The sequence below is a fragment of the Schistocerca americana genome, chromosome 4, assembly GCF_021461395.2.
Source record: "Schistocerca americana isolate TAMUIC-IGC-003095 chromosome 4, iqSchAmer2.1, whole genome shotgun sequence".
NCBI classification, from domain to species: Eukaryota; Metazoa; Arthropoda; class Insecta; order Orthoptera; family Acrididae; genus Schistocerca; species Schistocerca americana.
This window is the reverse complement of record NC_060122.1, coordinates 833,776,400-833,884,323: the sequence shown is the minus strand read 5'-3', so window position 1 is coordinate 833,884,323 and position 107,924 is coordinate 833,776,400. Positions and strand designations below refer to the sequence as shown.

Here is a 107,924-nt window from a genome sequence, read left to right as displayed (position 1 = left end):
CAGTAACGCAACTGGACGCCCACTGAGTCACGATAGTTGGCCTCTTTAGATGAAACACGTTTTATCCTTCATCGGTTGGCGAATAGGGAATGCTTCCGTGGCATTCCCTTCTTGATTTCGTCATTCTGTAAGGCAAAATGGATCAACGCTAGTATGCATCTATCCTCGGGGACCATGTCCACCCCTACGCGCACGATGGCCTCTATCAGCAGGACAATGCAACGTGTCACACAGTTGGCAGCGTACGTGCGTGGTGCGTGGTTCGAGAGCAGCAGGATGAATTTACCGTACTGCACTGGCTACCAAACTCCCCAGATTAAAATCCATCAAGATTCTGCGCGACCATCTCGACCGGTCTGTTCGCACCATGGATCCTCAAAGGAGAAACCTGGAACCGGCGTGGCTCCACACACCTGTCGGTTCCTTCCAGAACTTCCAGAACCTCACTGACTCTCTTCCCGCACAGCTCGCAGCGGTCGTAGCTGAAACAGGTGTTCATTCAGGCTTTTGACAGTTGAGTCTCACACGCACTCTTTCTCAAGTGAGGCTGGAGTCGGTCACGCTAAAATTTGTCTGCAGTGAAAACATCTTACTGAATAACGAATGGTGATGCCCACCTGCGCCTCGGCGGTGCCAGTGGCCGCTGCCGTTGAACCTCGTAAATCGCTCTCACATTTTTATGGTCCGTTAGTCTTGTTAAAATGTTTCGAAATATTCTACACGAAGGGATTGGCACGAGCATCTCTTCTTGTCTCGTGGGCTAACAACCAGTCTAGAGTAATAATTGGCGGTTAATAATTTTGCTCGGAGTTCTCTGGAACTCTTCTGGGGAGAGAATGGAATTTGTGACTAACCTCTTCCATTTCTCTGAAAGGTCAAGAAATAACCACGGGCCCTGGTTGGCTGACGCTGGTTCTGGCGGTCTTCTTTTCGGTCGGACCCAAGAATGAGAGAGCGGCAAAGGCTGACATTCGAGTTTCGAGAGTACACCTACATCTATATGGATACTCTGCACATCACACTTAACTGCCTGGCAGAGAGTTCATCGAACCACCTTCATCATAATTCTCCATTATTCCACTCTCGAACAGTGCGTGGAAAAAACGAATCGTTCAGTGCGAGCTCCGATTTCCCTTATTTTATTACAATGATCGTTTCTCCCCATGTACAAAGGCAGTTCAAAAAGTTTTGCACAGTCTGTAAGGGGTCCGTAGGCCATTACTATAAGTTTTGCGACAGCACAGGTCGACAGGACAAACAATCGATAGAGTGGTCGGGTTGCGAGAGCGAGAGCGAGTGTTGAGACAGTAGAGTCGGACCCAGGCTGCGGGCCGGACCGTGGGGCGGCCGGTGGCCGTAATGCAAGGCCGTACCGACAAAGGGGGTGGCCATCGCCGTGGTTTAACCCCTTTTGTGTTAGAAATATATGGGAAAGTGAACAAGTACAATTACTAGTGTTATTCAGTGATATTTCAGTGCCGATATTTGTATTTTCGCGTCTACCGCGCCGGCATTATTTGGATTGCAGTGTTGGATTGCAGTGATTGAAATTGCGTGTGAAGATAATGAATAACGAAAGGGCCTGTGCTGAGATTACCCGTTATTAATTCTGTACGACGAAGGCAGTGGCTGTCTCCTTACTTTGTGTTTTTGTGATGAATATAAGTTGCTGATTAATGAAGCTGTGTTGTCGTTCTTCTTGGCACCAGACATTTCTTTATTACAGCATTTGAGAAGGACAAAATGGAATGTAACATCTCCGTAGCAGTCCAATCCGATTGCCAGCCCATTAGGTACACGGTCACATTAATTATTATCTATTTGGGCTGCTATCAGATCCCGATCGAGCGGGATAAGTCAGTAGATTAAACCGGAGTGTTACAAGTCGCCTCTAATTTTTTTTTTATTTTTTGCACGAGAAGAATGAAATTCTTTGGGAACATGCTTGGAACATTTAGCTATAAGTTGGTGTATAAAAGTATTTTCTTTTATTTACAGGTGAGCCATAATGGACCGTGAAGTAGATATTAGGTTGCGACAACGGTCGGTGATGGAGTTCCCCTTCAAGTCCGGCGATGAGTCTGCCACATCGATTCACAGGAAGTTGCTCTCTGTTTATGGATCGCAGCAGTATCCAGCGATGCTTGCAGAGGTTTAAAGAAGGTGATTTCTTCCTACTGGACAATCCACGATGCAGTAGACCATCGACGGCTGTGAGTGATGCGAACGAGGAGACCATTGATCAAATCATTCAAAATCACAGATGTGTGACGACACGACAGCTTGCTGAAATGACTCATTTATCATTGGGTAGTGTGGTACAGTCACTAGGCAACAGAAAAATCTGTGCACGTTGGGTGCCTAGACTACTGACAAGAGAAATGAGAACGATGAGGAAGAATGCGTGCGAGTGTCTCATGAAGACCTTTACCCAGGATGAAACACGGTTGTTTTTTACCGAACCTGAGAGCAATACCCAATCCATGGAGTGGCGTCATCTGGTTCCCCTCGGAAGAAGAATCCAAAACATTCACGAACAGCAGGCCGAAAGGTGATCGCCTCCTTCTTCTGGTATTAGTGTGGTGTCATTTTCATTGACTGTTTGGAACCTGGCTCCACAATTAACCGCACCGTTGCTGTTTGTCACTGGACAAGCTGCGACTTGCCATCAAGACCCACAGACCACAGCTTCAGGGTCAGCTCATCAGACTACACTATGACAATGCCAAACCCCATACAGCCCTTATGACGCAGGAGAAAATCAGGAAAATGGGTTGGAAAATTGTTCCTCATCCTCCCTACAGTCCGGACTTGGCTCCGTCTGATTTTTACCTCTTTGGTCGTCTGAAGGCCCACCTGCGTGGTATGACATTTGATAGTGAGAAAGACCTTATTTCCTGTGTCAACCGATAGTGTAGAAGTCAATTCCCAGAATTTTACCAAAGTGAATTTACATCATGGAAAGAACATCGGGCCACATGCGTCACAGCTGATGGAGACTACATTGAGTTGGCTCAATGTACAGCTAAATGTTGCAAGTATGTTCACAAAAAATTTCATTCTCCTCCTGCAAAAAATTAAAAAAAATTGAGATGACTATGCAAAACGTTTTGAACGGCCTTTGTAGATCGGTGTCAACAAAATATTTTCGCATTCGGAGGACAAAGTTATTGACTGAAAATTCGTGAGAAATGTTGTATTATGACCGTGACACCCTCTCCCCTACTTTTCGATAATACAAAACATGCTGCCATTCTCTTAACTGTCACAATGTACTCCGTTAATCCTATCTGGGAATGATCCCACACAATGCACGGGTACTCCGTAAGAGGACGGACAAGAGTAGTGTAGGCAGTCTCTTTAGTAGACCTGTTGCAGCTTCTAAGTGTTCTGCCAATAAAAAGCAGTCTTTGGTTACGCTTCACCAGAACGTTTTCTATGTGTTCTTTCCATTTTAAGTTGTTCGTAATTGTAATTCCTAGGTACGTAGCTGTATTTACGGCTTTTAAATTTGACTGATTTATCGTGTAAACGAAGTTGGATGACCTCACACTTTTCATCATTTAGGGTCAATTTCCAACTTTCACACTATACAGATATCTTTTGTAAATAGTTTTACAATCGACTTCGATCTTCTGATGACTTTACTAGACGATAAACGACAGCATCATCTGCAAAAAATTTAAGACGAGTGCTCAGATTGCCTCTTAAATCGTTCACATAAATAAGGAACAGCAAAGGGCCTATAACACTACCTAGGGAATGCCAAAATTCACTTTTGTTTTAGTCGATGGCTTTCCATCAGGTACTACGAACTGTGACCTCTCTGACAGGAAATCATGAATCCAGTAATATAACTGAGACGATATTCCATAAGTACGCAATTTCACTACAAGTCGCTTATGTGGTACAGTGTCAAAAGCCTTCTGGAAAACTAGAAATAAGGAATCAATTTGAAATCCCTTGTCAATAGCACTCAACACCTCGCGTGTATAAAAAGCTAGTTGTGTTTCACAAGACCATTGTTTTCTAAATCCTTGTTGACTATGTGTCAATAAACCGTTCTCTTCGAGGTAAATCATAATGTTCGAAAACAATATATGTCCCAAAATCCTGCTGCATATCTACTTTAATGGTATGGGTCTGTAATTTAGTGGATTACTCCAACTGCCTTTCTTTAATATTGGCGTAGCTTGTGCAACAGCCGAGTCTTTGGGTACAGATCTTTCGTCGAGAGAGCGGTTTTTTTGGAGGTATTGCATCAGCATACTTTGAAAGGAATCTAATTGGTATACAGTCTGGACCAGAAGACTTGCTTTCATTAAGTGATTTAAACTGCTTCGCTATTCCGAGGATATCTACTTCTAAGTTACTCATGTTAGCGGGTGTTATTGATTCGAATTCTGGATTATCTACTTCATTTTCTTTGGTGAAGGAATTTCGAAAAGCAGTGTTAACTAATTCAGCTTTGGCAGCATTGCCGTCGATAGTATTTCCATTGATATCGAGCAGAGAAGGCACTGATTGTGTCTTGCCGCTGGCGTACCTTTACATACGACCAGAATCTCTTCGGATTTTCTGCTAGGTTTCGATGTAAAGTTTTGTTGTGGAAACTGTGATAAGCATATCGCATTGAACTCCGCGCTATGTTTCGATCATCTGTAAAAGATCGCTATTCTTGGGGATTTTGCTTGCGTTTAAGTTTGGCAAGCTTTTTTCTTTGTTTCTGCGACAATTTTCTGTCCCTTTTTGTGTACTAAGGGGATCACTTCACTCCTGTGTTAATTCTTTTGGTTTAAAACCATCAATTGCTATTGATACTATTTGTTTGAGTTCAAGTCTCATCTGTTCTACACTTACACTGTTAATTTGGAAGGAGTAGAGCCTGTTTCTGAGGAAGGCGTCAAGCGATTTCTTATCTGCTTTTTGAACTGGTATATTTTTGGTTTGTTTATAGAGCAGTATACACTCAGGGTCCAATGCTGGTGAAGTATAGACGAGGTCCGATGGTAGTGTTGTGAAGAGTGGCGAGTGTTCTGGTTTCGGTGTTTGAACTTAACAGAAACTGGCACTGTGTGAATTTTATAGGAATGTCACGATAGCGTTAGATGTTACTTAAAGCGGAATTGATGACTCTAATTTTAGTTACTTGAATTCTTTCGCGCTTCGGGAATCGAAGCATATTACAGTGAATCGTGTGTTGCCATGTCTTGCTCGTTTACCTGGCTAGTGCACATGTTAATTCTTGTGCATGTCTGAGTACCACCTCTCCTGGTAGCATTGGTAAACCAGTTATTTCTGCCATATCACTTCAAGTCGATTCATTTCCGATCTCCAGAGACAAAGCCTCTTTTATACTTTGCTTCTCAGTACCTTGCCGGCCAGTCAGGTACGTGTAACTGAGACAGTTTAATGCATTTTTTTACTTTTGCACGAAGACATTAATTATGTTTAGTTTTTCCGCATGCACGAGATTCTTCTGAAATAAATGTATAGTAATTGAATTCATTTTGCTATCATTTCGGTAGTTTGTAACATCGCTGATTGTTTAACTATGGTCCGTCAGCCACGGTTAAACGTAGACGACGGACGTGTTTTCTTGACAGTTCCGTTGTACAAACCATTACCCAAATAAGATACCGTTTCACTATGTATCTAGAGGACTAGGCGAAGGACATACAATCAATTAAGATTCTGACTTCGTGAAAGCCCAGTCAGAGAAAAACGGGCACCGGTTCCAATTAGACAAAAATTGTCAATAATTCCGTACAAGGATTTTAAGATAATTGATTTAATGGATTACAGGAGAAGAACACGAGAGAAGGTATGTGCCCTTGATAACAGAGACGTAACAATAGTCATTTCTAGGATCATCCGTCTCTACGACGGAACATGGATGAAGGTTTTGCAGAAAGTAAGTGTACTAGATTTTTATGTTATTTAGAAACGAGAATTTTACAGGATATTGTTGATTCATTTGTTGACTATTTTTCCACACAATCGCCATCCCGTTCACTGCTAGTGGTGAACCGTGACACAAGCTGCTTTGTGCCCTCCTCAAGAAACTCTCCCTCCAGCTCCTTCCTCCAATTCAGAACCTCTTACTGCATTTGCTCGTCCATTGAAAGTGTGCCTTGAGGGAGGTGAAAAGACGACAATCTGAGGACATCAAGGGAGGGGGGGATTCAAAACATGCCAACCATATGAGTTGTGCATTGACAGTCTTCTGCTGAAGCAACAATCCTTCAAATATTATGCCTTTTCGGTCCCAAAACACTGAAGCCATAATTTTTTGCTCGAAATTGTGGTTTTGAATTTTTTGACAGATGGGGAACTGGTGTGAAGCCACTGTGACGACTGTCTTTTTGTCTCAGGCGTATAATGAGCCGCCCACGTTTCATCTCCAGTCACAAAAAAAGGTCAGAAATACCTTACCTTCCAATTCGAGTTTCTCAAGAAACTCGCGGGGGCTATTGACCCCATTTTGCTTGTACTGATCTGTCAGCTGTTTAGGGTCCCATCTTACGCACGTTTTCTGGTATCCCAGTCATTCTATGAGTATGTCGTACAAAAAATTTCTGGAGAGTTGTGGAAACATTACAGAAATTTCAACTCCTGTCAGTGGGCTTTCTTCACGAACAGTTTCCTCGTGTTTTTGCACCATCTCGTCAAAATGGAAGGTCTTCCACTACTCTTTTCGTAATAAACATTTATTCTAACTGAACTAAACTCCCAGCACGACATAAACACATCCGTTTTGCTCATAACACCTTCGCCGTATATCGTTTTGATTCGCGAAAAAATTTCGTTAGGTCTAACTCCATCCGGGAGTAGGAAGCAGGTTGCAGCACGTGGTTTCCATCTGACGGGATTTCTTGCCGACATCTTTCACGCATCTGGACGCTTCAACGTGTCCCCGCGGCGCTCTCTCTGGTCACGCGATCACCCTCCACCACTCAGTATTCCCAACCCTCAAAAAACAAAAAAACCACAGCCCGTTATGGTAACAAAACACTTACTTTATGAACTTGCCTCATAGAATGAACAGTGAGACGGAGAGAAACTGGTAGCCGCGATGCAAGAGAAATCGAAGAGAACAGTGCGATTGTGGGAGACGTAGGGGCCCACTCACTTCGCCAATGAGAAATGGGAAAAATTTCAAAGATACGGCAGCCCCTCAATTGCTGACGGAGAATCACTTCTGAAAAACATGTGAAGGCGGCCTGCAACTGAGCTGGACAAACATTTACGGCACAGCACTGATGATAACTCTAGATGTGCTATTGTCTATGGTGCGTGCTTCAGTGTTGGGACTGAAGACTGATGAATTGATTCTGGTGCAGCAAGGTGCAAACTACTTCTTCGGAATTTTGTCACTAACTCGCGGAAACAGCAGGATTGCCAACAATCCTCGTGTGTATACTAAAAACTGGAAATGCTGTTGGTAACGAAATTAGACAAATAAGGACTATGAGGTTACACTGCACAAGTTGGTATGTGAACAAAGCGTTCATCTTGTCACAGATCTTTATGTTAACTTCGCGCTCGGCGTAGAGTGATTTCGTGTGAACAGAGAGAAGACTGATTTTCAGGATCATAGTTCGAAGACATCGTGTGACCGAAACAAAAACAAATGGAACAAGGTGAGAAAAGAAGTGACAATATTTCAGATGAACTTTTAAAAACTGGTGTTGCAAATGAAATTGAGTGAAAGATGATATACGATTACTTCACACTTGCTTCGGAGCAAGGCGAAAGAATCTTTAACGAAAATTATCAACTGGAAGATAAATTAAATACAACAACGCATTTGTCTTCATGTGTGAGAGAAAACCTGGTTCACTTATTGAATAAATATTCTAACGTATTTTCAAAATGACGCAGAATAATTAATGTCATGATATGAAGCTCAGTGAACAAGAACCATTTTGTATCGGGACATTTGTTATCATTTGATTACGCGAACTGCCACGTCAGGTAAATTAAGGACTACTGCATACGAGAGTGACGGGCTTTTGCTATCAGATATTCCAGAATTTGCTAGAGATTTCGGAAGATAATGTACTTGTATCACTGAATAGTAAGCTAGAGTGCATCAAGTGAAAAATTTACATCGCTCTCACTGACCAATCCTACGATTATCTGGCCTGATGTAAAATTTTTTCCGGATTGACACTGTAGTTAAAATTTGTAAGGGATTTAGTGCACAACAACGTGTATGACAGTGAATCTATCCAAATATTCGACGAAATCTGTGGTTAGCTTTCTACTTGATATAGATATATATACAGCTCTTGTATCCAGTTCCTGTAACGGTTTCTAAGAACTGTCCGTCACCAACCCTTACAGTTTGTCGTATGGCTGACTGCAAAGGTAAATACTGTGCATCTGACACGTGTACTTGGGCGTGAATTTAAACTGCGGCTCATTTCTATGTATCTACTCTCCGGTAGGAATATTTTGGACAAAGTAATGTAACTAAAACATTAAAATCGGGATATTCAAGGCTTGCTTGGACGTTTGTTATAAATCGCTATTGTAGTTCTCTGATCGCTCCATGAGTTCCACAACATTCTCATCTTTTTTCAGAAATAAAAAATTGATCTAACATCATAACTGCACTCTGTATTTCCGACTTTTTTGACAGTTTCCTCCACTTCAAAACACCACAATTTTGCAGGCACAGAATAAGTGAATTGTATGGACATACGCAAATGATCTTATTGCACGTAGAACGAAAAGTTGCTGTCTAATTGCTCTGTTCAGTTAGTGCGCGAAATTTTCAAACGACATCTTCCAAAAAGTGGAAAGCTTCGTAATTATACAACTTTTAAATGAGGCTTCACAGTTAGACTGTTTCACATTCGTGATAATATTGTATACGTTTTTTTTATTATTTATTTTATGGACTTCATTGGACCACTCTAGTCAAAAATACAAAGTTATAAACAAGTTGTTACACAGGGATACAATTTGGCTCAACAATAACTTAATATGATATTTAAGTAATATAATTATTAGCATTTATTCTTATATGAAAGGTGTTTTGCTCTTCTGTCTGCCCAATATTTCTTCATTCTTTCAGATATTTTCTTTCTTTCTTCATTTGAGACCACTCTTCCTGTACTCCTTTTATTGATTTTCATTTTTAGTCTGGTTTGCGGGTCTTGCTGTATTCTGGTTTTCTCTGTCTTGTTTTTTTAGGTCATCTACTGTAATTTGGAGTTCTTTTATATCTTCCTTAATTTCTGTGATCCATTTAATGTCGTTCTTGCTATTCCACAATTTTTCTATTATTTTTTTACTAATTCTGTTTTCTGCAGTTCTCAGATGTCCAAAGAATGAGATGCGTTTCTTCCTGATCGTGCTCATGACTGGTTCTATTTTCTTATGTACTGTTTCATTTGATGCTATTCTCCAGTGTCCATTTATTTTATACTGTTTATTTATACATGTCCTAATTATTCTTCTTTCTATTTTTAGTATTCTGTCAATTTCTACTGTATTAGTTGTTTTGAAGATAGTTTCAGTTGCATACGTTATTTCTGGTTGTGTAACTGTTTTATAGTGTTTTAATTTTGCATCTATAGATAGGCTTTTTTTGTCGTATGTAGTTTTGGTAATGTAATTTGCGTACTTCAGTTTTTTTATTCTATTCTGCCATGATGGCTTCTCATTTAGATTGTATGTTATTATTTCGCCTAAATATTTAAATTTATCGGCAATTTTGATTTCCTGTTCTCTTATTGTAATTTTGTTTGCAAGTGGTGGATCAGTTAGCATAATCTCCGTTTTTTCAAATGATATTCTAAGGCCTACTTTCTCTATTTCTTGTAGTGATTTCACTTGTTGCCTGGCTTCTTGAACGGTGTTGGCTAGGAGAGCAAGATCATCAGCGAATCCCATGCAGTTTAAGCTAATACCATCTTTTGCACTTCCAATTCTTATCATCTTTGGATTGACCTTGTACCAATCTCTCATTATGTATTCCAGTGCACAGTTGAACAGTAATGGTGATAGGCAGTCACCTTCTCTTAAGCCTGTTTTTATGAGGAATGGTTCCGAAATTTCTCCTCTAAACTTCACTTTTGATTTGGTGTTGGTTAGAGTGAGTTGTATTATTTTAATTAGTTTTGGATGGAGTCCTAGATTTCTTAAAATTTTTAATACTGAAGGTCTGTGGAGACAGTCATATGCCTTCTTAAAATCTACAAATGTTATTGCCAGAGGTTTGTTCCGTTTCTTGTAGTATGCCATAATCAATTTTAAACTAATTATCTGCTCTGCACAGCTTCTCCATGGTCTGAACCCTCCCTGATATTCCCTTAACTCCTGTTCTAATTGCTCCTTGATTCTTTCATATAGGATCTTGGATAGAATTTTTTATGTGCAATCTAGGAGAGAGATTCCTCTGTAGTTGTCCGGGTTGCTCTTATCTCCCTTTTTGTATAGTGGGTGGATGATAGCTGTGGTCCAATGTTCGGGGAATCGTTCTGTTACCCAAATTTTTGTTAGAGGCATGTGTAAGGATGTCTTGACTGTGTCACTTGCATATATCCGCATTTCAACAAAAACCTGATCTTCTCCACATGCCTCATAATTTTTTTGTTCTTTAAGAATTTTTTCTACTTCTTGGAAAGTTGGAGGGTCTAGTTTGTTAGGTTTGGTTTTTATTGGGGTATTTATGTTGATTTGTAAGAGTTCTTTGGGTTCCTCGCAATTCAGAAGTTTGTTAAATGCTTTTGCCATGATTTCTGCGTTTTCCTTGTTACTGTGTGTCATTCTTCCATCTTCATCATTCAGTATTAGTGTAGGGGCCTCATACTGTTGTAGTTGTTTCCCAAAGATTTTATAGTAGTTCCTGGAGTTGGTTTTATGATAATTACCTTCTAAAGAGTTTATAATATCTTTATGGAATCCTCTCTTGATTCTTTTAATATTTTGTGTGAATTTTTTTTCTTTCATTTTTTAGGATGATGGCATTATCGTCAGTTTCAGGTGTTTGAAACTTTAACCATGCTTGGTGTCTATCTTCATGGAATTTGTCACATTCTGATGTCCACCAGGCATGTTTCCTTCGGGGGCTCAAGGGAGCTAGATTCTCTGCTTCTTTTTTAAGATTAGGCACTAGTTGTTCTAGATCATCTGTTAATTTGATGGTTTGTGTTATTTGTTGGTATTTATTATTTTTAATTAGCTGATGTGGGTCAAACCTTTTTATTTTATTAGTTTTTCCGGTCCTCTTCTTTAACGGAGTGAATTTGATTTTAATTTTAACTATATAATGGTCTGAGCCTGTGTCTACTCCTCTCAGTACTTTAACATTGTGGATCTCCTTATGAAAATTTTTGTCCATACTGACATGGTCTAGCTGCCACTCTCCCTTCCTCCAGTCTGGATGTTTCCATGTTTTAAGTTTACTTGGCTTTCTCTTAAAGTATGTTGATTTAGATATTAGGTTGTGTTCTCTGCAGAGTTCTACAAGTCTTTGACCGTTTTTGTTCGTAAATTTATGTGGACTCCATTTTACAGTTATATCTTTATTTTTCCTTGCTTTTCCCAACTGAGCATTGAAATATCCCAATAAGATTTTTACATTATTTTTATTTACTCTGTTCACAGTTTGTTCTAGAAGGTCCCAAAATTTATCTGCCTCTTCCTTTGATTTTGATAGACAATTTGTTTCATTTGTTGGGGCATGTGCGTTTATTATTGTATAGGTTTTATTCATTGTTTTAAAGCTTAGAGTCGCAATTCTTGGTGATACTGCTTGGAAATCCGTTAATTAATCTATTATTCTTATGTTTACTTAAAACCCTGTTCCGAACTTGGGACATTGTTTCATTGCCCTCGGTCCTGGTTTCCCATTATAAATTCTGTATCCTTGTGATTCGAATGGGTCCTCTGTGGTGTTTCTCATTTCTTGGATCCCTGTTATTAAATTTTTTTGTTTATTTAGTTCATCTGTGAGCCCCTTGAGTTTTCCGGTCTGAAGTAGTGAGTTTATGTTGTGTGTTGGTATATAATTTATTGGCTCATGTTTAATCTTCTTTTTGTGTTTTAGTGTGCATTTTGTTGGTTGCAAACGCTCCGATTCGTTGCTGTCTTCTAGTTGACTACCCACCGAATCCGATGTAGCCTTTTCCTGCCTTTTTGAGCAGGACGGTGGAATTTTTTTCCTAAAAGACCTTTCCATTTTTGACTTTCGAAGGTTGTCAACCTTAGTTTGAGCAAGCTCCGATTTACAACTACGGTTGTTAACCGCAGAGGGTGTGTTTGGTCGCCAAGAGCTATTTTATTTCACTCAAGTCCGCCGGTAAACGGGACTTACCTATCCGCCACCTGGGACGCGCCACGTAGGAGTATCACCTCTCCTCCTATTATGACAGCATAGTAGGTACGTTTATTTATATACAACAAGTTTAAAACTTATAGGGGTGGGACGGGGGCAGGGGGGGGGGGATGTGTTGGTGCCATCGCTGGAGAGTGAGAAGGCTGCTAATACGACAATCTCGGGTATAACGATAGGGAGTTGGAGGTCGTGTTCTGGGCAGTACAGGACAATCAAAAGATGTCGAATGTGGGAGAGAAGAGACAGACAGTAAATATGTTCATCGAGGGTTCGAGTGGTTGACGGATTTGGAAGGCAGAGCGGAGATCGTGGTTTTAGAGGATCTGAGAGCATAGTGTCCTTTGTGATCAGTAAGTACCTTCAGTTGTTTTCAGTATTCATTGATGACTGCTTTATGTCTGTATGTTCGGTCTACAATTATATTTGTTAACACACGTTGCTCAGTAGTGCTGTATTTCCAGCGACTGTATTCATGATGACGTATTTGTTACACTTTTGAATCGTTCTTGTGGGTGAGCTTTACGGGTTGCCACCCTCTGGTAGACGAAGAGTGTCTCTTCTGGGCCTCGCACCTCACGGAGACAGTTGACACTTATCGCTTCTGGCAGACTGAACATTCTAATAACGTGCATTCGGTCTGTGATTGTCCCTTGCCAGTTGAACGTCTTGCCTTTCTTTCTCCAGATCAATGTAAATCTCTCTTTCATTACTATCTTGCACGATTTAACTACTTTGTACAGATTCTTTTTTTAGTTCAGTGTATCGCAGATCCTGGAGACGACAAAAACAGTGAAAAACGTGAAATGATGTCAAATAAAGATTCCGTAGGCGGCGGTGTTATCTAGTGAGCCACCTTAATGCTTGCTACCAACCGACGTGAAATTCAACTTCCCAGTGACTTGCGGGCGTAGCACTTCTGGGAGAAGTGGTAATGAGAATACGCCATATTCCGAGGATTGGTTTGAGAAAGAACCTTTCACTTTGTAGTGAAGTATATCGAGAATGATCTTTCATAACAGACTATAACGGCAAGGCTATCAGAACAGAATCCGTGCAGACATCAAACTTGTAGAGTGGCACTGTTGTGAGGTACATTTTCGGGTAACTCAGATGGCGAGAGCGTATCACATGACTCATTCAACAGCCCGCGCTGGTAGTGAGACATGAATGTTCAGTTTGTCCAATCCGTGGCCAGAAACAGGATTTTAACACACGTACCTCCTACGTTGCCATCCGGCAGTGTGCACGAAGGTACGTTAGGTAGCTTTTGTATAAATACGTATTGTGGTTTACAAGATTCCGAGGTGCCTTGATGAAGAGCCTTGTATTATAACAGAGAAATTTTAACAATAATTTATTTTACCTGCTTCTTAATTAACGTTGAGGTGGCAAATGCATGAGACAAATAACGTCAAATAAGTTAATTACTTTAGAGAAAGCGTACGTTCCGAAAATATGAGACCAGAAGTTTCAAATTGCAGTAGTCTATAATTGTAGAAAGCTTTACAAACCTGTCAGTAAAATTATAGATGTTGTTGTGCTACAGAAAATGAAGTAAACATTTTTGTTTAAGAATAAAAGATGGAAATGACTCAAGACTGTGCTGCTGGAAATGAGAGAAACAGTTTTATTTCACAATAGAAGATACATTGTTCAGTAAACAGAAAAGTAATTACAATATTAGAAATATTGCACGGACTGTTTTAATACATCTACGGGTTTCAAGTTAGACTTGCCTTCGCATGGTTTGCCTTTATACAGGCCCCTGGAGTCGTCATTACGCAAACGGTGGACAATGTGAGTCACTCCAGGCCTGTCTCACGTAAGAGATGTCGTAATTCACAGAAAGTTCTCACACTATATTTCAAGCTCTTTCATGTTTCCGCCTTACAGCGTCGATAGTCTACTGGGTGTGACGAAAATCTTGTCTTTAAAATAAATACTTTCAAAAGAGATCACGTAAAATTATCACTGTCGTTGTTGCAATAGGCGTTCAATAATAGAGAACCATCACGTTCGCAGTAGCTTCTGTCATTGCCTGTTAGGAAATTTAGACGTTTATCAATGGAGACACACACAGATTATTGTAAGCATCAAAAAGGAGGAATTACCTTCTAGCAACCCGATTTTGTAACTCACCTCTTTAGGTTATCTGTATACGAAGAAGACAGTAAAGGCAGAAAATAACACAGCGAATGAATTCCACGCACAACTTACGAAGTCGTTGACATCTTACATCATTATAATACGTGGACCGCTACCGGAAACGTATGGTAGCATAGCAGTCTCTATTATATTTGAACGCTCTCAGAAAAACATGGTTGTAAATATAAGATTTTTCATTTTGCTCTAACAATTTCTTATCAAGATAGGAATATTAGAACGTTACTCGTAAAACCTTACAGTTCAGACGTAAGTATCTTGAAAAATGTTGGGTCCACGCACAATGCATGAGCAGTAATTTAACGTGTTTCGAAGGAACGAGCCTTCAGCATCGTAAATATCTGTAAACAAGACCTCATTACATGGAATTTGTATCCAGCATTTACAAATGTGCATCCATGCTAAGACTTATTGTGGATGAAAGTTTGTGTGTTCCGTGCAACAAAGATTCTTGTGTGTAGATATTTCCAAATGATGCAGGATACGTTATTTTGAAAGGTGTCAACTCAGTGCTTTTGTATGGTGCGTGGTTTAACAGCCATTTCATTTTTCAGGTCGAGTACCCCAACGGTCTTACATCTAAACATGGATAAATTAAAAACGCGTAAGTAAATTAGGAATTAAACTTTGGCTTCAACAATAGACCGTAATCTGACGGTGACAGCCGAGGTATATCAGTATTAAATTACGTGTTTGTGATGTAAGGAAACTTACAAATAGAGATCGTTGTATCACTTGCCGTCAGCTAACGAATTGTGAAGAAAAGAAAATGTCGATGTTATATTCGATATGCATCAGTGGACTACGTACTACAAATAACAATGTTTAACAAAAAGCCTAAATAAATTACAGTCTTTATGGGTCTAACTATGCTAGATCTTATGCTAAAATACGATTAATTCTCACAGAACTTGGCAGGTAATGGCGATGCCTTGCCCCTTTTTAGAACAGTCTGCAGAGATGGAGTCCAGATAAAAGTACATTGGGAACTATGAGAGAGGGAGGTCGTGCATTTACTTAGACCAATGGCTCTTCTTCCGCCTTCCATAAAACCCGACGGTTCCCCCTCCGAGGTGTGGTCCGCTACTGCCGCCGGTTCCGGCTGTGGGGTGAGTGGGGTGGCACCGCCCACTGCAGCCCCCAGCGCTTGGGTAGTAGCCGCCCCCAGCATTGGGGTAGCCTCCACTGCCACTGGGGTAGCCACCGCCTCCGCTGGGGTAGCCAGCACCCCCGCTAGGGTAGCCGCCACCACCACCACCACCACCACTAGGATAACCGCCGTGACCTGCTCCACTAGGGTAGCTTCCACCCCCACTCGGATATCCAGGGTACCCAGGATAACCACCACCGCCACTAGGATAAACGGGCCCTGTGGGGTAGCGACCACCGTGAGGCCGCGCTCCTGCCCCGCCGTGGTGGGTTCCACCTGGAGCTGGGTAGTGACCGCCTCCACTGGGGTAGCCTCCGCCGCCACCGCTGGGGTACGAGCCCCCGCCTCCGCTGGGATAGCCGCCGCCGCTACTGCTGGGGTGGAAGCTGGGCCTCTGGTTGTACCAGCCCCCGCCGCCCCCAGGGTGGAAGCCGGCGTGGCCGGCATGGGGAAAGCTCCCACCGCCAGCGCCGGGCCGCGGCCCACCGGAGAAGCCTCCGCTCCCGGCATGGGGGCGCCCGCCCCCACCAGGATAGCTGCCACTCCCAGCGCCGCCCCCGCCAGACCAGGTGCCGCCTCCAGCCTGCCCCCAGCCGCGGCCCCAGCTGCTGGTGCCGCCGCCACCAGGGCGCCATGGACCGTGGCTGTGCCCACCGCCACCTCTGTCGTCCAGGCAGTTGTCCGCTGCAAGGCAACCACGACATTCACCTAAAGTGGAAGCACTATTGTCTCTTTATTAGTCCACCAGCAAAGTACACCCATTACACACTTTGGACGCAAATTCACGCAACTGGATACCACAGCGGGATTCCCTGCAGACTAGCAGCATAAATATGTAACAGAATTTTGCCCTGTGTACATTTTCTGTAGAAAATGAACATCAGATACATGCAATTCGGGAATACTGTCATGTACGACAAAAACGTTCACTCATTACAAGTAGGCTTGCTACCCAGTTAGTGCACTGGATGGTTCCGTATCTCAATCGGAAAAACAGAAACGTAATAGGATCGCGTTTTTGCTCGTCTGTCTGTGCAACTGTTAAGACCCATTTTTCTCAGGAACGGGTAAGGGTATGAAGCTGAAATTTATGTCAAATAGTAATGTCTGCAAAATACTAACGTGAATTCTTTACAGACGAATGGAAAAACTGGTAGAAGCCGACCTCGGGGAAGATCAGTTTGGATTCCGTAGAAATGTTGGAACACGTGAGGCAATACTGACCTTACGACTTATCTTAGAAGAAAGATTAAGAAAAAGCAAACCTACGTTTCTAGCATTTGTAGACTTAGAGAAAGCTTTTGACAATGTTAACTGGAATACTCTCTTTCAAATTCTGAAGGTGGCAGGGGTAAAGTACAGGGAGCGAAAGGCTATTTACAATTTGTACAGAAACCAGATGGCAGTTATAAGAGTCGAGGGGCATGAAAGGGAAGCAGTGGTTGGGAAAGGAGTGAGACAGGGTTGTAGCCTGTCCCCGATGTTATTCAATCTGTATATTGAGCAAGCAGTGAAGGAAACAAAAGAAAAATTCGGAGTAGGTATTAAAATTCATGGAGAAGAAGTAAAAACTTTGAGGTTCGCCGATGACATTGTAATTGTGTCAGAGACAGCAAAGGACTTGGAAGAGCAGTTGAAGGGAATGGACAGTGTCTTGAAAGGAGGATATAAGATGTACATCAACAAAAGCAAAACGAGGATAATGGAATGTAGTCAAATTAAGTCGGGTGATGGTGAGGGAATTAGATTAGGAAATGAGACACTTAAAGTAGTAAAGGAGTTTTGCTATTTAGGGAGTAAAATAACCGATGATGGTCGAAGCAGAGAGGATATAAAATGTAGACTGGCAATGGCAAGGAAAGCGTTTCTGAAGAAGATAAACTTGTTAACATCGAGTATAGATTTTAAGTGTCAGGAAGTCGTTTGTTGAAGTATTTGTATGGAGTGTGGCCATGTATGGAAGTGAAACATGGACGATAACTAGTTTGGACAAGAAGAGAATAGAAGCTTTCGAAATGTGGTGCTACAGAAGAATGCTGAAATGCTGAAGATAAGGTGGGTAGATCACGTAACTAATGAGGAGGTATTGAGTAGGATTGGGGAGAAGAGGAGTTTGTGGCACAACTTGACTAGAAGAAGGGATCGGTTGGTAGGACATGTTTTGAGGCATCGAGGGATCACAAATTTAGCAGTGGAGGGCACCGTGGAGGGTAAAAATCGTAGAGGGAGACCAAGAGATGAATACACTAAGCAGATTCAGAAGGATGTAGGTTGCAGTAGGTACTGGGAGATGAAGAAGCTTGCACAGGATAGAGTAGCATGGAGAGCTGCATCAAACCAGTCTCAGAACTGAAGATAACAACAACAACAGTAATGTCTACGGTCCCTTGGCGGTGTGAATAAGTTAAGCTTGTAAGTCCATGCAATCATAAGGTACGGCCATATAAGTCACATATTTAGAAACTCGCTAACTCTCTTATCAAAACCTGTAAATAAATTGCAAATACTTATATACCTGTGAAGGGTAGTGGTCTGGTGGAAAAACGCGTGCTTGGAAACCGAGATGTCGACACACGAATTTTTCTTCCTTCATTTTAACCTAGTCTTCACTTCTCAACGATGTGAGGAGTCACGAGAAGCAACTCGTGGTTTTATTGCACGATAAACTGTAGGCCTGCTTCCCCGCTTGGGTAAATGGGGTAGGTCAGGGACACGCAGGCCCACAAAGTGGCGTCCGCTATAAAGACCTGGGCCAGGGCACGGAACCACATGAAGTCGTTATTACTATTATACTTAGTTTTGTTATTATTATTATTAATATTTAATGAAGTGAGAATCCCACTCGAACTTGTCCGTTTCTTTTTTTTAATTTTCTAATTTCGATCTGCCCAATAATGCAGATACACTGCTTATGAAACGGTACGAAATCCACAAGTATATTTTTTAAACGTTGAGCACAACAAGTATTTACCAGATACGTCACAAATATTCGTGAAGAGTAATCATAGTTAAAAATAAATTATATGCCGTAGCACAGAAATAATTACAAAACTTATCAATAAGTAGGTTAAACATACGTATGCCAATTACTTTCAGTGGCAGCAGACAGATGTAATATTTTAAATGCACTGTGAGTGACAGCGTGCTTTTCACAACACACTCAGATCTCCGAACGTTTGGCGACTCGCTGGATAATGTTTCTCCGAAATCTTCACTTGAATTTAGACTAATGAGATAGGGCTGTAACTCACTTGCGTGTTAGCACTAAATGAGAGCACGTGCTCTGTATGAGACCTACTGCATTTGTTTATAGATTAAGAAGCCAGGTACAATATCATGCTGTCTAAAACGAGGAAGTTAAACGAAGTTAATCTATACACGGAATAGAATTCGCGAACTCGAGTGTTCTAACGTAATACTGTAGCCAGTGTACTAAGTGGGCTGCACAACTGTACAGTACTGTATGACGACTCGGTGAAGAAAAAGTAAATGAATCACAGCTGTAGGCGCTATTATAAATGGTAGTAAAAAATAGATTCTGGAGAATCGATTTAAAGTTGCATTATCTACAACAAATCCCCCTCATCGTACGTTTGATTACAGAGTTACCAAATTGCCTTTCTTTGTCTTTCATTTGTTCGGGAAAATATGATTGGCACGAAATTTTATTACAGACATTTTTGTGCTGGTAGTGTGTAAGGAATCATGCTGTGGCGTCCAAGTGCTTGAATTTTGGTTCACCCTGAATATAAACCTTATGAGCAACAAAAAGTTGTGGCAGGGTCCGGAAAAGCTTTGTTTACATTTTAGAGCTGATTTTCTGCTTCTCTTCAGTATCACAACAATCATGGGAAACAGAAAGAAAGAAAACGTACCGGAATTACACCAAACATTTTCGTACATGAGTTGCTCAAAATGACGTCATCGTTACGTTTTTGTTAGAATGTACAGCCGGCCGCTGTGGCCGAGCGTTTCTAGGCGCTTCAGTCCGCAACCGCGCTACTGCAACGGTCGCAGGATCGAATCCTGCCACGGGCATGGATGTGTGTCATGTCCTTAGGTTAGTTAGGTTTCAGTAGTTCTAAGTCTAGGCGACTGACGACCTCAGATGTTAAGTCCCATAGTGTTTAGAGCCATTTGAACCATTTTTTTAGAATGTAAATTTAAGTTGTAATTCTCAGGTTCACCATCAGAGGTTGCTGTTCCAATTTAAGGAAGATAATGTTGATATGTGACTCACTTTTTTGGCGTGTATTGAAATGCAGCTGATTTAATTATTCTGCTAGTAGGAAGCACCTCGCAACAAGTGTTTAGTTCATGGCGCACCTGGATTCCAGTACGGTGCAGTGAAAATGTATGCGAAAGGGGATTTGGAAGATGCCGATTTACCGTACGGATTGGCGGACAATAATGGCCATGAGACTCAACGTTTGTACCGGGAGAGGTTCCCTGAACAACAGTGGCCCAAAGCAAGTAAATTGACGACGTTTCGACCGAATTGCTGTGGTGCTCTTCAGGACATTCACCGCACTGTTTCTCTGGTATTGGAGAATGCTCAGTACACTTTATTCTTGTTTGCCAAACGTACCTTTAATGTCCGCTTTGACAGATGAGAATCCATTCGCTCTTGATGTAAAAGAAAGTCAAAATTTGATGCAGAATCGTACTTGGTCGTAATCAATATGACGTACATTTTGTCCCTGTATTAATGACCAGAAACTGAGTACGGAAGAAACAACCATCTACAAAATCCTTTTAGATTGTAGATGGCCAGGCCGTAAGGCACTAGATCTGTATTCAGGAGAACGTATGTTCATGTCCCCGAATAGCCACAGAGTATTAGGTTCTCCGTCATTTCCGCAAATGCCTTAATTCAAATACCGGCATGGTCCTTTGAAAAGAAACTCCCGATCTCGTTTCCGATTCTTCCACAATCCAAACTTCTGTTCCGACTCTAATGATACGTCGTCGACACAACACGTACCTCTAATACTACATCCCCTTCTGCGAAGCTAGTACAAAGAGATATGACCTTAAATATGTTTTCCTGACAATGTGACTTGATCACCATTGAACGGCACAGTATTTCCCATTTCTCTTTAGTCAACATTGATACGACCTAAAGATCATGAAACTATTCCGATCATCTTTTATATGTTTTGGAAGAAAAGTACCAGTCACCTAAGAAAGAAGGCTGCTTTATTTAAGGATACACTTCTCTACCATTTTCTTAGTGTTCTCATTCAGTGGATTAATTCCTTATGTTATTACATGGCTGAAGAATGGCATGCTCTGAGTTGTCTGGTTGGATATTGTTGTAAGCTATCAAAGATGCTACATGTATAATCTCAGGAAGTTTTCAACCTGAGTTTCTGTCCTTGGACGTAAAGAAAGCAGGATGGGCAAAGAGTGAAAGAGGCAGAGATGGCAGACCGTGACTGGTCAATACATCAAAAATATGTGAACAGTAGACAGCGTATTCTGCATCAAGACCATCAATAAAATAATATGGGAATACAACAAGAGCATCCATTACCTGTTCATACTTTCAGAGGGCCTACGATTCAGTGCACAGAAGGATGGAATTGGAAATCATGGCAGAATACAGAATCCTCAAGAAGCTCAGCCTGATCAAAATATGTAAGCAGAAGGCAGTAACCAGGGTGGCATACTGCGACTCAGTGTCGCCTGTTTCACAACAAAACTGGACTGAAGCAAGGCGATGTTCTATCCCCAAATTTCTTCAACCTTGTCATGGAAAATGTGGTAAGAGAAACCAAACGAGCAACAAATGGAAACTTCACAGAAAGACAATCAAATATACTGCCCTATGCAGATGACAAAAGTTTTAATAGGAAACAACAATTGTGAAAGAAGCTAAATGAAAGCACCGTGAAAGTAAGTTTAAAAATTAATGAAGAAGAAACAAAATATGTGATCATACAAAGGAAAAATATGACTAAAGGATAACGTGATAACTTTAACGTAGAAAACTACACTTTCCCCAACACTCCTAGCTTCAAATACCCTGAAGTGCCAAAGAAACTGTTATGGGCGCGCGAATTAAAATACAGGGATATGGAAATAGGTAGGATACGACGCTGCAGTCGGCAACGCCTATGTTAAGACAACAAATGCCTGGCGCAGTTGTTACATCGGTTACTGCTGTTTCAATGGCAGGTTATCAAGATTTAAGTGAGTTTGAACGTCGTGTTATAGTCGGCGCACGAGTGGTGGTACACTGCATCTCCGAGGTAGCAATGTAGTGAGGATTTTCCTGTACGACTATTTCACAAGTGCACCGTGGATGTCAGGAATATAGTAAAACATCAAATCTCCAACACTACTGCGACCGGATAAAGATCCCGCAGGAACGGGGCCAACGACGACTCAACAGAATCGTTCAACGTGACCGAAGTGCTATACTTCCGCAAATTGCTGCAGATTTCAATGATGGGACATCAACAGCTGTCAGCGTGCCAACCATTCAAAGAAACGTCATCGATATGGGCTTTCAGAGCCGAAGGTCTACTCGTGTACCCTTGATGACTGCACGATACTAAGCTTCGTGTCTCGCCTGGGCCCATCAACACCAACATTGTTGATGACTGGAAACGTGTTGCCTGGTCACACGAGTCTCGATTCAAATTCTATCGAGTGGATGTACGTGTACCGGTATGGAGACAGCCTCATGGATCCATGGACCCTACACGTCAGCAGGGGGCTTTCGAAGATGGTGGAGGCCCTGTAATGGCGTGGGGCGTGAGCAGCTGGAGTGACATGGGATCCCTGCTACGTCCAGATACGACTCTGACAGGTGACACGTACGTAAGCATCCTGTCGGATCACCTGCATCCATTCATGTCCATTGTGCATTCCGACGAACTTTGGCAATTCCAGCAGGACAATGCGACACCCCAAACGTCCAGAATTGCTACAGAGTGGCTCCAGGAACACTCTTCTGAGTTTAAACACTTCCGCTGGCCATCAAACTCCCCAGACATGGACATAATTGAGTATATCTGGGATGCCCTGCAAAGTGCTGTTCAGAAAAGTTCTCCACCCCCTCGTACTCTTACGGATTTATGGACAGCCCTGCACGATTCATAGTGTCAGTTCCCTTCAGCCGCACTTCAGACATTAGTCTAGTTCATGCCACGCCGTGTTGCGGCACTTCTGCAGTCATCAGGCCAGTACTGTTATACTAGCCGAAGGCTGGAGTATGACCAAAAAAGAAGAGCACCAGTGATCCAGTCAACATAAAAATGGGTTTGGAGGTCCAACGAGGAACCAGAGAGGCTAGCCGACCAAACCTTGGTAGTGATCGTCGCCAAAGCAAGAAATACGCAACAGGTGGGCCATGTTGTTAGAATGGAGCAAGGCAGAATTGCCCGTCAGATATATGGCAAGAAGATTGCTCAAGACACCGTCGAAGTACAAGAAGAAGATGACATGTGTCACATGTGATGTGATGTCACGCAGCATGTGAAGGTTGCTGTGTGTGTGGACGGGTTACTCCTGTAACCGAAATATCAGATCTGATGGTTCTAGGGGAACCGAAACCGGTCATATGAATAAAGATTTTGCAGTCAAGACGGATTATAAGTAACATTGTAAAACTGGGAAAGAAGAAAATCACAGCACTTGCGATTTAAGACTGCGAAAGTGGACTGCTAATACAAGAAATGAGGAGGTGCGTCATCGGTCAGGAGAGAAACTTTGCGGAAAATATTGACGATAAGAAGGGATAGACTGATAGGACATGTGTTAAAACATCAGGGAATAACTTTCATGGTACAACAGGGAGCTGTAGAGGATAAAACCTTAGTGGAAGACGGATATTGGAATACATACAACAGATAACTGATGACCCTGCGTGCAAGTGCTGCTCTGAAATGAAGAAGTAAATACAAGAGTGTAAAACAAAAGAATCAGGTGACTGATGATCCAAAAAGACTCTGAGCAAATCTTTTTCTGTTTCAAAAGCTTGAAATCAATATCTAGACTTGAAACTGTAATATCCATTCCCTGTTTGGAAAGGAAGGACTCCTCGAGACTGGGAAAGTGGAATCGAAATGTGAGTTTTTAGAATAGTTGCAGCAAAGTATGTCAGAATTATAGGAGAATTACTTTGGTGTATCATACTGCCATGTTATCTGAGAATATTATGGAAAAGAGAGTTCCCAGCGGGGTCAGGGATTTTCTCTGCCTCGTGATGACTGGGTGTTGTGTGATGTCCTTAGGTTAGTTAGGTTTAAGTAGTTCTAAGTTCTAGGGGACTGATGACCTCAGATGTTAAGTCCCATAGTGCTCAGAGCCATTTGAACCATTTGAAAAGAGAGTATGGAAGATAGTAGGAGGAGGGAGGAGGACTGAAAGAGGAGGACAGTGAGAGGAACAATGTGAGTTTGGAGCAGGAAAATCAACAGTCGATCTAACCTATAGTGTAAGGCAGATCCAAAAAAGGCACTATGAGCCTGGTGAGAAATTGGTTTTCGTGGGCACTGAGGAGGAGTATGATACTGTGAAAAGAGGCAAGATCTAAATCACTTCAGGAAAGGGGAATTCGAAGACTGGTTTTGAGAGGAATAACTGAAATCTATCAAGAAAGCGAGAGTTGTGTCAAAGTGGGAGGAGAGAAGAGTGGTTTGAACAGAAAAATGGGCTGAAGCAGAGCTGTGCACTACTTTCTACTTTTCGCCACCATTACGCATGAGTTAATGACGTGGGTTGCAGTGCGAATAGCAGATGAAGATATCAAAGCACTGAAGTTTGCAGGTGATTTAATGATGTGAAGAAATGGAGAAGGAAATGTACAAGAAAGGGTAAATGTGTGGGAGAAGTGGCACACAGTATGGGCTAAAATTTAATGCAAAGAAATATGTAGTAACGGTGACAATGTGAAATATTTAAGAGCAGAACAGAATGGTTATAAGTATGAGAGGGTAAGTAATAAGAAAGGAAAATTTCAGGTTGCTGGGGGCATAATAAAAGACAGTAGGGAGAATGGTAAGGTGATGAGTGAAAAATGAAGGTGAGCCTATGTTTCCTGCAGAGTGGAAGATATCTGGAGCAAGGATGCACCACCATAAATTAAGGAAATATTGTGCCGAGCGTACGAGTATTATGCTTCATTTCTCACGTATGCCTCAGAAATGGGGGTAATGAAGAAAAGGCAGGTGAGCAGGATATGGGTTTGAGAGATTAAATATCAAGAAAGGAGAACATGATTTACTAGAACGAATAGAGTAACGAATGATGCGGTAAGACAAGTAGTGGGAGAGTAACTCATGCAAGACACCATAAAAAAGAAACGTTTAAGATGGTATGGGATTGTTAATGAAAGTTGGCTGGATACTGAGAAAAGTCCATGGGGTGACAATAGGAGACAAGAGACCCAAATGGAGACCGAGAGACAGATGGATCGTTGGGGTGAAGTAACGTGTGATGAAGACTGGGACAGAGTGCAGAGAGAGACATAGCTGGAGGTCAGGAAAAGACGGAGAGACTTGTGTTCTAATCAGACTCGGTCAGTGGCTAGAAACTCTAGAAGAAGAAAATGAAGATGATGATGTCATTGGTGTCACGGGCAGTGCTGCAAAATAGTTCAAGCCAGACCTCGCTAACAGGAAACAAAGGACATCAGTGCAAGGGACGAGTGAATTAAGTCATCAGTCATCATCAGAATGGGAAGAAATTACATGTGGTGTTCCACAAGGATCCATCTTAGGGCCATTGCTTATTCTTGTATACATCTCTCATCAGTTACACTGCCAGATGCAGAGTTCGTTTTGTTTGCAGATGATGAAAGTATTGCAAGAAATAGTATGTCGAGTGTAGTTCTAGAACGATCTGCTAATGATATTTTCATGGATAATAATAAATGGTTTAAAGCCAACTAACTGACATTAAAATTGGAAAAGACTCACTATATGCAATTCAGAACCTGTAAGAGGTTTCCACCCAGCATATGCATAAAGTATGAAGAAGAGCAGATAGAAGAGGTTGACAGTCTTAAATTCCTGGGATTACAACTTGATAATAAATTCAGTTGGGAGGAGCACACCACAGAATGTATTTGGAATTCGAGTGTTAGCAGACATAGGCGACATAAAAATGAAAAAGCTTGCATACTTTGTCTACTTTCATTCCATAATGTCATACGAGGTGCGGCTAGAAAAAAAAACCGGACTGATGCTGGAAAAAACATTTATTTACAATTATTTACAATTTCATGTTATCTCCTTCAATGCACTCTCCTCCTCGGTCTCTACACCGCTCCATACAAATTTTCCACTGTTCATAGCAATGCTGCAGATCATTTTCGGTAAGTCTATACATTACTTCCGTCGCTTTTTCTTTTACTGCTTCAACAGTCTCAAATCTAGTTCCTTTCAAAGCTGACTTGACTTTAGGGAAAAGAAAAAAGTCACAGGGGGCCAAATCAGGTGAGTAGGGTGGATGATCTAAGATGGGAATGCTGTGTTTTGCCAAAAACGTCTTCACTGACAACGCACTGTGAGCTGGGGCATTGTCTTGGTGAAGGATCCATGACTTTTTTCTCCACAAATCGTTCCGTTTTCTCCGTACTCGCTCACGTAGGGTAGCCAGGACGCTAATGTAGTAATGCTGATTCACTGTTTGTCCCTCTGGTACCCAATCAATGTGCACAATCCCTTTGATGTCAAAAAAAACAATCATCATTGCCTTGAATTTCGATTTTGACATTCGTGCTTTTTTTGTCGTGGAGAACCATGAGTTTTCCAATGCATCGATTGGCGTTTAGTTTCGGGATCGTAAGTAAAAAACCACGATTCATCGCAAGTAATAACATTTTGTAAGATGGTGGGATCACTTTCAATGTTTTCCAGGATGTCAGAACAAATCATTCTTCGGCGTTCCGTCTCTTCAATTGTGAGACACTTTGGAACCATTTTTGAACACACTTTGTTCATGTTGAAACTTTCATGAAGAATCTGCCTAACACTTTCCTTGTCAACTCCTGTTAACTCAGACACTGCTCTGATTGTTAAACGGCGATCTTGTCGAACAAGTTTACCGATTTTTTCAATGTTTGCATCAGTTTTTGCTGACAATGGTCTGCCAGTGCGAGTGTCATCACTGGTGTCTTCGCGGCCATCTTTAAATCGTTTAAACCACTCAAACACTTGTGTTCGCGATAAACAATCATCGCCGTACACTTGTCGTAACATTACAAACGTTTGACTTGCAGATTTTTCTAGTTTGAAACAAAATTTGATGTTAACACGCTGTTCTTTCTGTACACTCAACATTTTCCGACGCACAGACAAAACGTCAACTACTTAAAACAGACGCCACGGGCAGACTGAGTGCAGGAGGCAGATGAAACTCGAGCAGTAGGCGGAGCGAGAGTCACGTGACAGGCCACGCGACTTTCAGCCTTATTGCATTCGTTTTATTGTTTCACCAGTACTAGTCCGGTTTTTTTCTAGCCACACCTCGTATGGTTTAATATTTTTGGGTAACTCTTCAAGTCAAACAAAAGTTTTCAGAGTGCAAAAGCGTGTAATACGTATTATTTGTGGAGTAAATTCAAGTCCTGTAGAAACCTCTTCAAAGAACTGGGTATATTAACTACTGCCTCTCAGTATATTTACTCCTTAATGAAATTTGTCCTAAATAATAAATCTCTTTTTCCAACAAACAGCTCAGTTCATACGTACAATACCAGGAACAAAAATGATCTGCACAAGGACTTAAAAGCATTTACTTTAGCTCAAAAAGGGGTCCACTACTCAGGAACACTCACCTTCAATAATTTGCCAGCAAACATAAAAAATTTAGTTACAAATAAAGATCAGTTTAAAAGGAGCCTGAAGGACTTACTAGTGGCCAACTCCTTCTACTCCATTGATGAATTTTTTAATAGAAATAAATGATGTATTGTATACGAGGGCCGTTCAGAAAGTAACCTCCGGTTGATTTAAAAAAATACACCAAGTTAAATAAAAATATTTTAATATGTACATCTTACAACTACATCTTTGCACTATTTTTCTACATAGTCTCCTTAGCGATTGAGGCACTTATCGTATCTCTTCACAAGCTTTGAAATTCCTTCCGCATAAAAATCACCCGCTTGTGCCTGGAGCCAGCCTGTGACTGCATCTTTGAGCTCTTCGTCGTCATCAAACCGCTGTGACCCGAGCCATTTCTTCAAATGCATGAAGAGGTGATAATCACTTGGCGCCAGGTCTGGGCTGTAAGGTGGATGGTTGATAACGTCCCACTTGAAGGACTCAAGAAGGGCCGTTGTTCTGCGAGCAGAGTGAGGACGGGCGTTATCGTGCAAAAAAACGATACCGGAAGTCAGCATACCACGGCGTTTGTTCTGTATAGCCCGTCGTATCTTTTTTATTGTTTCACAGTACACGTCTTGATTAATGGTCGTACCACGTTCCATGAATTCAACCAACAACACCCCTTTGGCATCCCAAAACACCTTTGCCATCAGTTTTCTGGCAGAAAAATCTTGTGAGGCTTTTCTTGGTTTGGTAGGCGAATTTGAATGTGCCCACATCTTTGATTGTTCTTTTGTCTCAGGGTTCACGTACTTAATCCAGGTTTCGTCACCGGTCACGATTCTGTTTAACAATGGTTCTCCTTCGTCCTCATAACGTGACAGAAAGTCTAATGCAGAGGCCATTCTTTGAGTTTTGTGGTGGTCGGTAAGAATTTTGGGCACCCATCGTGCACAGAACTTACGGTAACCCAATCTTGCTGTCACTACCTCGTACAAGAGAGTCTTAGAAATCTGTGGAAAACCAGTAGACAACTCCGACATTGAGAAACGTCGATTTTCACGAACTTTTGCATCAACTGTCTGAACGAGTTCGTCAGTCACCAATGATGGTCTACCACTCCTCTCTTCATCATGAACGTTTTCTCGTCCACTTTTAAATAAACGTACCCATTCACGGACAACTCCTTCACTCATAACTCTTGGTCCGTACACGGCACAAAGCTCACGATGAATAGCTGCTGCAGAATATCCTTTGGCTGTAAAAAACCTTATGACAGCACGCACTTCACATTTGGCGGGGTTTTCTATTGCAGCACACATTTCAAACTGCCACAAAAACTAAGCTAGCGCAGGTACGACGTTCACTCGACCACGGCTTGATGCCGACTGACCTGTTGAGTGCTTGAACGCACAGATGGCGTCGCTACTCCCCCCACAACCCTCACTGTGACCAATCGGAGGTTACTTTCTGAACCGCCCTCGTATATTCATACGATTAGTATTGTTATTTCAGCTTAAAAAAATATTGACATGTTCCACATCCACGAGGATCTCCTCAGCACGGATCTATGGCACGAAAAACTAATCTAACCTAATCTAATCATGATGAGGTATGATGAACAACAGTGGAGTGAGGTGCTTCGGTGTCGCACTGACCTCTGTCGAGGCGGTCCTCGTCCCCCGGCGGCGACCCCGCGGCTGAGGGGTGGTACTTGGGGTAGTAGTCGTAGGGGGCGCGCACCCTCTCCGGCTGGGCGGCCGGCCCGCTGACGACGGCCGGCGAGTACAGGTTGGGCCCCGCGCTGGCGGCGCTGCGCACCAGGCGCGCCTCCTCGCCCTGCAGGAACCGGGCGCGGCCAACCATCTGGCGCGGCTCCTTCGGGGGCGCCCCTGCAACACGGTGGACACTGCACAACTGTCACCTTGCTACGTCCACCTGCTAGTGTCACAGCTGTCCCGCAAACTACGCCCACGGTAATTTTCACGCAGTGGAATTCGTTCAGGGCGTGAGAGTGTTTCTATGATGATGTTTGGTTTGTGGGGCGATGAACTGCGCGCTTATCAGGACGCGCAGAGTGTTTCGAGGGCCAGAATGTGGAATACATCACCATATTGTAAGAAATGGAACCCCTACAGCCGTAATTCTTACAATAGTGGACGGCCGTAGTCCCTAAGACCTCCTGGCACAAAGATGGACCTTCTTTTTGGATAATCAGTCTCCTGTGCGAACCTCTACATCTCGAAGTAGTGGCACTTGCAACTTCCGTCCTCAGTTATTTGCTGGATGTATTCCAGTCGCTGCCTTCCTCCACAGTTTTTGCTCTCCAGAGCTCCCTCTAGTGTCATGGAAGTCATTCACTGATGTCTTTACAGATGTCCTATCATCCTGTCCCTTCATGGACGTATATATGACCATATGGTACTGGGAAGAGTCACAATTCTGCTAAGATCCAAAGATGTAGAGAGGGAACAGGAAGATGGACTCAGTACAGGAACGCCACGGCTAAAGCTGGGGCTTCTGCAGTGCTGGAGTGTGAGAGACCTTTACCAGAGACGAGTTCAGGAGAAATTCAGACTGGATAAGGACGGAAATGCAATATCATTGTGTGAGGAGCCAGAATCATGTTTTCTGGGAGATGATGACGAGGCTCTTAGAAGAGAAGGAAGAAGAGGGAGTGGCGCTAGGTGGATGACTCAGGCCTTAAGAGAAAGGACTGAAGAAAAGAAGAAAGCTCAAGAGAAATTGTTAAGCCCTTAAAGGCAGGAAGACATTTATCACTGTAACACAGTTAAGAGGGATGTATTTAAAGGATGGTTACCCAGGCTATACAGGAGTCGTGGAAGAAGAAATGTGCCGACGTAGAACATTTAGCCGGCCGATGTGGCTGAGCGGATCTAGGCGCTTCAGTCTGGAACCGCACGACCGCCATGGTAACAGGTTCCAATCCTGCCTCAGGCCTGGATGTGTGTGATGTCCTTAGGTTAGTTGGGTTTAAGTAGTTCTTCTACGGGAATGATGACCTCAGATGTTAAGGCGCATAGTGCTCAGAGCCATTTGAACCAGTTTTAGAACATTTAGTTGGATATAACAGAGGGCTTCAGAAGTTTGGCGATTCCTACGTCAACTGAGAAGAGCTCCAGCTGAAACTAGAAGAGAGAGCCAGAATGATTGCCATTTTTGAGTGGAAGACACAGTTTAAAGATCTTCTTGCAGAAGATAGGGAAGAGTTTCGACGAGAGCAGACTGAAGTGGAATTTTATCGCGTGGAAGGGTGACTGGCAATGAAATTTATCAGGCCTTTCAAAAATCAAAAACGGGAAACGCAGCCCGTCCTGGAGGTATAATAACTGAATTATTGAAGTACGGACGACCTGAAGTAGTAGCAGTGCTGATAAATATTTTTAATAAAGTGATTTAAGGAGATGACGTACTCCAAGAATGGGAGATGTCACATAGAAGAATGGGAGCAGAGATCCGACTAATATGAGGGGAATAAGTGTAATGGCTTCGATGAGTAGGTTATTAGGTAGTATAGTAAAAACAGCCCGCCCGGTTGGCCGTGCGGTCTAATGCACGGGTCTCCGGGCGGGCAGGAGCGCCTGGTCCCTGGCACGAATCCGCCCGGCGGATTTGTGTCGATGTCCGGTGAACCGGTCTGTCTGCGAATGGTTTTTAGGTGGTTTTCCATCTGCCTCGGCGAATGCTGGCTGGTTCCCCTTATTCCGCCTCAGTTACACTATGTCGGCGATTGCTGCGCAAACAAGTTCTCCACGTATGCGTACACCACCATTACTGTACCACGCAAACATAGAGGTTACACTCGTCTGGTGTGAGACGTTCCCTGGGGTGTCCACCGGGGGCCGAACCGCACAATAACCCTGGGTTCAGAGTGGGGCGGCAGAGGGGTGAAGTGGACTGCGACAGTCGTCGCGGGGTTACGGACTACTGCGGTTGCGGTGGGGACGGAGCCTCTCCGTCGTTTCTAGGTCCCCGGTTAACATACAATACAACAGTAAAGAAAAGCTTAGAAAAGATTTCACAGGTTGTCGAATCACAGGAATAGTCCGGCTTTACTGCTCGGAGAAGCTGTGCTCATAACGTCTTTTGTATACCCCAGATATGTCAGAAAATGATCGCAAGAAATCAGAATCACCATTTGGTGTTTGCTGATTTACAAAAGACCTATGATTCTCTGCTAAGGAACACTGGAAAAGTTGGAGTGGATGGTTCATTAACAGAGTTGGTGAAAAGCATGTACCATCAATGTGAGGAAATTGTGAACGTTGATTGTACTATCGGAAGGCTATGAAACATGTAGAGGATTAAGACGAGGATATTTTGTACCAACAACCTTATTTAAGTTGTATTTAGAAGTTGTTCTTCGTTACTGGAGTAGACATTGCAGAAGTTTGGATGTGTCAGTCATTACAGCATCAAAACTTACATTCGTTACTGTTTGCTGACGATCAGGTACTTATGACTTTGGATAAGGATGATGCCATGCATCAAGTGAGAAAATTAATTTGATACTCATAAACAATGGGTACTAACAGTCAATATTGATAAAATAGAATATCTTGCTGTTGGATGTGGACAAGACGAGGATTTGGGTTTTGAGTTTGGCCGGGTAAGAAATGTGTAAGTGTTCAAGTGTCTCGCTTCACTAATCGATAAGACTGGACAGTGTGATGTGGACATATCCCAAAGGATAAGTCGAGCGAGAGGATGGTGGTAGATCAGTAAATAACATCTTTTGGTGTCGGCACATATCCAGAAAAAAAAAGTTGTCTTACGTGCTGTGGTTGAAAACATTCTGACATATGGCTCAGAGTGTTGGACATACAACGAGAGACGAAGGTGGAAAGCAGGGGCTGTCGAAATGGGTTGGTTACGTCGGAGCAATAGAGCGGCTCGCTAGGATCGACTGAGGAATGAATACGCAAGAATGGAGATGGATGCAGTGGAACTAGTCACAGACAGGATTGATGTCCGAGCTCTGAAATGGCACGGACAAGTCCGACCGATGGGAAAATGATGACGGCCGCAGTGTTGGCTCAAATGGTCTCCGCCAGGGAGAGGCAGCCGAGGGGAATGTGCAGGTAAACCACAGCCAAAGCCATGGAAAAGAGAGCTGTGTCAGGATTGAAATTAGTGGCATCCGAGAACAGGCAACTGGTGATAAGTGGAAACGCCTACTAAAGTTAAAAAGTCATAATTGTAATGTGCGCCCAGAGAAGATTCAGGAAAGGACTACTAAACCCTCAGCCCGAGTTCTGCAACTTGCCCGGCAGGAAACGTTATTCAACAATGTAAAAGAGTTTAGAGCTCACAATAAATCAATGGCAATCAGAAAACACACACTAACAAATACAAAATCAAAAGTTAAAGTATTAGGTGAAACTTCCGAGGCTTTTGGCATCAGAACTGATGTAAGACAAGAAGATGGATTGTTCCTATTGCTTTTCAACTGGTAGTAGAAAAGGTAATTAGGGAATGGAGGAAAAGAACTGTAATAAAGGAAATTAAAAAATGGAAGTTGGGAGAAAGGGGGATAATCTAACTTTTGATCGTTTGCCTTCTGCAGACGATTTTGCCATCTTAGCTGAATCTATAGACGATGCAACAATGCAGATAAATCTGCTTCAAGAGAAAGCTTCAAAAGCATGTCTGCGCATATCTTTAGGAAAAGAAAAGAACCAGAATAATATGACAGATGCGAAGAAGGCACTGAAATACATCGAAATTGATGATGGAACAATAAAAAAGACTACAAAATTTAAACATCTAGGTGAAATAATACAGCGAAATGCTTTGCACAATGAACCTAACAACAAGAACAAGGAAACTGGAGGTGGCTTTTCAAGTAACAAAAAACCTAACAAGAAATCTGTTTCCATGAATGCAAAACTCTGGCACTGCAGCACTGTAATTATGCTTCAGAATGACTCTCGTTAAATACAGTTAACGAATTGGGTGAAACAGAAGAGAAGGAAGGATAATCAGGAAAGTCTTGGGACTAACATGTGAGAATGGGAAATGTAAATTAGTGTATGATATAACAGAGCCAAGGGTTGTATTCTATGGACACCTAGAAAGGCTATGTGAAAAGAGGAGCCGGCCGCGGTGGTCTCGCGGCTCTAGGCGCGCAGTCCTGAACCGCGCGACTGCTACGGTAGCAGTTTCGAATCCTGCCTCGGGCATTGATGTGTGTGATGTCCTTAGGTTAGTTAGGTTTAAGTAGTTCTAAGTTCTAGGGGACTGATGACCACAGCTGTTAAGTCCCATAGTGCTCAGAGCCATTTGAACCATTTGAAAAGAGGATAACGAAAAGAATGTTTAAGTTTTCTGGCAGTAACTCAAAAACATCAATGACGTGGATCAAATAATCTAAGGCCGACCAGAGAGAAATGGAATTAGCGAAGGAAGAAATAGGAAGAAGGGAAGATTCAAAGCAAATCCCTAGAAGTATGGATCAGTGTAAGGAACATGTAATGTACCTCAGATACTCTGTCATACTAACTGAAATGCTAGAAGTACGCAAGTATACAGGTGACATAAGCTGTACGTTGCTTCTTCTCCCAGTCATAACACAACTAGCGCATGTCCTCTATATGTGACTTCAAAACATTTTCTTCATAGTTGTTATTTTCTATGTCATTCTCAGTATTGCCAAGTGGATGATAGACAAGCACTACAAAATTCTGTATTAAGAGAGATATATTGTACTTCAAAAGGACAGAGTATGCAGCATAAAATACCTTACAAAAGAAACAAAAAAAGTGAAGTTTAAAAGGAATAACACGATTTTTTCATATTGCGACAAGGTATGCATGATATAAGAGGCAAAAATCAGGATTTAAACATTAAAAGAACTAGAAACAGTGCAAAATGTGTAGGTGAGACGCTATGTCGTAGAACGCTGAGTCGGCCGTTTGTGGCGCTCTTGTTCCTGTAGCGGGGTTGTTTTCGTTGCACGGCGGCGCCGACGCGGTTCGAACATGGCGGCATACCTGCTCACTGCGAGTGCTGGAGGGAGTGATTGGTGAAGTCGTTCTACCTGTGCAGGGAACACTGCAAAAGTTCGCAAGTGCGTAGCAGTACCCGAAAATCGTCTTCACATTTGCCGATATTCTAGGCGAGATATGCAATTTACTGGGCCAACACGGCTTCGGCTGAAACATGCCACAAAGCAGAGCTCGGAGGAATTAGCTCGCTGGAGATGCTGTCTAAAGAACGATGCGGACATGACGAGGTCTAATATAAATTCCATTTGTTCCTGTAGAAAACTGCTAGTGTGTACGAGGGGTCTGTGAAAAGTTCTTGACGCCACCCAGAGCTGGCAGAACGATTGGCGTGATAAAATTGCAAGTCATTCCAGGCAGAAGATGACAGCAGGCAGTCGTTTGAAATAGTTGTGGTGCGCCTAATGCTGAAAATGGAAGAAATAGAGTATCGTGCGGTGATTAAATTCGTCATTAAATAAGGTTTAACTCCGACCGAGATTCATTCACGGCTTGTAAATACCTCTTGAAAGGTATGTGCTAAAGTCTGATCAGGTTAGCTCCAGAAAATAGTTGGTGGTTGCCAACCGCAAGGTGGAACGAGTATAATATCTTTGAGTACGAGGGTCTTTGATGGTTAAGAGAGCCGGGCGTGTGCAGAAAAAAAAAAAAAAAAAAAACCGGAGAGTCGCAGGTAGGTGCCCGGAGGAAGCAGATGTGTGGTTACAGCTGTAAGGTAGGGCCGGCCGGAGTGGCCGCACGGTTCTAGGCGCTACAGTCTGGAACCGAGCGACCGCTCCGGTCGCAAGTTCGAATCCTGCCTCGGGCATGGATGTGTGTGATGTCCTTAGGCTAGTTAGGTTTAATTAGTTCTAAGTTCTAGGCGACTGATGACCTCAGAAGTTAAGTCGCATAGTGCTCAGAGCCATTTGAACCATTGTAGCTTGTAAGGTAGGTCGCGCTCGCTGCCCCAGACCAAACCTTAGCACGTAAATGAGAGGAGATATATAATGATCTGAAATTTGTTTTTTTAGATAATATTCAGAGTTAGGATTTGTATGTCCAAGGTTTGACACAGTAAGCGTAAAGCCAATTTCAAATCATTATATATCTACTCTCATTTACGTGCTAAAGTTTGGTCTGGGGCAGCGAGTGCGACCTACCTTACAGCTGTAACCACACATCTGCTTCCTTTGGGCACCTACCTGCGACTCCCGTTTTTTTTTCTGCACACGCCCGGCTCTCTTAACCATCAAAGAGCCTCCTACTCAAAGATATTATACTCGTTCCATCTTGCTGTTGGCAACTACCGACTATTTTCTGGAGCTACCCTGATCAGACCTTAGCACATACCTTTCACTATGATGGCTTTTCACCTTCAATTCACAGCATGAAGCGACGGGTGATCGAGTTTAAGTGTGGCCGTGAAAGGGTCGTAGATGATTCATGCGGACGGCGTGCAAAAAGTGCAAGCGCACTGGAAATTATTCACAAAGGACGTGTTATGATTTTCGAAGATCGGTGTGTACAGGTGTGTGAAACTTCTAACGCTGTAGGGATATGAAAGGAACGTGTTGGTCGCATCTTACACTGGGAACTGAACATAAGAAAGCTTTCCCAAGATAGGTGCTAAGGCTGCTCACTGTGTATCACAATTGGATTTGCACTGAACTTTCTGTAAAGTGGTTAGTACGTTTTAAGAAAAACAGAAGCAACTTTTTTTATGTTGATCAACGACAGTGGATGAAACCTGGATTCACCACCACGCACCCCAATACAAACAGCACTCTATGCAGTGGGACAGAAGCCAGTGAAGCAGCTCCATGGACTGGAAGGACGGTGCCACCAGTGGGAAAAAAATGGTTCAAATGGCTCTGAGCACTATGGGACTCAACTGCTGTGGTCATAAGTCCCCTAGAACTTAGAACTACTTAAACCTAACTAACCTAAGGACAGCACACAACACCCAGCCATCACGAGGCAGAGAAAATCCCTGACCCCGCCGGGAATCGAACCCGGGAACCCGGGCGTGGGAAGCGAGAACGCTACCGCACGACCACGAGATGCGGGCCCAGTGGGAAAGATCAAGGTGTCAGTGTTTCGCGATGTGAAAGGAATTTGTTGTTTGACTATCTTGAGAAACGTAAAACCGTCACTGGAAAATACTGCTCTCAGCTTCCAACGAAACTGGACCCTAGCATTCATGAAAACATCTGCCTTCAAGGAAAAACTCATCGTCCTTCAGACAATGCACCCACCAGAAAAATGTTTTGGCAATGGGGAAATTGAGGGATTTGCACTGCCATATGCAGAAACATCCACGCTATTCTCCAGATTTGGCTCCCTTGGACTTAGACCTATTTTCAGATGTGAAGAAGTTCTTCACTGGTCAGCACTTTTTGTACAGTCAAGAAACAAATGCGGCTGTAGATGGGTACTTTGCAGCGCTTCTGCAGCTACAGTACAGAGAGGAGATGGTATTGGAACACCGCTGGATAAAATGTATTGGTATAACAGAAGATTATTTTGAAAAATAAAATTTCTTTGAAAACATACGATGATCAGCCCGGACATTATGACCACCGATCCACTACCGATAAAAACCTGTCCAGGCGATAGCTGAGGAACGACTGCTAGCCAAGACACGCGCACGGTACATACTATATCAGTGAGAGTGCTGCCCATGTGTAGAACGGGGAAGGTGCGCGATCTGTCTGAGTTTGAACGAGGGTGGATTGCGGTGGCCCAGAGGCTCAGCATGAGCATTTCGGAAACTGCACGACTTGTTGGGTGGTCGAGGAGTGTTGTGGTTTGTGTTTCAACACGTGGCGAAACCAATGTGAAGCCACGCCCAGACGTTGTGGTGTTGTCGACCACCCTCATTATATATGTCGGGCGTCGTAGGCTGGGCAGACTGGTAAAACAACAGGCGGTGTACTGTGGCGGAACTAACATCAGGATTTAATGCTGAGCAGAGCACACGTGTGTCTGAACACACGGTCTACGGAACACTCATAACGCTGGGCCTAAGCAGCTGATAACGCATGCATGTGCTAAAGTTAATACCACGGCATCAGTGACTACGACTGACATTGGCACGTGACTATCGGCACTGGACGTTGGCACAGTGGCAAAGTGTTGCACGGTCTGATGAATCCTGGTACCTTCTTCATCATGCAGATGGGAGGCTGCAAATCTGTCGCCTTCCAGGAGAACAGCTTCTTGGCACCTGCGCTGGGAGACGTAGACAAAACGACGGCAGCTGCATTACGCTCTAGGGAACATTCACGTGGGCATCCAACGGTCCAGTGGAGCTTGTGCAAGGTACTACGATAGCCAAGGAGTATCGTACACTGGTTGCAAACTAAACACCACTTCATAACGATAATGTTTCCCTATAGGAGTGCCATTTTTCAACAAGATAATGCACCATGTCACAAGGCCAGGAGTGTGATGGAAAGGTTCAAGGAACACAGTGGCGATTCCCAGTTGATTTTTTGGTCCCCTAACTCGCCAGATCTGAACCCAATCTAACACATCTGGGATGTGATCGAACACGGCATCAGAGCTCATTGCCCCTCCCATTCCCCCCACCCTACCACAAATTTTTACGGGAATTAGGTGACTTGTGTGCAGATATGGTGCAGCTCCCTCCAGTGGCCTACCAAGACGTCATCGCTTACATGCGACGACACGTCGCCAGTGTTATCCATGTCAAAGGTGGACATTCTGCCTGTTAGTTAGGTGGTCATAATGTTCTGGCTGATCAGTGAAAATGGTTGTTTTCACTATCAGGTCGAGAACTTTCCAGAATGCTCTCATACTTCCCCTTTTTGATTGTAAACTGTCACCCTATTTTAGTTATGGTAGTATGGAGTATTTGGGAGTAACTAGTTGATGCAGTGGCTGTTTTGGGTGTGCATTTTACAAGACAGGATTCACAGAAAACATCTAACAACGTACGTGTTGTGATAAGACTCAGGCAACGGAACGAACTACAGCCAAGGCAATTTGTAGTGGAAAACCAATAACAGTGCTGTAAAAACTTTCATTCCCTTAGACGCGCATGCTTGATACCAGCAATTGTGTCACATCTGTAGTCGTACCGTACCAGAATCCGCTTTTCAGGTGACTGCACTCCACCAGTCACAGTCACTAGGACTGCTGCAAATTCGTTACAGAAGCTCCCCACCCGTATGATTCGGCGATCAAGAGCATGCATTTCCACCAACAGAAGCCATTCTTGAATACCGATTCATGCAAATACTATCAGGATCAGTGTAGGTAACAACTAAAGTCATTCTCCATCTGTTGGCTGTGTTATGCTCAGATGCGAGTCGTCATTTGTGGACGTTGTATTCAACCAATCACATGCATTGGGACATCTTAATGTAGTGCAAGTTGCAACGGTGGCCTGTTTAATCAAAAAAGGCTGGACTTTCAACCATGTTGCTGCAGATGCCAGTGCCTGTACAGCGGTTGTGGACACGTTGTTGTTGTTGTTGTTGTGGTCTTCAGTCCTGAGACTGGTTTGATGCAGCTCCCCATGCTACCCTACCCTGTGCAAGTTTCTTCATCTCCCAGTACCTACTGCAACCTACATCCTTCTGAATTTGCTTAGTGTATTCATCTCTTGGTCTCCCTCTACGATTTTTACCCTCCACGCTGCCCTCCAATGCTAAATTTGTGATCCCTTGATGCCTCAGAACATGTCCTACCAACAGGTCCCTTCTTCTCGTCAAGTTGTGCCACAAACTCCTCTTCTCCCCAATCCTATTCAATACCTCCTCATTAGTTATGTGATCTACCCGTCTAATCTTCAGCATTCTTCTGTAGCACCACATTTCGAAAGCTTCTATTCCCTTCTTGTCCAAACTATTGATCGTCCATGTTTCACTTCCATACATGGCTACACTCCATACAAATACTTTCAGAAACGACTTCCTGACACTTAAATTTATACTCGATGTTAACAAATTTCTCTTGTTTGGAAACGCTTTCCCTGCCATTGCTAGTCTACATTTTATATCATGTCTACTCCTCAAATAGCAAAACTCCTTTACTACTTTAAGTGTCTCATTTCCTAATCTAATTCCCTCAGCATCACCCGACTTAATTCGACTACATTCCATTATCCTCGTTTTGTTTTTGTTGATGTTCATCTTATATCCTCCCTTCAAGACACCATCCATTCCGTTCAACTGCTCTTCCAAGTCCTTTGCTGTCTCTGACAGAATTACGATGTCATCGGCAAACCTCAACGTTTTTATTTCTTCTCCATGGATTTTAATACCTACTCCGAATTATTCTTCTGTTTCCTTTACTGCTTGCTCAATATACAGATTGAATAACATCGGGGAGAGGCTTCAACCCTGTCTTACTCCCTTCCCAACCACTGCTTCCCTTTCATGTCCCTCGACTCTAATAACTGCCATCTGGTTTCTGTACAAATTGTAAATAGCCTTTCGCTCCCTGTATTTTACCCCTGCCACCTTTAGAATTTGAAAGAGAGTATTCCAGTCAACATTGTCAAAAGCTTTCTCTAAGTCTACAAATGCTAGAAACGTAGGTTTGCCTTTCTTTAATCTTTCTTCTAAGATAAGTCGTAAGGTCAGTATTGCCTCACGTGTTCCAGTATTTCTACGGAATCCAAACTGATCTTCCCCAAGGTCGGCTTCTACTAGTTTTTCCATTCGTCTGTAAAGAATTCGTGTTAGTATTTTGCAGCTGTGGCTTATTAAACTGATTGTTCGGTAATTTTCACATCTGTCAACACCTGCTTTCTTTGGGATTGGAATTATTATATTCTTCTTAAAGTCTGAGGGTATTTCGCCTGTTTCATACATCTTGCTCACCAGATGGTAGCGGTTTGTCAGAACTGGCTCTCCCAAGGCCGTCAGTAGTTCCAATGGAATGTTGTCTACTCCGGGGGCCTTGTTTCGACTCAGGTCTTTCAGTGCTCTGTCAAACTCTTCACGCAGTATCGTATCTCCCATTTCATCTTCATCTACATCCTCTTCAATTTCCATAATATTGTTCTCAAGTGCATCGCCCTTGTATAGACCCTCTATACACTCCTTCCACCTTTCTGCTTTCCCTTCTTTGCTTAGAACTGGGTTTCCATCTGAGCTCTTGATGTTCATACAAGTGGTTCTCTTATCTCCAAAGGTCTCTTTAATTCTCCTGTAGGCAGTATATATCTTACCCCTAGTGAGATAACCCTCTACATCCTTACATTTGTCCTCTAGCCATCCCTGCTTAGCCATTTTGAACTTCCTGTCGATCTCATTTTTGAGACGTTTGTATTCCTTTTTGCCTGCTTCATTTACTGCATTTTGATATTTTCTCCTTTCATCAATTAAATTCAATATTTCTTCTGTTACCCAAGGATTTCTACTAGCCCTCGTGTTTTTACCTACTTGATCCTGTGCTGCCTTCACTACTTCATCCCTCAAAGCTACCCATTCTTCTTCTACTGTATTTCTTTCCCCCATTCCTGTCAATTGTTCCCTTATGCTCTCCATGAAACTCTGTACAACCTCTGGTTCTTTCAGTTTATCCAGGTCCCATCTCCTTACAGGGAGGCAAATCAGTACATAAGGTGAGTTTGAGGTCATCAAGGCATTACAAACTCACGTGAAGAGCGATACTCGTCCATCTGAGAAGGCTCACTGGAGCCGCTGTGCTTGATCAGACTGTGATGAAGAGATTACGAGACAGGACCTTACGACACAGACGTCCTGTTCTGGTACCCTGCGTAACACTGCAACATCTTGTAGCTCTTATTCAGTTATGCTGCTTCCACGTCAACTGGCAACTTTGTCACAGGTGAAATTCATAGACGAGTCCAGACATATTCTGACGGACTGTGATGACCATGTTCATGTGTGGAGACCCATGGTGAGCGGTACCTGTCAAATATTGTCAAGAAAGTCGACAGATCTACAAGGTTTTTTCATTTTGTGAGAAGGCTTCAGTGTCGACAGCCATAGGGATTTTGTGATGGCCTACGGTCGCCTTAACCATCGAGCAGTACACTGGACAGATTTTGTTCGACAATGTGGTGGCTGCTGCATGCAGTGGTGGTAATGAATTAACTCTGATGTTAGGCCCTATGTGGCAGGCATCAGCAGGGATGTCATGTGAATCCTGGACATTGATGTAATGGAATGGCTAACAGTGAGTCTCGACCTAAACCCTGTCGTGCGTATGTGGGACATGCCTGACAGACGTATTCCATCACAGTCTTTCCAAGAACTCTCATTGAATCTCATTAATGAATGGGAATGGATAGCACATGGTGACCTCCCCAGACTTATTTAACATTCATCAGACAGCCCTAGATTTATATGGAGCATGTCACGTAGGTGTCAAACAGTGATAAATGCTCAAGGAGGGCATACTCTCTATTGAAGCTCTCAGGATGACGGATGAATGATTGTTCCTATTTTGTTTACGACACCTGTCGAATTTTTGAGTTATTTTTACGTAAACGATCGAGGATATAGCGATATTTATATGTACTTCATTTGTGAAAGACTGAGTTATAATTTGGTAACATACCCAGTCCTCAATTACAATGACGTGACAAAGGTCTTGAGATACCTCAGAACATAGTACCGGACCTCCTTTCACCCAGTGTAGTGTAGCAACTTGACGTGCTATGGACTCAACAAGTCCCCTGCAGAAATACCGAGGCGTACTGCCTCCGTAGCCATCCACAACAGCAAAAGTGTTGGTGGTCCAAGATTTTGTTCATTAGTTGAACTCCCGACAACGTCTCATAAATGTTCAATGGAATTCATGCCAGACGATCTGTGTGACCAAATCACTTTCTCGAGTTGTCCAGAATGTTCTTCAAACCATTCGCGAACAGCTGTGTCCCAGGGATGTGGCGCATCGTGATCGATAAAAATTCCATCGTTGTTTGGCTGCAAATGTTTTCCCACATTAACTGTTTCCAGTTAATGATCGGTTAAATTGGGCCAGAGGACCCTGTCCATTCCATGTAAAGACAGCTCACACCATTATATAGCCACCATAGGCCTGGCCAGTGTCTTTTGACAACCTAGGTCCATGGCTTCGTGGGGAGTGTGCCACACTCGAACCCTACCATCATCTCTACCCAACTGAAATCGGGACTAATCTGACCAGGCCATCGGTCCAACTGATATGCTCACGAGCCCAGAAGAGGCACCGCAGGCGATGTCTTGCTGTTAGCAAAGGAACTCGCGTCGGTCGTCTGCTGCCATAAGCCATTAACGCCGAATTTCGCTGCACTGTCCTAACGGATACATTCGTCGTACGTCACACATAGTATTCCATGGTTATTTGACGCAGTGTTGCTTGTCTGTTAGAATTGACACCTCTTCGCAAACGCCGCAGCTTTTTGTCGTTAACTGAAGGCCGTCGGTCACCGCGTTGTCCGTGGTGAGAGACAATGCCTGTAATTTGGTATTCTCGGCTCACACTTGACGCTATGGACCTTGCAATACTGAATTCCCTAACGATTTCCGGAATGGAACGTCCCATGCGTCTAGCGTCAACTACCATTCCGCGTTCAGAGTCTGTTAGTTCCCATCGCGCGGCCATAATGACGACGAAAACTTTTTCACGTTAATGACCTGACTACAAGTGACAACTCCGTCAACGCACTGCCCTTTTATACCACGTGTACACGATACTGCCGCCATTTGCTCATCGCTGTCCCATGACTTTTGTCACCTCAGTGTATTACTCAGTACAGTATGGCAGACGACAGAAAGTCATGTTCCTGTAATTCTTTTGAGCAGTGTATTATGAAAGTATTATTAAAAGACTGCTGTGCCACGCTACCTAACTGTCAGTTTAATAAGTCACGGTTGTAAAATACTGACACGAATTCTTTACAGACGAATGGAAAAACTGGTAGAAGCCGACATTGGGGAAGATCAGTTTGGATTCCGTAGAAATGTTGAAAAACGTGAGGCCATACTGACCCTACAACTTATCTTAGAAGCAAGGTTAAGGAAAGGCAAACTTACCTTTATAGCATTTGTAGACTTGGAGAAAGTTTTTCACAATGACTGGAACCCTCTATTTCAATTTCTAAAGGTGGAAGGGATAAAATACAGGGAGAGAAACGCTATTTACAATTTGTACAGAAACCAAATGGCAGTTGTGAGAGTCAAGGGGCAGGAAAGGGAAGCAATGGTTGAGAAGGGAGTGAGACCCTATCCCCGATGTTATTCGATCTTTACTCTGAACAAGCAGTGAAGGAAACCAAAGAAGAATTTGGAGTAGGAATTAAAATCCAGGGAGAAGAAATAAAAACCTTGAGGTTTGAAAATGACATTGTAATTCTGTCAGCGACAGCAAAAGACTTGGAAGAACATTTGGACGGAATGGACAGTGTCTTGAAAGGAGAATATAAGGTGAATACCAACAAAAGCAAAACGTGTATAGTGGAATTAAATCATGTGGTGGTAAGGGCATTAGATTATGAAATGAGGAAATAGAGGAAGTAGTAGATGAGTTTTGCTATCTGGGAAGCAAAATAACTGAGGATGGTCGAAGTAGACAGGATATAAAATGTAGACTGGTCATAGCAAGGAAAGCGTTTCTGAAGAAGAGAAGTTTGTTAACATTATGTATAGATTCAAATGTCAGGAAGTCTTTTCTGAAAATATTTGTATGGAGTGTAGCCACGTATGGATGTGAAACATGGACGATAAACGGTTTAGACAAGAAGAGAAGAGAAGCATTTGCAATGTGGCGCTGCAGAAGAATGCTGAAGATTAGATGGGTAGATCACGTAACTAATGATGAGGTATGGAATAGAATTAGGGAGAAGAGGAGTTTGTGGCACAACTTGACTAGACTAAGGGATCAGTTGGTAGGACCTGTTCTGAGGCATCAAGGGATCAGCACTTTAGTAGTAGACGGAAGCGTGGAGGGTAAAAATCGTAGAGGGAGACCAAGAGATGAATACACTAAGCAGATTCAGAAGGATGTAGGTTTCAGTAGTTACTCGGAGATAAAGAATCTTGCACAGTATGGAGCAGCATGGCAGCATGGAGAGCTGCATTAAACCAGTCTTTGGAGAGAAGAAAACAACAACTACTGTCAACTTTCTGAATTATAACAAGACACACGATGAATGATTAACGTAGCCTATTCTGAGGTACTGTGACCTTGTTTTACTTGTGGTACCGTGACCTTGGTTTAATAAGACAAGTACGTGCAAAGCAGTTCCCCCGAAGCGGAGTTACGCCAGGGGAGAAGTGCTCGCCGCTAAGTGTGTTACGCAACAGCGGAACACCTGCCGTAAGCTGGCTGTGACGTGTCGGGCAGCAGTCATCGACCTTGGAAGTGGCTCGCCGCTTCCTCGCTGCCGGCCCGGCAAGGTCAGCATGAATATGCAGCGCCGGCCGCCGTCTGCAGCCGGCCGTGACACGCCGGCCAGGGGTCTGGAACGGGAAGTGGCCGCGGCTGGACCGCACTTAGCCTCCAGCAAGAAGCTGGAGCGGCCGAGTCCGCAGCAAGGCTGCGTTTACACGGGGGGTATTTTACAGGGATAGTGCTGCCCTCAACGTAGCCGAAAGGTAGCTGCAGTACACCGAAGTATTGTCTTACGGACCGGAAATACTGTCGCGTATTTGAAGAGGAGTTCGATCTGCTTGCTGGATTCTGAAATTTACCGCAGCGTGGTCAATTAACACAAACAGGAGCACCACAAAAGAAGCTTAGCGCCCCTTCATCGCACCTATGTCTCTTAATGAGAACGAGCAGCTTCATGATTGTTGAGTCACAGTGCCACCGCAGTGGATTGAGCTCTTGTGCTCCATCAGTTGCTAGTAGTTTCTGCCATCACCGACCGATGTCAGCAACGCACAGACAGTAAAACGCTAAGCCGTCGAAGCAATGTGTTTTGTAAACAAAATGATATCTTCTGTGTTTATTATTACTTTATTACTAATTGCTGATATAAGTTGTTTAGGTGCGAATGAGGGATAATTTGGTATCTGGGTATTGTTATGTATATTTGCTGTGTACAGGGTGAAAGTATTTAAACCGACAAACTCTGGGAGGTTGTAGGGGACATCAAAACAAATATTTTTCCCTAATGTCATTTTTTTTCCTATCAGGAATATTTAAACCGGTAAAGAATGATTTCTCTGGCGGCAAATTAATTAAACCAACGAACACTTTTCCATTTTTTTATGACCAAGAGACAAAACATTAACACAACCCAATTTCAATTGCAGCAGATTTTCAAAAATGCCGCCATTGATTCGTAAACAGAGGTTACACCGGGCAAAAACCCCAGGAGTATCCTGAATTGTTCCTGCTACTGCTGCTATCCGGGCAACCAGATCCTCTTCTGATGCAACAAGAGTTGCGTAAACAACTGTCCCCACACAAAAAAGTTGAGATGGAGCATATCTAGGGTCGAGCAGGCCATGGTACAGGATCACCTCTGCCAGTCCACGTTTCTGGGAACCGTCAGTCCAGGAATCGACGCACACGACGACTGAAACGTGCCGGCGCCCCGTCATGTTGGAACAACATGCGTTGTCGTGTAGGGAGCGAGACGTCTTCCAGCAATTCTGGCAATGCTCTGGCGAGAAAATTGTGGTAGTGCCTGCCTTTTAATGGCCTAGGTAGCAGATATGACCCAATTAAACAGTCCCCAACAACACCGACCCACACATTAACGAAGAACCGCACTTGATGAGCGTTAGTAACTGTGGCATGTGGGTTATCCTCACTCCAAACATGCGAATTGTGCATGTTGAAGACTCCATCACGCCCGAACGTCGCTTCACTTGTAAACAACACAGGGAATGGAAATGTAGGATGCATTTCACACTGTTCCAGATACCACTGCGAAAACTGTGCTCTGGATGGATAATCAACTGGTTCCAGGTTGTGGACACGCTGTAAGTGAAATGAACGTAACAATTGCTGTCGAAGGACTGTTCTTACACTAGTCTGATTCGCCCTCATGTTATGTGCAATTCTACGAGTGCTGATTGAAAGATCTCGCTCCACAGGCTGCAAGACAGCTTCCTCAAATTTCACCCTTCTTACCGCGCGACAGCCTTCCTGTGCAGGTAATATGCTAAATGACCCGGTCTCACGCAGATGTTGGTACACAGCAGCAAAGGTCGTATGATGCAGGATACGGCGATTAGGATATTGTTGTTGATAAACCCACTGTGCAGCTCGTCCATTGTGGTGCGTTACGTAGTACGCACCAACCATATCAGTGTACTCACTCCAAGTGTATCGCTCCATCGTAGTAAACAGAGACAATGCACTACTACACTGGTGGACAGCAGTTGCCTACAACTGAAGAGCGTAATACGGCCTCCACCGGTTTAAATACTCCTCATAGGAAAAATGACATTAGGGAAAAACATTTGTTTTGATGTCCCCTACAACCTCCCAGAGTTTGTCGGTTTAAATACTTTTCACCCCGTATATGATAGGGTGAGTAGCAAGGAATGAAATGCACACACGAACTTCCGGTAACACGGCTTTGGTTCACTGGCTGGCCACTTGGAGCGCTGCAAGTATATCAGTCCACGATCTCGGTTTCTTATTGGTTGGTTTTTAGTGTTCCATGTCTGTTTTCGTTTCGCGGCTGACAGAAACTTGCTCACCACATTGTGTTTCTGATTACTACTTCCTGTGTGTATAGCACGCTTTGAATTGCGTTGAAAATATGACGAGCGTATTCTGATTGAGATCTGCTCGCATCCGTAAAACTGGGTGCGGTAAAAGATTCCATCTTTGGCGTTATTCCATACCAGCCAGAACCTGGTTTCGTCACATGATATTCAGTGCACTTTTGTGTATTTATTACTGCTAACGAATCTGTGAGTGCACTGCTCATTTTAAATGCATTGTACATGTATTGCTTTTGTTCTGCTTTATTTTTGTTTACACCGATTTTCCACCGGGCGTTGTGGCCGAGCGGTTCTAGGCGCTTCATTCCAGAACTGCGTTGCTGCTGCGGTCGCAGGTTCGAATCCTGCCTCGGGCACGGATGTGTGTGATGTCCTTAGGTTAGTTAGGTTTAAGTAGTTCTGAGTCTTAGGGGACTGATGGCCGCAGATGTTAAGTCCCATAGTGCTTAAGGCCATGTGAACCATTTTTGAACCGATTTTCCGTACTTTCACGCATTTCGTAGCGAACTGCCTGTTAGCAGGTTTTGCCAACATTGCTATTCAACTTCATTACATCTTGTCACGGAATGAGTATGTATTTCTGCGTTGAGTGGTGTTGCTTCTTGCACTGAGTGCCATGCATTTCACAGAGGCTTGCAGAGAGTGAATGTGGATAAGTGTGCTTTGTAGGTTTGGTGACTGGAGATTCTTCCTTGGAAATGTTAAAAATGAGTCAGTAAGAGAGGAGTGCTTTAGTATTTGTGGTTTTTATAAAGTCCTTAATTTAGTAAGTCGCTCTGAAAAGATTTGTGTTGTGATTGGTCCGTAGTAAAAACGTGGGATAGTGCGGTTTAATACCGATAGATCGTTAGCTGTGATGTACCACAGCCAATCAGAAGAGAGAACATGCGCCTGTGTTTTATGGACTGGAGCAGGGGTTTTAGCTGTGATGTACCACAGCCAATCAGAAGAGAGAACATTCGCCTGTGTTTTATGGACTGGAGCAGGGGTCTCCAAACGTTTTAGCCTCTGGTCACACAGGCTCTTCCACTAAGAGCCAAGGGCCAAAACCTAGCAGCTGTAGTATGTCGTTTTTGAGACCTGACCGCTAGTACTGCTTGAAACTCCTTGGTACAGTTCAGAAGTTTTCGTGACGCTTACCACTGCTGTCGGTCCTTACCAGCTGATACTGAGTGGCTCTCCAATAGTCATTACACAGTGGTCTGTTTATTCTTTGGCCTTGAGCTGCGGTCTTAATTTCGTTTCGTAAACTTTGCTACAGATAAATACCACTCGTAAAGGTCGTTGTAACGCGAGTCCACAAAACGCTGTTACTTTATCATTAATACCACAGCAAATTGCCTGAGCGTGGCGCGAGCTGCATAATTTGTTGTACGCATGAGGGATATCCTCCCACCACAGCATTCCTCGCCAGGCGGTGGCAATAGCGGCTACATCTTTATTCGGTGCGGTCACTGCTTATGTGGCTCAAGAAAAGCTGGACAGACTGTAGTCATCATAGACCAACAAAATATAGTGTTGAATTAATTGCAACTTTTCGTTTCAGCAGTAAACTGTGATGGAGCTCTCTATGACATACAGACCTGGGGTGGACTCTAGTCCGCTGTTCCTGCTGGCACATACAGGCAAGGGTCCAGGTCGTTTCCTATTGCTGCAGTGACAGCCGATGCGAGTGCTGGGCTTTGCGTGTTGTTACGGCTACTTCCGACAACGCTAAATGTATAACTGGCATCTTCCGGAGAGTAGAAAAATTGTGTGAGGCGGTACAGCACCATCTTGTGGATAGCAGCAATTTGGGCGATCTGAAAAGCGAAGTATATTGAGCCTAGTCTGTTTTGTGACTTCAGTTTCTTAGTGAAGATACAGTGTGTTTGTCATTATTGAATTTAATCAAAAATGCCTTAAAGATATTGAGAGTTGGCAATTCTCTCTTAGGATTTAAAGGTTGGCTACAGCGCGCATACACAAGCTCTGGAATCTAAGATATTGTTGTCGCGCCTCGCAGCGGACGGATTAACTAGTGGCAGTTTGGAAGCCAGTGTAGGAGCCCGCCTGCTGCGGTGCGCACGTGTGTTGGGCGAGGGGTCGTCGCCGAGCTGCCCTACTGCCGTGTCCGCCAGCAGCGGCACACGATTTGGTATTTAGTTGATATTTTTTATAATTTGCAGCGCGCTTATTAATCTAAAGAAAAGGGTGCTTGTATGTGGGTAGCTTCAGACGGTAATTTTGATAATGATAGGAGTTGAATTCGTAAGGGAAACCATTGTTAGGCAAATAGATTAAGTACTGATTTTTGTCATTGATTTCTTTTGTAATTGTCAGGGAATTGTTTCGCTATGTATTTAATTTAGAAGTATTTCAGTCTGTCTTAAGAGTTTGATTAATTTGTAATATTGCTTTAATGCCACTGGAGGCAGATTTACATACGAAGCGATTGTTCAAAGTGCTTCTACCGTTTTGCTAATTGAATGAGAAAGAATCGCTTTCAGTATATAGTTTTTTGTTTGGGTTATCATTTATCGAGTTTAGATTTGACCAAACTCTTTCTCTTGAATTATATTTTGTTGTAGTAAGCAGCAGCAGCCGCAGCAACAGCAGGAGCCGCCATACAGAACATGCATTGAACTCAGCATGAATAATAGGTTTTTTATGTTTTTGTAAAATAATGGAATGCAGCAGATCAAGCAGTGGCAGCAGAAAGACCAAGTAAGTTATTTGTAGCCCACAGGACCAATTAAAAAAATAATAATAAAGTGTTGGTGACCTCTGTAATAGTAAAGTTAACAAGAGTACAAGAACGAGATTTTCAGTAGAAAACGCGAGATAAGAACAGAGAGCTCGCGACTTTCAATATATCCAGTTCAGTTTTTTACTCAAAACCCTTTCCCTTAATATTGTTGACTGACATGATTTTAATTTGCACTTATAACCCTTTTGTGTGGATTTGCGTAAAAATGGGGAAAAAAAACGAAAGATAGACAGTGAGTCCAGAAATTTTAAAGAGCAATGGGGGCATCAATATTTCGTGACTTGGTCGAGTAATAAGGTAATGTGTATAAATTGCAGTGAAACAATATCAGTTCTCAAAGAACAGAATATATAACGTCATTATGAGATTAGACATTTCCTGTGATGCTCCATTCTTACCAGAAGCCAATGGTGAGAAATATACGGGTTTTTGCAACGCGGTTTGAAATCTCAGCAAATGTTGTTCAAGAAAGTAAATAATGGACAAGAAGCAGCTACTCGTGCTAGCTTCCGCGTGGCTCCCATAAGAGCAAAACTTGGGAAAGCATTTACTGACGGCGAATTAATAAATGATTTCATAATTGCAAACAGTTAACGAAATATGTTGAGAAAAAAGCTAATTGATTTAAAAACATCAGTCTATCAGGAAACACTGTGGCCCGAATGGCAAATGATATTGCTGAAAATATATTAACGGAATTGTCTGAGAAAACTCGACACTTAGAGTGGTTCCGTTTGGCCCCACTACCCTGTGAAAAAACATTCTCCAAAATGAAATGTGAAAAAACTATTTACGGATCTATACTAATTGTCGTCGCTACTAATAATTTCCACTTGTAAACATGATCCACAACTACGAACAGTTGTAATTAGGAAGTTACAGCTGCATAAATCTCATTAATCGTAATTAAAATGCTTAATTTCATTATGTGAATTGCCTCTGTGTGTCACTTAGGTACTGTATATTTTCAGTAAATCTTATATAATTAAATAATGTCAAAATATTCAGTTAAATTTTATATGTCAGTTAATGTTTATCTTAACTGGTCACAAAATAAGAGCAACTGGTTATTTTGCGTATTTTCAATAATTTGTTTCTGCTCAACCAGTATTTAGGAGGGAACACACGTGCAAAGCAGCTGTTCCGATTGCTTAGACAGTGTGGGTCACAGCTCCATTTGACGAATTAGTGCAGAGTTCAGGAAGTACGGGGGTTGCCCAGAAAGTTTTTCTCAGCTGAAAACACTGCTACGAATGCGAAACGTTACGTATGTATTATTTGAAGTCTCCTGAGGAGCGCGCCAAGTTTCCGTCACTCCCGGCAGATAGCGTGGCTGCAGGACATTTTCCAAATGGCGTCTGTAGGTGATGAACGTTACAAGCCACGTGTCGTCATTGAATTTCTCAGTTCAGAGAAAGAACGTGTAGGGAATGTACACAAACGCTTGTTCAAAGTCTATGGAGCATCTGTTGTCGACAGAAGCGTGGTATCTGGACACTGAGGGTGAGGACATGAGAAGGCGGTTCGACGGAGCACCACGATTTGCAGCGTTCGAGGAGACCACCCACGGCTGACATGTTGCAGCGAACTGATCTAATTCGCGAGGACAGGCGCAGCATCTGTCCATCAGAAAAGGATGTTTGCACAGTGAAGCACTGGCTCCGTCTCTGGGTCAAGGATCGGTACCGACAGGACATACACGCCCCTTTTTTGCGCTGGAGGTAGAACAGGATGGAGATTACGAGGGAAAAATAGGGTGTGTAGATAAATTCGTTCGCGTGTGTATTTCTCTTTATGTTCAACAAAGAATCGTTGAAGAAAAAATGCGGTGCATTACTTTTTGGGCAACTCTCGTTGTTGTGTTCTGCCCACTCGTCTAATATTGGTGCCTAGGAAACCTGCTTTCTAGGGTCGCTAGACAACAGTTCAAGCAAGTCGTGTTAATGAATTTTTATTACAGTAAGATAAATGACAATACTTAACTTCTGTGTAATGCAGAAGTGTCGCAAACAATGGGCGTAGACAAATAAAAGGTCTCTTCAGTATATAGGCCCTACAACTCCTAAGACACGTGAAACAACACATTTCCTAAGTCGCTACTGTAGAGCTCGTAGGTTGGCTAGACTTCAACTAGTTCGCGGCCAGGCTACCAGATGCCGCTGCTATCTCGGTGTCGTCCTAGAGAGCGGTCGGACGTCGTACTATTGGCTGACATCGTCTCACAGTCCTGTCTGCTCTGAAGTTCTTGACCGTCATGCCCGCTCTTGACGTTACGTCTGCACACTCGTAGTCAAGCCGTGGTCGATAGGAAGCGATCGTTCGACCATCCAGCTCTCATCTTCAACAAGTGTTTGTGCTCCACATTGGATCTAAGTGATCTCTTAACTCTCTTGGTTTTGACTTCATAATGAGGTGACAAACGTCATGGGATAGCTACGCACGTATACATATGGCGGTAGCATCGACTGCAAAAGGTACGAAAGGGTGGTGCATTGCCGGAGCCGTCATCTGTACTCAAGTGATTCGTGTAAAAAGATGTCCGACGTGATTACGGCCGCATGACGATAATGAACAGACTTTCAACGCGAAATGGCAGCAGGAGATAGACGCATGGGACATTCCATTTCGGAAATCATTACGAAATTCAATAATCCGAGATCCAAAGTGTCAAGTGTGTGTCGAGAATACCAGATTTCGTGCATTGCCTCTCACCGCAAACCAAGCAATGGCCGGCGGACTTCACTTAACGACCGAGAGCAGCGACGTTTGCGGAGAGTTGTCAGTGCTAACAGACAAGCAAAACTATGTCGTACAACCGCAGAAATCAACGTGGGACGTACGGCGAACGTATCCGCTCGGACAGTGCGGCGAGATTTCACAATAATGGGCTATGGCAGCAGACGACCTATGCGAGCGCCTTTCCTGACATCACGACATCGTCTGCAGTGTCTCTCTTCGGATCATCACGATATCGATTGGATCTTACACGAGTGGAAAAGTGTGACCTGGTCACATGAGTCCCGATTTCAGTTGGTAAAAGCTCATGCTAGGATTCGTGTGTGGTGCAGACCACATGTTGTTAACATGGCACTGTCCAAGCTGGTGTGAGCTGTCTTTACATGGAATGGACTGGGTCCTCTGGTGCAACTGAACCGATCATTGACTGTCATTGACTTGAAATGGTTATGTTCAGCTACTTGGAGACCACGTGCAGCCATTCTTGGATGGAATTGTTATGGATGACAATGCGCCATGTTACTGGGCGACAATTGTGTGGTTTGAAGAACATTTCTGGACAATTCGAGCGAATGATTTGGCCAGCCAGATCGACCGACATTAAGACCTTTGTAACATTTTATGGCACACAATAGATACGTCAGTTGGTGCACAAATCCTGCACTGGGAACACATTCGCAGTTAAGGACGCCTGTAGAATCAGCATGGGTCAGTATTTATTCAGGGGATTTTCAACGACTCGTTCAGTCCAAGCCATGTCGAGCTGTTCAAAAGGAAGTGCGACACGATATTAGATGGTATCACATGACTTTTGTCATCTCAGTATATATAAAAAGTGGTCATTTGAATCTACTATCTGGATCTTGCATCTACATGATAATTGATAGAGTTGTGTGATTCATTTTAGACTCCTCACGCAGGCTCTAATAAAGGTGCTGATTTTCGTGGGACTCTCATTGGGCCGCGCGGGATTAGCCGAGCGGTCTCAGGCGCTGCAGTCATGGACTCTGCAGCTGATCCCGGCGGAGGTTCGAGTCCTCCCTCGGGCATGGATGTGTCTGTTTGTCGTTAGGATAATTTAGGTGAAGTATGTGTAAGCTTAGGGACTGATGACCTTAGCAGTTAAGTCCCATAAGATTTCACACACACACACACACACACACACTCTCATTGGTAGCTTCGGAGCCACCTTTATAATAAACTGACAATTTAGAGCATTCTAAACAGCACTCGATGACTGCCTCACAACATTCTGAGCGTTTTCTAGTAAGTTGGAGTCCTAATAGGGTTGGTTTTGCTGGTATTCCTTAGCCTTTCATACATGTTGTTGAATTACTTTATAAGGAACGAGTTTTTAGTTTATCAAGTTATTTACTGTATTATTTTTCTCCTGTTCTAAATGTAACAATTGCCGTTCATCGTAGTCCAGCTGTATGCCGCTCTGTATCTGTACACCTAAATGACAGTATCAAATTTGAACTATTTCCAGCTCTTTCTCCTCCGACTTTCCCTCCGTTACCCAGGGTATTACACGTTTCACGCAACAGAAAACAGTTTTACACGCATACTCTGGTGCCGATATAGATACACTTATCCAGCAACTTAACCTGGACGTACATTCTAGTAAGTTAAAGCATATTCAGTTACAAGACTAATTATCAGATTACGTTGATTCGAATATACAAGTAGCAGCCGTTACACACAAATTTTTCAGTTTTACTATCCAAGTAGTCTGTTACCGTGAGTGCATAGCCCAGCTACAGCAACTGACGCGGGCTTGTAAGTCCTAGTGTCTCAATGAGACGCGTAAGCTGCCATATACGAACTTTTTAGTGCGGCATGTGATCACCAAATGAGTGTCTAAGAAATTACTTCCTGAAGTTGAACCGTCCCTCATTAGACGCTTGTTTGCCACTCATCCGTGCTTTTAAGTAAACAGTGACGTCGCCTACAGCATTGCGGGACATCCAGTTTGTGTTTCAGGCTGGTACACAACGTCCAAGACTGAAGTGTAATGAACATGACGGGCTGGATGCAACTGTCCGCCCTCAAAAAGTTATTTTATTGTCTTAATAGTTTTAGAACTCATCAGCGAGAGAACAGTTATTTTCAGAAGGCCAAGTGTCGCTCCTGTTGTAATTAGGGCCTCGAGAACGAAGTGCGTAATTCGGCCTATTGGTTGAAAGTCAATGGTACATGCCTTTCTGACGATGTACAAGCGTTGTCACCTTCGTTTCGTCGTGACTTTCAGCTTCATGCAATTTTCTCATTCAAACCTTTAAATTTAGAAGTGTAAATCCGTGGCATCTCAGTCACTTTCCCTGATACAGGCTCGCCAGCAGTGATTCTCAACTGGCATACCAATGGTTAGGCTCACCACAGCTCCGACCATTGGGGTTGTAATGCTAGGGTATAAGGATTCCACAGTCGCGGCAGGGTTGTAAGTGGTCAAATCACGAGAAGCTATTACTGTTCTGCGTCTCGATCTCTTCCCCAAATCGAACCTGGAAATGCTCGATTCAGCCAATCAGGTGTGGGCGATGGTACCCACTAAACACCTTATGCTCTTCAAACGTAGTTTCCCAGCTATCCTCAAGCCCACATTAACTACTGTCAGGGACAAGCAAGCTCATGTTATGCTCAAGGCTTCTGCAGTACCAAAATTTTGCAAGGTATGAAACATGCCCTTTGCCTTGAAGGATAGTAGCCTGTTAGGGGCGCCCAGACAACTTTGTTTGCATTTGTGAAGTCAAGTGAGCGGGTCTATGCCCAATAGAAGACGTCAGAATCCATGATTTTGGCAGAAATGCGCCTCTACCCATCACTTAAAAAACCACACCCATCTTAATTATCACATGACCAGCAATGCCATCCCCCTCCTACTGCACCAGACCTTCTCCAGAGAATATCAGTGTAGTATTTAAATGAAAGAATTACAGCATAGTATTTTAGTCTGAATTGAAGCGAAATCACAAGGCAGCTCCAGAGCAGGCGTCTTAGCTGTGCTAACACGTGTCCGAAGTACCTGAATTTTTTTGATTTAAGCCAAAAGAAATTACCAAAAAGGAAGTGCAAAATTCGATTTCTGTAGCATATATATGTATGCCACAATGGAGCCTCAAATAAATAATTTTCCGCCGCTAAATTGTTCTATGATGATTTTCAGGTATTACAGTGTTATTTCTAAATCGAAAATGTCTCCCAATATACATCAGAAAATCAGAAATGCAAAGTTTATGTCAAGTATTGCAATGTTATTTTCCTCAAATTAAATATTTTTCACGTCTAATTGTTCTGTGATGTTTGTCACATGTACATATGTCCTTTTCGCTTCTAAACTGCCTTGTAAAGTACATCAAATTATAAATACAATGTTTACATCAAGTATGTAGCCTGTGCTAAACTCTAGGTTCATAAACAGTTAAATTTTGAACTCACATTGATTATGCCACAAATTCAACTTTTGAATTTCATAGCGTCAAGAATAATTAACCTGGCTGTAGTCCATTCTTAGGAATTCCGTACCAGGTTTCACTTGGGCTGGTATTGTGTTCGATGTATCAAATAATGAGTCGAAATATGCGTCCGTAAATAACATTTATTATGTAAATACACTTCACATTCACAGTTACAGTAACGGTCATCAGTCACACCTATTTTTCCAGTGGTGGCAACCTAATTCTGGTGGGGATTTAGAAAAAAATACGCATATTGGCAGTCACACGATCTATCTCAGTGTTAGCTTACCCTGAACTGCCTGCGGCGCCACTTAAATATATATTTAACTAGGCCACTCCCCATCGGTTTAGGGGATATGAGGTCTCAAAAACGAAGTAAAAATATGTACTTCATAGTAGAAGTAAACTGCCTGATGGCTAGCACTATTTTAATTTATATTAGTTTTTACGAAAAACAATTTGTTCTTTGTATACTACATTAAGAGTAATGTACAGGGTTTTCAGAATGAGATTTTCACTCTGCAGTGGAGTGTGCGCTGATTTGAAACTTCCTGGCAGATTAAAACTGTGTGCCAGACCGAGACTCGAACTCGGAACTTTTGCCTTTCGCGGGCAAGTGCTCTACCATCTGAGCTACCCAGGCACAACTCACGACCCCCCTCACACTTTCAATTCTGCCAGTACCTCGTCTCCTACCTTCCAAACATTACAGAAGCTCTTCTGCGAACCTTGCAGAACTTTTTTTTTTTGGTCATCAGTCTACTGACTTGTTTGATGCGGCCCGCCACGAATTCCTTTCCTGTGTTAACCTCTTCATCTCAGAGTAGCACTTGCAACCTACGTCCTCAATTATTTGCTTGACGTATTCCAATCTCTGTCTTCCTCTACGGTTTTTGCCCTCTACAGCTCCCTCTAGTACCATGGAAGTCATTCCTTCATGTCTTAGCAGATGTCCTATCATCCTGTCCCTTCTCCTTATCAGTGTTTTCCACATATTCCTTTCCTCTCCGATTCTGCATAGAACCTCCTCATTCCTTACCTTATCAGTCCACCTAATTTTCAACATTCGTCTATAGCACCACATCTCAAATGCTTCGATTCTCTTCTGTTCCGGTTTTCCCACAGTCCATGTTTCACTACCATACAATGCTGTACTCCAGACGTACATCCTCAGAAATTTCTTCCTCAAATTAAGGCTGGTATTTGATATTAGTAGACTTCTCTTGGCCAGAAATGCCTTTTTTGCATAGCGAGTCTGCTTTTGATGTCCTCCTTGCTCCGTCCGTCATTGGTTATTTTACTGCCTAGGTAGCAGAATTCCTTAACTTCATTGACTTCGTGACCATCAATCCTGATGTTAAGTTTCTCGCTGTTCTCATTTCTACTACTTCTCATTACCTTCGTCTTTCTCCGATTTACTCTCAAACCATACTGTGTACTCATTAGACTGTCCATTCCGTTCAGCAGATCATTTAATTCTTCTTCACTTTCACTCAGGATAGCAATGTCATCAGCGAATCGTATCATTGATATCCTTTCACCTTGTATTTTAATTCCACTCCTCAGCCTTTCTTTTATTTCCATCATTGCTTCCTCGATGTACAGATTGAAGAGTAGGGGCGAAAGGCTACAGCCTTGTCTTACACCCTTCTTAATACGAGCACTTCGTTCTTGATCGTCCACTCTTATTATTCCCTCTTGGTTGTTGTACATATTGTATATGACCCGTCTCTCCCTATAGCTTACCCCTACTTTTTTCAGAACCTCGAACAGCTTGCATCATTTTATATTGTCGAGCGCTTTTTCCAGGTCGACAAATCCTATGAAAGTGTCTTGATTTTTCTTTAGCCTTGCTTCCATTATTATCCGTAAGGTCAGAATTGCCTCTCTCGTCCCTTTACTTTTCCTAAAGCCAAACTGATCGTCACCTAGCGCATTCTCAATTTTCTTTTCCATTCTTCTGTATATTTTTCTTGTAAGCAGCTTCGATGCATGAGCTGTTAAGCTGATTGTGCGATAATTCTCGCACTTGTCAGCTCTTGCCGTCTTCGGAATTGTGTGGATGATGCTTTTCCGAAAGTCAGATGGTATGTCGCCAGACTCATATATTCTACACACCAACGTGAATAGTCGTTTTGTTGCCACTTCCTCCACTGATTTTAGAAATTCTGATGGAATGTTATCTATCCCTTCTGCCTTATTTGACCGTAAGTCCTCCAAAGCTGTTTTAAATTCCGATTCTAATACTGGATCCCCTATCTCTTCTAACTCGACTCCTGTTTCTTCTTCTATCACATCAGACAAATCTTCACCCTCATAGAGGCTTTCAATGTATTCTTTCCACCTATCTGCTCTCTCCTCTGCATTTAACAGTGGAATTCCCGTTGCTTTTAATGTCACCAAAGGTTGCTTTGACTTTCCTGTATGCTGAGTCTGTCCTTCCGACAATCATATCTTTTTCGATGTCTTCACATTTTTCCTGCAGCCGTTTCGTCTTAGCTTACCTGCACTTCCTATTTATTTCATTCCTCAGCGATTTGTATTTCTTTATTCCTGATTTTCCCGGAACATGTTTGTACGTCCTCCTTTCATCAATCAGCTGAAGTATTTCTTCTGTTACCCATCGTTTCTTCGCAGCTACCTTCTTTGTACCTATGTTTTCCTTCCCAACTTCTGTGATGGCCCTTTTTAGAGATGTCCATTCATTGGAATACGTCAAGCAAATAATTGAGGACGTAGGTTGCAAGTGCTACTCTGAGATGAAGAGGTTAACACAGGAAAGGAATTCGTGGCGGGCCGCATCAAACAAGTCAGTAGACTGATGACCAAAAAAAAAAAGTTCTGCAAGGTTCGCAGAAGAGCTTCTGTAATGTTTGGAAGGTAGGAGACGAGGTACTGGCAGAATTGAAAGTGTGAGGGGGGTCGTGAGTTGTGCCTGGGTAGCTCAGATGGTAGAGCACTTGCCCGCGAAAGGCAAAAGTTCCGAGTTCGAGTCTCGGTCTGGCACACAGTTTTAATCTGCCAGGAAGTTTCAAATCAGCGCACACTCCACTGCAGAGTGAAAATCTCATTCTGGGAACATCCATCAGGCTGTGGCTAAGCCACGTCTCCGCAATATCCTTTCTTCCACTAGTGCAGTTTCGCAGAAGAACTTCTGTGAAGTCTGGAAGGTAGGAGACGAGGTACTGGCAGAATTGAATCTGTGAGGATGGGTCGTGAGTCGTGCTTGGGTAGCTCAGATGTAGAGTACTTGTCCGCGAAAGGCAGAGGTCCCGAGTTCGTCTCGGTCCGGCACACAGTTTTAATCTGCCAGAGAGTTTCAATGTATAGGGTGTTTCAAAAAGGACTTTACAACTTTAAAAATATTAATTAATTCATAGTACCTGCAAAGATGATTGTAGTGCCAATTTGTCGAAAAATACATGAGGTTCCGACTCGCGTAGTTCGCTAGTGCCAAATCGCACCGTAAGGAGCGCTAGCGGCAGCTGCGTTAAAGATGACTGCCTTCACTGGGCCTGAGCGTGCTAACTGTGTCGGTGACAACAGTTCAGCGTAATTTCCGTACCAAGTACGCTAAAGATCCTCCTAGTAACGTACAATTTATGAGTGGCATAAATGTTTTGTAGAAACAGGGTACTTGGTAGGACTTGCGAAATCGTCTGGTAGTCCAAGCACATCTGACGACGTCGTTGAGCGAGTGAGACAACGTTTTGCCAACAGCCATCCTAAATCGACCCGGCGTGCATCTCGCGAACTACAGATTCCACATACGACTGATTGGCGTGTGTTGAGAAACCGTTTGCATTTGAAACCGTAAGATTCATAAACGTACAAGCAGTAAAAGACACTGATAAAATTGCTCGCAAGAACTTCTGTGCAGATATGTTAAGCCGATTACATGAGGATGAACATTTCTTGGGCAAAATCATCTTTTCTGAGGATTCGACTTTTCACTTAAGTGGTAAGGTTAACGTAACATGTTCGTGATAGCTCTAAACTGAACGTTTTTTGGGCATTGAGCAAGAACAAAGTGTACCTGGGTATGTTACAACAATTTTTGATACCACGGATTGATTAGGACGACCAAGAACGAAATGTTTACTTGATGCAGGATGGTGCACCACCCCACTGCCTGGCTGGCGTTCAGGATTTTATCAGCGATCTCTTTCCAGGTCAATGGATTGGCCGTGATGCGCCAACTGCATGACCCGCCCGTTCCCCTGACCTGACACCACTTGATTTTTTTTTTTTTTTTTTTTTTTTACGGGGATTCATCAAGGTTATCGTGTTTGTGCCTCCTGTGATGGCTTTTCTACCTGAACTTAGAGCAAGAATTTATTCCACTACTGAGCAAGTTACATTTGCAATGCTACAGCGAGTTTGTGAAGAAATTGACTTTCGATGGAATGTGTGCAGGATAACCAACGGAAGCCAAATACAAGATCTTTAGTTTAAGGTTAAAAAAAAAAAAACTTGGCGTGTTTCCTTACAAAATATCACTTAACTCAGCTCCAAATCTTCTCTCAATAAATCAGTATGAATTTTTAAAGTTGTAAAGTCCTTTTTGAAACACCCTGTATATGAATGTGGTAGAACCAATATATCTATTCCTTTCACAAATCGTTCTCCCACCTTAGCAAAATAAAATAAACATAAATCTTACGAAATTTAAAATGACAGTGAAATGGTGTGCAAAATATCTCATCTTAAAGGAATGTACTGATGATTCTAGAACTAGTCTTTGACTTCGCGAGTCTGTAACCATCCTCAGTTATGCAGAATTTAATGTTGGAATTAATATTTTATTGATAATACTTGAGCTAATGCGTTTAGTTTACATATGTTGGAGAAAAACATGTTTTGTTTCACATTATTCTTCAATGTAGTCATTTAACTGGATTTTTATATTGTCTAATAATTCGCACGACGATATCTGACACAGTTTTGGAATTAACAAAAGGAATAGGTGCCTCCTGAAATCTATTATCCTGTTGTGATCTTTAGACGTTACAGATCCTCAGTCCATAGTAGCAAAATACAGGGCGCTGAATTTAAATGGTATCTGAATTGGAAATATGGACTTTTTACGTGACTCCTACAACACAATTTCAGAAGTAGTGTATGGTATCTATAGAACTAGCAAGCGGTTAGAAATGTAGCGCTGTTGTTATAAACGTGTCATATGTATAAAATTATTGAAATTATGTATTATCAGTATAGGTTACGGTCAAACAGTTTGTTACTAATGGTTTGATCAACTTTCCTAAATGATCGATAGTCGATAATGAAGTTATGGGACAAGTGGCATAATGTTATTTTCCACACACACACGTATATTCGTCATAATTGGTTCCAAGACATGAATGTGAACCCCTAGTAAGTGCCACAATGCTATTTTGATGCCAAAACACAAGTGGCTAAAAAGTATCTTGCTTATCTGGCAGGTAGACTTCATATTTAGACTTAATGTAGACGATGTAGTAAAACTAAACTGACCAAGCTTTTGTTATAGTTGTTGTTACGATTTTAATTCGAATACTGGTTTGATGCAACGCCCTACGCTACTGCAAACTGTAAAAGCCTCCTCATCTGTGAATAACTACTGCAAACCAAAAGTCATCAGAACCTGCTTACTGTACTCTCCTCTCGATTTTTCTCTGCAATTTTATCTCCTACACTTTCCTCAAATATTACGCTGTTGACTCCCTGATGTCTCAGAATGTGTCCCACATATCAAATCATTCTTATTTTAGTCAGATTATGCCCCAAATTTTTCTTGTCCCTAGTTCTTACGAGTACTCTCTTACTAGTTATTTGATCCACCCAGATAATTTCGGATTTCTTCTGTAGCACCACATATAAAGAGCTTCTATTCTCTTTATGTCGGCACTGTATATTTTCACTTTTCACTTCTGTGCAAGGCTACACTCCACTCAAATGTCTTCATAAAAGACTTTCTAACCTTAAACTTATGTTCATTGTTGACAGTTTATTTTTATTAAAATATGCTTTTCTTGCCAATGCCATTCTGCATTTTGTATACTCTTTACTTGGGCTATCATCAGTTATTTCACTACACAAATAGCAAATATCATCTACTACTTCTAGTGTTTCATTTAGTAATCTAATTGCCTTGGCATCGCCTGATTTAATTCGGTTGCATTCCATTACTCTTGTTTTGCTTTTGAGAATGTTCAACTTATATCTTCCTTTCAAGACACTATCCATTTTGATCAACTGAACTTCCAAGCACTTTGCTTTTTTCTGAAGTAACTGCAGTGATGAACTTCAGTTCAAACTCTATATTTTTCTTTGGCTCTTTACTGCTTGCTTAATGCACAGATTGAATAACTTAGGTGATAGGCTGCTGCCCCATTCTTATAACTGCAGAAAACACGTGTTAGCTGAAATACTATGCTAAGCAGGCAAGGACACTGTCAAATAGGCAATCTGAATTACTTCCAGTTAGTGGAACAATGTAATTAATTACGTTTTTTATGCCTACACTCGCAGACACAATGCAACCTCAGATTAAATATTTTCTCGTCTAAATTGCTCTATGATGGTTGTCAATGTGTAGTATCAATTACACATCTAAAATATGTGAAGGATGTTTGCAAGTTTTTCTGTAATGCTTCATCTTACCAAGCGTCATTATCCGGCGGACGAAAATAATGCACCGTGTTGTACGCCATAAAATTTTATCCATGTTATTAAAAGCCGAATATTTCTTTCTAAGTGCGTTTGAACTAGATGTACTAGAGATTACTTTCAAAACGATCTTCCGCGGAATGCTGCAATATTTACTAGTCGTAACTGTAGTGCCAAGGCTTTCTAAAACGTATCCTATAATCAACTATAAATTAACAGCAAGATCTTTCCAGATACGCGAAGTAAAAACGCACAGACACACACAAAGCAGCCAATAAATAAACGAATTGTGGAAACACGATTTTAGGAAGAGAAGAAGAAGTCATGTGAAGAATTTTTTATTTTGATGTGGCAGTTGAACTTAATATTTTCGTAATACATTAGGAGAAATTTAGCTATGATTTACCTTCATCACAACATGGCCATAGATAGTGCTGCGAAAACTCAGAGAAAAAACGTATGTCTGAAGGCGAATGAAAATTCAAATTTTGTAGAGAAATAAAATTATATTATGTTTCTTATTCATGCACCACAGAAAATTTACTTGCCTCTGTATATCACTCTATCTATCTGTATGTTTATCTATATCTCTCTTTAGCGCCTCTTTTAATAAGGAGACAACATACAATCAGCTACAGAGGAGTGAAAGGAGTACTGTGTTCCCTAGTATCTAACATCCCCCAGTATCTGACGTTCCCCAGCAGCTGAAATTTGCAACCCCCCTGCCACAGTGACTGACTCCCCCACACCCAGAGCAGCTCTCACTCCCCAGCTGCTGACACGAACTGCACCGCGGGGCGAGTTTTGAGTTAATAAGTCTCAACTTCCTGTCTACTTGCATTTGCCTGATGGGACAAGCCGCAGCATACAGATACAAGTCTCAGCTTGGGTAGTCGACGTCATGATTAGTCTTGCTGACATCTGCTCTTGCACAGTGATGCATTCCTCCGGCATCTCGTATTTTGCCGAGTATGGATCAATGATTATCTGCAGTTGAATACGAAATGATGACTTGTTAGCAATTAGTTGCATAGCACGCGGTGGCTGCCTCACAACATTTCCAGTACTTTCTAGTAAGAAAAAGCGCTAATAACGTAGGTTTTGCTGGTACTCCTTAGCCTTTTGGAGATGCTGTTCAACTGCTTTGTAAGGAAGAAGTTGTTTTTACCTTATGAAATTATTTACTATATTATTTTTCTCCTGTTTTTATGGCTCTGAGCACTGTGGGACTTAACAGCTATGGTCATCAGTCCCCTAGAACCTAGAACTACTTAAACCTAACTAACCTAAGGACGTCACACAACACCCAGTCATCACGAGGCAGAGAAAATCCCTGACCCCGCCGGGAATCGAACCCGGGAACCCGGGCGTGGGAAGCGAGAACGCTACCGCTCGACCACGAGCTGCGGACTCCTGTTTTTAATTTAATAATGCCTGATAATTGTAATTCGTCTATATGTTGTACCATAACTGTACACATAAATGACAGCATATCTCTACAGCACCGCAATTCAGCTTTCCCCACGTTTTAACCCTCCGACTTTATTTCGATTGCTTCTCTGTAATATGACAGTATTTGTTATCAGTAGTAGCCATTCTTTGAAGGAGTCTTCTGAGTCTTGTCTACATCTTTTGGAAGTCTCCCTTAATTAGTACTTCCTACTTGACTTCTAGTTAGCTGCTTTTATTCATTTCTTGTGCCAGTATACATTTTTCACACAATCTCAGAGAAATAATGATAGTTGTACAGTAATTCTATTTATACTCGAAACGCGCGGTTGTGACGATTAATAATGACAATATACAAAGTTAAGGTTTCCCGGATATAAAAGTTAATCATAGTAGCTGTATGACGTGGGTTGTCTGAGGATTATCTAGGCGCTACGCTTGTGATGCAGCCACCAAAAGCTGCTACTTCCCTAGAAGGAAATGCGTACTATTTCTTTTCTATTTATCCGTGCTGAAATAAGATATATTCTTTTTTTTTTAGCAAATGCAATAGCGATTCTCTTGGAAGAAAGGTAGTTCCAAAAACCATGTGGAAAAAGGGGTTGTTGTTGTTGTTGTTGTGGTCTTCAGTCCTGAGACTGGTTTGATGCAGCTCTCCATGCTACTCTATCCTGTGCAAGCTTATTCATCACCCGGTACCTACTGCAACCTACATCCTTCTGAATCTGCTTAGTGTATTCATCTATTGGTCTCCCTCTACGATTTTTATCCTCCACGCTGCCCTCCAGTACCAAATTGGTGATCCCTTGATGTCTCACAACATGTCGTACCAACCGATCTCTTCTTCTAGTCAAGTTGTGCCACAAACTCCTCTTCTCCCCAGTTCAGTTCAATACCTCCTCATTAGTTATGTGATCTACCCATCTAACCTTCGGGATTCGAAGCTTCTATTCTCTTCTTGTCCAAACTATTTATCGTCCATGTTTCACTTCCATACATGGCTACACTCCATACAAATACTTTCAGAAACGACTTCCTGACACTTAAATCAATACTCGATGTTAACAAATTTCTCTTCTTCAGAAACGCTTTCCTTGCCATTGTCAGTCTACATTTTATATCCTCTCTACTTCGACCCTCATCAGTTATTTTGCTCCCCAAATAGCAAAACTCCTTTACTACTTTAAGTGTCTCATTTCCTAATCTAATTCCCTCAGCGTCACCCGACTTAATTCGACTACATTCCATTATCCTCGTTTTGGCTTTTGTTGAAGTTCATCTTATGTTCATCTAAAGGGGTAACATTATTCATGTGTCCTACAACTGAAACTAAATGAAAGTGAAACGAAAGAAAGACATCGGTACTGAGTGAATCAGTGCTTAAGCATTACGGCACTGCGCTGACGTGAATCGGCAAATGCAGCAGCGGTACGAACCGGGCACAGGCACAGGCGAGATGGTGATGGCCGCACACGGAGGAGCGAGGAAGGCTGCCACTGCTGCGGCGGTTACCGCGGCCACCGCCAGAGGCGCCACTGGCGGGCGCGGCGGCTTCACGGCTGCGACCTGCAACAGAACAGGAGTGCGTCTCACTCGTCGCGATGTGAGGACAAGGAGGGATGCAAGATGAACAGGCAGGTTGTCACAGCAAACACAGGAATCCCGCGACAATCCCTCTTGCTTATCTGACACATTCTATACAGCCAAGCTAAGGGCACATATTGAACTGTGGTATTATGGTTTTGAGTAACATAGTCCCCTTTGTTCAAATTTCATCTGCAATACTACAATACACACAGATAACGATTAAACCTGCAATTCCACGGAAGACATCAAACAACGAAATTTTTCTTACTGTGCGTATAACGTGTAGTAAGAAGAAGACATTACTAAATTTATACTCGGTTTCGCGTTACACGGGCTAAGAGATACATTGTGGCTGTAACACCAATACCTGTTTTCAATTTTGATTCTCGTAGAAGTAGTATCAGCTCTTGCTGGCGTGTAATAACATTGACTAACATGAGGTTTACAGTTGGTGATTTCAGAGGCTGATCGAGTAAAAACCAAAAAATGGTTAGTGTACTCACAGTAGGAAACAGTGATATGATTGCCACCATGTGCCAGGCGGTCGGTAGTGAAAGTTCACAGACGGTGGAGGCAAGACCGAGGTAGGAATGCGATGTTTAACCCTAAGACAATAAAAAATTGTCATAAGAAATTAATGGCAACAGGTGGTGTCTAAGATGCAAGTCATTGTGGAAGACGCTCAACATACAGACCGGAAGACAATGTGAATATTATTCAGTACGTCTTTGACAGAGCCCTTCAAAGATAACAAGACAATATGCTAGGGAAAGGGTGAGCCCTACTCTCTCCCAACTATGCGTTTTCGTGAACTTCGCTGTCCGGCCGGAGTGGCCAAGCGGTTCTAGGCGCTACAGTCTGGAACCGCGCGACCGCTACGGTCGCAGGTTCGAATCCTGCCTCGGGCATGGATGTGTGTGATGTCCTTAGGTTAGTTAGGTTTAAGTAGTTTAAGTTCTAGGGGACTGGTGACCTCAGCAGTTAAGTCCCATAGTGCTCAGAGCCATGTGAACCATTTTTGAACTTCGCTGTCTATCTGTGGTTTCCCGCCCTTGTCGCGGTTACGTCGTGGTTCTTCTTCCTTCTACTGCTGAAATTTAGCCGCTATGCGGTGCAATAAACTATTTTGGTCGACTACGATTTGAGTGCACCAGTGGAATTTTCCGTCTTGTGGCCGTTAGTATTCTGGTTACCTGCCCTGGGCACTGACGTAAAATCAAGCAGTGTTCTTTTGAGCGAGTTAACCATGACTGTGTTTCAAATTCAAATGTAGCAGCGGAATTCTGTGCCTAGTGGCTGTTAGTGTTCTGGTTACCTGCTCTGGACACTAACGCAATTTCAGGCAGTCGTTGCCTCACCTGTTGTCGCTGTCCAACATGGTGTGTAATTTTGACAGCTAATACGTACTCCATTGTGGAGTATCACGTTTGTAACATTGCCGGTTGGGGTTCTCATGTACTGATTGGCAGGAAGCAATTCGTTGTGTCGGTCGGTCTGTGGCTGCCCCCTGGTTGGGTTCCGACGGATCAAGTGTAGTTGGGCTCACCACCCGTCTCGCCTAAGTGAACGAGGGCAGACCGAACTCTCTGGAGGCTTTCTGAGTGCCACCCGTGTTTAATTATTTGTTGTCAGCTATTTTAAATTTTAGGCTCATGGTTATTGTTGTTTCTTAAAATTTTGCAAAATTAATTTTTAAATTTACCTTTCGTGCTTAAACACTGCGGCCTTCTGCCTTTAAAGATTGCGGTAATATACTCTGAAGTTTTGAAATTTAGTTGTGGCTCTCATCCGTTTGTGTTGCACGTTGCACATATTGCCTTTAGGGTTTTAAATGATTTTATTGCTATCATGAAAGAAGGTTCTATACATGGAAGAACCCTGGAGATACTAAAAGGTATCAGATAGATTATATAATGGTACGACAGAGATTTAGGAACCAGGTTTTAAATTGTAAGACATTTCCAGGGGCAGATGTGGACTCTGACCACAATCTATTGGTTATGACCTGTAGATTAAAACTGAAGAAACTGCAAAAAGGTGGGAATTTATAGAGATGGGACCTGGATAAACTGAAAGAACCAGAGGTTGTACAGAGTTTGAGGGAGAGCATAAGGGAACAATTGACAGGAATGGGGGAAAGAAACACAGTAGAAGAAGAATGGGTAGCTTTGAGGGATGAAGTAGCGAAGGCAGCAGTGGATCAAGTAGGTAAAAAGACGAGGGCTAGTAGAAGTCCTTGGGTAACAGAAGAAATATTGAATTTAATTGATGAAAGGAGAAAATATAAAAATGCAGTAAATGAAGCAGGCAAAAAGGAATACAAACGACTCAAAAATGAGATCGACAGGAAATGCAAAATGGCTAAGCAGGGATGGCTAGAGGACAAATGTAAGGATGTAGAGGCCTATCTCACTAGGGGTAAGATAGATACTGCCTACAGGAAAATTAAAGAGACCTTTGGAGATAAGAGAACGACTTGAATGAATATGAAGAGCTCAGATGGAAACCCAGTTCTAAGCAAAGAAGAGAAAGCAGAAAGGTGGAAGGAGTATATAGAGGGTCTATACAAGGGCGATGTACTTGAGGACAATATTATGGAAATGGAAGAGGATGTAGATGAAGATGAAATGGAAGATATGATACTGCGTGAAGAGTTTGAGAGAGCACTGAAAGACCTGAGTCGAAACAAGGCCCCCGGAGTAGACAACATTCCATTGGAACTACTGATGGCCTTGGGAGAGCCAGTCCTGACAAAACTCTACCATCTGGTGAGCAAGATGTATGAAACAGGCGAAATACCCTCAGACTTCAAGAAGAATATAATAATTCCAATCCCAAAGAAAGCAGGTGTTGACAGATGTGAAAATTACCGAACTATCAGTTTAATAAGTCACAGCTGCAAAATACTAACACGAATTCTTTATAGACGAATGGAAAAACTAGTAGAACCCAACCTCGGGGAAGATCAGTTTGGATTCCGTAGAAACACTGGAACACGTGAGGCAATACTGACCTTACGACTTATCTTAGAAGCTAGATTAAGGAAAGGCAAACCTACGTTTCTAGCATTTGTAGACTTAGAGAAAGCTTTTGACAATGTTGACTGGAATACTCTCTTTCAAATTCTAAAGGTGGCAGGGGTAAAATACAGGGAGCGAAAAGCTATTTACAATTTGTACAGAAACCAGATGGCAGTTATAAGAGTCGAGGGACATGAAAGGGAAGCAGTGGTTGGGAAGGGAGTAAGACAGGGTTGTAGCCTCTCCCCGATGTTGTTCAATCTGTATATTGAGCAAGCAGTAAAGGAAATAAAAGAAAAATTCGGAGTAGGTATTAAAATTCATGGAGAAGAAATAAAAACTTTGAGGTTCGCCGATGACATTGTAATTCTGTCAGAGACAGCAAAGGACTTGGAAGAGCAGTTGAATGGAATGGACAGTGTCTTGAAAGGAGGATATAAGATGAACATCAACAAAAGCAAAACAAGGATAGTGGAATGTAGTCGAATTAATTCGGGTGATGCTGAGGGAATTAGATTAGGAAATGAGACACTTAAAGTAGTAAAGGAGTTTTGCTATTTGGGGAGCAAAATAACTGATGATGGTCGAAGTAGAGAGGATATAAAATGTAGACTGGCAATGGCAAGGAAAGCGTCTCTGAAGAAGAGAAATTTGTTAACATCGAGTATAGATTTAAGTGTGAGGAAGTCATTTCTGAAAGTATTTGTATGGAGTGTAGCCATGTATGGAAGCGAAACATGGACGATAAATAGTTTGGACAAGAAGAGAATAGAAGCTTTCGAAATGTGGTGCTACAGAAGAATGCTGAAGATTAGATGGGTAGATCACATAACTAATGAGGAAGTATTGAATAGGATTGGGGAGAAGAGAAGTTTGTGGCACAACTTGACCAGAAGAAGGGATCGGTTGGTAGGACATGTTCTGAGGCATCAAGGGATCACCAATTTAGTATTGGAAGGCAGCGTGGAGGGTAAAAATCGTAGAGGGAGATCAAGAGATGAATACACTAAGCAGATTCAGAAGGATGTAGGCTGCAGTAGGTACTGGGAGATGAAGAAACTTGCACAGGATAGAGTAGCATGGAGAGCTGCATCAAACCAGTCTCAGGACTGAAGACCACAACAACAACATTGCTATCTTAATTGAATTTTTGATTTTTTAAGATTTCTTGTTGGCCTTTTGCCGTTAAAGGTCTATGATAATATATTCTCAAATTTTGGAAATTAATTGTGTCCCTCAGCCATTGGTATTGCGCCTTGCGTATGTTGCTTTTGAATTATTTTATTGCTATCTTAATTGGATATTTATCTTGTTAAGATTTCTTGTTGGAGGCCTTCAGCTGTGAAAGAGTTGCTAAATTACAATAAATGACAATTAGAAGCAGAAACTGACCTCAACCCTTGGCCCTTTCCACAATCCTATTACCTGTTCTGCCCAGCGGTTTTGGCGGGCGTCTCAAACGGATTGTCATGTCACACGGTAATGACCATTATAAAAAGGGAGCTATTCTTTCGATCTTGGAAGCCAGATTACGCGCAACAACTATTCAACTATTTCATGAGGACTGCAACAGTAGACTGGAATTTTGCGAGATTATGCTTGTTTGGAAAGATGATTATCCCGATATGCACGACAGTGTCCTGTGGCCAGGTGAAGCAGTATTTCAAGTTACGGTGCACAATACTGGGAGATGCTTCGAAGGCACGTATGGCTCCTGATTCAAGAATGGGAAAATAAAAGGGTATTTCTGTTCATGCAAGATGGCGCTCCACCCCACTACGCAATTGCAGTGAGCGAATGGCTTGATGACAATTCCACTGGCAGGCGGATTCGTCGCTGGAGATTGACAGAAAGGCTTTCCTGCAGCCCTGATATAACATGATGCAACTTTTTCGACTGAGCTAAGTAACAAGTCCACAAATCAAAATCAAAAGAAGTTAGCAGTCTCGAACAAACTATCCATGAGGAAACAATAATGTATTCAATGGAAGTAAAACTATCATAAGTTGTATACTTGTTTTTTATTGAGTGATCGCAACCGATTGCCTCGATCGCCAATGCAGAAGTTGGAGATAGCTGCTGCGTAGGAAGATGTTGTCTCCTATGAATGCGATGCTCTGTTACCTTCGTGGATGACTATTTCGGACACTTGTTTCCTTCTGTAGTTCATTTTTCTTGTGGAACCCTCTAAAGTCTCCAATTTTTTTCGGTATATAGGAGAAAAATAAACTGCAAATTGAAACCTGTGCTTGAAGCCGTCATCCACCGAGTCAAGATAGCATCGCTTTCACAGGAGACAAGGCCCGTCTACGCAGCAGCTAGCTGCATCTTCTCCACTGGCGTTCGTGGCAATAAACATTGCGAGACGTTCAGCTTACGATCTGTCAGCGTACAAGGTCACATTCACTGCGTACAAGGTCACACTCAAGAAAGCCTCTGCAACCAACCGAAGTGTGTTGCAACATTTCTGGGACACCGTGTACAAGAAGCGATCAAAACGTTTCCCTTCGAAGGTCACACTGATCCCTTGCCTACATGTCGGTGCTTATATACCGACATCGGAGTCGCGCTAGGTTTCCTATACGCTGCAGCAAATCCCTCAAAGGGAGACATTTTTATCGCCCCTTACATTAGACGGAGCTGCTACCTCTGGCATCGAGAGTGATCCTAATCCAGCTGAACCTCGAGTCCAAGGGAGATTGGACGACAGCTATAGGTTGTTGATGTTGTTGTTGTTGTGGTCTTCAGTCCAGAGACTGGTTTCATGCAGCTCTCCATGCTACTGTATCCTGTGCAAGCTTCATTCCCAGTACCTACTGCAACCTACATCCTTCTGAATCTGCTTAGTGTATTCATCTCTTGCTCTCCCTCTAAGATTTTTACCCCCCCACGCTGCACTCCAATATTATATTGGTAATCCCTTGATGCCTCAGAACTTCTCCTACCAAACGATCCCTTCTTCTAGTCAAGTTGTGCCGCAAATTTCTCTTCTCCCCAAATTCTGTTCAGTACCTCCCCATTAGTTATATGATCTACCCACCTAATCTTCAGCATTCTTCTGTAGCACCACATTACGAAATCTTCTATTCTCTTCTTGTCTAAACTATTTATCGTCCATATTTCACTTCCATACATGGCTACACTCCATACAAATATTTTCAGAAACGGCTCCCTGACTCTTACATCTATTCTCGATGTTAACAAACGTCTCTTCTTCTGAAACGCTTTCCTTGCGATGTCCAGTCTACATTTTATGATTATATCCTCCCTATTTCGACCATCATCAGTTATTTTGCTCCCCGAATAGTAAAACTCATTTACTACCGTAAGTGTATCATTTGCTAATCTAATTCCCTCAACATCATCTGATTTATGTCCTCGTTTTGCTTTTGTTGATGTTCATCTTATATCCTCCTTTTAAGACGCTGACGATTCCTTTCAACTGCTCTTCCAGGTCCTTTTCTGTCTGACAGAATTACAATGTTATCGGCAAACCTCAAAGTTTTTATTTCTTCTCCATGGATTTTAATTCCTACTCCGAATTTTTCTTTTGTTCCTTTACTGCTTCCTCAGTATACAAATTGAATAACATCGTGGATAGGGTACAACCCTGCTCACTCCATTCTCAACCACTGCTTCCCTTTCATGCCCCTCCACTCTTATAACTGCCATCTGGTTTCTGTACAAATTCCAAATAGCCTTTCGCTCCCTGTATTTGATCCCTGCCACCTTCAGAATTTGAAAGAGTATTCCAATGAAGATTGTCAGAAACATTCTCTAAGTCTACAAAAGCTAGAAACGTAGGTTTGCCTTTTCTTAATCTAGCTTCTAAGATAAGTCGTAGGGTCAGTATTGCCTCACGTGTTCCAACATTTCCACGTAATCCAAACTGATCTTCACAGAGGTCGGCTTCCACCAGTTATTCCTTTCGTCTGTAAAGAATTCGTGTTAGTATTTTGCAGCCGTGGCTTGTTAAACTGATAGTTCGGTAATTTTCACATATGTCAACACTCTTTGGGATTGGAATTATTATAATCTTCTTGAAGTCTACGGGTATTTCGCCTGTCTCATACATCTTGCTCACCAGATGGTAGAGTTTTGTCAGGGCTGGCTCTCCTAAGGCTATCAGCAGTTCTAATGGAATGTTGTCTACTCCCGGGGCCTTGTTTCGACTTAGGTCTTTCAGTGCTCTGTCAAATTCTTCACGCAGTATCATATTTCCCATTTCATCTTGATCGACATCCTCTTCCATTTCCATAATAATGTATTCAAGTACATTCCTCATGTATAGACCCTCTATATACTCTTCCCACCTTTCTGCTTTCCCATCTTTGTATAGAAATGGGTTTCCATCTGAGCTCTTGATTTCATGCAAGTGGTTCTCATTTCTTCAAAGGTCTTTTTAATTTTCCTGTAGGCAGTGTCTGCCTTACTTCTAATGATAAATGCCTCTAGATCCTTACATTTGTCCTCTGGCACCCCTGCTTAGCCATTTTGCACTTCCTGTATCTCATTTGAGTCGTTTGTGTTCCTTTTTGCCTGCTTCATTCACTGAATTTTTATATTTTTTCATTTCATGAATTAAATTCAATATCTCTTCTGTTACCCAAGGCTTTCTACTAGTCCTCGTCTTTTTACCTACTTGATCCTCTGCTGCCTTCAGTGTTTCATCTCTCAAAGCTACCCATTCTTCTTCTACTGTGTTTCATTCCCATGTTAATGTCAATCGCTCCCTAGTACTCTCTCTGAAACTCTCTATAACCTCTGGTTCTTTCAGTTTATCCATGTCCCATCTCCTTAAGTTCCCACCTTTTTGCAGTTTGTTCAGTTTTAATCTACAGTTCATAACCAATAGGTTGTGGACAGAGTCCACATCTGCCCCTGTAAATGTGTGACAGTATAAAACCTGGTTCCTAAATATGTGCCTTACCGTTATATAATCTACCCTTCCAGTATTTCCAAGCCTCTCCCACGCATACAACATTCTTTCATGATTCTTGAACCAAGTGTTAGCTATTATTAAGTTATGCTCTGTGCAAAATTTACCAGGCGGCTTCGTCTTTCATTCCTTGCCCCCATTCCATATTCACCTACTATTTTTCCTTTGCTTCCTTTTCCTACTATCGAATTCCAGTCACCCACGATTATTAAATTTTCGTCTTCCTTTACTATCTGAATAATTTGTTTTACTTCATCATAGATTTTACCAATCTGTTCGTCATCTGCAGAGCTAGTTGGCATATAAACTTGTAGTACTGTGGTAGGCGTGGGCTTCGTGTCTATCTTGGCTACAATAATGCGTTCACTATGCTGTTCGTAGTAGCTGCCGAGAATTCTTCCGGGTTGTATGGCCGTGGTCCTTGGAACTCTTCTGTCCGTGACGTTTCATTCAAAGCTACGTTGGACATCTTCGGATGTGATCCTGGTTATGCTGAGTTTTGTCGACGATATGTTTTTGCGTGGGGTCCACCTTCAGCAAAAAAGTTTTGTTTGCTGTCCCAGACATGTTTCACTGCAGTTGCAGCATCATTAGTGCTTTTTTTTATTGTTATGGCTGTTTAACAATAGGAATGTTCTTTAGTGTTTAAATACATGTAAATATTAGTTTATAAATCATAATTACAGATTTTTGATGAGAACATAAAATTTTTTATCCATACCTTCTTTCCACATGGTGTGGTTTTCCTGCTGTGTTACATTTTTACAGTGTCAGTTTTGCGTAAATATTTTGCCTACATCAAGTTGTATATAGTTGCAGATGACAAAGTGTAAAGAAAAACTGACATTCTAAAAACGTAACACAGCAGGAAAACCACACCGTGTGGTAAGAAGGTATAAATAGATAATTTTATGTGCTCCTCCAAAATCTGTAATTACGATTTAGAAACTAATATTTACAGCAAAGAACATTCCTTATGTTTAACAGCCATAATAATAAAAAAACCACTGATGATGCTGCAACTGTAGTGAAACATATCTGGGACAACAAACAAAATTGTGTTTTGCTAAAGGCGGACCACACCCTGTTTTTCACAGAAAGTCGAACATCTTGCCCCATTTTACATGCCCAAACGGTATTTCCAGTTCGACAAATCCTATGAACGTTTCTTGAGTTTTCTTGCTTATTGTTCGGCAAAAGTTCAGCTGCAACTCCGGCAGCTTTCACCATTCTACAATAAATTTCCTTACTTTTCAGTATTATGTTACAACAAACTATAGTTTACCATGACTGGAGTAACGAGGTATCTATTAATTCTAACACAGTATTTTTTAAACACATAAAACTAAGAGTTTAGCAATAGAACAATTCAGAACAATAAACTGTTAACATGGTCTTGTCTTATATTTGAAGTAATTTGTGCGTATAAATTACAGATATACTATGTTTCCTGAAAAAGAAACTGGGACCTTTACCCGAGAGATCTCTATATTATGAAACTCTGACACGAAATTCAAGTTCAACGCAGAAAGTGTGGCGAGCAAAGCTAACGTGTTTGTTGCTCGTCCGCCACGCTCTGGCGCGGTCGTTTCACTGCTCTCTTTCACAGCCTCTGGGCTGAAGACGCCGTGACCGACCACTGCTGCATCCAGTGGCCACGTCGTATACAGTCCAGGTGAGGTACGTGTGTGTGTTTTACGAAGCGATCATTTGCGAAAGAATTTTTTAAAGTTTTCTTAAGTATTGCAGGTGAAACCGCTTTGTAAAGATCCGACAGCATTACCGGTTCCTTGAAAGATTCATCTTTACGAATGAAATGTGTTAGTAGGTACACAGATCAGCGGTTCCTCGTTTCTGTAACCGTCCTCTCTCCTCCCCCTCCCCCTCCCCCCTCTCTCGCCACCTGGTTTTGATGACAGTGCAATATAGACTTCACATGGGCTTCACAAGCCAGGGAAAAAGAGGGGAAAAGGATAAAATCAACTTTAAAGTAATGCCTTTATTTTCTTGGATCTTTACATCGATATCTACAAATTTATTATTCTTTTTAAAGACATGTGTGTTGCTCATGAGCATAATCATGTATTAAACGGATTAATACTAAAGTATATGTCTGAAAAGCCTATAGTAGAAATCCATGTCCACATGAGGGATGACAGACATTTACAATCACAGAACACAATGATAACAGCTCTTGTAGTGAATAGTAATGTAATGTAAGACCGCAACAATTTTTGTCTTGCACTAAACGACAGTCAGAATCAATTTGGTCTTTGAACTTTGGGACACAGGTCTGACTAATGACATTAGCTGGCTGTCGGATGTGATCCAAGACGCTGCTGCCATCAGAGTAGCCTATCAAAGAGTTGGGCGAGCGGTGCAGCGCTCTATTGTAAGTAGACGTTCAGCGGGTGGACGGTAAGGAACCTCTTGAGGGCACGAGCTATTAGCGTTTGCACTGCATGGATAGGTCAGGGATTAAATCCTCAGACCTCTCATTGACTGAATTGTCAAACTGAAGAATGTGGTAAGAGAATACGTTCTCGTAGCCTGTGCTAGCGGACAAAATTATGCTCTGCGAGAGACGTTCCAGAGTTACAGAAAAGTCTTTGGAACAATGTTTTGTCAAATTACTTACTTTCTCTACAATAGAACTGATGAATGACGCACAATTAAGTCCATATCCGCTGGTAACAGAGATTAGATCATCGCGCGGTGATAAGTTACGGAATTATTCGCAGCTACGCAAATAGTGGTAAAGGAATGTGACACTCAAATGGTTCAAATGGCTCTGAGCACTATGGGACATCTGAGGTCATCAGTCCCCTAGAACTTAGAACTAGTTAAACTTAACTAACCTAAGGACATCACACACATCCACGCCCGAGGCAGGATTCCAACCTGCGACCGTAGAGGTGGCGCGGTTCCAGACTGAAGCGCCTAGAACTGCTCTGCCACTACCGGCCGGCTGTGACAGTCAACTGGAAAGTTGTGGAACTAATCATTTACTTCATGGGTGAATACATCTTGTCAATAGACGGTAGATCTACACATGTTCCAGGCCGAATATGCGAAGTAAAGTTGCCGATCTGACTTACTTGGTTAACAATGTGACGGAGTTTTACAGCTGACAGATGTTCTGACAATCACGGAAAGTGAAGGAAGTAGTGTAAAAGGCAAAAGACGAAACGGGAATTTCCCAAAGTGGCGACGTCGTACACTCCAGGTGACATACGTGTGTGTGTTTTACGAAGCGATCATTTGCGAAATAATTTTTTAAAGTTGAGTATTTCAGGTGAAACCGCTATATAAAGGTCCGACAACATTACCGGTTACTTGAAAGATTCATCACTGCGAATGAAATCTGTTAGCCTGTACATAGATCAGCGGTTTTTAGTTTCTGTAACGGTCCTCTCCGCTCCCCCCCCCCCCCCCCCCTCCCCCCCCCCACCCCGTCCTCTCTCGCCACCTGGTATCGGGATTCTCCCCAATGTTCTGGGAGTGGATTGTGGGAAGAAGCGCCCACTGAGCGACTGGAATCTGCATCACAATGGGCGCGCGGTCGGCGGCCCCTGGCTTTGGACTGCGTGGGGCGGATGTGGGGCTGGCTGTACGGCGGTCCGCTGCCCCACCGTGACCTTACCCAGGCGAGTGAGCACCGGGAAGGCCGCAGGAGCGGATGGCTCAGCACCAGCGGGAGTGCCGCGCCCGAGGGCCAGAGACAGAGAAAAGGGCAGAAGAGTCTGCAGAAAACAAAGAGCTTCCCTCACTCCAGTTGAGCAGTTTTGGCTCAACGAACCACAGTCAGTCAGCCGAGCGTGGGAGATTGTGTCGTCTCGTATGTATTATTATACAGTGCGGATGAGTGTAATGTCAGCACGACAATTCTAATGTTATTTTGTGTCTCTCCGAGAGAAAATGGGAATTAAAAATAAATTGGTACCCAGTCTAGCCAAACAGCCACTTCCTACTAATAACGCGACAGACGTGGTAATTATAGCTTCCGCGTTCGTTCACCGGCGGGAGCTAATTGTGGGCCCACTCTGCCTGGGCCTTTATTCACCTTCGCGGTGGTGTTATGACCAAGTTGGACATAAAAGACGCGTAAATTAAGTTTCGTGTGCTTCCACAGTGACAGGAAGCTGGGTGTCTTGTTCGGAGCCAAAACTGAGGGCAAGTTTTGATTTTTGTGTACCTATTTTTCCACATATTTTTCTGCTTTAACCTGAAATTGGCCTACGTGGGGGGCTTCCCGTCGCAAACATAGAAAATACTACATCCCGCGCTTCGAAGTATGGTCTGTATAGTCTTCTGCAATCCTGTGAAACTACAGGGAAATCACTCCGCAATACTTAGGCTCGACGAAATGTGAATATAGCAAGTGATTAAACAGTTAGTTATAGAGAAATGTTGATATCGATACATTTTACGCCTTCATGCCTTCACAAAAGTTATATCTCGGAGGTAATGACGCGAGAACCTCGCGGGAGAAGCTGAAAGAATACGTGAAGCTCAAAACTTACTCTTTTCGTTACAGAAAAAATTTTCACGCGACCCAGTAGGGAATTACGTAATGTGCCAGTAAAGGGAGTGAATAAGTTCACGATTGTTTCCGACATGACTAGCACGTAAAATATTGTAATTGTCTTGGTGTATATGGAAAGCCACAAATCTACCGTAAGACGTCTTTGTAAATAACTTTGAGAGACATTTGGTTCTCTGCGTATATGTAGAGATTTGTGGCCCTCGATACACGCAAACAGCCAACGCAGAGCTGTCCGTGCGAAAAAAAAAAAAACTCTGCGTCCAGATGAATATCTGCCACTTCTAACGTTTTCCCTTGACTCTTATTTATAGCTGTTGTGAAGACCACTTTCAAAGGGAACTGCAAGCGTTTCAACTGGAAAGGCAAGTTTTTTGAGGTGATAGGAATTCGTCGTATCAGTACCGTCTCTCTTTGACTCCGCCACTGACGATGGTGGTCTGCGTGATATGCCGTCTCAGCTCCGTGATGCGCAACCTCGAGCCTTTGCACAGCCTCGGTGGATCCAGGTAACGCGTCTGTATGACAGGCACGCGCACTTTGAGTTCCAGCTTGTGGGGCGTCACCCCCGAAACTTCTAATGAGTTTAGAAACTCTACAGGAACATCACCGTATCGATTGACGTGTAGGTGGTTACCTAACCAGGAACTTGATCAATAATGTTTTCATTGATGCTTCCTATCGCTTTATTCTTGGGCGACACTAACTCGATTAAGAAAGAAAATAGCAATTTATAGTTCTGTGCGGCGCAGATTTTATAATCTTTGTGCGAGCAACAATGTGATCCACCCTCACGTGTGTGCCTCATAATCAAATCCAGCCTCGGTAAAAGACTACCACGTTCTGCATCTACAGGTACGACCTCTCTTTGTCGTACAAGATTTAAATAACATCGTCGTCGAGAGTCCTCAAGCGTCTCAGAAGCTGCAAGATAAGTCTCTTGCTTAGTGACTAAAATGCCATGGGCTTGCGTGAGAGTATGTGTGATACACTTGAAGACTTGTATAAGCATTGCATTCATTACGTTAAATCGTGTTATGTAGGACATACTGAAAAATAAAAGTACTTTCACGGATACGATACCGTTCAAAAGACAAAAAGTAAATAGCTTTCTCTAAGAGTAATCCACATTTCACATTATATTCTTCAAATAAATAGATATCTTGTACTACACACTGTTAAAAGTAGCATAAGGGTTAATTTAGGGTGTAAGCTAATCCTATACAAAATTTATTCCAAATCCGTCCAGCGTGAAGGAGCAACAAACGAACTCTCACACGAACTTTTGCGTTTGTAATATACATGGGATGTTGTAGCGAGAAAGGTAGAAACATCTAGCATACCATGTACTTTTAAGCGTAATATTTACTGCAGTGTCTACATAAACATCGGGGATGTGGGGACGTTTCAGCTGGTCAAATGCGGGAAACGACGGAGAGCCTAAATCATCGAGTGTAGGCGAAAGCGGGCTGCTCCTACAGGACACAGTTCATCCGAAGCATGCCTTCTTTCGATCATTGCACAGATAACATTTAACACTCCAGGAAAGGAATATTAACGGTGGATAATACTAAACTACATGTTCTGTCTTCACTCAAGAATTTTTTGATTGATAGTGCAGCATTTCACAAGCGTTCCCTTGCACCTCTTATGTTGTTGATTAAAAATGAAATGTCCAATCTCTTCCGACAACCAGTAAAAGCATCGCTAATTATTCACGTATCGCCTCTACTGCAGGATAGGACGCGTTACAGAAGCACCCAAGGATCGTAAGGCCCACCCACTGACGCCCACATGCCGCAACAGCACTGGACGACAGGTGAGATTCGATGAACATCATGTTCCTCGAACAAGGTCGGGAGAAAAAGTCGGCTTGGGAAGATTTCAGCTCTCCGAAACATTCACCTGATAACCTTCAAAGATTTTACAGCCTATACAACAATTAACAGCGAAAACTGATGAGTGCGAAAATGTACGATGATAGAGGGCAAAAACGTTTCACCAAGGATCGCAAGATAATTTGTGGAATGTGTGATTACGAGCTCCTACTGTCTTCGGTACGACATATTGTCCTACTTAGTACAAACGTATTTACACTGACGGAAAAAAAGGAAGCATCCAAAAGGAGAGGGCGAAACGAAATGAAACTTCACAGGTTGGAGGGTATGTGATTCTATTTTGATGGTTACAAAATCTAGTCAAATTTACAACGGACTTGGAAATATCAGCCGTTTATCAGTACGAAGTGGCACTCCACTGGCCTAGATGCATGCACTGGTTCGGATGCGAAGGGTGTCATGAAATTGTTGTCTCCTCTTTCGAGCGGTTCTCGGCGCTTCAGTCTGGGGCCGCGCGACCGCTATGGTCGCAGTTTCGAATCCTGCCTGGGGCATGGATGTGTGTGATGTCCTTAGGTCAGTTAGGTTTAAGTAGTTCTGAGTTCTAGGGGACTGATGACCTCAGATGTTAAATCCTATAGTGCTCAGAGCCATATGAACTCTCAGTCAAAATTTCTACAGAATACTACATGCGCACTTAATGAACATAGAACGATAAAGTGAAACTATCGTAAAAATTGTCTTCTGTCTTAGTCGAGACAACCACTTCGACTGGTTTACAGCAGGCGACCACTTCTTAGTACCCTACGATGGTTCTTTGCTGCCACATTTTTATTAGGTCGCTTTCTCGTCGTTCTGTCTGCTCAGTATCAGTTTTGCAATTGATTTTAAGCCAACTTCCTGATAGCTAAGACTGCAGTATTAGCTCGCTTTCTTATTAATCTGTTCAGTAAGGTAGGGGGTGAAAAATGTTGTTAACAACTGACATCCAGTCTGCCCTGCACGAATGATGTGTTGTGCAGGCAGTATTGGAATGCATTCCAGGCGGCGTGCGAGTAGACGGGCATGGCCGAGTGGAGAATGGAGGGAAGAGGAGTTGGACATGGATTCTTGTCTGTCTGTCTGGTACAAAATTTGCAGTTCCTTTTAAACTAACTTCCCAATGAGCTGTAGACTTGAAATTTCGCACATAGCTTGGAACTGGAGGGCAGTGCAATAGTAACTCGCTTTCTTGTGTGGTGTGTGGTGGAGTATATTTTGTGTACCAGTGCCATTTCCTCCTTTTCACGTTCTAGTCGTCAGTCGTTTGCAAGAAGAACTATCATTATGTGAGCTCGGCTCTCTCTAATTTTTACCTTCACACTCGTTTCATGACATATACGTGGGAGGAAGCAGGTAGCTGGTTGAGCGAGGTGAAGAGAAATAAAAATTTTAAAATTCACGACGTGTCTCTTTTTTAATCTCAGCACAATGTTTGCAATCGATTGAAAAAAGTCACAAACAGGAGACTAAAGAGCCCCATTCTGTTTCATAACCTCTTACAGATAGTCCCGAAAATTTATGTTTGTGAATTTTTAATTGCTTTGAAAATATTTTTAAAATTCAAAAAATGAAGCAGACACAGAACGAATTCTCCTCCTTACTATTACACTATATACTCACTGATGCTTGAATAGTACACCGTCTTACTATTATCTCTTCCACGCAACCAACGTTCTTCGTTATAAATGTTACAAGTATTTTCGTAACTGTTAAATTTGTGAGTCAACATTTTTCAGGCACGAGAAATTCCTTTATACTTTTTAGTCCGATTTAAAAATACGGTATATCAAAAAATACTTTTATTTAAATAATTATACTTTTACTCTTTATTATTTATTTATTTATTTATTTTTGAATCGTCAGTCTTCTAGCTGGTTTGATGCAGTCTGCCACGAATGCCTCTCCTATGACAACCTTTTCATCTCAGAGTAGCTCTTGCAAACTACATCCTCTATTTTATGCTGGGTGTATTTCAGTCTCTGTCTTCCTCTACAGTTTTTACTTTCTACAACTCAGTCCAGTTTCCTATTCATTTCTTGTTTTGTTTTTTGTGTCGTCAGTCTTCTGACTGGTTTGGTGCGGCCTGCAACCAATGCCTGTCTTGAGCCAAACTCTTCATTTAAGAGTAACATTTCCACCCTACGTTCTCAATTATTTGCTAGATGTATCCCACTACAGTTTTTACTTCTATTGCCATGGAAGTTAATCCACATGTCCTGTCATATGGTCGCTTCTTCTTGTCAGTTTTCCATATTTTCCTTTCTTCGCCGATTCTGCAGAGAACCCATTCATTCCCTTTTGTGTAGCCACAAACTGTTACAGGCAGTTATTGCAATGAGTTCTCGATCCCAGTTATGACTCATTGACACACTGTGTTGTGTATTGTGTGTGTATTGAACTGGGGAACTAGAAACGACGGAGAGGCTTCGTCCCGCCGTAGCCCTCTGTGGTTCACAACCCCACAGCAGGCTACAGCAGTCCATCCACCTCACCGCCGCCGCATACCGAATCCAGGCTTATTGTGCGGTTCGGTGCCCAGTGGACCTCCTCCCTCCGCCCTCCCCCACCTCCGGAAACGTCTCATACCAGAGTTTGCGTGGTAGAGTAGTGATGGTGTTCGCATACGTGGAGAAAGTGTTTGTGTAGCAATCGCCGACATAGCGTAACTGAGGCGGAATAAGGGGAACCAGCCTCCATTCGCCGATGCAGATGGAAAACCGCCTAAAAACTATCCACAGGCTGGCCGGCACACCGGACCTCGACACTAACCGCTGGGCGGATTTGTGCCGGGGACCGGCACGCCTTCCCGCTCAGGAAGCAGCGCGTTAGACCGTGCGGCTAGCCGGGCCAGCTCATTGACACATTAGTCAAAGAATATTACATTTGTTGTTTTTTGCGACGTGCACAATTTTATATTTTTGAACAGTATTATCATCTGAATCTACATATAAATAGATACAGCGCAATCTACCGTTCGGCGCATGGCGGAGGGTACCCCTTCCCACAACTAGTCATTTCCTTTCCTGTTCTACACCCAACATACCACCCTCGTGGTATGTTGGAGTCAGCAGAATCGGTCTGGATTCAGTTTCAAATCCTGGGTCTAAGGCGCTGCAGTCATGGACTGTGCGGCTGGTCCCGGCGGAAGTTCGAGTCCTCCCTCGGGCATGGGTGTATGTGTTTGTCCTTAGGGTAATTTAGGTTAAGTAGTGTGTAAGCTTAGGGACTGATGACCTTAGCAGTTAAGTCCCATAAAATTTCACAGACATATTTTTTTTCAAATCCTGGCTCTATAAATTTCCTCAATAGCATTTCTCAAAAAGAAGGTCGCCTTCCCTCCAGGGATTCAAATTTGAGTTTCCGAAGCATTTCCAACAACACTGGCGTGTTGATCGCATCTACCAGTAACAAATCTAGCATCCCGCCTCTGAACTGTTTCGATGTCTTCCTTTAAACTTACCTGGTACAGATCGCAAACACTCGAGCAGTACTCAAGAACTGGTCGCACCAGCGTCCTATGTGCGGTCTCCTTTACAGATGAACCGCACTTCTCTAGAACTGTTCCAGTAAACCGAAGTCGATCATTTGCCTTTCCTACCACAATTCTCATATGGTTGTTCGATTTAATTTAGAGTTGCGACGTTAAGCGCAGATTTTTAAATGACGTGACTGTGTCAGACAGGAGACTACTAATGCTGTATCCGAAATTACGTGTTTGTTTCTCTTACTCATCCGCATTGACTTACATTTTTCTACGTTTACTGCCATTCATCACGCCAAATAGAAATTTTGTCTAAGTAATCTTGTATCCTCCTATAGTCACTCAACTACGCCTTATCGTATTCCACACCATCATCAGCAAACAACCGCAGATTGCTGCCCACCCTCTCCGCCAAATCGTTTATGTATGAGAGAATAAAAGCGGTCCTATCTCACCTCTCTGGGACACTCCTGACGATACTCTTATTTTTTACGAGCACTCACCGTCGATGACAACACACTGGGTTCTTTTAAGAAGCCTTCGAGCCGCTCACTTATCTGTGAACTATTCCATATGCTCGTACCTTCTTTAACAGTCTGCAATGGGGTACCATTTCAAACGCTTTCCAGAAATTTAGAAACATGGAATCTGCATGTTGCCCTTCGTTCACACTATATCATGTGAGGAAAGGGCAAGCTCAGTTTCGCACGAGCGATGCATCCTAAAACCATGCTGATTCCTGCACGTATTATTCTCGGTCTCAAGAAGACTTATCATATTCGAACTGAGAATTTGTTCAAGAATTCTGCAGCAAATCAATGTTAGTAATATTGGGCTGTAAGTTTGCGGATTTATTCTTACGGGAGACACCTGCGTTTTTTTTCCAGTCGCTTGGGACTTTGGGCGAGAGATTCGCGATAAATGCAAAGCAAGGGGGCAGTTCTGTAGAGTACTCTTTGGAAAACCAAACTGGGTTTCTCTCCCAACTCTTTCAATTGTTTCTCTATGCCACGGATGCTTATTACTATGTCGTCCATACGGGAATCTGTGCGATTTTCACGTTTGTACGGTTCTATTGCGTGAGCGATTTATTGAACGTAAAATTTAAAACTCCAGCTTTCGTCCTGAAATCTTCAACTACCACGCCAGACTGGTTAACATGTGACTGGATGGAAGTGTAAGACCCACTTACCGATATTATATAGGACCAGAATTTTCTTAGTTTCTGTGCCAGATATTTGGCTAAGGTATGACGATGGTAGTAGTTGTGTGCTTTGCATAACTATGTTTTCACAGACGCACCAATCTCTACTAACTTTTGCACGTTTGCTTTGAACCGAGAGTGCAACAGCCCGTCCTTCCTCAACCTTTTCCGATTGGTGGGTCTTTCACGTCCTTAATCAACTTAAACTTTGTCCATAGTTCCTTTACGTTGATGTTACTGGTACTAAGTGATGTCACGTCACTGTCTAACTGAGACGCTAAAATTGCTTATCTGCTCTTTCTAGCAGGAACACTCTTCTAGCCCTCTTAACTGATTTATTGTCTTTCGTAGTGATAGTTCTTGTAATGACATCATGACCTCTAATCCCCGTTTGTATACTGGAGTTAAGGTCCAGCCTGTCTATAGCTACAAGGTATAAGAAATTTCCATTGCTTCTGGGCTGCCCAGCTAGCTGCTCAAGACAGTTTTCAGAAAACTTGTTCAAAATTATTTCGCATGAGTGTCCGTCTGTAGAACCCTGCATTGAATGCATTGACATCTCAGTCTATACTGTGTAGGATAAAGTCGCCTCCAACTAGTATCGCATGCTCTGGGTATTTACGCGCTACTGAGCGTAGACTTTCTTTGAATGACTAGAACTGTCACAGCAGAATCGAATGGCCAGTAAAAACATCCAGTAAGTAATTTGGTTTCGCCTGTACCTCTTGTACGCGACGAGATAACTTCACTGTCAAATTCAACTTCGACCACAATAGAGACAATATTTTTGTCAACTGAACACTCCGCCTCCTACATCCTCTAATCCGTCTTTCCGATGCACGTTCCATGACTCGCTAAATATCTCCGAGCTTTCTGCTTCGGGTTACAGGCAGCTCTCGGTCAGGAGAATAATCTGAGCGTGTGAACTTTTCTGGAGGACAGTAAATTCAAAATTTTGACAGTCGAAGTGTCTTCACTCTGAACACTGTCTGACTTCCCTTGCTGCGTATCGACTGGCGAGTGTTAAACAGAGTACCTCAAACTATCATCTAGGCTGAAAAAAACTCAAGTGTACTCCACAAGTACTCTGCTACCCGAGTAGCTCCTTCCTTTGTGTAGTGGACCCTTGGCCTATCAATGGGATTGCTACAAATACCTAAATGATAACGCAGGTCTACAAATCTGCAGAGAAGACCGTCACAGAGTCGACGAATGCTGTAGCTGAGACCTTCCACTCAGTTCCAAACCAAAGGACCTGATCAAATTTGTGGAACAGTGCTCACATTGCGAGTTCTTCTAGCCGCCAGCCGCCTGTGTGAGCTGAGGATGGCCTCAGAGCCCATGCGACAGGCGTCGTTGGTGCCGAGGTGAGTCACAACTTGTAGACGATTGCACGCTGCACTCTCGATAGGCGCAGGAGAGGCCGCCTCCACATTTCGGATGGGGCCAGCCGCAGAAATACCGTGCGCAGTTACGCTTTCTTTCCAGCCCTAAGGGCTATCTGCCTAAGGGGCTCCATAACGCGTCTAACATTGGAGCTCCCTCTAACTAATAGCCCCCTCTCCCACGTGTGACCCCTTGGACCCTGCTGAAGGAGCGGCCACTTGTCCACTTACAGGGTGAATGGGCGAAGCCAGCCGACCAATCCCCGCACTGGCCCTCCGCCTCGAGCGAGGTGAAAGTGCCACCACCAGCCACTCACCTTGCTGTGAGGGCAGCAGAGCAGTGGGGCAAAACAAGCTACACCTGAAGTGTCCCATACGACGTGCCAGATTCTCTGCCACACTTGTAGATCTAGTATGGATAAAGGAGGAGTTACCATTTTCATAAAACAAGGGTATTGAGCCGTGTGTACTTCCATCTTTCCACGGCTCGTTTCCTGAGCGTCGTGTGTGGAGCCAGTATTTTTGGTAATCGACAGTGTATGGGCGCGATCGGGCTCTAGCATCTCGTTGCTGTCTTTTATTGCTTCGCTTCTATTTCGTTTATCCGCGGTTGTTCAGGGTTGGTCTTTTATGAAGCTCTTTCGTTTTAACTCTCGCCTGTAGTGTACCCACTATCGATTGCAAGTTCTGTCTTTGGTGTACTTAGATGCCGTAGGTTGGTAACACGGCCGACTCACGTGTTTACTGCAGCAGACTCTTTGGCCTGTACTATTTATAGGCGAGCGCGGTCACGCTGGAGGAGGTTGTCGAGCAGTGGCCTTCGTGTCTGCTCTGGTGACGTCGACATCCTGCATTCCGCGTACTGGTGTTATCGAATCCGCACTTCTACCCGTGGAGGAACGCCGGCCTGGTTGAGGCCCCTCTGTCCGCTCTTCACTGGTTGTCCGCGGGAGGCGGATGGCAGTCTAATCATCGCCTGAGTCGACGAAGGCAAACAAACAGTAACCATCATGGGGCGGTGGAGCCGCCGTTCGGCGAGGGTTTGAGTCCGGGAGCAATTCGGCTGGGTCGGTGTCTGCCGGGACGACTGGGAACGGCTCAGAATTGTGCACAGCAGTCCCGGACAAACGGCGAAGTGCGCCGAGGGAAAGGTGAAAGAAGTGTGAATGTTTCAAGTTGATCGTCCTTGAGTTCATCCAGTCATCTTTCCCGCCTTGTGGCCACCGTTGTGGCAATCCTCTGTTCTGTTCACTGGTGCAATTCTGACAGTGCAGATTCCTCCACGCATCGTTGCTAACCGGTGTAGTGGCGTATTTTGGTAGTTATTTGTGTACGTTTGCACTTCTATGTTTTGGTAGTTCATCCTCCCGCCCTGTGGTTGCAGAATTTCGGGTGGGGAGTTAGCTCCTTGTCTCCCAAGATCTAGTGCTGTATTATTAAGGTTAATTCTAGTTCAATGTAGTGTTCTGTTAATGCCTGGTATGTGTGTCCGCCATACTATTTGCGCTGTATTTATTCTAAGTGAGTTGACTGACAGTAGTTAGGGGTTCGAGTCCTGTCACGGGGCTGATCAGCGGTCACATTGGTTTCGGCTTGTCAGTTGGAGGGTGTTGCCTTAGAGGTTTGTTAACATTGGCATGTCAGCGTTGTCTAGCGCTACCGTGACCTAAAGAAGAACATCGTGCTGATTAGTGAATGTTGTTACACGTTCTTGTTTTCATTTCGATACCTGTATTTGTGAAGGCAACCGCATGAAGTAAGATCTGTTCTGAAGCCATCCTGGATCTTGCGCTCTTGGAATTTTGGGTTTTGTTTTGATCCACAGTATTTGGGTGTCAGGAATATGGAACTGTGTTGTTAATGTTTGGCTTGAACAGCGGATACGCGGCTAGTTTAGTACGTGTGTAGTGGTATGGCGTCCTCGTGAAGGCGTGCCCGCTAGATTGCTGTTGCGTCTCCTCAAAGTGTAATTTCCACCTTACTAAAAGCCCCTTGTTAAAAAGGAGGAAGGAAACTTTAGGAATACCTTCTATTTGCATTAACTATCTTACCTGTGGCTTAAGTAAATATCTGCTCGGTGATTAAGCTAATGGGAGCACCCATCCTAAAAGCAACTAGCGCACTTCTGTTGTGGTGGCCCTCGTGCCTGTTTTGGTCCGAAAGATTGTATAAACAGGCTTACATGCTCCGTATCGAACTTCTGATGTTGTTTTTTGAGTGATTGTGGATTATTAAAATTGATTATAGTGCAAACATTTGTATTTTACCAACTGTGTTTATAAATTATTAATGTATTACGAAAGTTTTAGGACCATAGGTTGTCCAGGTAGAAATTTTGAAGCCATGCTGTGTTGTGAATTCATGTATTAATGTTTTATATTGCAATGAGAATTTAAATGTGGTAAACCCAAGCTTTGCGATTAATAATTAAAGATTCAAGAGTGCGTTCACTTAGCGCTTTCTTATGTGTTATTATTATTATTTTTAAAAATTATAATAGGCGTTTTAGTTTCTTAAATTAAAGCCTTTCCAATCCGAAAGTGGTGGCCCTCCCATTTTGGGCAATTGTAAGCATCGAAGCAGGATTTATGTAGTTGGTGTTATGTATTGTATGTTATGAACAAATTATTTATGTGTTAAATCACGTCTGATATGTCAATTCCTTGGTCCCGTCCACATCTTGGTCGTAGTCTTTTAATATTAGATAATCAGATCACCGTTCCAGGTATAAATACAGAACTGTTGAAGTAAGCAAATTTTGTGTTGATCAGCACTTTGAGGTTTGTGTATGTGAACTTCAGCTAGATAATGTGTTGATATTAGCAACAGTGCACAGGTCTCCACTAGGAGATTGGGAGCTATTCATAAAAAAGTTTGACACCCTATTATGCTGTCCGTCAGACAAAAAGAAGTTATTAATCTGTGGTGATTTCAATGTTAACTTTCTAAGCAATTTGATAGGAAAAGTGAACTAGAAGTGTTGTTAACCACATATAACTCAGAATTAGTGATCAATTTCCCTACACGTATAGCTCAGGACAGTAGTACTCTAATAGATAATGTATTTGTACAGCAAGAGGATGTAGAACAAACACATGCTTTCCCTGTGGTGAATGGATTATCAGACCATGATGCACAACTAATTAACTTACAAAACCTAACAGGGTGTACACTTCAGAAACCATTAAGTAAAAGTATGAGGGTGCTCAACCCTGTATCTATAGATCACTCCAGAGAAAGTTTAGGGAATGTAAACTGCGAAGATGTATATAATGAGCCAAATGCTAATGATAAATGCAGCATATTTCTTGATAAATTGATATCCCTTTTTGAACATTGTTTTCCAAAGAAAATTACTAAATGTAACACCACAAACGTTTCAAAGAAACCTTGGATTACTACAGGTATTAAAGAGTCTTCAGAAAGAAAAAGAAAACTGTATGAGACAGCAAGAACTATTAAAGATCCTGAAGTAGTTTTGCACTATGAATGTTATTGTAACATACTGAGAAAAGTTCCAAGGAAATCAAGAAATATGTATATTAGAGAAGAAATTAACAACTCCTGCAATAAAATCAAATCAATATAGAATGTTGTTAAAAGGCAGACAGGAAAAGTAACCACTGGGGTAGGTAGTATTACTGTTGAATGGGACAATCTTAACCAACAGTACACAGGTAGCCAATGTATTTAACAATCACTTCTTAAGTGTAGGAGAAAAAGTTGATGAGAATAGTTCAAAAGAAAAAGCCAGGCAGTATATGGAAGAATCAGTTTTTTAAATTTTTAGTGAGATTAAGTTTCATCTAACAACCTCTTGAGAAATTAGGAAAATGATTAAATCTTTGAAAAATAAATGTTCTGTTGGAGTAGATGACATCTCTAACAAGTTATTAAAACAATGTGGAGCAATTACAGCTGATGTTTTGAGTCACATATGTAATGCATCACTGTCTCAGGGTATTTTTACAGACAGGTTGAAATATGCCATGTCAATAATTACAGGCCATTATCCTTGCTTACAGCATTTTCAAAAATCTTTGGGAAATTAATGTATTCAAGAGTGGTTAGCCATCTCAACAGTAATGGGATACTTAGTAAATCACAGTTCGGATTTCAGAAATGCTGTTCCACTGAGACAGCAATATACAATTTCACTGTCCACATCATAGTCTTTAAATGGGTAAAATGTCGCCAGTAGGAATATTCTGTGACTTATCCCAAGCATTTGATTGTGTGAACCATGGCATTATGTTAGAGAAATTGCAATTCTATGGTATAAATGGAACAGCATATGAGAGGTTTAAGTCATATCTACAGAACAGGAAGCAAAAAGTCTCTTTATATGCTTCAAGTGCTTCAAAGGAGTTTGCCACTTCATCTGACTGGTGTGAAATTACATTAGGTGTTCCACAAGGTTCGATCATGGATCCCCTCCTGTTCTTGGTATATGAGAATGACCTCCCTTTTTATGTGAAACAAGATGCTGAACTGACACTGTTCGCTGGTGATACAAGCATAATTATGAACCCAGTAAAAGAAAGTCCGATAGGAAATGATACAAATAAGGTCTTTGGAAAAGTTATTAATTAGTTTTCTGCGAATGGGAAAAGACACAGCACATCCAATTTTCTGCTGCAGAAAGTATAATTCCGTCAATAAACGTAACGTATCAAAAGAAGTCAGTAGCCAGGGTAGAACATAGTAAGTTTTTGGGTGTATATATAGATGAGAATCTTAATTGGAACCGAGCGAGGTGGCGCAGTGGTTAGACACTGGACTCGCATTCGGAAGGACGACGGTTCAATCCCGCGTCCGGCCGTCCTGATTTAGGTTTTCCGTGATTTCCCTAAATCACTCCAGGCAAATGCCGGGATGGTTCCTCTGAAAGGGCACGGCCGACTTCCTTCCCCATCCTTCCCTACTCTGATGAGACCGATGACCACGCTGTCTGGTCTCCTTCCCCAAACCAACCAACCAACCTTAATTGGAAAAGTCATATTTTGGATCTCCTAAAGCGACTAGGTTCAGCAACCTTTGCAATCAGAATAATTGCCAATTTTGAGGATGTAGAAATTAGTAAGCTAACATACTTCGCATGCTTCCACTCTCTGATGTCATACAGAATAATATTCTGGGGCAACTCAACACTTAGGCAAAAGATATTCACTGCTCAAAAGAAAGTAGTAAGAATAATGTTTGGGGTTCATAGTCGCACATCTTGTAGGCATCTGTTTAAAAGGTTAGGAATTCTTACAACTGCTTCACAGTACATTTACTCAGTAACGAAATTTTTTCTCAACAACATGGACCTGTTTAAAATCAACAGCGACATTCATGATTACAATACCAGAAAAAGACCTACACTATCCTCTACTTAACCTATCTTTGGCACAGAAAAGGATAAAATATGCTGCTATAAAACTTTCTGATAAATTACCAGATTAAATAGAATGTCTGACAGACAGCAGTACTAGTTTCAAAAACAAATTGAAATCATACCTCCTTGAAACCTCATTCAATACCATAGATGATTTCTTGAATATGAGTAAATAAATCTGGAGATATAATATATGCATTTTGTGCCATTTAAGGGAATGGGATAGATAATAGAAATATTTAGGTATAACGCTATAATGTGCATTTGACACGTCCCATATCAGAACGGTTTTTCCGTGCTATTGATCAATGGAACATGTAACTAACTGCACACCTGCGGCTGCAGCATGAAGGTGACTGACCTCAGCCAAACGCATATTCAGTTGTTCGCCAACTGCAACCAGCTCCTCCTGCGTCCGCAGACAGCGTGCACACATTCGAACCATCCTAGCAAGACTAACTGAAGAAGTAGACTACAAAAGCTGACAGATACCTACATATGCAACCTGTTACCTTCCTGATGTGTCACCACAGTCACCAACGAACGCTGATGCCACCAATGAACTATGTAGCTGCCTGTTCAGAAGAAATGAATGCGTACAGACTGTCTGAATTTACAGTTACAAAATGCGATCTTACACCTCTTGAACAGAAAAACACGCAAGTAGTTTAACAAATATTCTACGAGGAAAACACAGGAAAAGATAAACACTTAACTGGCCACTCCGTAGATGTGTCTCAGCCGAGAGCTGCAGCCTCTGTGTCTGGCTTACGAAACGGACGCACGCTTGTCTTCAAAACGAAACAAATGAGTAACTACTGCGCTACACACTGATTAGAAAAACTCGAGATTAAACCTCTTAAACAGAAAAAGACGCTCGAAATTTAAGAAGTATACTTGCTGCTCGATAGATGTGCGGACTAATTTTAGATCTGATATTTCCCATGTTATTGTTGTTGTTGTTGTTGTTGTGGTCTTCAGTCCTGAGACTGATTTGTTGCAGCTCTCCATGCTACTCTATCCTGTGCAAGCTTCTTCATCTCCCAGTACCTACTGCAGCCTACATCCTTCTGAATCTGCTTAGTGTATTCATCTCTTGGTCTCCCTCTACGATTTTTACCCTCCACGCTGCCCTCCAGTACTAAATTGGTGATCCCTTGATGCCTCAGAACATGTCCTACCAATCGATCCCTTCTTCTAGTCAAGATGTGCCACAAACTCCTCTTCTCCCCAATTCTATTCAATACCTCCTCATTAGTTATGTGATCTACCCATCTAATCTTCAGCATTCTTCTGTAACACCACATTTCGAAAGCTTCTATTCTCTTCTTGTCTAAAATATTTATCGTCCATGTTTCACTTCCGTACATGGCCACACTCCATACAAATACTTTCAGAAACGACTTCCTGACACTTAAATTAATAGTCGATATTAACAAATTTTTCTTCTTCAGAAAGGCTAAATGTATTAATTGCTCTGGGAACCACCCTGTTTGGAGTAGGGACTGCCGCATATTTTTAGAGGAATGCAAGGTCCAGGAAATAAAAACAACCAAGCGTATCCCCTATGGTGAGGCCAAGAAGATTTATAAGTCGATGCAACCTCCCACATTTGCTACATCTTTTGCTTCCCTGGTACAGAAGCCTACTCCAAAAGTCGATGCCTCAACGCAGACTGAGGTGGTGAGTGTTGGCACTAACACCTGTAGCTGTCAGTGCACTTGCAACCCAGCCAGTGTTCCAGAGCCAGTAGCCCCTACTCGAACGGCAGACAAAAGTACAGTGGCGGACTTGGTCCAGCCCCTCGCGCCTCCAACAGCTGAGGTTGTCCCCAAGCCCAGTGCGCCACTTACCACTCCCATATCCGCTCCCCCAAAGTCCACCAAGCCACAGAAAGCTACTGTGCAGCAGCAACAGCGGGTCAAATCCCGTGGTAAACCATCTGACCATGCGGATGTTGTTTTACGCGAGGCTTCATCTGACTCTTCCCCAGAGTTGATGGAGTACGATGTATGTGTGGGGCAATCATCTCGTCCCACGCCTGCCCCTCCACCTGCTGCGGTCTCCCCACCCCGTCGGAGAGACAGGATGAAGGTGCTACCCCCAACATAGATGGCTCCCATACTCCAGTGGAACTTGCAAGGGTTCAGGACGCATGTGGAGGAACTTCATCTACTTTCTCAGGGTCGACCATTGTATCTCTGTCTCCAGGAGACGTATTTCCATCCATCATACTCCCCTGAGATACGAGGCTATACACTCCACAAAAAGGACGACCTGCGTGGAGAGAGAGCTAGAGGAGGCGTAGGTATTTTCGTCAGGACAGACTACCATTCCTCGCCTCTCTCACTTACGACGACTCTACAGGCCGTCGCTGTGTCCGTGCACGTGCGTCATCCATTGACTGTATGTTCACTTTACTTGCCCCCACATGATGCTCTTGATGAAGCGGCCCTCACCGACCTTCTTACACAGCTCCCCCAGCCATTCATTATTTGTGGTGATTTTAATGCCCACAATGTGCTTTGGGGCTCTGCAATTACCTGCCCCAGGGGTAGAGCAATTGAGAGGCTTCTCCTGTCATCCTGTGCCTACTTGCTCAATGGAGGACAGAGTACTCATTTCTGCACGCCGACTGGGTCGTTCTCTGCCATTGATCTCTCGCTTTGCTCTCCAGCTCTTGCCGCTAGTGCTCACTGGGAAGTGGTCGCTGACTTGCACGGCAGTGATCATTTCCCAATCTGGATTCACCTGCCAGATGGCGTGGGCCCCGACAGGAGACCACCACGATGGGTGCTCAGTGGAGCTGACTGGACACTTTATAGCCAGTTGGCCCAATTCGAACACTGTGCGAATGTTGAGGTGTGGGTGGATCATATTACCAAAACGGTCCACCATGCCGCTGCGGCATCCATTCCACAGTCCACAGGTCACCGGAAAAGGCCACCTGTGCCTTGGTGGAGTGACGAATGCCGCTCTGCAATCAGGACCAGGCGTGCGGCTCTGCGGCGGTTCAAGTGTCGGCCGACTGCTGAGAATCTTGCAGCCTTTCGGGTGGCGAGGGCGAGATGTCGCCGCATTATTCGTGAGAGCAAGAAGAGGTCGTGGCAAAAGTTCCTGAACACCGTTAACCGTTCCACCAAAAGTTCCATTGTGTGGGAGACCATTAGGAGAATTTCTGGCAGAGGAGGGAGGTGCCCCATAGCTGCTGTACTGAATAACGGCACTCTCCACACAGATCCGCGAGACATTGCCCAGACTATGGCAGCATATTTTGCGACAGTTACTGCCACAACCAGTCAGGATCCACGTTTCCAGCGCCATAGAGCGGTTGCTGAGAGGTGTAGTCTGAACTTCCAGCCCACCTCTCATGAAGTTTACAACTGCCCTTTTTCTATGTGGGAGCTGGATTCTGCATTGTCTGGAGCTCGTGACACTTCCCCTGGTCACGACAGGATCCATTACAGTATGCTATGGCACCTCACAATGCGCAACAAAGAAATCCTCCTCGCACTTTTTAATGCCATTTGGGCGTCGGGTCACTTTCCTGACGCGTGGCGTGAGGCAGTTTTAATCCCTTTTTTAAAACCTGAGAAAGACCGCTCGAGCCCAAGTAGCTACCGTAGTATTGCCCTCACTAGTTGCATAGGGAAGACCTTGGAGCGGATGGTCAACCGCCGCCTTGTCTGGATGTTAGAATCCCGGCAACTACTTAGTCGCTTTCAGTGTGGGTTCAGGAGGTTTCGTTCCACCTTCGATAACCTTGCCCTCCTGGAGGCGGCTATCCAACAAGCTTTCCTACGCCGTCATCACCTTATAGGTGTATTTTTCGACATCGAGAAGGCCTACGATACCACTTGGCGGCGTCTCATCCTGGAGCAGCTTCACGAATGGGGTTTTCGTGGTTGTCTTCCTCTTTTTATTCAGTCTTTCCTCTCGCCGCGATATTTTAGATACCGAATTGGTGACGTCCTGTCTGATCGCTTTGAGCAGGAGAATGGTGTCCCTCAGGGTAGCGTTTTAAGTGTGACTCTGTTTGCCATCGCTATTAATAGCATTACGTCCACGGTGAAAAGTCCTGTCCAGTGTTCTTTGTTTGCGGATGATTTCTCTTTGTTCTGCTCTTCTTCAAGCCTTGCAACGACAACTCGTCAGTTGCAACTTACGATTAGGCGTTTGGATGACTGGGCGCTGAAGAGTGGATTTAAGTTTTCCACCGAGAAGTCTGTATGTGTTCTTTTTAACCGTTCTCGTTCGATTTTCACCTTTCCTGAGTTGCGCTTGAGGGACACTATTCTTTCTTTTAAAGACACGGTGAGATTTCTGGGTCTCATTTTTGACTCGAGGCTCACGTGGTTACCTCATCTTAAAGACCTGAAACGGCGGTCGCTTCAGGCTTTAAGCATTTTAAAATGTCTTAGCCACAGTACATGGGGAGCTGACAGGACTTGTCTGCTCCAGTTTTACAGGGCGTTTGTGCGATCTCGGCTCGATTATGGGTGCACGGTGTATGGGTCTGCGAGGCCTTCGGACTTAAAGATTTTGGACGTTGTCCACCATGAAGGGCTGCGGTTGGCCACTGGGGCATTCCGAACTAGCCCCATACCAAGCCTCTGTGCAGAGGCTGGTGAACCGCCACTTCATATGCGGCGACGGCTACTTACGGTACGCCAGGCGTATAAAACTTTGTCCACACCGTACACACCTGCATACCATACCGTTGCTCAGCCTCCTCTGGCACGGTTATTTCATAACCGGCAACGTGCGACGCAGCCCTATGGGATTCGCGCACAGGATTGCCTCGCTGCAATGTCTATGGCTGGTCTTCGTGTTTTACGTCGCGGTTGGAGCAGATCTCCACCTTGGCTCCTCCGGAGACCCAAACTTATTTTAGATTTGACTCGTTTTAAGAAGGATGGCACGCCAGATTTTACATTCCAGTCACTTTTTTTTAACATTTTAGATGTGCATCCCGGTTTCACTGTCGTTTACACTGATGGCTCCAAACAGGAGAAATTCCTTGGCTGTTCTGTGGTGTTCCCTGACCATGTTACCCGGATGCGCCTCCCTGCTGAATATACCGTTTTCGCAGCGGAGCTCCATGCGATCCTGAAGGCGCTGGAGCTGATGCAACGTGTTCGGGGCGATCGATTTCTTCTCTGCTCCGATTCTCTTAGTGCCTTACAATCAGTGCAGAACCTATACCCGACTGAGGAGATGGTCCAGCTGATACATAGCCAACTGTACTTGCTCCAACAGCGGGGTCAAGAGGTATCCTTCTGCTGGGTGCCTGATCATGTCGGCATCTGGGGCAATGAACAGGCCGATCGGGCTGCCAAGGAGGCCTGCAGAGAGCAGGATGTGGTCCAGTGTCCTATCCCCTTGCAGTCAGTCATCGCTGCACTCCACAGGAAGTGCATGGAGTTGTGGGAGGACGAATGGCTGGCGGTGACGGCCAATAAACTGCGGTCGGTAAAGTCAACCACTCGGCCGTGGCGTTCCTCCTGTCGGTTGCTCAGGCGGGAAGAGGTGGCCCTCACACGTCTTCGGATCGGGCACTGTCCTCTCACACATAGCTATTTATTACGGCGGGAGGATCCTCCGTTTTGTGATGCTTGTGGTGTGCACATCTCTGTCCGGCACATTTTAACAGACTGCATTTTATACCGTGATGCAAGGGCAGAAGCACAAGTTGATGGTGATCTGCCCTGTGTTTTAGCTAATGATGAGACGTGTGTGTCTAGGGTTTTTAAGTTTTGTGATGTGTCTGGACTCTGGCCTAAACTTTTAGGCTGGAAGTTTTAGTGTATTGCAGAGTGGCTGACACCTCCCTTTTTTTCCTTGCGGTCAGCCGGCCACTTCCATCTGCTACATTGTTTTAGCCCCCTCTCTCGTTTTCTTCCTGTGTTGTCCATGTTTTACTGCTGACGCCCTGCTTCATCCCACGCTTCGGTGTGGGTGAGCACATCTTTTCCGATGATTGTTTCCCGTGTTTTATGTTCCGTTTTATGTAAATATTCTGAGTTTTTTTTTTTTTTTTTTTTTTTTTCGACACCCGTCTCACTATGATACTGAACGGGTGAACGGGCGCTGAAGACCTTGTTGTCGTGCGCCCACAAAACCCCTCTACTACTACTACTACTACAGAAAGGCTTTCCTTGTCACTGCCAGTCTACATTTTATATCCTCACTACTTCGACCATCATCAGTTATTTTGCTCCCCAAATAGCAAAACTCCTTTACTACTTTAAGTGTCTCATTTCCTAATCTAATTCCCTCAGCATCACTCGACTTAATTCGACCACATTCCATTATCCTCGTTTTGCTTCTGTTGATGTTCATCTTATACCCTCCTTTCAGGACACTGTCCATTCCGTTCAACTGCTCTTCCAAGTCATTTGCTGTCTCCGACAGAATTACAATGTCATCGGCGAACCTCAAAGTTTTTATTACTTCTCCATGGATTTTAATGCCTACTCCGAACGTTTCTTTTGTTTCCTTTACTGCTTACTCAATATACAGGTTGAATAACATCGGATAGAGGCTACAGCCCTGTCTCACTCCCTTCCCAACCACTGCTTCCCTTTCCTGCCCCTCGACTCTTATAACTGCCATCTGGCTTCTGTACAAATTGTAAATAGCCTTTCGCTCCCTATATTTTACCCCTGCCACCTTCAGAATTTGAGAGAGAGTATTCCAGTCAACATTGTCAAAAGCTTTCTCTAAGTCTACAAATGCTAGAAACGTAGGTTTGCCTTTCCTTAATCTATCTTCTAAGATAAGTCGTAGGGTCATTATTGCCTCACGTGTTCCAACGTTTCTACCGAATCCAAACTGATCTTCCCAGAGGTCGGCTTCTACCAGTTGTTCCATTCATCTGTAAAGAATTCGCGTTAGTATTTTGCAGCTGTGGCTTATTAAACTGATAGTTCGGTAATTTTCACATCTGTCAACACCTGCTTTCTTTGGGATTGGAATTATTATATTCTTCTTGAAGTCTGAGGGAATTTCGCCTGTCTCAGACATCTTGCTCAGCAGATGGTAGAGTTTTGTCAGGACTGGCTCTCCCAAGGCCGTCAGTAGTTCTAATGGAATGTTGTCTACTCCCGGGGCCTTGTTTTGACTCAGGTCTTTCAGTGCAACTCTTCACGCAGTATAATATCTCCCATTTCATCTTTATCTACATCCTCTTCCATTTCCATAATATTGTCCTCTAGTACATCGCCCTTGTATAGACCCTCTATATACTCCTTCCACCTTTCTGCTTTCCCTTCTTTGCTTAGAACTGGGTTTCCATCTGAGCTCTTGATATTCATACAAGTAGTTCTCTTTTCTCCTAAGGTCTCTTTAATTTTCCTGTAGGCAGTATCTATCTTACGCCTCGTGAGATAATCCGCTTTTGCCAACTATTAATCTTTCCCCACTGCTGTGTTACGAACATTTACTTTAGTAATTTGTTCGGTAATCTGTCGCCATTGTTGGAGTCCGTTATATTTCTGTTAGTACATATCATTTCCATTTTTTACTCTTCTGAATATTGGTACGTTGTATAGTCTTGCTTCCCACCTCCAGCTCCCACAGACTGTCGTCATGTGTGTGTGTGTGTGTGTGTGTGTGTGTGTGTGTGTGTGTGTGTGTGTTAGTGTGTGTTGTCTATTTTGCCTTGTTGGCCGAAAGCTAACCTTCCGCCAGTCTTTTTGTTGTGCCTATCTGCGACTCAGCATCTCCGCTGTATGGTAAGAAGCAACTAACCTATTCATAATATTCTTACATTCCATCATGAATTTTCCATTGTTTAATACTCGAGTTAGACAAGCGGTGGGCGAAAATAGACTGTGGCTTTGTTTGGACTGTGGATATGTTTGAGGACCCACGTTGACTTTCACATGAACTCATTAAGAGATATCAAGGAAAACCATGAGACCGAGGAATAATAGTTTGAGACTCGCTACCTTTCGAATGCCGGAACTGGATCCTAACCAATGAGCTTCTTCTTCCAGTCGCATGGTGCTAAGGCGATGTTCCAGTGGTGAGAATAAATACGGGAGGCGAGTGCCACCCATCTTCTGCCCATTAAAAGCTTTCTCGTCTTCAATACATGAAGACCAGGTTTTCTAGTAACCAGATTTCAGTACCTGAAGGAGAGTTGATTGGGGACGCTTAAGAGCGATATGGGATTTTATTCCAGGCCAACGGATCACACTGCTGATGACAAACTTAGTCACTTAGTGATAAAATCAGTACTTCAGTGTTTACCTCTTCCTCTTCAGATTCGTTCGTTTCGTACTTTTGTTGACAGTGCGACCAGTGCAGGTTTAATTTTATATTCAACTATCCAAAACTTACGTAATTTGTTTTTCAAAACAGCAATGGGCTCTAAAGGCAGCAGATTATGTGTAACTCCTAAGATTCAAATTATCGTACTCTTTTAGGTTACGCGATCATTTGCTACTCTCAAAGTTATGAAAAAAGAATTCTACTCTCCTTTGTATTTCTACAGAGCGGAATGTGTCGGCATGTAGATCGAAGATTGCAGCATACGGAAAAACAGACCATAGTAAAATATATAATGTTCTACGATCATTGTCTATTCCGCAACTCCGGTCATAATTTGATGAAACTGTTTGTTAACCACTGGTGTTCCTTAGCTTAGTCCTGTTCAACTTACACAAGACCTGCCAAACCAGTTAGAACTCGACTATATAAGTCACACTTAACGAAATAGATGTAGTTATGAAATAGTCTACAGTGCCTAAAAATTTATAAAACAGTTTCAGAAGTTTACATACGGTATTTTTTGGAAGAAATACGCAGTCAATGGTTTTAAAACAGATTTTATGGTCCATATAGTTGTACATATTTTTAATTTTACGAGGGTTTCGGTTCTATCGAATTATTTTCAGATCTACTTATATGATTGATTGTTTCACTGAATCGAAACCAGTCAGATTATTTGAAAGAAACAAATCAAGTTCATCAATTTAGTGTTACAATGACTAATTAGACATAAAACATAGTGAAAACATCAACTTTGTTCGTTATTCTCCTAGATACAAGACAGATTTTGACATGTCCCTATTCATCCCGAAGCCAGCAAATGGAGAAAAAAAAAAAAAAAAACGATGAGATCGGCTGTCCCCGTCGGAGGTTCGAGTCCTCCGTCGGGCATGGGTGTGTGTGTGTGTGTGTGTGTGTGTGTGTGTGTGTGTGTCGTCCTTAGCGTAAGTTAGTTTAAGTTAGGTTAAGCAGTGTGTAGGCCTAGGGACCGATGACCTCAGCAGTTTGGTGCCTTAAGAATTCACACACATTTCAACATTTTTTTAATGATGAGGTTAACACCAAGATTTTAATTTTTATGCTGTAAAAGCACCAACTAATTCCCAAATATTCTTAAAAATTTAAAGTAAGGAACAAGAACTATTATCACATATAATTTTGGGTTTCATATTTCTTTTGAAAATGAGAATTTCTTTTTCTTTTACATCTGTTTCTCTTCACACCATTTTACGGTACTGTGATCAAAGTGTCTGACTGCAACGTAGAGATCTCGGGTTAGATTTCCGGCACTGCCAGGGATTTATTGTTGGCGGGAGGACTGCTCAGGAGTGCTCTCCCCCTCTCGATGCCAGCTGACGAGCTACTGGAGTGAGACACAGAGACTGCAACGTCTGGGAAGCCGGGAGTACGGTGGGCTCATCCTACGCCCCTCCATACCGCATTTGAATGACGCCATTGGCGGAGGAAGAAACGGTGGTCGGTCGGTTCTACGAGGGTGTGATGAAAAGTGATCCCTCCCAACTTTTAATTCTGTTCTCATCATCGGTTGAGGTTTAGACGCCATGCACATTACTCGGTCGACTTTATCGCTTCGCTGACGCAAGCTACAACTATCTGTCGCTTCGAATTGGTGAGTGTAACATGGCGGCGTGTAACACGACTGTATCTGAGCTTGAGAAACAGCGTACTGCAATCCCTCAGAAATCTGAAAGCGACAGTTCGAAGAGTTCGTACACACGTGGAGAACCCTCCCATTCAACACGACAATGCCGGACCACACACGGGCCCTGAGGCATCGCTGTAATCGATCATCTTCTTTACAATCTCCACTTGACCCCAACCGACATCCATCTATTTTCAGAATATAAAGAACACCTTGGAAGACTTCACTTTGGTAGTGATGCAGTGGTTCAAGCAGAGGTGGGTTTGTCGCTCCGTCAACAGATATTCTACAATGACGGTATCGAGAAACTGGCCTCTCGTTGGGAGAAATTTGGTCGTCGCCAGCTGGAGTGAACGCAGAAATAAATTTGTAGACATGAGCAATGAAGATGTAGAAAATAACGTCTGTGTTAGTTAAAAAACTTCAAGAACTTTCACATGAAAAATTCGGAGGCATTGCCCTCTAAATAGCATGACAAGGCCTGTGGACGGACCTTTAGCTCTTGTGTAGTAGTATTGTAAAATGTAGACATTGAAATAATTATGGGAATTATAATTTATAGATCAGTGGACGAACTGTAGTTTTTGTGTATGTGATCAAAGAGTGAGTCACTGAAGATCAACGTGACACTGGATGCGAAATTTTAAGGCAAAGTATTCCGAAATACTGACGAATCCTAAAAGTGCATGAATCTCTAATGAATCAGCTGGCGTAGTCATAATCTGAGCACCTGGAAGGCAGTATGTGATACAAAGTTATTTTTGAAATCTGAACTACGGTGTGCGACAAAACTGTGAAGGACCGCCAAGACCTGGTCGGATTTCAGTGTAATTTGTACACGCATGCATCAGTAGGTATGTAAATTAGTTAGAGTTCTCTGTGATATGGACAGTGGACATCAGAGTATATCAATGTTGTTCGTGTTTAGGCGTGGTAGGGTATGTAAGAGGCGTGAACAGTGTCAGATAACTGTGAAAGACAAGGAGATGTAAGAAGAAGACAGAAATCAATGTTAGTGGCCGAGTAAGTCAAGATCCGAGATTGCTTGCATACTACAAAAACTACTGTAGTAAAGTCATTAAAATGTCCAGAAGTACGCATGTCCTGACATAAGTAAATAATGCAGATAATAAGATTGCTACTATATGGGATATTGTCAAACAAGAAGGAGGACAGGAAGTCAGTGTACAGGATTCCATAACAATTGGACCAAATGACAATGCTTTGACTGGTAATTCAAAAGTTGTAAGTACTTTTAACAATTCTTTTCTAAACGTAGCAGCAAATTAGGAGTAAATGGTTCTGTTGATCAAGCAAGAGAATACATTAAAAATTACATTTCACAGACCTTTAAGCAACTAGAAGTAGCACAAACATCCTTCTCCATAATTATTAAAATTATAACAATTCTAACAAACATAAGCTCTTGATGGCATTTCACACAAAATTCTGAAATGTTGTTCCAACTTAATAAGTAATGTCCCCAGTGATATACGTAGAGCGTCACTGGGACAGAGAGGTTTTCCAGGCAGCTTAAAATATGCAATTATTAAACCACTCCAGAAGAAAGGGGACCAGACAGATTTCCACAATTATCGTCCAGTTTCCTTACTGACATCTTTTTCTGAAATATGCGAAAACGTAGTGTACTGTAGAGTAGTCGCATACTGAAGTGGAAACAATTTACTTAGCATATCGCAGTTTGGATTCCAGTAAGGTTGACTGACTAAGAATGTTATTTATACCTTCGCTCATCAAACAATACGAGACTTAAATAATAATGTATCGCCAGTTGGTATTTTTTGTGATCGCTCCAGGGCCTTCGTTATTGTAGATCATGACACTCTCTTAGGAAAACTGAATAAATCACGGGATAATGTAGATAGAGATGTACAAATTGACACACATGCATGGAATGACAAGGGGTTTTATTAGAACAAAAAAAAAAAAAAATACAAAAGTTCAAAAAATGTCCGACAGATGACGCTTCATCTGGTCAGAATAGCAAAGCATAACAAAGTAAGACAAAGAAAAGATGTCCTATACAGGAAATGATCAATATGTCCACCATCATTCCTCAACAATAGCTGTAGTCGAGGAATAATGTTGTGAACAGCACTGTAAAGCATGTCCGGAGTTATGGTGGGGCATTGGCGTCGGATGTTGTCTTTCAGCATCCCTAGAGATGTCGGTCGACCACGATACACTTGCGACTTCAGGTAACCCCAAAGCCAATAATCGCACGGACTCAGGTCTGGGGACCTGGGAGGCCAAGAATGACGAAAGTGGCGGCTGAGCACACGATCATCACCAAACGACGCCCGCAAGAGATCTTTCACGGGTCTAGCAATATGGGGTGGTTCTAATAAAACCCCATGTCATTCCATGCTTGTGTGTCAATTTGTACCTCTCTGTCTACATTATTCCGTGGTTTATTAAGTTTTCAAATTTATACTGACTTTTTGATCACCCGGTAAATGTCTCTATGAAATTCCCGCGTTATGTTGAGGTACTTCCGTGGCCAGAAAGACCCACAGAGCTTGTGTGGGGTCAAGTCGAACGTAGCTCCGTCCCAATGGTAGTATCCAGGACATCAATGACCAATTACAAAAGTTGTGGGCCAACTTGCCTCAGGACGGGATACAACAGCCTTATGACTGGCTTCCGAACTGAAACAGTGCATGTATCCTAACCACAGGGGTTGAAACAACATATTCATGAGTGAACTGCCCCTGCCAAGTTCTCTGTAAATCTGACTCGGTATTGTGAACACTGCAGTAACATCAAATACACCACTGGGCATTAAAATTGCTACACCAAGAAGAAATGCACATGATAAACGGGTATTCATTGGACAAATATATTATTCTAGAACTGACATATGATTACATTTTGACGCAATGTGGGTGCATAGATCCTGAGAAATCAGTATCCAGAAGAACCACCTCTGGCCGTAATAACGGCGTTGATACGCCTGGGCATTGAGTAAAACAGAGCTTGGATTGCGTGTACAGGTACAGCTGCCCACGCAGCTTCAACACGATACCACAGTTCATCAAGAGTAGTGACTGGCGTCTTGTGACGAGCCAGTTGCTCGGCCACCATTGACCAAACGTTTTCAATTGGTGAGAGATCTGGAGAATGTGCTGGCCAGGGCAGCAGTCGAACATTTTGTGTATCGAGAAAGGCCCATACAGGAGCTGCAACACGCGGTCGTGCATTATCCTGCTGAAATGTAGGGTTTCGCAGGGATCGAATGAAGGGTAGTGCCACGGGTCGTAAGACATGTGAATTGTAACGTCCACTGTTCAAAGTGCCGTCAAAGCGAACTGGAGGTGACCGAGACGTGTAACCAATGGCACCCCATACCATCACGCCGGGTGATACGCCAATATGGCGATGACGAATACACGCTTCCAATGTGCGTTCACCGCGATGTCGCCAAACACAGATGCGACCATCATGATGCTGTAAACAGAACCTGGATTCATCCTAAAAAATGACGTTTTGCTATTCGTGCACCCAGGTTCGTCGTTGAGTACACATCGTAGGCGGTCCTGTCTGTGATGCAGCGTCAAGGGTAACTACAGCCACGGTCTCCGAGCTGATAGTCCGTGCTGCTGCAAACGTCGTCGAACTGTTCGTGCAGATGGTTGTTGTCTTGCAAAAGTCCCCATCTGTTGACTCAGGGATCGAGACGTGGCTGCACGATCCGTTACAGCCATGCGGATAAGATGCCTGTCATCTCGACTGCTAGTGATACGAGGCCGTTGGGATCCAGCACGGCGTTCCTTTTTACCCTCCTGAACCCACCGATTCCATATTCTGCTAACAGTCTTTGGTTCTCTACCAACGCGAGCAGCAATGTCGCGATACGGTAAACCGCAATCGCGATAGGCTACAATCCGACCTTTATCAAAATTGGAAACGTGATGGTACGCATTTCTCCTCCTTACACGAGGCATCACAACAACGTTTCACCAGGCAACGCCGGTCAACTGCTGTTTGTGTATGAGAAATCGGTTGGAAACTTTCCTCATGTCAGCACGTTGTAGGTGTCGCCACCGGCGCCAACCTTGTGTGAATGCACTGAAAAGCTAATCATTTGCATATCACAGCATCTTCTTCCTGTCGGTTAAAATTCGCGTCTGTAGCACGTCATTTTGGTGGTGCAGCAATTTTAATGGTCTGTGTACCTTCCAACCCGTGAGGTTTCATTTCGTGTGCTCCTCACCTTGTGGGCAGTGTACTGTGCCTCAAGTGTGATGCTGTGTAAGGAGCTGTAACGTGTACGACCATTATATGTGGAAACAATGCGTTACGCGCTGCAGATGTCGTAAGTGAAAGCGCGCGAGGACGCTCCGCGACGCGGAAAATCGCCAGCAGAAGGAGGACTGCACGCCGTGCGTTACGGCCGCCGCCCGTGTTTTGAGGCGGAGCACTCACCCGGCGCCGGCGCGTCTGCTGCTGCTGGTGGAGGGCCGCGTCCATGGCGTGCTGTGCTGTGGTGTGGTGTGGCCAGGTGTGTGGGCGGGCAGCGGGCGGGCACTGAGGCAGCAGACGCGGTGCGCCGCCTTATGAAGTCGGCGTCGGTTAGGGAGGAGGGGGGGGGGGGGGGGGGAGGTGGAGGCAGTGGCGCTAGGAGCCGGGCCCCTGCGCTGCCCAACTGTGCCAAGTGCGACCACCCCAGACCGGCCAGCAAGTGTTGTCACCGTGGCGCCAAAGGCCGACAAAGCACTTGCCGATCTTAACGTCAGATACCACTGAGGACAACGGCAAGGGGTTGCTGTTGTGCTGGTCTTCAGTCCGAGGACTGGTCCCGTGGTGTCTCCGCGCTAGCCAAGCCTGCCCAATTCTCCTCGTACCTGCATAACTTCTGCAGTCTACGGCTTTTAAACCGTGCTGTTGTAATCAATCCTTGATCTCCCACTATTATATTAACCTGCCCTACCCACCGCCATTCATTTCTCTCCATTATCAAATGACGATTCCGTCGTACCTCGAGCTCGTCCTGTCAGCAGATAACTTATTTTAGGCAAGTAGCTGCGGCTGATCCCGGCGGAGGTTCGAGTCCTCCCTCGGGCATGGGTGTGTGTGTTTGTCCTTAGGATAATTTAGGTTAAGTAGATTGTAAGCTTAGGGACTGATGACCTTAGCAGTGAAGTCCCATATGATTTCACACACATTTGAACATTTTTTAGGCAAGAAGTGGCATAACTTTCCTTTCTCCTCACTTTGAACAAGAACCCAATCTACTCATATAATCTTTAGCATTTCTTGCGTTTCACTTCCATACAGGAAAAGCAATTTCTTCAGAAAAAATTACCTAACCTAGAAATTTATATTCGATTATTAACAAGATTCTTCGTTTCAGAAATGGTTTTATATCTTCCTCGCTCGGGTATCGCCACTTATTTACGCTGCCGCTGTAACAAACTAATCTAGGACAGAAAGAGGAACCGGCCGCTGTGGCCGAGAGGTTCTAGGCGCCGCAATCCGGAACCGCGCTGCTGCTACGGTCGCAGGTTCGAATCCTGCCTCGGGAATAGATGTGTGTGATTCCTTGGGTTAGTTAGGTTTAAGTAGTTCTAGGTTCTAGGGGACTGATGACCTCACATGTTAAGTCCCATACTGCTTAGAGCCATTTGAACCATTTTTGAATAGAAAGAGGTTCAAATGGCTCTGAGCACTATGGGACTTAACATCTATGGTCATCAGTGCTCTAGACTTAGAACTAATTAAACCTAACTAACCTAAGGACATCACACAACACCCAGTCATCACGAGGCAGAGAAAATCCCTGACCTCGCCGGGAATCGAACCCGGGAACCCGGGCGCGGGAAAATAGAAAGAGGGTTAGCATCGGTCGTAATATCATGTCTTTTTTACTGCAGATTTAGATTTTAGCTGACAGAGTGGCAATCAACAATGCGTTATAGGTAGTCACGGTTACTCGACGTAATTACAGCAACACTTATTCCAATTTAACTTAGGGACGTTCATGCATGAAGCCAACAAAATGAAAGATCATCTATTTTTAGTGTCTTATTTTCTAATTTAATTCCCTAAGCACTACTTGATTTATTTCGGTGACACTACAGTCTCTTACTTTCTTTTACCTCCGTATTCACTAACTAGGATTACGAAACAACCCCAGTTCCTCTCCTGCCTCTTCTGTTTCCTATCTTTTCCAGTACTCTTTCATCTTCTCCCAACTGTGTCTTTTCCAGTCTTCTGTTCATGTTGTTTCCCATTATTTTTCTTCCGAATTTCAAGCCCAATTTTCCTATTTTATTCTTAAAATTTTTTGTCGTTCTCTAGTGTGTGATTTTGTTTATTTCTATTTCTCTTCTTGTTTCTGTAATACACGTTAACATCGAATTATTTTTCCAGAAA

At 43.1% G+C, this 107,924-nt stretch overlaps 1 protein-coding gene across 1 annotated transcript; it reads right to left on the bottom strand.

Annotated features, from left to right (window-relative positions):
- Positions 1-13,956: 13,956 nt before the first annotated feature.
- LOC124613842 (glycine-rich protein DOT1-like) lies at positions 13,957-106,019 on the bottom strand. The gene is made up of 4 exons (XM_047142565.1): positions 105,975-106,019; positions 65,606-65,735; positions 29,107-29,340; positions 13,957-16,349 (listed from the first exon to the last, which is right to left on the bottom strand). The coding sequence occupies exons 1-4, from the start codon at positions 106,017-106,019 to the stop codon at positions 15,529-15,531; spliced, it is 1,230 nt and encodes a 409-aa protein (XP_046998521.1). The 3' UTR covers positions 13,957-15,528.
- Positions 106,020-107,924: the final 1,905 nt, after the last annotated feature.

Coding starts and splice junctions, on each gene's coding strand:
- LOC124613842 (XM_047142565.1), bottom strand. CDS start 106,019: ATGGACGCGGCCCTCCACCAGCAGCAGCAGACGCGCCGGCGCCGG. Junction 29,341..65,605: donor CTCGCCTGTGCCTGTGCCCG/GTTCGTACCGCT, acceptor ACCGTGTTGCAG/GGGCGCCCCCGAAGGAGCCG. Junction 16,350..29,106: donor CGAGGACCGCCTCGACAGAG/GTCAGTGCGACA, acceptor GTTGCCTTGCAG/CGGACAACTGCCTGGACGAC.